The sequence below is a fragment of the Heteronotia binoei genome, chromosome 18 (genome assembly GCF_032191835.1).
Source record: "Heteronotia binoei isolate CCM8104 ecotype False Entrance Well chromosome 18, APGP_CSIRO_Hbin_v1, whole genome shotgun sequence".
NCBI classification, from domain to species: Eukaryota; Metazoa; Chordata; class Lepidosauria; order Squamata; family Gekkonidae; genus Heteronotia; species Heteronotia binoei.
This window is the reverse complement of record NC_083240.1, coordinates 38,636,246-38,777,942: the sequence shown is the minus strand read 5'-3', so window position 1 is coordinate 38,777,942 and position 141,697 is coordinate 38,636,246. Positions and strand designations below refer to the sequence as shown.

General features: G+C 49.2%; 3 protein-coding genes across 5 annotated transcripts in view; 1 reads left to right on the top strand and 2 right to left on the bottom strand.

Moving 5' to 3' along the window:
• LOC132586844 (multidrug and toxin extrusion protein 2-like) overlaps nt 1-37,067 on the bottom strand; it is a 37,799-nt gene extending 732 nt beyond the window's left edge. The window contains exons 1-17 of the mRNA XM_060258977.1: nt 36,738-37,067; nt 25,207-25,308; nt 23,359-23,427; nt 22,231-22,379; nt 21,089-21,131; nt 20,229-20,273; nt 19,383-19,480; nt 17,568-17,665; nt 16,535-16,648; nt 15,632-15,699; nt 14,572-14,680; nt 13,082-13,157; nt 10,277-10,346; nt 7,257-7,389; nt 5,047-5,141; nt 3,938-4,019; nt 1-170 (exon numbers count right to left, since the gene is read on the bottom strand). The exon at nt 1-170 is cut by the window's left edge and continues 732 nt beyond it. Coding sequence (XP_060114960.1) covers nt 1-170; nt 3,938-4,019; nt 5,047-5,141; nt 7,257-7,389; nt 10,277-10,346; nt 13,082-13,157; nt 14,572-14,680; nt 15,632-15,699; nt 16,535-16,648; nt 17,568-17,665; nt 19,383-19,480; nt 20,229-20,273; nt 21,089-21,131; nt 22,231-22,379; nt 23,359-23,427; nt 25,207-25,308; nt 36,738-37,067 — 1,851 coding nt within the window. The remainder of the gene's footprint in view (nt 171-3,937; nt 4,020-5,046; nt 5,142-7,256; nt 7,390-10,276; nt 10,347-13,081; nt 13,158-14,571; nt 14,681-15,631; nt 15,700-16,534; nt 16,649-17,567; nt 17,666-19,382; nt 19,481-20,228; nt 20,274-21,088; nt 21,132-22,230; nt 22,380-23,358; nt 23,428-25,206; nt 25,309-36,737) is intronic.
• A 17,214-nt stretch (nt 37,068-54,281) lies between these two features.
• Nucleotides 54,282-95,752, top strand: SLC47A1 (solute carrier family 47 member 1). Its single transcript, XM_060259004.1, has 17 exons — nt 54,282-54,466; nt 55,669-55,770; nt 57,490-57,558; nt 59,254-59,402; nt 64,385-64,427; nt 66,416-66,460; nt 70,463-70,560; nt 71,796-71,893; nt 73,329-73,442; nt 77,979-78,046; nt 81,883-81,991; nt 85,691-85,766; nt 86,389-86,458; nt 88,848-88,980; nt 89,368-89,462; nt 92,381-92,462; nt 95,194-95,752. Exons 1-17 carry the CDS (start codon nt 54,284-54,286, stop codon nt 95,412-95,414), a joined length of 1,755 nt encoding a protein of 584 aa, XP_060114987.1. The 5' UTR covers nt 54,282-54,283; the 3' UTR covers nt 95,415-95,752.
• A 3-nt stretch (nt 95,753-95,755) lies between these two features.
• On the bottom strand, nt 95,756-132,437 carry LOC132586872 (aldehyde dehydrogenase, dimeric NADP-preferring-like). Of its 3 annotated transcripts, XM_060259012.1 has the most exons (11): nt 132,259-132,437; nt 129,390-129,621; nt 127,912-127,997; nt 123,761-123,969; nt 115,579-115,696; nt 111,495-111,636; nt 106,942-107,108; nt 106,307-106,406; nt 105,076-105,311; nt 104,665-104,750; nt 95,756-97,044 (listed from the first exon to the last, which is right to left on the bottom strand). In XM_060259012.1, the coding sequence occupies exons 1-10, from the start codon at nt 132,418-132,420 to the stop codon at nt 104,700-104,702; spliced, it is 1,503 nt and encodes a 500-aa protein (XP_060114995.1). In that variant the 5' UTR covers nt 132,421-132,437; the 3' UTR covers nt 95,756-97,044; nt 104,665-104,699. The 3 variants fall into 3 exon arrangements, with proteins under 3 accessions (XP_060114995.1, XP_060114996.1, XP_060114997.1); XM_060259013.1 differs by lacking the exon at nt 104,665-104,750; XM_060259014.1 differs by lacking the exon at nt 104,665-104,750 and having other exon boundaries at nt 105,130-105,311.
• Nucleotides 132,438-141,697: the final 9,260 nt, after the last annotated feature.

Sequence of the window (141,697 nt, the reverse complement as noted above, 5' to 3'; positions counted from 1 at the left end):
CCGTCGGAAGAAGAGCTCTTTCCCAGAAAGTATGCCCCCGCGTGGGGAAATGTCGCTTAGCGGGGGCTCTTCGGCCTCAATGAGCTGCTGCTGCGGCTGGTTTAGGCTCCCATGAGCCGCCTCGCTTATCGCTTCCCCATTGGGAACCTCTGCTTCCAGTGTAAGGTACGCTGAGGGAAAGAGAGCCTCGGGTTAAAGCAGGCCTGTATCTACGGTGGGGCCCGTTGGGGCCAGGCCACTCTGTTTAACCCTCCTTCCCTCTGTAGGAAAGAGCCCCGTGGCGCAGAGTGGTGAAGCTGCAGTACTGCAGTCCTAAGCTCTGCTCACGACCTGAGTTCGATCCCCGGTGGAAGCTGGGTTTTCAGGTAGCCGGCTCAAAGTTGACTCAGCCTTCCATCCTTCTGAGGTCGGTCAAATGAGGACCCAACTTGCTGGGGGGAAAGTGTGATGACCGGGGAAGGCAATGGCAAACCACCCCGTAAAAAGGGTCTGCCATGAAAACATTGTGAAAGCAGCATCACCCCAGAGTCGGAAATGACTGATGGTTGCACAGGGGACCTTTCCTTTCCTTTTCCCACCCAAATACTAGTCAGGGCTGACCTGAGTTTGGCTTCTGAGATCTAACCTGAGGATGTGTATTGGGATTAATGGAAGAAGAGGATTAAGTGGCATTTTTGCTGCAGGGCAAAAGGGGATGCCTGTCTGCAGTGATCCTTTAGTTAGGAGCGGCCTCCCTTTGGGGAGGAGGGGTTGGCTCTCTCTGAAGAAGTTTCAAGCTTGAGTGAATTGGATGCCCCTTAAGAGGTTCCCTCTTGGAGAGGCTCCTTGTGGTCTTTGTAACCCTTGTGCTGCCTCAGCCCCAAAGCATCGGGTTCTTAGGGAAAAGAGCATCCCCCCTCCTCTACCTTGCCCCATTTGAGTGCTCCTATTACCTCCTGAGGAGCCCCGTGGCGCAGAGTGGTAAAGCTGCAGTACTGCAGTCTGAACTCTCTGCTCACGACCTGAGTTCTATCCCAGCGAAAGCTGGTTCAGGTAGCCAGCTTGAGGTTGACTCAGCCTTCCATCCTTCCGAAGTCAGTAAAATGAGCCCCCAGCTTGCTGGGCGGAAAGCGTAGATGACTGGGGAAGGCAATGGCAAACCACCCCGTAAAAAGTCTGCCCTGAAAATGTTGTGAAAGCAACGGAAACGACTGGTGCTTGCACAGGGGAGCTTTCCTTTCCCCCTTTGTCGGGCCCCTCCACGGGCTCCAATGTGTTCTGATTCATGTGGCCAGCAACAGGACCCAAGGAAAAGGGAGGGAGGGAGAGTGCAACAGCGAAAGAGTGAAGGAGCGACCGTGAGAGCGAAAGACACGGGAACTGGCACGAGAACTAGGGTGTGAACTGGCAGAGACTGACCAGGAGAGAGATCTTGGGGTCGTGGTAGATAACTCACTGAAAATGTGTGTGACTGACAGTGTGTGATTGCAATAAAAAAAAAAAAGACCAACGCCATGCTGGGAATTATTAGGAAGGGAATTGAAAACAAATCAGCCAGTATCATAATGCCCCTGTATAAATCGATGGTGCGGTCTCATTTGGAATACTGTGTACAATTCTGGTCACCGCACCTCAAAAAAGATACTATAGCATTGGAAAAAGTGCAGAAAAGGGCGACTAGAATGATTAAAGAGTTGGAACACTTTCCCTATGAAGAAAGGTTAAAACGCTTGGGGCTCTTTAGCTTGGAGAAACATCAACTGTGGGGTGACATGATAAAGGTTTACAAGATTATCCATGGGATAGACAAGGCAGAGAAAAGAGTATTTTTCTCCCTTTCTCACAATACGAGAACTCATGGACATTCGATGAAATTGCTGAGCAGTCGGGTTAGAACTGATAAAAGGAAGTACTTCTTCACCCAAAGGATGATTCACACATGGAATTCACTGCCACAGAAGGTGGTGGCAGCTATAAGCATAGACAGCTTCAAGAGGGAATTAAATAAGCATATGGAGTAGAGGTCCATCAGGGGCTATTAGCCACAGCATATTGTTGGAACTCTCTTTCTGGGGCAGTGATGCTCTGTATTCTTGGGTGTTTGGGGGGGGGGGGCTGTGGGAGGCCTTCTAGCCCCACTGGTGGATCTCCTGATGGCACTTGGTTTTTTTGGCACTGTGAGACACAGAGTGTTGGACTGGATGGGCCACTGGCCTCATCCAACATGGCTTCTCTTATGTTCTTATGGGGAGCAAGAGCGACAGAGAGCATGAGACAGTGAGAGCAAGAGAGATAGCAACAGTGCAAGAGAGCATGAGAGCGAGAGCACAAAGAGTGAGAGAGCAACAGCCAACAAGAGATAGCATTCAAGTGGGGGGAGGGAGGGAAGCCCCTTCTCTATTTGATGGCTCCTGCTGCTGGGGCTCGGCTAGCTGACAGAGGGAAGCAGCAGCCAAGCCTTGTGGGGCCCCCCCCCACCAAAATTTTATCCCCTGGGCCCTCCACCCAAAATTTTTTGGCTATGGGCCTGGGCTAAAGTCAAATTATGTTCCTGTCACCTCAGGGCTCCCCGGCACTTTGGAGCCTGAGGGCACCTGCAGAATTCTGACACGGTGCAGTTTGGCCAGTCACAAAATGGCTGCTGCAGGAGGCGAAGGCAGCCACAAAATGGCAGCCGCAGTTTGCCTTCAGTCACACAGGGAAGATCCTTGGGCTATGGCGGCAGCTGCTGCCAAGGCAACGTTTTTAAAAATCTGCACAGGCGATCCAATTTGGAAAATGCAACAGCGGCCACAGGATTGGAGAAGGTCGGTTTATATCCCAGTCCCAAAGAAAGGTAATGCTGAGGGGATAATCGAAGGGCCCAAAGGTGTATCTAGCCTGGGCCCACCAGCAGAAACCAGCCTCTCTTTTCTGAGTGACCCATGAGAAAAAAAATCATAAGGGCGCTGCAAACACACAGTGCAGAACACACACGTCCGACCAAGGCCTTTTTTGGTAGCAGGAACTCCTTTGCATATTAGACCACGCCCCCCCCCTTGATGTAGCCAATCCTCCTGGAGCTTACAGGAGGCCCTGCACGAAGAGCCCTGGAAGGTCTTGGAAGATTGGCTACATCAGGCTAGCCTGATCTCGATTCAAATTCCTAGTGTGACGAGTGAACTACCTTGCAGGGAAGCCGGTCGGCAGTTCTTCGTCGTCTTATCGTCGAGGACATCCTCCCCCCTCATACATTTTGGAGGATCCCTGGAGGTCTACAGAGCAGAGCTTGGAAGCCATCGGCTGACCAGCGTGTGCAGAAGACCAGTGTTCCCCCCTGTCATGATCCTGGGCCTAGCGAGGCCTGCAGGCCCCAGGGAAGCCTGCTTAGGAGTACTGGGAAGAGCCTACGTTTCCCAGGATCCCCTCTGTCCCTCTGATTGGGTGGCAAGGGTTTTTGGAGGGAAACTGACCCAGAGGGGGGTGGAACCTGGGAGGGGGAGATAAAAGGACCAAGCCCAGGAAGGGAGTGTTCTGTTTCCTAGGAGACAGCACTAAGGAAGAGCTGCTGCCAGGAAGAGAACCTTGGCCTGTGTAGGGTGAGTAGGCCTAGGTCTGACTGACAGTTTAGGGACAGTAAGTTTAGACGCGTTAGGGCATTTCGTTACCCTTCACCCCTTTTACTGTTTTATGCACCCTGTTTTGTTATATTGCACTGACTTTTAATAAACCTTTTTTTCCCCTGTTGTTCACTCTGCCTGGTCCTCATGCCCGTTATTTGGAATAAGCTAAGGGAGGCCTGGAAGAGGTTGAGAAGGTACTCTGGGCCTTCTCAAGGAAGACATTAACCCAGAGTGCTGGCAGCAAATGGGTAGACCCCCCCTGAGTCGTGACACCCCCCCCCCCAATCCCATCCCACTGAAAACAAGCACAGAAAGGAAACTTTCCCTCAGATCACCACCCTGTTCCAGATACTTACCTAAAGCCACTGTCTTGTTAGCTGCGTCATCATCAGTGTGGGCAGTCTGGAACCGGGCTACCAGCCCAGCGCGGACCTGAGCCTAGAGGATTTCAGAGAGACGCACACACAGAGTCTTGGAAGGATGCCCAAAAGCGATGTCAAAGCCCACATCCCAGATGGCACCCCTGTTAGGTGAACTAGCATCCTGTGGTGGTCACAGCCAGCATCTTGGGAGTCCTCCACAGCTGCAAACGCAGGATCTCTGACGTGGTACCCAGAAGCGAAATCCTTAAAATATGAACTTCAACTTTCTAGCCCTCCGTGTTGAAAACATGCTGGTCTTCTCTGTTTCAGGTTAGATGTGGCTGAGCTCAAAAGGAAACCAGAACTCCATGTGTGCGCATACACACGCATGAATGCGCTCCCCCCCCCCCCCCCCGGAGAAGATGGGAAGGTGATGATTTTGGATTTATATCCCGCCCTATACTCAGAATCTCAGAGTCTCAGAGCGGTCACAATCTCCCCCCACCCCACAACAAACACCCTGTGAGGTAGGTGGGGCTAAGAGTGCTTTTATAGCAGCTGCCCTTTCAAGGACAGCTTCTATGAAAGCTATGGCTGACCCAAGGCCATCTCAGCAGCTGCAAGTGGAGGAGTGGGGAATCAAACCCGGTTCTCCCGGATAAGAGAGCTATGGCTGACCCAAGGCCATCTCAGCAGCTGCAAGTGGAGGAGTGAGGAATCAAACCCGGTTCTCCCAGATAAGAGTCCGCGCACTTAACCACTACACCAAACTGGCTCTCACAAGAATGGGATGGGAGAGCAGCACTACTGGGGCTCATTTCTCCCCTTTCCTCTCCTGTCTCCCACCACAGAAGAAGTCAAGCCAAGTCAAAATGCTCCCCACCAGAGCTTTTTTGGGTAGAAAAAGCCCAGCAGGGTTTCATTTGCACATTAGGCCACACCCCCTGATGCCAAGCCAGCCAGAACTGTGTTCCTGCTCAAAAAAAGCTCTGCTCCCCAGTAAGAGTCACGAGAACCCATCCTCCCGCACAGTGGAACTCGAACTCGTTGTCTGGCTGGGGGCATCAGATCCACCAAGCAATGAAGGCGCCCTGAAGACTCACCTCTTCAGCAGCTTTCTTCCAATCCATGCGCAGGACGAAGATCAAGAAAGAGGCGGCTTGCAAAGAGATGCACACGATCAAGCCGGACCAGAGGCCTGGAAGGAAGGCAAAGGTGTCGAGTGAACTGCTCTGGTGAGAGTTTTCTTTTTTCCTCCCCCCCCCCCTTTTTCTTCTTTTTCATTAGAACAAGAGAAGAACGTAAGAGAAGCCATGTTGGATCAGGCCAATGGCCCATCCAGTCCAACACTCTGTGTCACACAGGGGCCAACCCCCCCCCCCAAGTGCCATCAGGAGGTCCATCAGTGGGGCTAGAAGCCCTCCCACTGTGCCCCCCCCAAAGCACGAAGACAGACCATCACTACCGCAGACAGAGAGTTCCAACAATATGCTGCGGCTAATAGCCACTGATGGACCTCTGCTCCATATGCTTTCTTTTCTTCTTTTATTGTTTTACAACATACACAAATGGTTTTCTATCTATTACACTTCCTCCATGGAGTCGTGGGTGGCACGCAAGAACCTCACTCCATTGTAACAACAATCCTGCACGGTAGGCTAGGCAGAGTGAGGGAGCTTCCCTACCTGCGTGGGGTAATTTGAATGAGGGGTCCCCTCCAGTTCTAGCTCAGCACTAACTACACAGGCTGCCCGTTCTCCTCCCCCAGGGGCCTCAGAATTCATTTACAGCTATTTTCCCCCAGTCACAAGAACTGGCCCACAAGCGATCCATCAGACCCCAAAAGAGAAACAGGAGTAAAAATCTAAGTCCCAAAACGGGAACCTCTCAAAAGAGCTGCCTCAACTCTGCTCACAGGGCATCTACTGACAAGACCTGCTGGATTTCTGCTCTGGACGCTTAGAAATTCTTGTGTTTTAACAAGGTTAGATTTTAAAAGCACGCTGCCAATCAAAAGGAAAAAAAAGCTGATTCCCATTTTTGAGGTTGGGGGCAGGGGACTCCCAGTAGTGTCTGCATAAAACAAAACGTTTTAAACAACTTCCGGCAGCAATAAAAGCATCAAAACAGAATTGGCAATTAAAAAAAGCAGCAATTACTTAACAAAGGAAAAAAATGGGTATTTTGGGGGCAGATGCAACACCATAGTACCTGTCTAAATTAACCAACTATCCCTTGACCTGGTTAGCCCAGGCAAGCCGGATCTCGGAAGCTAAGCAGGGCCAATTCTGGCAAGCGCTTGGATGGGGGACCTCTAAGGAATACCAGGGCTGGGGTGCAAAGGCAGGTAATAGCAAGCCACTTCTCTGAACATCCAAAGCCCCAGAAGGGGCTGCCAGAAGTCACCACACACACATAACCTCCCCCCCCCCGGCTAAAATAAAATTTAAACAAATACAGGAACTAAATACAAATATAATATCCCCCTTAATTTAACCTTTTGTCTCCTTGGAGACAGTATCGAAAAGCAGACCAGGTTATCCTGTGCCATTTTTTAAAAACCCTAAAAAAAAATCATACATTTTTCAACATGAAAAATTAAGACCAAAAAAAAAAAAATTCCCAACGTCCAGAACACTCCTGTAGCTTCTGCAAATCTCAGCAACCCCCTAATGGAGATATTTTTTCCTTAAAGGTCAAGGTAGTCCCCTGTGCAAGCACCAGTCATTTTCGACTCTGGAGTGACGTTGCTTTCACAACGTTTTCACGGCAGACTTTTTACAGGATGGTTTGCCGTTCCCTTCCCCAGTCCTCTACGCTTTCCCCCCAGCAAGCTGGGGACTCCTTTTACTGACCTTGGAAGGATGGAAGGCTGAGTCAACCTGGAGCCGGCTCCCTGAACCCAGCTTCTGCTGGAATTAAACTCAGGTCGCGAGCAGAGGGCTCCGAATGCAGTGCTGCAGTTTTACCACTCTGCGCCATGGAGCTTTTAAAATTGAACCCACTTCTGCCGTGACTCAGATTCGAACCGAAGTTGCTGCGGCCACAACGCAGAGTACTAACCACTATATGATCATGGCGATTTCCTTGCTCTGGTACAAATTTGGAAAGGGTCTTCAATACCAATGAACAAAACAGCCACTCCTTTTCCTGTATCTCGGCCGATACAAGACATCGCGGCCAAGGTCCTCTGGCTGTCCAGACTCTACCGATAAAAGACCATCGATCTGTTGGACCCCAGAGGGCCCCGAGGGCAAGAAGGGGACACCTCAAGAGCCAATTCCCCCCAAGGCCTGCTGGCCTGTAGACTCACCCATGACACCGAGCTTGTACCCAAACATGAGTGCAATCCCAATGGGCAAGCCAATGGCATAGTAGCCGACAGCGTTGGCAATGGCCCCCATCTTCTGCTTCCCAGCTCCTCTTAGCACCCCCCCACAGGACGCCTAGAGAGAAAGGGACACAAGGTGCGCTGGAATCAACTCATCAGGTTCCCAGAAGCAGAAACACACACACACACACACAAACATCCTGTGAGGCCAGAACACCAGCCCACTATCTCTCTACAGAAGCCCATAACAATAAGGGGGCATTTGGGAGAAAGGCCCTCCCATGAATATATTATGCCCTACCCCTGAATTCATTTTATAAAGAAGAAGAATTGCAGATTTATACCCCACCCTTCTCTCTGAACTCAGAGGGGCTTAAAATCTCCTATATCTCCCCCCCCCCACAACAGACACCCTGTGAGGTGGGTGGGACAGAGAGGACTCTCACAGCAGCTGCCCTTTCAAGGACAACCTTTGCCAGAGCTACGGCTGACCCAAGGCCATTCTAGCAGGTGCACGTGGAAGAGTGGAGAATCAAACCCGGTTCTCCCAGATAAGAGTCCGTACACTTAGCCACTACACCAAACTGGCTCTCCTAAAGCCATTCTAGCCCGTTCCATTATAGAGATATAAGCAGGAATGTAAAAACAGTTGTCAGGATTGCCTGGAAAAAAGAAGGGGAGGGGTGCTTGCAAGAGGGCTGCAGCTGAGTGAGTGAGCCTCTTCCTGACAAAATTTCATGCTACTCTCCTCTGTCACATCACCGTGGGCCCTTTGCTACTTTTGTGCTGTATTCTACAACATCTGCAGTGATGCAGAAAACTAGAATGAAATTTACACTATTGGGGGGGGGGTTCCCCCTCCTGCATTTGCAGTTTGAAATTTGCCTCAGGAGTAGGGGGGACCGTGGGAGCAGAGGAAAAAAGAGCATCCAGTTTTCCCTTAGCATAGTCTCTGTTGTTTAAACCATAACCCGCAAGCCACCTTTCTGTAACTCCTGTGTGAACAACGCTGGACTACTCTACAGGGCTAGAAGAAGAAAAAGAAGACTGCAGATTTGTACCTCGCCCTTCTCTCTGAATCAAGAGTCTCAGAGTGACTTACAATCTCCTTTATCTTCTTCCCCCCCACAACAGACACCCTGTGAGGTGGGTGGAGCTGAGAGAGCTCTCACAGCAGCTGCCCTTTCAAGGACAACTCCTACGAGAGCTATGGCTGACCCAAGGCCATTCCAGCAGGTGCAAGTGGAGGAGTGAGGAATCAAACCCGGCTCTCGCAGATAAGACTCTGCACACTTAAGCACTGCACCAAACTGGCTATTGTAGCGTTTACTGAGATAGAAGGACACATAAGAAGAGGCCTGCTGGCTCAAGCCAGTGGCCCACCTGGACTGGCATCCCATTTCACACAGTGCAGAAACCAGTTGCCTTGGGGGACCAAAACAAATGGGGCACAGAGGTCAAGGATTTCTCCTGCTGCTGCCTCCCAGCACTGGGATTGAGAGGTTTGCCATTTCTGTAGATGGAGGCTCCCTTCAATCACCACGGCTAGTAGCTGCTGATGGACCTCTTCTCCACTAATCTGCTCAGGAACTGGAGAGCCAGTTTGGTGTAGTGGTTAAGTGTGCGGACTCTTATCTGGGAGAACCGGGTTTGATTCCCCACTCCTCCACTTGCACCTGCTAGCATGGCCTTGGGTCAGCCATAGCTCTGGCAGAGGTTGTCCTTGAAAGGGCAGCTGCTGTGAGAGCCCTCTCCAGCCCCACCCACCTCACAGGGTGTCTGTTGTGGGGGAGGAAGGTAAAGGAGATTGTGAGCCGCTCTGAGACTCTTCGGAGTGGAGGGCGGGATATAAATCCAGTATCTTCTTCTTTTAAAGTGATCGATGCTTGTGGCCGTCATTACTTCCACGGGCACTGAATGCCACAGATCAGTTATTTGTAGAACGAAGAAGTATATCCTTTTGTCTGTCCTGTACTCAGGGCTTCTTTTGCAGCAGGAACTCCTTTGCATATTAGGCTGCACCCCTCCGATGTAGCCAATCCTCCAAGAGCTTACAGGGCTCTTCCTAGAGGGGTCCAGGAGGATTGGCTACATCAGGTGGGTATGACCTAATATGCAAAGGTGTTCCTGCTAAAAAGAAAAGCTCTGTCTGTACCTATTTCCCAACGATCTCACAAGGTGCCCTTGAGTCCCAGTATTACGGGAGAGGGAGAAAAAAGTTCTCTCTACCCGCTTTCTCCACGCTATGCATCATTTCATAAACCTCTATCATGTCTCACCTAAGCCTCTTTCCTTCTCAAATGAAAAGTTCCAGCCTCTTCAGACCTCTCAATAGACAATAAGAACGTAAGAATCCAATAAGAATGTTGGATCAGGCCAATGGCCCATCCAGTCCAACACTTTGGCCAAAAAACAAACAAACCAGGCACCATCAGGAGGTCGATCAGTGGCGCCAGGGCACTAGAAGCCCTCCCGCTGTGCCCCCCCCCCAAAAATACCAAGAATACAGAGCATCGCTGTCCCAGACACAGCATCCCAACAATACACTCTGGCTAACCGCCATTGTTGGACCTCTGCTCCAGATGTTTATCTAATCCCCTCTTGAAGCTGAAAGAAAAGTTTTTCTCCTTCTAGAAAAGTTATTCCAAGCCCCTATTCGTTTTGCTTGTCCTGCTTTGGACTTCTCCCGGCTCTGCGATATCTGTTTTGAGACACAGTCACCAGGAAGTACTACACGAGTGTCATGAATGACAATCTGGCTCAAAAAAAAGAGACGTTCCATTGTCACAGATTCCTCGATATAACCAGAGTTTGTGTGAATTGCTCTCCCCTCCTTTTCGGTAAAAAAAAAAAAAAGAAGCATGCACACCGTAACAAGCAAAACAACGAGAATGAATTAATCATGAGAAGTCAAAAAGAAAACATGTTACATTACACTGTATTACAAATCAGGGAAACGCGCTCTGCAAAATGCCGTCGTTTGCCGCTGTCTCAAAACTTACCGCTATGGCATCCAAAAGGTGGAAAGGAGCAAAAATTATCATCACTTTGGAGACCAGGGCTATGATCTCTCTGTCGAGAAGGAAGAGAAGATGGAGGTAAGGCAGCTGGACAGATCCCAGCAGGAACAGGGGGCGGGAGAGACTTAATCGGCAGCAAAATAATGACCATGATAAGGTTTGGCTCTTTAATTAGACGGGAAGCCTGGAGGCTGGAAGCCAAAAATTTGGCCAGCAGTGTTCCCTCTGAGTTAGCGTGAGCTAGCTCACACATTTTTTGCCTCTGGCTCACACATTTTTGACTTAGCTCGGGGCACAATGATCCCAGAGCACAATAATTTATGCAGTAGCTCACCACTTGAATGCCAGTAGCTCACAATTTTAAAACCACAAAGTAGAATTTTTGCTCACAAGTTTAGAGGCAACACTGCCAGCCAGGTTTTGGGGCGTGCCTTTTGACTGCTGCATTCCACCAAATTGTGCCACCTGTAACCAATGCTCCTTCTAAGCTGAGTGAGCGTGAGCTAGCTCACAGATTTTGAGCCTCCAGTTCACTCATTTTTGTCTTAGGTCAGGAAGGATGACCCCAATAACTTATGCAGTCGCTCACAACTTTAATGCTAGTAGCTCACAAAGTAGAATATTTGCTCGCAAGACTCTGCAGCTTAGAGGGAACATTGCTCGTAACCCACCTTTCTCAACAGCTCCACCCACTGAAGGCAGTTTGGCAGAACCACAGCTGTTTGACGGCAGGGCGAAGCTTGGCAAAGGGAAAAGGGGATGGGGGAGAGGACCCCAAGTCAGGCAGAGAGGGGCACCGACGTCCCCTTTCAGGTGCTTCCAAGTGGGAACATCAGCCAGTGATGTCAGTCCCAGCTAGGGCTTGCAACCTTCAGGTGGGGCCTGGAGATCTCCTGGAATCACAGGATCACAGAGTTGGAAGGGACCTCCAGGGTCTTCGAGTCCAGCCCCCTGCACATTGCAGGAAATTCACAAATACCTACCCCCACATACACACACTCAGTGACCCTTGCACCAGGCCCAGGAGACGACAAGAAAACCCGCTTTGCGCCGATGCAACCCATCCTGCCCTCCTTCTCATGATCTGCCTAAGTTCACAGCATCAGCATTGCTGCCAGATGGCCATCTAGCCTCTGTCTGAAAACCTCCAGAGTTGATTTAATTACAAACTGATCTCCAGATTACAGAGACCAGTTGCCCTGGAGGAGGTGGCTGCTTTGGAAGCTGGACATGAATGCACTATACCAGGGGTGGCCAATGGTAGCGCTCCAGATGTTTGGGTTTTTTTGCCTACAACTCCCATCAGCCCCAGCCAGCACGGCCAATGACTGGGGCTGATGGGAGCTGTAGGCAAAAAACATCTGGAGAGCTACCGCTGGCCACCCCTGCCCTACCCCAGTGAAGTCCAGCCTCTCCCCAGGCTCCACCCCCAAAGCCCCATGGAACATAACCTGCCTATCACCGAGGGATGTCCCTGAAAAACATTCGGGGAGCCATCCCATCGACAAGAAGCTGACAGGGCAGTTTTTCTTTAAATCCCCCTCGGCCACGTTGCGGTCGCTGCTTGCATTTCTCTAAACACAGCTTTGATGCAAACATAGCCTTGGAAGATGGGTTGATTTCCACTGGCGAATTTTTGACACAAAGAAAGAAAAAGCGGCATGAAAGTCAGGAACGGCAGGTCTGTTTCTCGCAAATGAAGAGGGGGGGGGAAAAGGACATTGATATGGGGGCTGTTTCCATCATACTGTCCGGCTTTCAAAATCTGGCTTGACCTCGAGTTCAGGCTCCCCTGATGGTAGAAACAGAGACTACAGAGAAGAGCCAGGATCAGGCTCTCCCAAAGACCATCAAGCCCTGAAGGGAGCCCCAGGCACAATGGGGGTTTAAGCAGCACTGGCGCCCTAGCCAGGCGTCCCTCCCGGAACCCCTCCGGCGTACTCCGCTAGTCTCCCCCTGCCGCCGCGCTCTGCTCGCTCACCCTCCCCAGCTTGCTGCGACGAAAACAGCCCTAACCGGCTTCTCGAAGCCCGCGCCTGCGCATTCTGTTAGGAGACGGATAGAGGAGGTATCTCCCCTTTCCTTTCTGGAACGGGAAGTGAGGGGGGGAGCGAAGCTTCCTCTGTCCGTCTCGTAACAAAACGGCTAGGCGCGGGCTGTGAGAAGCCAGTAGGGCTCACTTTTAGCAGGCTGGAGGGGGCTGGCGGCAGCCGCAGCAGTGGCTGGGAGTGGGGGGAGGGAGGCAAACTAGGTGGTTGTCTTGGGCACCAGAGGGGGGGAGCCAAATTCAGCGTCTCCCAGCGCCCTAGGCAACCGCCTAGTTTGCCTAGTGGGCGAGCCGGCCCTGGGTTTAAGCCTTTCCTATGCATACAGTTTGCCTGATATAAACTGCTATCTGCCTGCAGAGGAACACACATATACCATCAATAAATTGCAGCTGGGAGCAGGGTGGGGGAGTGCCCGGGAAGAGCTTTAAAACATTGCAGGTCAAGGTTATCCCTAGAATCCCTCTCACTTGCATCAAACAAATGCCTCCCCCATGGTTCTCTTGAACTGCTTGTTATTTGGGTTGAACCGCCAGACTCATGCCTCTTGGACTGGAAAGCTCGGCGCGGAGACTCATATAGAGGCCCAGCTTGCAGCCTCTGCGGGTAAGAAGGCTGGGTCCATGGGAATCTTGGATGCTTTAGCTGATTTCTTAGGGACTGCGGGCAGCTGTCTCCTGCACACGGTTCGAGAGCCACCACTGCAAGGAGGAGGAAGCCCCAGAAACAAAAAGTTTCTCACTTGTCATTGGTAAAGATGTAAGCGACGACATCCTTCACGCCGGCCAAAAGAGCAGCAAACACGACAGCAAAGACCCCTGGAAGACGGAGACAGATGGACACGGCTGAGAACGATCCACTCCACCCAGACAAGCCCAGTCTCCTCAGATCTTGGAAGCTAAGGAGGGTTAACCCTGGCAAGTACTTGGATGGGAGACCTCCAAGGAATACCAGGAACTGGGAGGCAGGGGCAGGCTTCATTCAGCCACCTCCCTGAATATCCTTCAGGTTCCCAGTAGCGGGTCAATCACCTGAGGTCACCATGACTTCCAGGTGCACAAACACCAAAAAGAAAAAGAATGCAGATGGGTTTCTGGGAGGCGCTCAACGTTAGTATCGTAAACAACGCAGAAGGAACCCTAGTGCTCGCCGCAACTGCCCTGGTTGTGTCTTGTGCAGGGATCCATGAACCCACCCCCTTTTCACTGTTTTGTTTTGCATGGGGGTGTGAAATTCAGCCGCATCACTAATCTTTTGTTTTGGTGTAGTGGTTAAGTGCACAGACTCTGAGCTGCTGCCATGTTGTAGGGCCTGTAAGACGAAGCTGTTCCACCAGGTTTTTGGTTGAGACAGCGGGCGTCCTATTCCACCCACTATTCTGTCAGTCAGTCTCCCTTGTGATGACATCATGCTTTATAGCCCGTTGAGGTGCCGAATCTGATCTTAACACCATCACTTCTTGGGCCAAAAACTACGTATTTTGTGGAATGTGTCCTTTCCATCGGTGATGCACCTTATTTAGCTTTATCGTTCTGCTGTTTTGGTTTTATTGTATCGTTTTCAAATTGACTTGTTGGTTTTTAGTGTCTCATCTAGGTTGTGATCCCCCCTGAGCCCGTTATGGGAAAGGGCGGAATATAAGTATTCTAAATAAAATAAATAAATGAATAAAACAAACTCTTATCTGGGAGAACCGGGTTTGATTCCCCACTCCTTCACTTACAGCTGCTGGAATGGCCTTGGGTCAGCCATCGCTCTCTCGCAGGAGTTGTCCTTGAAAAGGCAGCTGCTGGGAGAGCCCCCTCAGCCCCACCCACCTCACAGGGTGTCTGTTGTGGGGGGAAGAGATATAGGAGATTGTGAGCCACTCTGAGACTCTGATTCAGAGAGAAGGGCGGGGTATAAATCTGCAATCTTCTTCTTACCCTTTCCTCCACTTACAGCTGCTGGCATGGCTTTGGGTCAGCCATAGTAGAGGTTGTCCTTGAAAGGGCAGCTACTGTGAGAGCCCTCTCAGCCCCACCCACCTCACAGGGTGTCTGTTGTGGGGGGAGATGAAATAGGAGATTGTGAGCCACTCTGAGACTCTGATTCAGAGAGAAGGGCGGGGTATAAATCTGCAGTCGTCTTCTTCTTATGCAACACTCTCCCTCTAAGACTCAGCCCATCCTGAAGACGGCTCCACCCACTACGGGGGATGGCAGACGGTGCCTTAAAGACACACACACACACCTGCACAAAGTAACACCGTGAGACACGATCTTTTGGCTTGCTCTGCATCTCCAGCTCCCAAAGCGTTGCCAACGCGGACACTGGCAGCCACGCTCATGCCCTGGGGCAGCTGAGGAAGCAAAAAAGAGGCAGGGATTTATGGGGACGGGAGACAGAGACACAGACGAAAACAAAACCTACTTGTGTACATTCCAACACTAGGAAAATACAGTCAAGATGGCATATCTCCTTGAATGCGGCTGTTAACAGAACATTGTTTTAAAATGTGTTCTTGGTGGTATTTTAATCCAGACAGCCTGCTGAAGACTCCTGCAAAGATTTAACTCTATGGTATAGCAAAGATAAGGCCGTTCTGAACCACAGGCAGTACGGCTGTGAACATGTCAAAATGTTGGGAAAATGTAATGTAGACGATGGATAAGGAAAAGCTCTCGGTTTACGATGGGAGAGGGACGTGTCTGCTGCTGCCTCCCCTCACTGCTGCAGGAGGTGGCGGTGGCTACAAGCATAGACAAGCTTTGAAAAGGAGACTGGATAAAGACACGGAGCAGAAGTCCATCAGCGGCTATTAGTCACAAGCTACAGATGGAACACGTCTGAGGCAGAGGCTGAATGCTCTATATTCTTGGTGCTTGGGGGAGAGGGCAACAGTGGGAGGGCTGCAGGAGTTCGGGCTCCCTTGCGGATCTCCTGACGGCACCTGGGTTTTTGTCACCGTGTAGCATAGTGTGTTGGACCGGATGGGCCATTGGCCTGATCAGGGGTAGAATTCTAGCAGGAGCTTCTTTGCACATTAGGCCACAAACCCCTGATGTAGCCAATCCAAGAGCTTACAGAAATGAGCCTTGCGAGCTCTTGGAGGATTGGCTACATCAAGGGTGCGTGGCCTAATATGCAAAAGAGCTCCTGCTAGAATTCCACCCTTGGGCCTGATCCAACATGGCTTCTCTTAGGTTCTTTTGCTCTACCTCTAACCTGAACTTTAACAGAGCAGACCATAGAACAGGAGAGGAATACAGCCAAAACGGAAGACAACTGCCTGGGCAAGCTGAGCTCTTACCAGGTAGGCGACGGTGGCCAACTCGTAGATGATCGACTGGGCTCCCAATTCCACCACGCTAATCATGCCTGGGGCAGGGGAGGAGGCAAAAAAGGGGGGGGTTACACAGGAGCCATTCACACCCAAGCAAACACGCACATGCAGTGGATCGGAGGGGAAATAGTAGGAGGCCGTTTTGCACATATATGTCCCATTTCCAGATGACTGCACTTCTAGAGGGGACTCGCAAAGCGAATGATCCACCCAGGATTTAGCAGGCACAGACATCCAAATAGTAAGAGCCCACTGGGTTGTGAAGCATCGAGCAGTGAGTGTACAGGCATGAGTGAACTGGTCCCAAGTATCTCTGGGGTTAATAATCTGGTCACAAGGTTGACCAAGTGGGTCTCCCACACCTCTGCTTCATCCAAGCCTCTTGGGTGTTTTATGGCAAGGGCACACGTCAAGCTAAAGTGAATTGGAACGGGAGGCTCCCCCCACCTTCTCCACCCCCAGCCTTTTTGGCAAGAGTAAGAATTTAAGAGTGTTACCCATTGTGCTTCTCTGCGAGTCCCTGTACTCCTGGCCCAAAAGAGGTTAGCTCAGAACAGCGATTCATCCAGAGATGCCACAGGAAGCATCCTCCAAAGGGCTGGTCGTTCAGTTGCATCAGGCTACGTGACACATGCACTGCGTCAAAAGTTACCCGCAACAAGCGAAGGCCAGCTGGAAGTGGGCAGATCCAGAGCAGGGACTCGTACAGAGATAAGAGACAGCCTCTGCAGGAGGGTGTTATAAGCTCGGATGAGTTTTTTTAATCACATAATTAAATGCAGGGATACGTTCCACACCACCTTTTCTCTAGCTCTCATTGGGCACAGCAGAGGGAAGAAGACACAGCCTTTGCTTCCTTTAAGGCCTCACCTGACAGGAAGCTCCCGATTTCGAAGGTCCACCACTCTATACACATCATCAGCATGCTGGGGATGGCCAGGCGCATGAAGGAGCCCCATTCCTGCAAGCAGTCCAGCGTCCAGCCTGCACACACAGAAGGGCTTTGAAGAGGCTTCTACTAAGAGGCTTTCCCCGGTCAGCTTTGCAAAGCACGAGGCCCCGTTCTTTGCCAGGCTGGGATGCTGGAGCTCCCAAGAGGGAGGAAGAGCAGCACCCCTGGAGCTATCAGAACATCTGGGCCGGGTGTGCATTGGATAATCCTCCGTTTCTTTTAGCAGGGGTGGGTTTCAATATTACATTGGCAGCTGCCAAGTTTTTTGCTCAGTTGATTACGATTAAAAATTATTACATCTTTATAACAACATATATATTTAGTCTTAGCGTGACAATGTTCAGAGCCAAATAGAAAGAGAGAGAGAAAGGCAGGCAGGCGGGCAGACCGAAAGAAGGGGGGAGGAAGGGAAGCTGGGCAATACTGTCAAAGAGGCATTCTTGGGCCTGCAGTTCCCTTCTTTGGCCAGTCCTGAGTGGTGGCGCCCAAGATACATCCCTATCTAACCCTGAGACCGGGAAGAATACTGGCACAAGATCGCTGGAGCGCATCAAGGACAAACCAGTTCCAGGTATCGCTTTCACATTTTTCTTCCACCCTCTCTCTAGGGAGTTCAGGGCACTGTGTACGGATTCCACCCCCCCCCCTTCCCCTCTTCCAGTTCATCCTCACAAAAGCCCTGCAAAGTAGGCTAGCTAGGCCAAGGGAGAGTGGAAACGTGAACCCAGGTTGTGAATCCGAGTCAGACACTCTAAGCCACTGTCCCAAACTGGGACAAGGAAACAGAGAGCCTTTGCAGGCGAGGGGGTCAATGCACCTCCTTTCTCCCCTTCTCCCTTGGGTGGGGGGGGGAATGAAAAGGGTCAGGAGGAAACTGGCTAGCCAGCCAGCGCTGCCATCATTCTGCCCCGCCCTCTCCCGCAGCCACAAAAACCACCAAGCCCTCCTTACCTCCCCAGGTCTCCTTGTGGATCTTTTTCCACCACACGTAGAAGAAGAGGAGCAGCGCTTGAGTGTTCTGGGACAGCGTGTTGGCCCAGGCAGACCCACTACAAGAGGAGCCAGAAAGGACACAGAAAATTAACGCTGACTCCTTTGGATTTGGCTTTTGCATCGTCATCTCATGTGCAATTCTCTCCGCAAGCATGAGAGGTACCAGTTTAACTGTGTGTGGGGCGGGGGGGTGGCGGTGGGGAAAGAAATGAAGCTAAGCAGGACATGCAGAGATAAACCAAGAGAGAGTACAAGAATCGAATGCCATCATCCAGGAGAGATACTAGCAAGTGACAGAATCCACCATGCACTCCTCGCCAAGTCGTGCTCCTCAATGACATTTTCTGGCAAGTGTGGGAGGAAGACTGGATTCGCTTCCAGGCAGGGTCTTTTTTTGAGCAGGAATGCCGTTCCAGCTGGCTCGGCACCAGGGGGTGTGGCCTAATATGCAAATGAGTTCCTGCTGGGCTTTTCCTACAACAATAGCCCTGCTTCCAGGTAAACAAGTAGAGGCACGCAGTGTAAACACACAGAAGAACCAGGGGCGGGGTGCGCGTGAAGCAGGCTCTTTGAGCTCAGCGTTGCCCGCCCTAGCTGGCAGCAACATCCTAGCCCTTCCCTCCACCAAAATGCCAACTGCGAGTCTAGGCAAATGGGGTCTGAGCTTGCTGAGACTGGGTGGAGAAAAGATCTCGGGGTCGTAGTGGACAGCTCAACGAAAATGTCCACCCAGTGTGCTGCAGCAGTGGAAAAAAAGGCAAACTCTATGCTGGGGACTAAGAGGAAATATAAAATGGCCAACATTGTAATGCCTCTATATAGATCAATGGTGTGGCCCCATTTGAAATACTGTGTGCAGTTCTGGTCACCATATCTCCAAAAGGACACTGCGGAGCTGGGAAAAGTTCAGAGGCAGACAACCAAGAGGATTGGGGGTTGGTGCACCTTCCCAATGAGGAAAGGATGAGGAGTCTGGGACTTTGCTGTTTAGAAAAGAGGCAACTAAGAAGGGACAGGATAGAGCACGGCTGTCAAATTCATTTGTTATGAGTGCCAGACCTGACATAAATGAGACCTTGTTGGGCCAGGTTATGTGCGTCATAAAATGTCATGCCAGGAAGCAGAGATACACTTCATAAAGGACCCAGAAGTGCTTTCTTTTTTTCTTTTTTAAAAAAGTGCTTTCTTTGTATCCCTCCTGTAGGATCAAGGGAACAGGGCAAAGGAAGCTCTGGCTCTTTCCCTCAATCCCCAGGAGATATGGAGGGGATGGAGCCTCAGCCAATAGAAGAAAGAGAGGCTTGACTCAGTAGCTCTGCTGTGCAATTGAGAGAGGCTGGCAAAGCAAGCTCTCCCTCCCTCACTTCCTCCCCAAGTGAGGAGCCTCAGCCAATGGAGAAAATAGAGGCTTTGTTCTGTAGCTCCTGTGTGATTGAGCAAGCCTGGCAAAGTAAGCTGTGATTCAGAAGGAAGCAAGAGAGAGAGAGAGAGAGAGAGAAGCAGACTTGCTCAGGGCCTGATCTGGCCCCCGGGCCACATGTTTGACACCCCCTGGACAGAGATTTATGCAGTTCTGTATAGGGTGCAGACAGAAAGAACTTACTCTAGATCTCAATAGCATCCAATGAAGCATATGGGCAATAGATTCACGATGAACAAAAGGAACATCGAAAAAGCTGCACAGGTCTGGCCGACGAATTCCAGGAGAATGCCCTGGCCGCTTTCCTCCAAGCTCAATCAGGAGAAGAAATTAAAGGAAACCCTTCTACTCACATCACGCCCAGCTTGAAGGTGTAAAGGAAGATCACATTCATGATCACGTTCAAGATGTTGGCTGCCACTCCCGTCACCACCTGGGGCAGGAGGATCGCCTGGGATAGGGAAGACAAAGGGGAAACATCCGCCAAGTGACACAGCCCGGAGGGGAGGCCACACCACATCGCCTGTGACCTGGGCAGAGAGCCGATTCTACATGGCCACCTGTCAGGACCCCCCTGGTACTCAGTAAATAGACTTCCAGTTCTTGTAAAGTTCCATTTATTATAGAATCCACGTAAGTACACTCAGACAGGCATTCTGAGTTAGATCTGGGGGTAGGCAGAGGGACCAGGGGTAATATAGGGTTTAGGAGATGCATGGTAGAACGCTACAGTTACAGTATCCTTCGTGCAGGAAAATCTCTTTCCTCTCAGAGGAGGCTGCCCATCATGTCTCTGCATGAGTCACAGCTCAGTAGCTCATGCAGAGACACAGAGGTGCAGTCCTCCTAAAGCAACAATGCACACTCTGTAAGACGTTAGCCTTTTTGATTGGAGGAGTGAAACATGCCTTCAAGGTGCGCCTTGTCTACTGAATTCTCAGAAATGTTTCCCTTGTTCCTGGCTGGGATTTGTCTCTCAGCCAAGCTGAACGCCCGCTTCTCTTACAGAAAGGTTGCTGCTTGTCAGCCTCTCACGGCTGACTCATCAGCACTTACCTAACTGTGAATAATTTAAAGCCTGAGACTTCCACTGACAGGTCCCTTGTCTGATGCCCCCCCCCAAATGCTAGTTCAGGTAGGCTTCCCACCCCCAAACCCCTCAGCAACAGCACCCTGCAAGAGAAGATGGGAGACCTTACCTGGCTTTGCAGGTATCTGGTCTGCAGCTGATAGATGAACGCTGCCTGCCAAAGAGCAAACTTAAGTAAGGACATAAGAGAAGCCATGTTGGCCAATCCAGTTCAACACCCTGCGTCACACAGTGGCCAAAACACCGGTGCTATCAGGTGACCCACCAGCGGGGCTACCTACCTCACAAAGGGCTTGTTGCGGGGGGGGGGGGGGAGGAGGAGAAGAAGAAGAGATTGGATTTATACCCTGCCCTTCTCGTGGAGTCTCAGAGAGGCTTACAATTTTCTTCCCTTCCTCTCCCCACAACAGACACCCTGTGAGGTAGGTGGGGCTGAAAGAGGTCTGAGAGAAAACTGTGATTGACCCAACTGAGCAGCTATTCATAACATATGCGATCTATCAAATTGTCTAGTTACATTGATTTGGTTTTAACTGTTGTTTCATATTGTTTTTAGAACGTTGTGATCCGCCCTGAGCCCATTTGGGGAAAGGAAAGAATAGAAACTGCCTAAATAAATAAATAAAATAAGGCCACCCAGCTGGCTTGATGTAGAGGAGTGGGAAATCAAACCTGGTTCTCCAGATTATTGTCCACCTCCCTCAAGCAAATTACACCAAACTGCTACACCCAAGCCGCTTTGAGACTCCTTAGGGCACAGAAAAGATCGGATACAATAACCTACTCTTCTTCAGCAAAACACAGGCAATTTAAAATGGCGTACACAGCAGTTTCTCCTTTCCAGGACTCAAAGCTATTTGGGACACCGTCAAAACACCAGATGCCAGCAAATGTCTCTTCCAGGACTTTACTGAGCAGTCAAGTTCAAAACCCCAAAAACCGAGGGGCTGGTGGACGAAGAGAACTTACCGGAAGAGCAGGAATAAATATCACGACGTAAATCTGAGTTAGCCTGCAAGACAACAGAACAGAAATTTTATTTGCCGGCTGAGTCAGGCCTGAATCAAAGAGCCCATCAAGCCCAGCAGACTGTCTAGCCTGGAGACAGCCGGATGCCTTTGAAAGGTCACTAGGAGATCAGAAACAGGAGGGTCACCCTCCCGTCGTCCATCCCACACAGACGGTACTCAGAGGTAGACTGCTCTCGCATAAGGAGGTTCTATCTTAGCTGACAAAAGCCTCTTGGCCCAGTCTCCCAGCCGAAGACTGTTCTTCATCAAGAAGTCAGGAAATGGCCCATTTTCTCTCTTCCCACCTGAAGGAAGCTGTGGACTCTGAGGAGGGGTTTGAGGGGTCTATACAGATGCCATTCCAGACTGGGAAGCAGACAGGGAGAGAAGGCCTGAAGGCAGGGAATAGGTGAAAAGAGAAAAGGGGGCTGAGGATAAGGGAGAAGCAGGGCTTTTTTTTTGGTAGCAGGAACTCCTTTGCATATTAGCCCCCCCCCCCCCCGATGTAGCCAATCCTCCAAGAGCTTACAGGGCTCTTAGTACAAGGCCTACTGTAAGCTCTTAGAGGACTGGCTACCTCAGGGGTGTGTGGCCTAATACGCAAAGGAGCTCCTGCTACCAAAAAATGCCCTGGAGAAGGGTACCGACTGGGTCACGTGAGGCGCAATCTCAACATTCGTTTGTTGAAAATGGAACAAGTTTCTAGTTGTTCCGATTACAAGGATAGCTTTGGAAGGGAACAAGCGGTGCCTGATGAAATGCCAACAATTGGGGAGGGAGAGCAGACCGGTGGTCTCGAACACGGCCTTCTGTTCTGAGAATCCAAAATCAACTCAACAAAGTTGTTTAATCCAGAGAAGGCCGTATAACTCTGGTTTCACAGCCCGGAATCTGCATTTTTTTTTTTTTTTACATTTCCTCACTTCTCTGCATTCAGACCGCCTCATAGGGACTAGGAACTTGAAAGCGACTCAGAAAGCGAGAGGAAACCAGCACAAAGCATGCAGAGAAGGGGAGGGGGCTTCATTTCCGCTGACTCTGCCAAGGGCCAAATCCACTGTCCCCAAGACTCTGGACACCCTCTGAGGGGCAAGGGCTGACCTGGAGACTTCGGGGTCCTGCCCGAGGAGCAGCAAGATGCGCTCCGTGTTGATGAAGACGGCCCAGCAAGGGAAGCAGAAGAGGAGCAGGATGAGGATGCCCCGCTGGAGGATGGTCCCCACCCGCTTGACGTTGCGGCTCCCGTAGGTCTGAGCAGAACGGAAACACAGAGTCAGGCTTTCTGCACGGGTCAGCCGCGAAGCTGCCTGGCACTCCAAGAGGGGGAATCAAAGGCTGGACTTGGGGGAAAAATTCATCTCGGCATCCTGCCCAGTGCCTTCCATCAGCTGGGATACCTGGGCCTCTGGGTACGCACAGAGTGCTGCCAGTCCTCCAACCCCAGCAACCCACAGAGATGCAGGCAGCCCATCCCCACCTTCAGGCCCCAATATGTAAACAAGGCCTTTGAATAACCACAGCTTAAAGGTAAAGGTACTCCTATGCAAGCATCAGTCGTTTCCGACTCAGGGGTGACGTTGCTTTCACGTTTTCACGGCAGACTTTTAATAGGGTGGTTTGCCATTGCCTTCCCCAGTCCTCTACACTTTCCCCACAGCAAGCTGGGTACTCATTTTACCGACCTCGGAAGGATGGAAGGCTGAGTCAACCTTGAGCCGGCCACCTGAACCCAGCTTCCGCCGGGATCAAACTCAGGTCGTGAGCAGAGCTTGAACTGCAGTACTGCAGCTTTACCACTCTGCGCCATGGGGCTCTTAATCACAGCTTAAAGGTAAAGGTAGTCCCCTGTGCAAGCACCAGTCATTTCCGACTCTGGGGTGACGTCACATCACGACGTTTTCATGGCAGACTTTTTACGGGGTGGTTTGCCATCGCCTTCCCCAGCCATCTACGCTTTCCCCCCAGCAAGCTGGATACTCATCTTACCGGCCTTGGAAGGATGGAAGGCTGAGTCAACCTTGAGCCAGCTACCTGAACCCAGCTTCCACTGGGATCGAACTCAGGTCGTGAGCAAAGCTTGGACTGCAATACTGCAGCTTTACCACTCTGCGCCACAGAGCTCTTAATCGCAGCTGAGCTGCAACTAACAGACCCAGCGCAGTTCAGCACCTCATCCTGTCTCCCCCCGCACCCACAACCCTGCAGCCAAAGATATAAAGCCCACAGTACCTGTGACATGAGGGTGTCGCAAACCGATGCCAGCCCGGTGCCAACTGAAATCCCAATCACATTGATCACCTAGAAGGACGGGCGGCCAGAGAGAGGAAGCCAGGGGTTAAGGACCGGAAAAATGACTTCCTGGGACTCTTGGGAGATTGCCTCGTGAGACCTCGGGAAGAGTTGAGCTAGAGGGGCTGTAGGATGCAGCCCCTCCCCCCAAAGGTGGTACCCCCTTCTTAGCCCCCAAGCCCCACTTCTAGCTGGCAACTGAAGAAACCTGGCGGAAAAAGCTTTTGGGAGGATTCCTGTCCAACCCGGTTGTCTTCACTGAAAACCTATTTGCTGCACCAGAAGCAACTAGATAAGGGCCCCAGGCCAAGGCATACTCAGTCCTCTTTCAGTGGGCTTGGAAATGCCGTCATCTGGAAGTCCACCAAAGCCCTAGCTTAAGCATCTTCTAGCAGCGACTGAACTGGGCCAAATGCTCGGCGACACACGCTTCTTGACAGCAGCAGGTTGTTCCAGTCGCGTGTTTAACACTGACATGTGGCTCGGGGGTACAGCATGTGCTTGGTAAGCAGAAGGTCCCAGGCTCAATCCCCGGCATCTCCAACTAAAAAGGGTTCAGGCAAGTAGGCGTGAAAAACCTCAGCTGGAGACCCTGGAGAGCCGCTGCCAGTCTGAGTAGACAATACTGACTTTGATGGACCGACGGTCTGATTCAGTATAAGGCAGCTTCATATGTTCATGTTCATGCTTAAAAATTAGCACGCTTGCAATGTTTTGTTTGTTTATCTCTGACAGCTGACACATCTTGCTCTGAATCTCTGCATCAGAATCTGGAAATAATGTCTGTGCTGTAGCAATCTTGAGTATGCTGTTCAGGTGTTGTTCAGGCGTTTACCTGTAAGTTGCAAACCTACTTTTGATTTACGGACATTCATTACAGAAATCTGTTTGAGCCTAAGACCTGGAAGAAAACATGAAATGGTTGGGCATTGCAAGCTTTTGTACATAAGTTGCTTCATGGGCTGGTCAGCCAATGGAGAAAATGAAGGCTTTGCTCTGTAGCTCAATTGAACAAGCCTGGCAAAGCAAGCTATGATGCAAAAGGAAGCAAGAGAGGGAAAGGAAGCAGACAATAGTGAGTTGCTCACGGGCCAGACAGGAGCCTTCCAAGGGCCTCTCTGGCCCACGGGCTGCATGTTTGACACCCCTGTCCTACAACATAAGTTCACATGACGGCCCAGAATGCTCACAAACATTCTTAACTGCAAACAGTAAGTCACAGCATGTATGAAAACCGCAAATAGTAGGCTGCAGCTATTCCTCTCCAGGAAGGCCAATTTGGACAAAGCTCACACAGGCCTCAGATTCCGTGGGAGCTCACAAGAGCGCAGCTCCTGAACCTTTCTGAGAGTTCCACCTCCACCTTTTGAAAGCTCCACCTCCTTGTCCATTGCATAATATGTACAGCTGCATAACAATCCCTGGATGAGCTCTACCACCTACTTTTCTACGAAATGACCCCTGCTCACACATTTGAAACGACCAAAAATTTGAGAGAGGTGGGCTTACTGAGGGCAGGGAACTAAAAACGTGCAGAAAAAAATCCCACACAGGGCCACGAAAGGCTCGGCGGAGGCTTCAGAAGATGTCAGAGAGCCATGGCAGCAAACAGAGACGGCAAGGACTGAATTAGAATCATACATGTTAATCCAAAACCATCATCCCAACTCCTCGGCATGTTTTCTATTTCTAAAGACTGCCGGGCACCCTGACTCGATGGGAGCGCACAGCGATGACATTCTCAGATTCAAACCATAACATTTTTAAAGGCGGCAATTCTATACCTACCGAGACGGCGAGGGTCACGGAATCCAGTTCGGCTTTCCCCAGGTGGCCGCAGAAGATGGAGCTCACCACGCTGATCAGGAAGCCCAAAAGCTGAGCCACAAACTGCAGGAGAGAAGCAGGGGGAATTCTAGGCTGAGGCAAGTCCCGGGGGGGGGGGGAGCACGGGCCAGCTCAGAAAGGGCTGCAGCAGCTCCGTGCTCCCTCTAAGCTGTGGAGTCTTGTGAGCAAAAATTCTGCTCGGTGAGCAACTGGCAATAAAAGCGGAGAGCTACTGCATACGTTAGTTTGCTCTGGAGCCTTTTTTCCTGAGCTGAGGCAAAAATGTGTGAGCCGGAGGCTAAAAATCGGTGAGCTCGCTCACCTTAACTCAGCTTAGAGGGAACACCGGTGGCCACGTGCAGTCGTGAATTTCCCCAGGACTCGTTTGCCACAAGCAGGGAGCAACCTGCAGTGGGAGAAACGTGGCAGCCCACGTGCCACAGCAGACCCACACAACAGCCTGAGGAGGGCCGCAGGCAGGCCTCAGACTGAGCCAGGAGCTTGGCTCCTGAACCTCCAGCACTCCTTGCCCCCCCTCCTCCCCAGCTACCTTTCTTGTCTGCAAAACTATCAATCCCTGGCTTTTTAAAGGACTTGAACAAAGCAGGAGTCAAGTGGCCCCTTTAAGACCAACCAAGTTTTATTTAATAATAATAATAATAAACTTTTATTTATATCCCGCCCTTCCCGCCGGAGCAGACTCAGGGCGGCTAACATTTAGAACGTAAGCTTTCGTGGGCTCTCTAAGCACACTTCATCAGAGGAGGGGAATCAGGTATTGCGGGCTGAAATACAAGCAGTCTGTGGATTAAGTATGCAGACCGATCACGTGGTAAACCAGTGCGGCTAGGCCGTTTGGTCTGGATAGCCATAAAAGGTAATAAAGCCCTCTGCCAATTGGTGTTTCTTTACATCTAGGTGAATCGCAAAAGGATGTGTATTTCCTAGTTGTAGTCCACCTAAGTGTGGTGAGACTTGAGGCGCTTGAGTGTAACGCTAGAGGCTACAGGGACCAGACCACCAGCTCGGCTGCTCCCTTACCGAAAACTGCCCTTTGCTTACAAGATGGAGACTTCCTCTGACGGCTTGGTGGTGGGACAAAACTGGCAGGGCAAAATGGGGGGCAACTGAGGATATGCTAACGCAGCATTTCCAGCGCAACCTGGAAGCGACATCATCAACGCTCAACCATTCTCCCCGTGACTAAACCACAGAGTTTTGGGTGACTGCTCGAGCATCACCCTAGCACCATGCTGTCACTTCTGGGTCACGCCATAAGTGATGCCATGGTGTCACTGCAATGCCAAAAAATAACTCTCTGCCCACTCAATCCCCCATTGGTTGCCAAATCCGAACGTATAATATGGAAACATGCAACGACGCAGGGCTATACCTGCAGTTAGAGAGTCTCTTTACGTGTCACACACTTTTCTTGGAGAGGGACGGTGGCTCAGTGGTAGAGCATCTGCTTGGGAAGCAGAAGGTCCCAGGTTCAATCCCCGGCATCTCCAAAAAAAGGGTCCAGGCAAATAGGTGTGAAAAACCTCAGCTTGAGACCCCGGAGAGCCGCTGCCAGTCTGAGAAGACAATACTGACTTTGATGGACCAAGGGTCTGATTCAGTATAAGGCAGCTTCATATGTTCTTGTTTGTTGCTTCAGACCAACACGGCTGGTCCACCTGGATCTTTTTAAAGGACTGGTAGTGAGGGAGGGTGTGCGGCCAGCCAGCCACTACAGCTATAGCCATGCCCCCAGCAGCCCTCATTAAGGCCAGGAGAAGCCGGAATTGCCCTTTCCCCGCCATTGCCCAGGAGAGTTGAAAGGAGTGTGGCATGTGAAATGAGCTGAGATATGATAATGATTTTATTTGATTCTATTTTTAGCCCGCCCTTCCCGTAGGACAGGCTCGGGGGGGGGGGGGGTTACGTCATAAAAACAATCCACAATAAAAACAATCCAAGACCAATTTAAATATATAACATCTAAAACTACAGAATGACAATAGACTAAGATGGCAGGTTCTGCCTCACATACATGGCCTATCGTCCAGATCCAGCAGATCTTATAGCACTGGGATGGAATGAAGCGGGGAGGCCGGTAACAAGTGACGTCCACTGTCTCAGTTGAAAGCCTGGTGAATTTTTCTACAAAATGACCTCTGACCACAGGGACACAAGTCTCCACGCTGCTTTTTCCACCCTGGCTAAGAGATTCACCTGCTCAAATGTCTTCTGACTGCAGGGAACCCACAAGGGCTGCAAAACTTCGGGCTGTAGCTCTGGGCTAAATGTCCTGTTATCTCCCTGCATGTGGAAAGCCAGCACCTCAGGGCGATTACATACCCGGTGTTAAACCAATGACAGTTTTGCACCAAGTTAATGCAAGTTCTGTGCCCCAGGAAAAGGATTTCCACCACAAGCATACAATTGTGCAGATTTCCCTACAGTCTCTTATTTTGCATAATCCTGCCGTTTCCTGCCTTAATTATTCTGTTTTTGCAAATCTTGGAAGTGAATAAAGGGCGATACCCTGGGCTTTGAGTCATCTTGTCCTGAAAACTTTATTCAAGAAGAAGACTGCAGATGACACCCCGCCCTTCTCTCTGAATCAGAGACTCAGAGCGGTTTACAATCTCCTTTACCTTCCTCCCTCACAACAGACACCCTGTGAGGTGGGTGGGGCTGGAGAGGGCTCTCACAGCAGCTGCCCTTTCAAGGACAACCTCTGCCAGAGCTATGGCTGACCCAAGGCCATCCCAGCAGCTGCAAGTGGAGGAGTGGGGAATCAAACCCGGTTCTCCCAGATAAGAGTCCGCACACTTAGCCACTACACCAAACTGGCTCAGCCACCCTTTTTGACACCCTTGCTTGCACTTTCAAGCAGGTCGCTCACGACCAGGTCTGGACTCTTGCTCTTAAAAAACCAAAAATACGTTCTCCAAAAACTGAACTCCAGGCCCAAACTCTCACCAGCGTTCCCTACAGGACTCCCAATTAAGACAAGGCCATTTTCCTCCGGCAAAAATATTTTGACATAAGGGAACCCATTTAGAGATGCCCACCCCCCTACAGTCCAAGGTCCAGCAAAGAACTTCTTGAGCATGTTTTTTTTTTCCCCTGCACGGTTTTATTTGGCTCCCTGACGAACTTTCCAACAGGAATAATCTCAGGAAGACATCCAAGATAACGGGACAGGTGCCAACAGGCAGAGAATGTACAATTCCCCCTCCAAAGGCTTATGAATCATCCCACCCCACCCTAGGCAAGTGACCTTTCACCATAACAAAGATCCCAGGGGGAGGGGGAAATCTATAGAAGAGGCATCACACCCATGTGAGAACAAGTGAGGATTTGCTTTGGGCACAACTTCCCAAGTGCTGGTTGTTTTTTTTTTTTTTTAAATGCAGCTTCCGTAAGCAAAGCCCCCGCAAAAACAATTGCCCCATTCTTAACAAGCAACCATGTGGGCGCATGCAAGAAAGCTCACGCAGAAACATGTGAAGCTGCCCGCCCCCCCCCCCCCGCCAACTTCCGGCTTGGGCCAAAAGGCCATCTAGAGCAGACTGTTATCTGCTTTGAGAAAAAACACTCTGACGCTGCCAGCAGGAGTCTAGGATTTCAGTGGGAGACGCTGGGCACCCGGATGTGAGACTTCACACCTCTGCGACGTGCGCTCTGTCACTGAACGAAGTAGGAGTCGAGTTGTGGAATTCACTGCCACAGGAGGTGATGGCGGCCACAAGCATAGCCACCTTCAAGAGGAGGTTAGATAAAAATATGGAGCAGAGGTCCATCAGTGGCTATTAGCCACTCTGTGTGTGTGTGTGTGTGTGTGTGTGTGTGTGTGTGTGTATATATATATATTTGGCCGCTGTGTGACACAGAATGTTAGACTGGATGGGCCATTGGCCTGATCTAACATGGCTTCTCTTATGTTCTTATGTAGCACCTTTAAGACCAACCAAGTTTTATTCAGAATGTCAGCTTTTGTGTGCTAGAAGCACACTTCATCAGACAACAGGATGGAATGGCGAGCAGTCCTTAATATAGAGAAAGTGGGCAGTGAGTTAGTACGCAAAATCATGGAAATGCTTGCTAGCAGATTAAAAGAATCCCAATTTGATCGGTGACTGTTCGTTTACGTTAGCTGGGTTGCATCAACAAGGGGGCAAACCCCAAATTGCAATCCTTTAAATCTGCTAACAAGCATTTCCATGATTTTGCATACTAGCTCACTTTCTCTATATTTCGGACTGCTTGCCATCCCATCCTATTGTCTGACGTACTTCTAGCACACAAAAGCTGACATTATGAATAAACCTTTGTTGGTCTTAAAGGTGCCACTTGACTCCTACTTTGTTCCATCGCATCAGACCAACACGGCTGCCCGCTTGGCTCCGCCCACTGAGTTACGGCCCCAGCTCCTGGCATCGTACCACAGAATGCTGGACTACGGCCTGGGAGACTTGGGTTCAAATCTGATGCATGTAAATGTCCCTGATGAAACAAGTTCCCACCCTCCTTGCCCCCCACATTGTACCACGGGAAGGTGGGAAGGTGCCGGCTGCCCTCCCATTGCGGTGCCCCCTAGTGTCTCATGGTGCAGTGCCCCCTAGTGTCTCATGGTGCAGTGCCCCCTAGTGTCTCATGGTGCAGTGCCCCCTACTATATCACGGGGAGGCAGAAAAGAGGAACAGGCCCACCGAGGTGCATCTCAGGGCTTCCATTTGGAGGGGTGGAACCCGACACCACGGGCAGGCGAGGCTGCAACCAGGCTCCTTGGCACCCCTCCACACCTAGAGTCGAGAAGGAGGAGGAGATTGAATTTATACCCCGCCCTTCACTCAGAGTGGCCTACAAGCTCCTTCCCTTCCTTCCCCCACAACAGCCACCCTGCGAGGTTGGTGGGGCTCAGAGAGCTCTGAGAGAACCGTGACTGACCCAAGGTCGCCCGGCAGGCGTCATGTGGAGGGGTGGGGAATCAAATTCGGTGCTCCAGATCAGAGTCCACCACTCTTAGCCACTGCAGCTCTCAGGCTGCCTCGGTGTGCCAAGTGGACAAGCCAGCCCTAGTCCTAATGCTTGACTGGTAGACAAGTGTTGAATTAGACAGGGTGGAGGGGAGAACTACACAAGGACAATACCTGGTGTAATTGGGGCCTCCTCCATGAAGCTGACCAGGTGATCTGGGGCCACTCTCTGTCTCCAGCGTGGTGTGGTGGTTAAGTACCTCTAATCTGGAGAAATGGGGGTAGGTGGGTTGATTTCCCCCCTCCTCTTCCACATGCAGCCAGCTGAGTGACCTTGGGCCAGTCATGGTTCTCTCAGAACTCTCTCAGCCCCCACCTCCCTCACAAGGGGCCCGTGGTGGGGAGAGGAAGGGAAGGCGATCGTAAGTCGCTCTGAGACTCCTGAAGGTAGAGAAAAGCAGGGTATAAAGCCAGCTCTTCTTCTCTCACCCTAACCTACCTCACGAGAACAAGGATTCAGTCCAGTGGCGCTTTTAAGACCAACAAAGTTTAATTCTGGGTAGAAGCTTTCGTGTGCAATCTGGAGAAGCGTGCGTGCACACAAAAGCTTATACCCAGAATTAAACTGTTGTTGGTCTCAAAGGAGAAGATTGCAGATTTATACCCTGCCCTTCTCTCTGAATCAGAGACTCACAGCGGGCTTACAATCTCCTGTATCTTCCTCCCCCCACAACAGGCACCCTGTGAGGTGGGTGGGGCTGAGAGGGCTCTCCCAGCAGCTGCCCTTTCAAGGACGACTCTGCGAGAGCTATGGCTGACCTAAGGCCATTCCAACAGCTGCAAGTGGAGCAGCGGGGAATCAAACCCGGTTCTCCCAGATAAGGGTCCGCACACTGCACCAAACTGGCTCACATTTTCTTCTGTTGCTTCAGACCAACACAGCAACCCATCTGAATCTACCTTGCAAGGTTAAGGTGAGAATAAAATGGGGAGAAGACAGACAGACCTCTCTACACTGCTCCGAACATCCTGGAAGGGTAGAGCAGAAAAATGTAACTGATGTCAGACAGAAGCCTGCAAGATCTCTGGGTCCAGGAAACTGCCCTGCGAAGTTTCAAGCAGCATGGCAAACTTCTGACCCCCCCCCCCCCCGGGTTGGATGCTCAGGGTGGAACAATGAACAACAGAGCTTCTAAGGGCTTGGGGGTATTCTTGTACTTCTAATAGCAGACACAGAGCTGTCTGTTGGGCAGCACATGAGACCAGACCTTCCCAGATTTGAAGAGGATCACAACCTTGTGGGGGTTTTTTTCCTGTTCCAAACCTCTATAAAACTAGAAATATTCACAGATTGGAGAGGCTGTTTGGGGCAGTCCTGAATTTCCCAAAGTTTGAAGCCCAGCTGGGGATGGGGAAGGGTGGGGGCTGCAGCACATCAATTGGTTTGATGCGGCTGCATCAAAACCCAAAAAGCATTTTCCATCTGGGGGGAAGGCAATCCTGCTACCACAGAGGCTGACCCCCTATTGGGATCCGAAAGCAGCACGAATGGGGTCGCGGCCAACCAAGTCCATATTGAAGGCACTCCCCAGGTGTCCAGAGAAATGGGACTTTGTAGACAAACCGAAAGAAGGAGGGGTTAAAAATCAGCCTAGCGAGGACTGAGGATGCTCTAGAAGTTAAGAACAGTTGAGAATCAGTACACAGAAGTCCTAGAAAAACCATAGACTAGGGGTGGCCAAACTTCCTTAATTTAAGAGCCGCACAGAATATCAGATGTTGCAAGACAGGAAGGAAGGAAGGCAGGCAAACAGATGGGGGAGGGAAGGAGGTGAGAAAGGTGGAAAGAAAGCAACTTTACCTTTAAATGGCTTGGCTTGGAGAAGACAAATGCCTTCTCCAAGTTGGCTGACAGGGCAGTGGGGGTTTAGAGAGCCATCTAATATGTGTGAAGGAGCCACATGTGGCTCCCGAGCCACAGTTTGGCCACCCCTGGCCTAGACAGCACGTTTTTCTTGGGGCAGGGCTTTTTTTGCACAAAAAGCCCAGCCGGAACTCATTTCCATATCAGGCCACACCCCTTGACACCAAGCCAGCCAGAACTGCGTTCTTGTGCATTCCTGCTAAAAAAAAAAAGGCCTTGGGCAGGGGTACGGTGAGCCTTCCAAATTCATTTACTTTATTTATATCCCACCTTTCTCCCCAATGGGGACCCACAGTGGCCCACCTCATTCTCCTCTCCTCCATTTTCACCTCACAACAACCCTGTGAGGTAGGTTAGGCTGAGCGTGTGGCTGGCCCAAGGTCCCACAGCGCAAATGGGGACTTGTGCTGGCTCCAAACGCCTTGAAATTTCTTGCAGGCCCCAATGGTAGAAAATACAATAACAAAGCCCATTCTGTTTTTTTTTCCTTTTATGGCAGATGTTTTGGTCCTCCAGCTGTTATTTCAAAAGTTCAATTACAGGCTGCTCCCCCCTCCGGTTTTTAAAAATCTGGTCATTCTGCGCCTTTCCTCTGTTCACTAAGAGTTACGAAATAATGGATTTTAGTAAGCCAGAGTTGTCCGTCGTCAGGGCTTGTCAGAGCAAATCCTTTCCCGTTCTTTTGCAACCCAACGTTAAAAACGAGCCTTCGTTAGGCCGAAGGGCCCTGTCAAAGCAGAGCGCTTTGCAAGACCTCCGCTCCCTGGCGAGCGACGCGCTACCGGATCGTAAGCCCTCGATCTTCTGAGATGAACTTGCAAAATGCTTTTGGCAAGCAAGCGAGGCAGGAAATCTGATGATTGTCAAATGCAAATCTGGAACGTTACAGCTGCCGGAGGCAGCATAACGAAGACTATTTTTAATGATGGAGGAAACATCTGGAAATAAAAAGCTATCCTTTCTTGTAGGGAACAGGGGATGTTTGGGGGAGAGCTGCAGCTCAGTGGCAGAGCATCAGCTAGGCATCCAGAAGGTCCCGGGTTCAATCCCCGGCATCTCCAGTTTAAAAAGCACCAAGCAGCAGGTGATGTGAAAGATCTCTCTGCTGGAGAGACCCTGGAAAGCCACTGCCAGTCTGAGCAGACAATACTGACTCTGGTGGACCATTGGCCTGATTCAGTATAAGGCAGCTTTGGATGTTCCATAGGTTCCAGTATTTTGATTCTTTCGTGTAGGGATTGACACGTGAAAGGGACGGGCAATGCTTGCCTGCAAGAACTCAGGCAAAGGAACACAGATGGAGCTGCTTTATACTGAATCAGATCATCAGTCCGTCAAGGTCAATATTATCTACTCCAGCGGTGTCGAACTCATTTGTTATGAGGTCCGAATCTGACATAAATGAGACCTTGTTGGGCTGAGCCATGTTGAGTTGGGCCGGGTCATGGGTGTACCTATTTATGACTAGGTAGCAGAGATAAAAACTTTATAAAGGACACAGGAAAAACACAAAGCTTTTTTTTTAGCACTAGGTCTTAAAGGTGCTTTCTTTGTATCTCTCCCTTGGGATCCAGGGAACTGGGCATGGGACGCTCTGGCTCTTTCCTTCCTTCCTCAGGGGACCAGAAAGGAGAGGACCTCAGCCAATAGAAGGAAGAGAGGCTTGGTTCAGTAGGTCTGCTGTCTTATTGAGAGAGCCTGGCAAAGCAAGCTATCCCTCCCCCCCTTCCTCCCCAAGGGAGGAGCCTCAGCCAATGGAGAAAGCAGAGGTTTTAGCTGCTGTGTGATTGAGCAAGACTAGCAAAGAAGGAAGCAAGAGAGAGGGAGAAGTAAGCAGATGACAGCCAGTTGCTCGACAGCCTGATAGGAGCCCTCCGGGGACCTGATTTGGCCCCTGGGCCGCAGGTTTGACACCCCTGATCTACTCAGACTGGCAGTGACTCTTAGGGAGAGGAGGTCTTTCCCATCACTTACTGCCAGACCTTTTAACTGGGGATGCCGGGGACTGAACCTGGGCCCTTCTGCATACCAAGCAGATGCTCTACCACTGAGCCACAGCTTCCTACACGAATATACATGAAGCTGCCTTATACTGAATCAAACCTTTGCTCCATCAAGGTCAGTATTGTCTACTCAGGTTGGCAGCAGCTCTCCAGGGTATCAGGCAGAGGTCCTTCAAGTCACCTGCTGCCTGATCCTTTTTAAACTGGAGGTGCTGGGGATTGAGGAGGGATGGTGGCTCAGTGGTAGAGCATCTGCTTGGGAAGAAGATGGTCCCAGGTTCAATCCCCGGCATCTCCAACTAAAAAAGGGTCCAGGCAAGTAGGCATGAAAAAACCTCAGCTTGAGACCCTGGAGAGCCGCTGCCAGTCTGAGTAGACAATGCTGACTTTAATAGACCCAGGGTCTGATTCAGTAGAAGGCAGCTTCATATGTTCATCTGCTTTGGGGAGAGACGGTGGCTCAGTGGTAGAGCATCTGCTTGGGAAGAAGATGCTCCCAGGTTCAATCTCCGGCATTTCCAACTAAAAAAGGGTCCAGGCAAGTAGGCGTGAAAAACCTCAGCTTGAGACCCTGGAGAGCCACTGCCAGTCTGAGTAGACAATACTGACTATGATGGACTGAGGGTCTGATTCAGTAGAAGGCAGCTTCATATGCTCATATAACCCGGGACCGTCTGCATGCCGAGCGGAGGCTCTGTCACTGAGCCAAAGTCCCTCCCTTGCTATTCAAAGAAAAATGTCCCCCTGGACTGTATAAAGGTGCACCGGGGATCTAGTCTTTGGACCCAAATAAACAGAGACTTTGGACCACTCCCTCCTGTTATCAGCCAGAGAGCCCAGGAGATGCTGGTGTGGGGAGGGGGGAAGAGATGCACCACTGAGCCATGAGAAGCCATCCACTCAAGTTTATAACAACACGGAAAATGTGAACTTGCAAACCTCCCTGCAGACTCGTTTTGGAGGAAATGGAAGGAGAACGAGGTCTTTTACAGATCTGTTCTTGAACTTGTGGAAACTTTCACTGTCCAAGGAAAGCCAACCGCGCTTTTTAAAAAATGCAGATGCTCCATACATTTTCTAAGAAACACAAACCTTTAGGCTACAATTGCACAAACACTTTCCTGAGAGCAAAGCCTCACTGACTAATATGGGACTTACTTTTGAGCAGACTTGCTTAGGATTCCTCCCTTAGACTGTGCCAGGGCTGCACAGAGTTTATATCACGGGTGGCCAAACGGTGGCTCAGGAGTCACATGTGGTTCTTTCACACACATCGTGTGACTCTTGAAGCCCCCACTGCCCTGCTGGCCAGCTTGGAGAAGGCATTTTTCTCTTTAAATGCATTCTCCAAGCCAGCCGACAGCTTGGAGAAGGCATTTAAAGTTGCTTTCTTTCCACCTCTTCCTCCCTTCTCCCCATCTGTTGTCCTTCTTCCTTCCTGCTCTCAAGCAACTGAAGTTCATGTCTTGCAACTCTCAAACATCTGATGTTTATTCTATTCGGTTCTTACGTTAAGGAAGTTTGGCCACCCCTCATTTATATGCAGCAACTGCAAGACAGAGAGAGAGACCAAGTCTGCACAGGCTCTCTTCCCCCAAGTGGCAGAGTTGCCGCGCTCTCTCCCACATCGCCATCTGACTGACAGGATGACCAACAAGATGCCTCTGGAAGACCGGCCAGCAGAGAATGGAGATGTCAGGCCTTACCTCCCCTCTAGTATTCGCAGCTAGACTGCTTTGGAACCTGGAGGTTCCATTTCGCTCTCCCAGCCTTTCCTCTCCCAGAGGAAAACAAACAAGGACACATGAGTGACATTGGCATATAACCAAATAGATGGGTTATGGGGTAAAGAGGGGTCTCCCCCACTGTGGGTGGTGGAATCTCTCATCCTTCCTCAGCCTGGGGAGGGGGGAAGGACCCACACTTTCTCAGTTGCCCACCTGTGGGAGGGTGGATGGGGGAATGAAGTCCTATTGGGGCAGACAGATCACCATTGGGGGGGGGGATGGAAGAATTTTGCTTCAACTTATGTCCTGAGGAGAGGGAGCTCCCCCCCCACACACACACCAATCTTCCCTGCCATATTTAGACAGACTCCCTTTCCTTCTTCCTCTCCTGTCCTCTCTGTCCAGGACAACCGTCCAGCGGCACCTTAAAGACTAACAATTTCCAGAGGAGCTTTCCCAAAGTCAGGGCTTGCTTCTTCGGGCAGCTGAAGGCATTTTCCCTCCTTTCCCCCCATGTCTTTTCCCTGCTGTTCACTCTCCTTTCCTATTTTTCTGTCCTCCTCTGTTTTTCCTTCCCCCCCTTTTCTTCTTTGTATTTTTCTTTCCTTCATCTCTTTTCCTTTCTCCCTCTGCAGCCCTTTCCTTCCCTCTTTCTTTCAGTATTGCCCAGCTGTTTTCCTTCCTTCTTTCTCTTTCTTACAGTATTGCCCAGCTGTTTGTTTGTTTTCTTTCTTCCTTTCTCTGACGATATTGCCCAGCTGCATGCTTTCTTTTCTTTCTCTCCCTTTCCCACCCTCCTCCGGCAGTCCCTTCCCCCCTTTGCCTGGCTCCTTCTCTCCTCCCGCTTTCCCTCCTCCTCCCTCCTCACCACCGGGGCGCCGATCTTGACGAGCTCCCGGGCCTCGGTCCAGGCTCCGACGGGGACGAGCAGGCGGAGCCTCCGGCCGCAGCGGCCCCAGCAGGAGGGGCGAACGGGCAGGACCTGGGGCGTTCGGTCGGCGGCCTCCCTCGGCTCCTCCATCCTCACCTCCTGGGGCTCAATCCCGGGCGGCGGCGGCGGGTTCCCTCCGAGCTCCCTCCAACCGCCGCCCCACCCGGGCAGCCCCGCTCTGCCCACCGACCACGCAGTTGCCAGGCGCCAGCCACGTGCAGGGCAGGAGGCCAAGGCCACGCCCACCCGGGGAATCCCCTGCCCCATTGGGCGGAGCGGGTCCTGACGCACACGGAGTGGGCGGGGCAATCCTCCCACCCCACCCCCCAAATACCAACCTATTAATAATAAACGCTATTAATAGTCAACATCTAGGGTTGCCAATCCTCCCTCGCTTCAGGGTCATCTGAAGGGGGGGGGGGGATGTCTGCTGGGAGCTCTATTATTCCCCATGGAGACATTCCCAAAAGAAATAACGGCGAATTGATCCGGGGGCCGGGGTGGGGGGGGCCTGTTTTTTTAGGTGGAGGCACCAGATTTGCAGCACAGCATCTCCCTCTCATGAAAACAACCCCCGCAGTTTCAACAAGATTGGACTAGGGGGGGTCCAATTCTGTGAGCCCCCAAATAAGCTGCCCCTAGCCTTCGTTATATTTCTAATGGAGAGAAGGCATTTAAAAGGTGTGCAATCCCATTAAATGTGATAGCCGGAACTCCCTTTGGAGTTTGTCACACCCTTGCTCCTGGTTCCACCTGCAAAGTATCCTGGCTCCACCAGCTATTTCCTGAATTGGAACTCGCAGCCTTATCAACATCTCAGTAACAGTAATTATTAGTAAAGAACGCCTTAGGAAGTTTACTGAAAGGAACTGTTTTAATAGCAGCCAATAACATTATCAGTTGCTATTCTCTCCCCCACCTCCCTCCTTCCCTTTTATATCCCTGTTCCCCAGAGATGGATTAGAACAGGGGAGGCCAACAGTAGCACGCCAGATGTTTTTTTGCCTACAACTCCCATCAGCCCCAGCCATTGGCCATGCTAGTTGGGGCTGATGGGAGTTGTAGGCAAAAAACATCTGGAGAGCTACCGTTGACCACCCCTGGATTAGAAAGATTTTTGTCTGTCATCTTTCTATTGCGTTGCACTGGTTTCTTGTTCAAGGATAGTTTTAATGGTTGTAATTTGCTATTGTTTATTGTCCATGTATATGGTGTAAGCCAGCCACCCTGAATCCTACAGTTTAGGGGAGGGCAGCCAATAAATTGAATTTAAAAAATAAATATTGATGATCACTAGGATCAGTAATAGGGTTTTCAATAGCACTGATAACAGACAGTAGCCGGTAACATCAACACTACTGCTATCAAGGTTTAAAATTAACAGTGAGAATGACGAATAAGACGGGGATGACTAATAAGATGCCCCAACAAACCAGCTCAGTCCAGTTTGCTGAAGGTTCCTGGGCGGCACAGTTGCGCAAGGGTTTCCGCCGGTGCTGTAGGCCAAGGCCAAAGTATACATGAGGCTCACAGCACCGCCCCCCCCCCCCAACACACACACGTTCATGTTCAACAGCTGTGGGTAGGCATCAGATGGCAAGTCTTCCGTATCTGCTCAAAGGTCACACTTTGAAATGGCCCGGTGCCATCCATCTTTGGATGTCCGGATTCCAAGCCCAGAGGGGGTCCCTGCCCCCAAAGAACTGTCAGGAAAAGGAGGGAAAGGGAGGCTCGGCTACATCCTAGAAACTGTACCTTGGGGCATCTGCCTATACAAATATGAACCCCTCCTCCTCCTTCTCCTCTTTTCATCATCATCATTATGTTTGTAGTTATCTTTTGGGCTCCTTTTTAAAATGACGAAAATGTCCTCTTTTGGGGTTGGAAGCCTAGGGATATTCTTAGTTAGTACTAGCAATTATTGCAGCAATGATTGCAGGGGTATTTAAAACGATTTATCACAAGGATCACTTGTTTTAAGTAATCAGGTGGGGAATGTGTCCTCGTTTGCTTTTCAAATAGGGGTGCCAGCCTCCAGGTTGGGCCTGGAGATCACCTGCTTTTACAACTGATCTCCAGTTGGCAGAGATCAGCTCCCCTGGAGAAAAGGGCTGCTTTGAAGGGGGGACTGTATGGCATTTGTACCATGCTGAGGCCCCTCCCCTCCCCAAACCCCGCCCTCTCCCAGATCCACCTCCAAAGTCTCCAGGTATTTTCCAACACGGATCTGGCAACCCTATTTTCAAAACACGGTTTGGAGGGGACTCCCCACTTCAGGGTCATCAGAAAATGGGGGGGGGGATATCTGCTGGGCACTCCATTATTCCCTATGGAGACCAGTTCCCAAAGGTTATAATGGAAAATTGATCCATGGGTATCTGGGGCTCGGGAGGGGCTTCTTTTTTTTTAGATAGAGACACCAAATTTGCAGCATAGCATCTGGTGCCTCTCCTAAAAACACCCTCCAAGTTTTAAAAAGATAACAGGGGGTCCAATTTTTATGAGCCCCAAAAGAAGGTTCCCCTATCCTTCATTATTTCCAAAGGAGGGAAGGCATTTTAAAAGTGTGCGGCCCCTTCAAATGCGATGGCCAGAATTCCCTTTGGAATTCAATTACGCTTGTCACACCCTTGCTCCTGGTTTCATCCCCAAAATCTCCAGATATTTATTAGACTGGACTTGGCAACCCTAAGCTAGACTATACCCTGATCCAGAGCAAGGGCAATCCGACTGGGCCTCAGCTACTCTGTCAGGTGGGACATTTAGCGGAACAAATGCCGTCTGCATGTGACATGCAAGCTCACCTCAAAGGTCAGGGTTCCTGAATTGGTTTTCCCCCAATTTCCAAACCACTTGCAAATATTTGCACATGGGATTGTGTGCAGCAGATTCAGAACAGATCTTCTTCCCCCTCATATACACTTAAGCCCTTCTCTCTTTCCTCCCCTATTCTCCCTCCAAGGGAGGTTTTGCAACTCACAGAGTCCCTGATAACAGTGGATCAATTCTCTATTACACCCTATGGGAACTGGTCTCCATAGGGAATAATGGAGTGCCCAGCAGACGTTTCCCTCCTCGCTCCTCGCTTTGTGATGACCCTGAAGCGGGGGAAGGGCCTCCAAAACGGGGGGATCCCCAAGATGGACGGTCTTTTCTCTCACCATTATATAAGGAGTAGCTTACTAAATGTGTGGATAAAGTACAAGAAATATGGCGATGAGAGAAGACCTTTGTGGATAGTGCCGGCGGAGGTGATAAAATTAACGGCCAAAACAGTTAAGGAAAAACAACTATCATACAACCAACTACTAAAAATACAAAGTGGGAAAATAGAAATGAAAACTGCAGAAGAATTGAATTATAAATATGATTGGTTTCAAATGCAACAAATAAAAAGTTTGATGGAGAATGATGTAAAAGCGGAAGGAATAAGGAAAGAGCAAACAGAAATGGAAAGAGTTCTGCTTGGAGATAATGAGAAATTAATTTCAAAAGTGTACAAATTACTTTTACAATGGACTACAGAAGATGAAGTAGTGAAATCTCAAATGATAAAATGGGCAATTAATGTAAATAAAGAAATAAAGATGGAATCTTGGGAACATTTGTGGAAAAACTCTATGAAACTCGCAACATGTCATAGTATTAAAGAGAACTGTTTTAAGATGATGTATAGATGGTACATGACTCCAAAAAAATTAGCAAAGATGAACAATAAGATGCCAGATAGGTGTTGGAAATGTAAAAAGCATGAAGGCTCTTTCTACCATATGTGGTGGACTTGTGAAAGAGCTAAAATGTTTTGGCAGATGATTCAACAAGAGATATCTAAGATCCTAGGATATGAATTTAAAAAAGAAGCAGAGACATTTCTGCTGGGATTACAAATGGAGAATTTTCCAAAAGAAGATAGAACTTTAATATGGTACTTGCTCTCAGCTGCAAGGACATTGTATGCGCAGTTGTGGAAGCAAGAAAAAATACCAGAAAAATGGGACTGGACTTTAAAAGTTATGTCATGGAGTGAAATGGATAAGCTAACAAGAAAATTAAGAGACTGCGATTTAGAACTCTTTAATCGGGAGTGGAAGAAATTCAGAAGATATGTAGAAAAAGAGTGGAAAATAAAAGGACACTGGACAGTTTTTGAAGATTAAGACCTTTAAGACAAGAATATAACTTTTGAAGGGTTTTTTTTTTCTTTCTTAATCAACTTTTGTTTTTTCTTGATAGTTAAAGGTACCTTTAATATCTGTTTTCTAAAAAATAACACTGGCGGGGGTCAATTATTGGGGGGTGGGGTGGGAGGAAAGTAAGATGTGGGGTAGAATGATGCTTTCATCTTAAGGGTTTTTTTTATAAGCTGTAGAAATAGTTCTACTACCATATGTTACTAATAAAATTGTTTATACAAAACGGGGGGATCCCCTGCCCCCGCCTGGGGATTGGCAACCCTAGGAATGCTAGAATAACCAGCGTGTGCAAGAAAAAACAGCAGGCAAAGATTTTGATGGCCCTAGAGGGCTGCCTAGGAATTTGGCAGTGGAGAGGAGCTGTCAAATTGCAGCCAGTTTAAGGCTACCCCAGAAGGTTTTCAAGGCAAGAGTCGTTCAGAGGTAGTGGTACCATTGTCTACCACTGCAGAGCCACCCTGGACTTCACTCGTAATCTCCCATCTGGTTAGCCTGGGCCAATCAGGTCAGGGCAGAGGTTCTTTACAGAGAGCGAAGGGACAGAGGTGAACAGCTGGCATAAACCTCACTATTAACTGTGCAAGGATTTCCGTCCGTGCATTCAAACATTCCTGTCAAGTTCTCCTGTGTATATCGATTATTTAACGAGACCATCGTATGACGCTTCCAAATACAGGAGTTGCAGCCAGGGACGGCCCTAGATTGCCTGGCACCCTAGGCGAGGCTAATTTCTGCCCCCCACCCCCACACTGATGACATCACCAAGTCTCTCTAGAGCCAGTGTGGTGTAGTGGTTAAGTGTGCGGACTCTTATCTGGGAGAACCTGGTTTGATTCCCCACTCCTCCACTTGCACCTGCTAGCATGGCCTTGGGTCAGCCATAGCTCTGGCAGAGGTTGTCCTTGAAAGGGCAGCTGCTGGGAGAGCCCTCTCCAGCCCCACCCACCTCACAGGGTGTCTGTTGTGGGGGAGGAAGGTAAAGGAGATTGTGAGCCGCTCTGAGACTCTTCGGAGTGGAGGGCGGGATATAAATCCAATATCTTCGTCTGCCTCACAGGGTGTCTGTTGTGGGAAGGGGAAGGGAAAGGAGATTGTGAGCCCCTCTGAGACTCTTCGGAGTGGAGGGTGGGATATAAATCCAATATCATCTTCTTCTTTTTCATGGGGGCCAGGCTGGTGCGTGGGAATCGAACCAGGTGATTGCCAAGGGTGTCAGCTCCTAGCAGGGGCAAGCGCCCCCTCCCTGTTCATGCCATCCCTGAGCCTCCGGCTCATTTTTTCTTGGCTGAGGGATTGGAGGAGCTTCCCCGATCCCTCAGAGCCGAGAAAGAGCGGCGCTTCCCTTCCCCAGCGACCTCCGAGGGTGCTGCGGAAGTGAAGCGCTGAGTTCTTTTGGCTCTGAGGGATTGGAGGAGCTCCCCCAATCCCTTAGGCTTAGAGCCAAGAAAGAGCGGCGCTGAGGAAGGGAAGCTTCAGGTGCCTGGCACGATGACCTCACCTCTGGGTGACATCATCACGCTGCATGCGTGAAAATTTTTCTCCGAGAGGAGCGCATAAGAACATCAGAGAAGCCATGTTGGATCAGGCCAATGGCCCATCCAGTCCAACACTCTGTGTCACGCTGTGGCCCATATATGTGTGTGTGTGTGTATATATATAGACACACACACACGCACACACACATATATATATATATACATATATATATATATATATATATATATATATATATATATATATATATATATATATATATATATATATATATATATATATATATATATATATATATATATATATATATATATTGTTGCTAATAGCCACTGATGGACCTCTGCTCCATATTTTTATCCAATCCCCTCTTAAGGCTGGCTATGCTTGTAGCCGCCACCACCTCCTGTGGCAGTGAATTCCACATGTTACTCACCCTTTGGGTGAAGAAGTACTTCCTTTTATCCGTTTTAACCCGACTGCTCAGCCATTTCATTGAATGACCACGAGTTCTGGTATTGTGAGAAAGGGAGAAAAGTACTTCTTTCTCTGCTTTCTCCATCCCATGCATCATCTTGTAAACCTCTATCATGTCACCCTGCAGTCGACATTTCTCCAAGCTGAAGAGCCCCAAGCGTTTTAACCTTTCTTCATAGGGAAAGTGTTCCAAACCTTTAATCATTCTAGTTGCCCTTTTCTGCACTTTTTCCAATGCTGTAATATCCTTTTTGAGGTGCGGTGACCAGAATTGTACACAGTATTCCAAATGAGACCGCACCATCGATTTATACAGGGGCATTATGATACTGGCTGATTTGTTTTCAATTCCCTTCCTAATAATTCCCAGCATGGCATTGGCCTTTTTTATTGCAATCGCACACTGTCTTGACATTTTCAGTGAGTTATCTACCACGACCCCAAGATCTCTCTCTTGGCCAGTCTCTGCCAGTTCACAACCCATCAACTTGTATTTGTAGCTGGGATTCTTGGCCCCAATGTACATTACTTTGCACTTGGCCACATTGAACCTCAACGTTGACGCCCACTCACCCAGCCTCAACAGATCCCTTTGGAGTGCCTCACAATCCTCTCTGGTTCTCACCACCCTGAACAATTTAGTGTCATCTGCAAACTTGGCCACTTCACTGCTTACTCCCAACTCCAGATCATTAATGAACAAGTTAAAGAGCATGGGATCCAGTACTGAGCCCTGCGGCACCCCACTGGTTACCGTCCTCCATTGTGAAGACTGCCCGTTTATACTCACTCTCTGCTTTCTATTAATTAGCCAGTTTTTGATCCACAAGAGGACGTGTCCTTTTACTCCATGACTCTCGAGCTTACTAAGGATCCTTTGATGAGGAACTTTAGCAAAAGCTTTCTGGAAGTCAAGGTAAACAACATCTATTGGGTTCCCTTTGTCCATATGTTTGTTCACCCCCTCAAAGAACTGTAACAGGTTAGTGAGGCAAGATCTTCCCTTACAGAACTCATGCTGAGTATTCCTCAATAACTTGTGTTCATCAATGTGCCTACTCATTCTGTTCTTGATAATGCTTTCTACCAACTTTCCCGGTATTGAAGTCAGACTGACTGGCCTGTAATTTCCCGGATCTCCTCTGGAACCCTTTTTAAAGATGGGGGTGACATTTGCTACCTTCCAGTTCTCAGGAACAGAGGCAGATTTCAATGAAAGATTACATATTTTTGTCAGGAGATCCACAAGTTCAACTTTGAGTTCTTTCAAAGTTGCCATCCGGACTTGGTGACTTATTAGATTTTAATTCGTCAATCAGTTGTAGGACCTCCTCTCTTGTCACCTCAATCTGACTCAGGTCTTTCAACACCCCTTCCAAAATTAGTGGTTCTGGAGTGGGCAAACACTTCTCATCTTCCATAGTGAAGACAGAGGCAAAAAAATGCATTTAGTTTTTCAGCCATTTCCCTATCCTCCTTCAGTAATCCTTTTACCCCTTGGTCATCCAAGGGCCCCACTGCCATCCTGGCTGGTTTCCTGCTTCTAATATATTTGAAGAAATTTTTATCGTTGGTCTATGTTTTTTTGCAATATGCTCCTCATAGTCCCTTTTTGCCTGCCTGATCACAGTCTGGCATTTGATTTGCCACAGCCTGTGTTCCCTTTTATTAATCTCACTTGGACTAGCTTTCCACTGCTTAAAGTAGTCCTTCTTACCTTTTACAGCTTCCATTGTTTTGTTTGTTAACCATGCAGGCCTTTTCTTATACCAGTTTGTGCCTTTCCTAACTTGTGGTATATATTTTATCTGAGCTTCTAGGATTGTAGTTTTAAATAGCCTCCAAGCTTCCCCAAGGGTTTTGACTGTATTTACCTTTCCTTTCAGTTTCCTCTTCACATGCCTCCTCATCTCAGAGAATTTACCCCTTTTAAAGTTAAACGTGATGGTGCTGGTCTTTTGGGGCAACTCCCTATTTATACAAATGGTGAAATCAATAACGTTATGGTCACTGCTCCCAAGCAGTGCGATCCCTTTTACATCTCTCACCAAGTCTTGGGCATTACTTAGAACCAAATCCAGGATCGCCCCACCCCTGGTAGGTTCTGTGACCATCTGCTCCATAGCACAGTCATTGAGAGCATCTAGAAACTCAGTCTCTTTCTCGCGACCTGAACACATATTGACCCAATCAATCTGCGGGTAGTTAAAATCACCTATTACGACACAGTTTTTACGTTTAGCTATCTTTAATCCTTCCATCATATTATAATCATCCTCTATCTTTTGATTTGGTGGGATTCTGCCTTGGGTGCCAGAACCCCACGCGCTGGGCACCCAATTTGGCACCCCCAGAAGGCCAGCGCCCTAGACAATCACCTAGTTTGCCTACTGGCAGGGCCGGGCTGGCTTGCAGCAAACAGTGTTAGGGATGCAGAAACTCTTTAGACTATTAACCCACATGTCAATGACTACAGGGTTTGACAAATCAAGTGCTAGGTCTGCGCTTTGAATTTTTATTGCATTGCTTCGTATTTTTAACACTTGTTTTATTGCAGCATCTCTCAGCAGTTCCTAGTTGAAATAACAAGGGTCGACTCCAACCAGCTTCTCTGCTGGTGAAAAGGGGAGGAAGGGGTCCCCTTTGACCACCAAAAAGGCTGTGTTTGGGTTCATGGGGCCTGCATGGATGAAAGCCGTGTGGGGAGCTGTAAAAAAAGAGGCAAATTGTCCAGAAAAGCTGGCTCAATCTATCCTGCAGCTTTATTGATAATTTCACACCAGAATGTTTTGATGGAGGACATAAAAGTAAATGTGCATGAAGTTCATGCAATTGCTTCTTCGTATGTAACCTTAGCTTTCCGCCACTCATTGTGTGTGTGGCTGGGGTGAATCCATTTTCTAATCAGTTCCTTTCTAGATCGGCTCCGGTTTTTAATTACATGGATCTTTCCAGAGCAGTAAGGGGATTATAAGAAATCAGGAGGTGTAGTGTATCAGTAACAACATGCGCCCCGCGCAGAGGCAACTGGGCTGTCCCAGAAGCCTCCAGCGCAGGGCGCGGAATCACCCGCCAATCAACAGTTGCGGCGGGTAGTTCAACAGGTCAGGATTGGCCTGACCGACCCAGTAGGCTGTACCGGGAATTGTATATAAGCGGGGCCCGGCCCGCGTGCTCCCTCTCTTGCAACGTGCTCCTAATAAACTATGTTGCCCTACTCTCGTCTCCGCTTCGAGTACGTTACACTGGCGACGAGGATGGGATCTTAGCCTCAGCGGCTACCACGGAGATCTAGGGCAACCACGAGTCCTGACCGCCGCCGCCATGGCCACACAGAACGGGACCACCGGCTACATCGAGACATTCGACCCCGCCAATCCCGAGGGCTGGGAGTCCTACGCGGAGCGGGTCGAGCTCTACCTCAGGGCCAACAAGGTCACCGACGCCGGCACGAAGAGGGACGTTCTCCTGAGCGTCTGCGGGCCAGCCACGTTCGAGATCGCCAAGGGTCTCTCGGCTCCCGTCCGCCTCACGGAGAAGTCCTACGAGGAGATCATCAGACTCCTCACCGGCCATTTCTCACCACAGCCTTCGCGGGTGGCCCGTCGGTTCCTGTTCCACAGAAGGGACCAGGCAGTGGGGGAATCGGCCGCCGACTACCTGGCGGCCCTCCGCAAGATCGCCGGGAACTGCAACTTCCCCCAGCTGGAAGACACACTGGCCGACCGATTCACGTGGGGCCTCCGCGACGAGAGGCTCCAGCAGAAGCTCTTCGCCAAAGAAGAGCTCACCCTCCAGAGCGCCTTCAGCGAGGCGGTGGCATTCGAGAGGACCTCCAGGACCTTCCCCAAGGCCCGGACAGAAGCCGCCCACCACGAGGAGCTGGACCACGACTGCCCAGAGGAGGAAGAAGCCCACCAGCTGCGCCGCCCAACGCCCCCGAGCGGCCGAACGACCCCCAGCGACGGAGAGGGTCCCGGCCACCAAGTGCGCCAGCTGCGGCGACCCCCACGACAGGCGGGACTGCCGGTACCGTACCTGGGACTGCCGGAGCTGCGGAAAAACGGGCCACATTGCGAGGGCTTGCCGAGCCAAGCTCAACCGCCGGAGGCCGACCACGCATCACGAGTCGGCGGAGTTCCACTCCACGGACTCCACGTCCCTGCAGGTACTGAACTTGCCCCTCTCCACCCCCAATAAAATCAAAATGGCGGTCCTCATCGAAGGGAACCCCTGCCAAATGGAAGTGGACTCTGGTTCCTCCATCTCCATTATAGCGGAGGAAACCCTGAGGAAGCTGTGTCCCCCCCAGCGGCTGCAACTAAGGCCGGCGAATTTCATACTCCGGGACTTTCAGAAGAATCCGGTGCAAATCGCGGGGTGGGCGCGGGTGCAAGTCGAGCGGGGGTCCTTCTACGGCCCGCTGGACATCCTGGTGGTAAAGCGCCAGCTTACCACCCTGCTAGGACTGGCGTGGTTCAAACCCTTGGGGATCCGGTTGGAAGGGGTGGGGCAAACCCTAACACCCAGGGGGTTCGGGGAGATATGCCAAGAGTTCCCTGACGTGTTCGATGGTTCTCTAGGGAGCTACAAAGGGCCGGCCATCTCCCTACCGCTAGACCCCACGGTCAGGCCGATTCGGCTCAAGGCGAGGAGGGTCCCGTTCGCTTTAAAGCCAAAAATAGAGGCCGAACTAGACCGCCTCACAGCCCAGGGAGTCCTGGAGCCCGTGGACTACGCAACCTGGGAGACCCCCATCGTAACCCCTATCAAGCCAAACGGGGAGGTGCGGATCTGTGCAGACTATAAATGCACGATAAACAAGGCACTGCAGGATAACCCCTACCCAGTGCCGGTGGTGAGCCACGTTCTGGCTGCCCTAGCGGGGTCCAAGATCTTCGGGAAGCTGGACCTGGTACAGGCCTACCAACAGCTCCCGGTAGATGCTAAGACGGCGGAAGCCCAAACTATAGTGACACACAGGGGGGCCTTCCGGGTGAGGAGGCTTCAATTCGGGGTTGGCGTCGCTCCCGGGATCTTCCAGAGTATAATGGACGCTCTCCTGAAAGGGATCCCCGGGGTCCAGCCGTTTTTTGATGACGTGCTAGTCGCCGCCCCGGACCCCGAAGAATTCGGCAACCGCCTAAGAGAGTTGTGCCCCCCAAAAGCAGTGAGGGTCTGGCAGGGCTCTTCTTCTAGCAGGACCTCCTCTGCATATTAGGCCACGCCCCCCTGATGTAGCCAATCCTCCAAGAGTTTACAAGGCTCTTAGTACAGGGCCTACTGTAAACTCCAGGATTATTAACTACATCAGGGGGCGTGGCCTAATATGCAGAGGAGGTCCTGCTAGAAAAAGAACCCTGGGGTCTGGCAACTCTACACAATATTTCCCCCCATCCATCCTCCAACTTATTTCCATTATGTAAGGAAATAACCTAAGGCTGGCCCTGTTGCTGCATCAGCCCATACATCATCCAGTTCAGCCACCTCTTTCCTACAATTGCTCACTCTGTTGCCAGCTCCAGGTTGGGAAAAACCTGGAGATCTTTGGGGGTGGAGCCTGGGGAAAGCGGAGTTTGGGGAGGGAAAGGACTGCAGTGTGGTATAGACGTCACAGAGCCCGCCTTCCAAAGTGGCCATTTTGTCCAGGTGAATGAGCTGATCTCTGTTGCCAGGAGACCAGGCGTAATCCCAGGAGATCTCTAGGCCGGAGTCTGTCAACCTTGCCAACCAAAGGCCCAGAGCAGGTTGCTCTCTCCAGAAACTGGCATTCAAAGATATACTGTCTCCGAATATGGAGGTTCCATTTAGCCTTCCTATATGAACATATGAAGCTGCCTTCTACTGAATCAGACCGTCGGTCCATCAAAGTCAGTGTTATGCATTGAACCTAAGTAACCAGACCTCATGGCGCTCGCGACTAAAGGCGACCCTTGGGTCCTGGATGGAGCTTGCCTGAGGCCCCGCCCACCAAGATCTGTGGTGGGAAGTTGACCGACCAGGATTGGCCTGGTCGGATGAGGGGGCTGTACCGGGCAATGTATATAAGCGGGGCCCGGCCCACGTGCTCTCTCTCTTGTGTGATGTACTACTAAATAAACTATGTTGCTTTCAAACCGTCTCGGTCCTCAGTACATTACAGTCAGTCTGGTCTACTCAGACTGGCAGCAACTCTCCAGGGTCTCAAGCTGAGGTTTTTAATGCCTATTTGCCTGGACCCTTTTTAGTTGGAGATGCCGGGGACTGAACCTGGGACCTTCTGCTTACCAAGCAGATGCTCTACCACTGAGCCATCATCCCTCCCCAAAGGTAAAGGCAGTCCCCCGTGCAAGCACCAGTCGTTTCCGACTTGGGTGATGTCGCATCACGACATTTTCACGGCAAACTTTTTTTTGGAGTGGCTTGCCATTGCCTTCCTCAGTCATCTACATTTCCCGCCCCCCGCCGCAGCAAGCTGGGTACTCATTTTACCAACTTCAGAAGGATGGGAGGCTGAGTCAACCTGGAGCCAGCTACCTGAACCCAGCTTCCACCGGGCTTGAACTCAGGTCATGAGCAGAGAACTCGGACTGCAGTACTGCAGCGTTACCACTCTGCGCCATGGGGCATGGTTAATAGCTAGCGAGAGACTTCTCCTTCTTGTGGTTTCTTTAATTTCCTTGTAAGCCAACTAAGCTAGCAGCTATCGAGATACCCTGCGGCAGTGATTTCCCAAAGAAATTTATTAATTAGGCATTAACAAGTTTGCTTCCATCCCCATAGGCTTCCATTATCATGGTGTTCGATCATCTTTTCCTCCCTTAAATTACAAGGCCTCCACCCTGGCTCTGGCTGCTTCTGACCACGGAGATTTAATTAACTACCAGGGCTAACCCAACAGTTAATAAGCGATTTATTTGTTGAGTCCCCCCTCCGGAAACGGAGCACCAGCTGCCTTCTGGAGCCAGCCAGAAACCCTCCCAGGGCAGCTGGAGGATGTCGTCAGTCAGTCAAAAGTTAACAAGGGGAAAATTGCAATGAAATAGCTGGATCGGATTCGGTTATTCAACAGAAGAGTGAGAAGGAGAAACCTCTGCGGAGACATGGCTGAGAGACTATCCACCTGTAAATAGCTGGATGGTATGGCAAACTGAGGGCAAGGGGGGGAGGAATCTGCATATTGGTGCTTTGATGCCAGCTTACATATCACGACGAAAGGGACTCAAAGTGCCGAGAAGTGTCACCTTTGGATCCCCTCAATTGTCTTAAGTTAGTCATTCATTAACACATATAGGTGAAAAGCAAATCAACCCCGATCAGTCCATTTCCTGTGTCCTTTTGCATTTTTCCAAGCGTGAGTCTTGTCTTTCCTCCAGGCTGCTGTGGGAAGGACATGTGGCTCTTCCTTTCTCTGCTTTAACCTCACAACAACCCTGTAAGGGAGGCTAGGGGCTGAGGGGAAGAGAGCAATCAGTCCAAGGTCACCGAGTTACCTTCAAGGCTTGGTGGCCATTCGAACCTGGGGCTTTCTGATCGTGGTCCAGTTTTCTTACCATTAAACCAGGGATCCCTGAAATGATGCTTGGGGGTGCCATGGCAACCACCAACCCCTTTCCTGGAGCCTGACAAGTCTTTTTAGAAAGGGGTGGGGCCAGGTGTGGCTTTGGCTAAGCAAAGCTTCTGATTGGTTATTGAATATTTGATTGGCTGTACAGATTCTTTTTTTTTTAAATGTCACTTTGGCGGTAGCTGTCACCATGGCACAAAGAGGTAAGCTGCAGCAGCCATTTTGGGGCTGGCTCCTCCTTCTGAGGCAACCATTTTGCGTCAGAATTCCATCTCATCTGTCCGCTCCAATGCACAGTTAAAGGAGTGTTCAATAGTAGCAGCTTCCACCATCATTACAGGAGACACGTGGACATGAACATATAAAGCCACTGTGGAGAGATGGCCCATCAGTTCCGCTTGCCTGGTGCCTTCTAGCAGCAGCTCCCTAAGAGTGGGCAGACAGCGGTCTTTCCCAGGCCTCCTGCCTGAAATTAGGCATATCTGAACATGTCCTTTTTCGTTCTGTGTGTTGTTGGCACAAGCCCCGTTTCTATTGCCAGCATTCCCAATCTTTTTGTTTCTTTTAGGCCATTGACGCAAAAGCAGGCGTGGATCGTAACAGCAATGCTTCTATCAGATTTCATCAGCCTGGTCATTAAAAAAAGATAACCATAGTTTCATCCCAAGCCTCAGAGATTGCGGTTCAATCATCAAAACAGTGTGTCCGTGAAATGGGGTAGCCTCCCAGAGATCCTTTCGAAACTGGGAGTGAAATTCTGACTTTCCACTCACAAATCTCAAACTCTTCCTTTAAGCACTGGTCCTTCTCAAGAAGGATTATCAATCAGTATCTGGAAGAACATGTTTGGGAAAGTTGATTTTGTTCTCCCGGAACTTGTGTGAATGTGAGTCCTCCTCATATATGCTTGACACATTATGTTTCCAGAACTTATTTTCTGCTCTGGCATGGGATCTCGAACAGATAGACACAACCACAACAGCAACGGGAGAGAAAATGGGCTGCCACCAAATTTTCCAAGCCCAGAGATCAGGATTTAGCCAAGGTGTGGTCAGTGAAGGGCTGCCAATCTCCTGGTGCTAGCTGGAGATTACTGAGATTACAACGGATCTCCAGGCTACAGAGATCAGTCCACGTGGAGAAAATGGCCGCTTTGAAAGGTGGCCTCATTGGCATTGTGCCCCACTGAAGATCTTCATCTCCCCTAACTCCGCCCTCCTCAGGCTCCACCCACAAAATATCCAGGTATTTCCCAACCCAGAACCGGAGACCCTAGGTTAGTGGCTGGATGTGCTGTCCCTCCCGGATCACTGATTTGCTCCACCTGAGGATTTACAAATAAAATTAGCCTTTTCCATGTGTGACATTTCTTTTTGAAGAACTGGAGACCATGTCCAGAGAAGTCCAGAAAAGGGCAACTAGAATGATTAAAGGTTTGGAACACTTTCCCTATGGTTAAAACGCTTGGGGCTCTTTAGCTTGGAGAAACGTCGACTGCGGGGTGACATGATAGAGGTTTACAAGATTATGCTTGGGATGGAGAAAGTAGAGAAAGAAGTCCTTTTCTCCCTTTCTCACAATACAAGAACTCGTGGGCATTCGATGAAATTGCTGAGCAGTCAGGTTAAAACGGATAAAAGGAAGTACCGTACTTCTTCACCCAAAGGGTGATTAACACGTGGAATTCACTGCCACAGGAGGTGGCGGCGGCTACAAGCATAGCCAGCGTCAAGAGGGGGTTAGATAAAAATATGGAGCAGAGGTCCATTGGTGGCTTTTAGCCTCAGTTGTGAACCTCCTGATGGCACTTCTTGTTGTTTTTTGCCACTGTGTGACACAGAGTGTTGGACTGGATGGGCCATTGTCCTGATCCAGCATGGCTTCTCTTATGTTCTTATGTGTTTAGAATAGGAAGAGAATCAGGGTTAACATCAGGGGCAGCTGGTGCCCCCCCCCCAAAAAAAAACCCCCAGCTTGCCATGGTTCAAACTTTATATCCTGGAAATCTCCCGGAATTACAACTTAACTCCAAAGTCTGGTTATCAGTTCCCCTGGCAAAATTGTCAGCTTCGGAGGATGGGCTTGGTGGCACCACATCACCACTGAGCTCTCCCCCCTACCCAAACTCCACCCTCCACAGGCATTGCTTCCAAATCTCCAGGAATTTCCCAACTGGCAGGGTTTTTTTTGTAGCAGGAGCTCCTTTGCATATTCGGCCACGCCCCCTGATGTAGCCAGTCGTCCAAGAGCTTACAGTAGGCCCTGTAATAGGAGCTCTGTAAGCTCTTGGAGGATTGGCTACATCAGGGGCATGTGGCCTAATATGCAAAGGAGCTCCTGCTAAAAAAAAAAGCCCTTGGAGTTGGCAACCCTAACGTGACCCATTAGGGGATTCCCTGGAATTACAGCTCATTTCGAAATTACAGAAAGACCAGTCCCCGCTGGAGAAAAGGGATGCTTTGGAGGGTGGACTCTCTGGCACTATACCCCTCTGAGGTCCCTGTGCTCCCCAGGCTCTGTCACCAAATCTCCAGGAGTTTCCCAGACTAGATCTGGCAGCCCAACCCCCCTCCCCACAACCCCCTGCCGGAGGCCATGGGGGACCTGGCAAGCAACCATAAGCACACAAGAGAAGCCATGTTGGATCAGGCCAGTGGCCCATCCAGTCCAACACTCTGTGGCACACAGTGGCCAAAAAACCCAGGTGCCATCAGGAGGTCCATAAGAACATAAGAGAAGCCATGTTGGATCAGGCCAGTGGCCCATCCAGTCCAACACTCTGTGTCACATAGTGGCCAAAAACCCAGGTGCCATCAGGAAGCCCATCAGTGGGGCCAGGACACTAGAAGCCCTCACGCTGTTGTTCCTCCCAAGCACCAAGAATACAGAGCATCACTGCCCCAGACAGAGAGTTCCAACAATACGCTGTGGCTAATAGCCACTGATGGACCTCTGCTGCAGATGTTTATCCAATCCCCTCTTGAAGCTGTCTATCCTTGTAGCTACCACCACCTCCTGTGGCAGTGAATTCCACGTGTTAATCCCCTGTTGGGTGAAGAAGGACTTCCTTTTATCTGTTCTAACCCAACTGCTCAGCAATTTCATTGAGTGCCCACGAGTTCTTGTCTTGTGAGAAAGGGAGAAAAGTACTTCTTTCTCCGCCTTCTCTATCCCGTGCATCATCTTGTAAACCTAGCCCTATTAGCCATACGAGATTCCACTAAAAAGAGTTCTTGGAAAGGACTCCCTAGAGTTATTTTAGCTGGAAACATCCCAAGTGAGCTTAGCAGGAGCAGAGGGTAACCGGGATGCTTCATTTATTTGAGGAATGTGTGTATTACAAGGGAACACAGAGCCTAGAATCATGCCCAGAGTTGCATTCCCACAGTCTGCCCATTTGTGCAGTGCATGGAGAGCATACTGGGCGGAATAGACCTGCAGTCTGGCTCAGTGGGAGACGGTCTCTTATATCCAGTTTCAACTCTTGCTTGTCTTTTTGATACCTCTGAGTTATCTTGACCCCGTGACCGCTGGCTGGGACACATCTCCGACCTCTCGGGCCAGGCTCCTGCAGCCTCTCTCCGTAACCTTAGACCCTCCAAAACAGCGGCTCCTCCTTCAGCTCTGTAGACTTTAATCCCTGCCCTTTGCCAACATTAGAGGGGCATCAGACCAGGCGGGGAGGATCACACAGAGCTGAAGTTTGTCTCGCAGCTTCCTGGAGTCAGGCACATGACAATTTGAGCGAGAAGAAAGCCAGGGCCACTTCTTGCTTGATGGAGTTCGAGACCCCCGTCCCAGAGAAGCCGCTCCCTAACAGTCAAGAGAAGCCGCCCCCCAATGTCGTAGCTGTCAGTCTGGAGGATCCGGGGCCCAGCGGCTGCAGGAAGCGATGTCCATGGATTCCTTCCAACTTCTGGGGGGAGACAAAGAAGATACTGGTGCTGGCAGGCCCCCTGGTAAGAGCCCCACAGTCTGCGTGGGATGGACATTGGAATGGACTGGGTTTGAAAGGCTCGCTGCCTTCTCTTGGAAACCTCCTCCCTACTTTTTTTGGTCCTTGTTCTGGTTACTGCCAATTTTGGGAATAGTTTCGAAGCATTATTAATGCTAGTTAAATTGCCCATGCTGCTGAGATAGCACAGATCTTAGGGTTACATACAAAACCTTATTTTAGAGGGTTTGGGGGGTTTTTGGGCCATCAAGTCACAGGTGACTTATGGTGACCTTGTAGGGTTTCAAGGCAAAAGATGTTCAGAGGTAGTTTGGCATGGCCTGCTTCTGTGTAGCGACCCTGGTATCCCTTGGAGCTCTCCCATCCAAATACTAGCCAGGGTCAACTCTGTTTAAGCTCCTGAGATCTGACAAGATCAGGCTAGCCTGAGCTATCCAGGTGAGGGTTTATATAGCAGCCAAGGACAAGCAAATTTCCTCCCCTTGAAAGGGATGTCTTTTTTGGGGGGGAGCAAAGTTAAAACAGGAGGCTGCCAGCTTTGAATTGCCTGAACAGAATAGGATTTCTGTCTCCTGTTAAGCCTTGGTCTGTGTTCCGGTGTCATGACTAGATGAGCCCCTGCTTACCTGGAATGCCTGAATGAAGATGTTGGCATTGATTTCAAACTTAAGGGCCGGAGATGGTTTTGTGCTTTGTTGCGATGTCTGAATTCACAAACTATGTTTTGTTGAGTAGCGCACAAGCACATCTCTCCACAGCCCACTAGGGTACATAGACAGCACTTGGGGTTGCCAACTTCCTGGTGGGGACGAGACTTTCTGGGATTTCACCTCATCTCTGGACTACAGAGATCTGTCCCCTTTGAGAAGATGGCAGCTTTGGAGGGTGGGTTTCACGGCACTGTATCCCTCCCCAGACTCCACAATGCTCAGCCCCCAAACCTCCAGAAATTTCCTAAACCGGGCTTGGCAACCCCAACAGCACTATAAGGGAGATGGTCTCCCTGTGAGAAAGTGGACAGGAAGCAGGCTGCAGACATGGCAGGGTATCTGTGCAAGCCAGGGAATACCTGACCTGCGTCTGGTGATGTCTGAATGCGCAGCTCCAGCCGTGAGATCGGCGGTGAGTCTTCTCGAAACAATTTGAGAGCCTGCTTTTCAGAGTCTAAGAGATCGTCCTCAGATATCCTGACTTTTCTCTCCCCAGACGGTCATCCAGTTACTGGTGTTTATGATCCATGTTGTCAGCTCAATATTCTGTGGCCATCTCGGCAAGGTGGAGTTGGCATCTGTCACGCTCGCCATCGCAGTGAGTACCGTTTCTGTTGCTGCAGTTTTCTAACGTCCCGTGCCATATTCTCTTCGCTCTTTATGGGTCATGTGAGGCCAGTGGGTTGCCAACCTCAAGGTGAGTCCTGAGTTCTCCTAAAATTACAAAAGCAGGGGTGGCCAAACTGTGGCTCAGGGGTCACAAGTGGCTCTTTCACACATGTTATGTGGATCTCAAAGCCCCCACTGCCCTGTTGGCCAGCTTGAAGAAAGCATTTGTCTCTTTAAATCACTTCACCAAGCCGGTCGGCAGCTTGGAGAATGCATTTAAAGTTTTTTCTTTCCACCTCTCTCTCTCTTTCTCAATTTCTCTCTCCCTCCCTTCCTTCCAAGGCCGGTGCGTGGGTGTAGGCAATGTAGGAGGCTGCCTAGCGCACCGCATGCCCCCTCCCCACACACCATCCGGCCTGCTTGGCTTCCCCGCACCGCGGAGATATGGAGATTGGCCAGGCGTTTGCATGCCAGGGTCCTCAAGAGGAGCCCACCTTGTAAACCAGGCCATCCAGCCCCGCTTTGCTTCCCTGCACCGCAGGGAGGTGGAGCAAATGGGGCCATTGGAGGGCGGGGAGGCGAGGCCTTGCTGGGGCAGCAAAAGCCTTCCTTCCTTCCTTCCTTCCTTCCTTCCTTCCTTCCTTCCTTCCTTCCTTCCTTCCTTCCTTCCTTCCTTCCTTCCTTCCTTCCTTCCCTTCCTGTCTTGTGGCTCCCAAACACCAGACATTTATTCTATGTTAGGCAAGTTTGGACACCCCTACTCTATAATATCACATCTCTATGGAGCTCCCTCTCTCCCTTCCCCAGGCAATGCTCTCTAATCTCCAGGAGTTTCCCACAATGGAGCTAGCAACCTGAGGGGAGGGAAAGGGCCCAAAGAAGGCGTGGCAAAAAAATTCAAACAGAGCAGCCTTAAATGAGAATGGGGGAAGTCATTCTTCTGGGGCCATGCCGGAGTGTGAGAGGGCTATCCTTTCGCAGAGGCAGGCTATCTCTGAATGCCAGTTGTTGGGGGACCAGAGGAGGAGGAGGCCAAGGCCTTTGACCTCTTGTGAGCCCTCCGGGACAGCTGGCTGGCTGATGTGAGAAAGAGGATGCTTGATTACATGGACCATTGGCCTGATCCAGCAAGCCCATTCTTCTTAAAGAAGTTTCATCCACTTGAAATCTTTGTCTAAACTCTGAACATGTCAACTGAAGAACATAAGAGTAGCCATGTTGGCTCAGGCCAATGGCCCATCCAGTCCAACACTCTGTGTCACACAGTGGCCAAAAAACCATCAGGTGCCATCAGGAGATCCACCAGTGGCGCCAGGACACTAGAAGCTCTCCCACTGTGCCCCACTCCCAAGCACCAAGAATACACAGCACCACTGCCCCAGACAGAGAGTTCCAACGATAAGCTGTGGCTAATAGCCACTGATGGACCTCTGCTCCATATGCTTATCCAATCCCCTTTTGAAGCTGTCTACACTTGCAGCTGCCACCACCTCCTGTGGCAGTGAATTCCACGTGTCAATCACCCTTTGGGTGAAGAAGGACTTTTCTAACCCGACTGCTCAGCAATTTCACACATGTCTCTTTTCTTCAAGGCAGCTTCTTTCAAAGAGCCTGGAAACCTTCATGCAGAAGAATGGACTGTCCTTTCCAACACATTCTTCCATCCGTCCCTGACCAATAATGATTTTCTCTCTCTCTTGGTTTCTAGGTGATCAATGTAACAGGTATCTCTGTCGGATTTGGTTTGTCTTCAGCCTGCGATACGTTAGTATCACAGGTGAGTAACTGACTGCTCTCGTGTCCGATCCATAGCGATTTGAAATGTCCATGATATTTCTTATTTTATGTGATTTATTCTGGCCACGGGGAAGGGCCAGAGAGTTATACAGCCACTAAAAACTTTGTCTACAAAATACTGGAAACAGGGCTTTTTAAATTATTTTTTCTTTTAGCAGGAATGCAATTCTGGCTGGCTTGGCATCAGGGGATGTGGCTTAATATGCAAATAAGCTCCTGCTGGGCTTTTTCCTAGAAAAAAAGCCCTGTGTGAAACAATGGTGATGTCAGGGGGTAGGGCCTAATATGCAAATGAGCTCCTGCTGGGCTTTTTCCTAGAAAAAAAGCCCTGTGTGAAACAATGGTGATGTCAGGGGGTAGGGCCTAATATGCAAATGAGCTCCTGCTGGGCTTTTTCCTAGAAAAAAAGCCCTGTGTGAAACAATGGTGATGTCAGGGGGTAGGGCCTAATATGCAAATGAGCTCCTGCTGGGCTTTTTCCTAGAAAAAAAGCCCTGTGTGAAACAATGGTGATGTCAGGGGGTAGGGCCTAATATGCAAATGAGCTCCTGCTGGGCTTTTTCCTAGAAAAAAAGCCCTGTGTGAAACAATGGTGATGTCAGGGGGTAGGGCCTAATATGCAAATGAGCTCCTGCTGGGCTTTTTCCTAAAAAAAAGCCCTGTGTGAAACAATGGTGATGTCAGGGGGTAGGGCCTAATATGCAAATAAGCTCCTGCTGGGCTTTTTCCTACAAAAAAAGCCCTGTGTGAAACAATGGTGATGTCAGGGGGTAGGGCCTAATATGCAAATGAGCTCCTGCTGGGCTTTTTGTACAAAAAACCTAATTCACCCTCAGATCTAGAAGTTAATGCATAGATGCATTATTTGAACCACCATGGCTAGAACCTTGCTTAAAAATGAAACAAATTGGAGTCTAAAAAAATAAAGTAAAAGTATGGCAGATAGGACAGCCAAGCTTCTCTCTTCTCCGAACATGCCAATTTCTATATCCCTGCTGCTGCACTCTCCAGTATAGTGAGCGATTCAAGATGCAACTGAATTTCGCAGCCTTGCCATTGCAGCTTGAAAACCAATCTTGTTTCAGTCTCGTTTCTCCCTTGCGCAAATTGAACTCTCCAAGCTTTTCAAATTTTGGGCTGTTATTGGTTTCCCCACACCAGATTTCCCCCCGTTCAATTGATAACAGCTTTTTGTGCCATCTTTGCTTAATTGTGTACAGATGGCGCATAATGAATAAATCCCATTGAAATGGGGTCAAACGGCACAAAGGAAGCTGAGAAAGTGAGAACAGCAGCCATTGAAACAGGCAGAATGGAAAGGCTCACGATAACGACATGTGAAAACGTGGAGGGACATGTGAAAACGTGGGGAGGGACGGTGGCTCAGTGGTAGAGCATCTGCTTGGGAAGCAGAAGGTCCCAGGTTCAATCCCTGGCATCTCCAAAAAAGGGTCCAGGCAAATAGGTGTGAAAAACCTCAGCTTGAGACCCTGGAGAGCCGCTGCCAGTCTGAGAAGACAATACTGACTTTGATGGACTGAGGGTCTGATTCAGTATAAGGCAGCTTCATATGTTCATATATAATGCAATGGGAAAGGGCTGCTTTGTGCACCCCTTGTGGTAATTCTGTAAGCGCAGGCTTGTTTGTCATGTTTGACATGCCTTCTTTCCCCAGACCTATGGTGGGAAGAACATGAAGCGGGTGGGGACCATCCTGCAACGGGGGGTCCTCATCCTTCTGCTTTGCTGCTTCCCCTGCTGGGCCATTTTCATCAACACGGAACAGTTCCTCTTGCTCATCCGACAGAACCCCGAAGTCTCCAGGTGAGGGGGAACCTGGGTTTGGTGTAGTACAAGAGGAGGACCGGATTTATCGCCAGTGCATCTCTTGTTGGATATGGCTCCCCCATGTCTACATGCTGGAGTAAGCCATTCGGTGTTAAATTCTTTGGAGGAATATTCAATGGTAGATGGCCGCCATTTTCCTTGAGATGCTTGAAAGAGATCGATTCAAATGTAACCCTAAGTACATAAGAGAAGCCATGTTGGATCAGGCCAGAAGCCTATCCAGTCCGACACTCTGTGTCATACAGTGGCTGAAACCCAGGTGCCATCAGGAGGTCCACCAGCAGGGTTGGAACTAGGAACTAGGGCTACCAATCCCCAGGTGGGTTACAGACCAAGGGACAACGTGTTCTTTGAAATTGACAAGAAACACTTAAAGATCCTAATAAACCTCTAATTCATTGCTATAGAAAAAGTTTACTATGGAACCTAATTCACATTCTCAAAGGAGCTTTTAGAGTCATCTAACAACCAATTGACAAAAACACCATTTGAAAACAAACTAACAAATTATGAACTAATATAAAGTAGGAAAGTCCATCATACAAGAGTCCTCAAAGACATGCTACTTCAAAGTGGCAGTGTTGACACGCAGACCTCTCCGTGAGAGGAACAAGGTGAATGATGAAGAATCTTAACTCAGTTTTATCTCACTTGATGAAAGGATTCAGATGTTGAAGAGAAGTATTATTGATTACACGATTCCCAGGTAAAAATTTCGTGTTTCGATTCAGGGCTTCCTCTGATCAATTTACTTCCATATGCTGGAACTAAAACATATTTCATGCAAAGATGATGTATTACTGAACAAAGAAATAAATTTTAAAAACTCAGAATTTTTAAACAGTAAATCACTCACCCAATGCTCAAACGTAGTCTACACACAGTTTCTTACAGCGACATTAGCGGTTCTCAAAAAAGAAAACGCTCAGTCTGAGCTTTATATACAATCAGGTAATGTTTAAGGTGTTTCTTAAAGACAGAGTCATAAATTTTTACCATATATTCATAGCATAAAAAAGGAGTGAAATCTAGAGATGCATTTAAATCAAAAGGCGTAACTGTGTTAAATTTTTGAATAAAGTATGTTTCCTTTTGTAGTAACAGTTTATGCAAATCTTTCACATCATGTGAATTATACTGCTTCACCTTATACACAATGCCACCTCTGCGTTGTTTGGGATAATGACCACACTCAACCATACGGCTCACTATTGGAGCCTCCATGACTTTCATCTTAACGTGAGACAGGCGTTCCAAAAAACAGACCTTAAAGGGTCTAATTGTTGATCCTATATAATAAAGCATGCAGCTACAACACAAATAGTAAATAATTTTAGAAGATTCACAATTATAGTGTCTTATATACCATGTAAAATGATTTATAGGCACCTCATTTGATTGTATGGTGTACTGACAAATAGTACAGTTCTTGAATGGAAGTTCTCAATCTTGGTTTAGGCTTTGTTCCAGTAACTCAATATAATTCTTTGGTACCAGAAGTGATTTATTTTGTTTTTTTAGAAACGTAAAATTAAGATTTATGTTTGGCAGTAACACTGAAAAACATGTTGATAAATTTAAAAGTAATTCCTCTTTCATGTCAAACATTTCTGAACCCTTTTTATTGAGTTATGAAAAGCTGGCATTGCGAGATATTGAAAAGTTGGAGAGGTTTGGTTCTACTCACAGACATAATTTAACTAATTGTTTTACATGGTATATAAGACACTACATTGCGTATAAGGTGCAGCAGAATAATTCACATGATGTCAAAGACTTGCATAAACTGTTACTACAAAAGGAAACATACTTTATTCAAAAAAATGAACACAGTTACGCCTTTCGGTTTAAAAGCATCTCTAGATTTCACTCCTTTTTTATGATATGAATATATGGTAAAAATTTATGGCTCTGTCTTTAAGAAACACCTTAAACATTACCTGATTGTATATAAAACTCAGACTGAATGTTTTCCTTTTTGAGAACCGCTAATGCCGCTGTAAGAAACTGAGTCACTGCGTGTAAACTATGTTTGAGCGTTGGGTGAGTGATTTACTGTTTACAGATTCTGAGTTTTTAAATTTATTTCTTTGTTCAGTAATACATCATCTTTGCATGAAATACGTTTTAGTTCCAGCATATGGAAGTATATTGATCAGAGGAAGCCCTGAATCGAAACATGAAATTTTTACCTGGGAATTGTGTAATCAATAATACTTCTCTTCAACATCTGAGATAAAACTGAGTTAAGATTCTTCATCATTCACCTTGTTCCTCTCACGGAGAGGTCTGCGTGTCAACACTGCTACGTTGAAGTAGCACATCTTTAAGGACTCTTGTATGATGGACTTTCCTACTTTATATTAGTTCATAATTTGTTAGTTTGTTTTCAAATGGTGTTTTGTCAATTGGTTGTTAGATGACTCTAAAAGCTCTTTTGAGAATGTGAATTAGGTTCCATAGTAAACTTCTTCTATAGTAATGAATCAGAGGTTTATTAGGTTCTTTAAGCGTTTCTTGTCAATTTCAAAGAACACATCTCTTGGTCTGTAACCCTTCAATGTTCTTCCCTTTGTAGTTTACAATCCGCAGGTGGGGGCAGGGGATCCCCCAGTTTGGAGGCTCTCCCCCCGCTTCAGAGTAATCAGAAAGCGGGGGGAGGGAAAATGTCTGCTGGGCACTCCATTATTCCCTACAGAGACCGATTCCCATAGGGTATAATGGAGAATTGATCCATGGGTATCTAGGGCTCTGGGGGCCCCCCGTTTTTTTTTAGGTAGAGGCACCAAATTTTCAGCATAGCATCTGGTGCCTCTCCTCAAAATACCACCCAGGTTTCAAGAAGATTGGACTGGGGGGTCCAATTCTATGAGCCCGAAAAGAAGGTGCCCCTATCCATTTTTCCAAATAAAAGGCATTTAAGAGGCTCATGGTCCCTATAAATGTGATGGCCAGAACTCCCTTTGGAGTTCAATTGTGCTTGCCACTCCCTTGCTCCTGGCTCCACCCCCAAATTCTCCTGGCTCCACCCCCAAAGTCCCCAGATATTTCTTGAGTCGGACTTGGCAACCCTAGCTGGAACTCCAGAAGTCACCTTGAAAAGGTTGCTCTAGCCGACTATGTCTATCCAGGAGGAACAAAGCGGTTGCCATGCCAGCGCTGCCAACTCCAGCTTGTGAAATTCCTGGGGTGTTGGGGCAAAGCCTAGGAAAGGTGGAGTTTGGGGAAGGGTGGGAGCTCCAGGCCAAAGAGGCTGCCCTCCAAAGTAGCCATTTCCTCCAGGGCAACGGATCTCTGTGACATCTGGAGATCAGCTGTAATTCTGAGGGAACTCTCAGTAACCCTGCTCCAGAACCATCCACAGTATCTGTTACAACATGGCAGCTCTCTCACAGTAGTTTGCATTAAGGAAGAGAGTACAGAAAGACAGAAGATTTGTGCCATACATAGCCACCACTGAACACCACAAATGGCCTGCGTTGACCAAAGGATTGCCAGCTTTGGGTTGGGAAACACCTGGAGATTTTGGGGGTGGTACCTGAGGAGGGCAGGGTTTGGGGAGCAGAGGGACCTATAATGCCATAGACGCCGCCTTCCAAGTGACAATTTTCTCCTGGTGAACTGACCACTGTTGCCTCAAAATCAGTTATATTAGTGGGAGATCTCTGGCCACAGACCAGAAGTTGGCAAGCTTGCAGCCTCTGGTGGTGGTTGCTTTTGAAAAAGGCACTCCAGCCATCTATTTGCATCTAGGATGACCAAAGGTAGGATATTAATTCAGTGGAAAGAATAATGGGGAAGTTGGTACATTTAAAGAGACAAGGCAGAAGATTCTGGAGAAGAATGACCCTCCTAAGTAGAAACAGATATGGGTAGATATTCTTTTTGTGATAAACAATTTTTATTAGTAACATATGGTAGCAAAACTATATCTACATCTTATAAAGACTTAAAAAAAGAAAAATTCTTCTACCCCATATCTTACTTTTCCCCCACCCCTCCCCCCCCGTTACTTGACCCCCGCCAGTGTTATTTACTTTAAAAAAAACAAATATTAAAGGTACCCTTAACTATTAAAAAACCAAAAATTATATTCTTATTTTAAAAAACTTACCGGTAATCATGATCAAAGATTGTCCAATGTCCTTTTATTTTCCATTCTTTTTCTACGTATCTTCTGAACTTCTTCCACTCCAACTTAAAGAGCTCCAAATCATAGCCTCTTAATTTTCTTGTTAATTTGTCCATTTCACTCCATGACATAACTTTTATTATCCAGTCCCATTTCTCTGGTATTTTTTCTTGCTTCCACAGCTGCGCATACAATGTCCTAGCAGCTGAGAGCAAGTACCATATTGAAGTTCTATCTTCTTTTGGAAGTTTTTCCATTTGTAATCCCAGCAGAAAAGTCTCTGCAACTTTATTGAATTCATATCCCAAAATCTTAGAAATCTCTTGCTGAATCCTTTGCCAAAACATTTTAGCTCTTTCACAAGTCCACCACATATGGTAGAAAGAACCTTCATGCTTTTTACATTTCCAACACCTGTCTGGCATCTTGTTGTTCATCTTTGCTAATTTTTTTGGAGTCATATACCATCTATACATCATTTTAAACAGTTTTCTTTAATACATTGACATGTTGCGAGTTTCATAGAGTTCTTCCACAAATATTCCCAAGTTTCCATCTTTATAGATATGGGTAGATATTCTTACTTGGTACAAAGGATTATGGGATTGATGCTAGTCGTATCTCTTTTTTACCTACCTGAAACCTGCTTTCTCATGAGGCTACTCTAGAAAATGCACACTTTTGGCAGCGTCAGAAAACAAGCTTCTTAGAAGATAAGAGTTTTGAGGCTGCTATCAAGAAGTGCCTTCTAGACCTGGTAACTGGATTTGGGGGTGAGGTTACATTATTGCTTGTTCTAATTTCTCTCTTCTCTCTCCCTCTACAGACTCACTCAGGTTTATGTTATGATCTTCATTCCGGCACTTCCTGTAAGTCTCACCCTGTTTTTTCCCCCTCAACTGTGGCCCTCAGCTGTCTGGTTACTCAGTTGTTCCTTATGGGCTCCCAAAAAGATTCCTATGCCATTTGGCAGGCAGAAATCCAACAGGCAAAGCTTTTTAATAACCATCACCATGTCCATGACCAGGCTCCCACCCCCCAGCACTTCACAGATGCGAACACCCCAATCCTTACCCCAAGGATTACAGCCTGAACACACCTGTACTTCCATGGCACATGGTGCTACAAACCCCTTCCAATGATTTCCTTTGGTGTTGTCAGCCCTGTGTAGCTTCAAAAGCCAAGAGAGTCTTTGTTCTGTAGGCTAAAGACATACATACTAGAGACACTCAATTGTCCTGCAACTAGATTATGAAATGAACCTTGTTAGCCTGTGAAACACCCAGTGTGTGCATGGCGCCTTCCTTTACACACCCTGACTTGTGTGTACACTGGATGCATCCACCCATCCCACCCAGGCCCACTCAGAGGTTTATCTTCTAGAGGCCCTAGGGAAGGAATTGGACCCTGAAGGATGATGATGTAAGCACCACACACCAGTAAAACAAACAGAAATTAGGACAACATTAGGGACAGGGATTTATCAATGACAGGGACCAGAAAGGGTGGCTGCCCATAAAAACATAAGAGAAGCCATGTTGGATCAGGCCAATGGCCCATTCAGTCCAACACTCTGTCACAAAGTGGCCAACCCCCCCCCCCACCCAGGTGCCATCAGGAGGTCCATCAGTGCGGCCTAGAAGCCCTCCCACTGTGACCCCCTCCCAAGCACCAAGAATCCAGAGCATCACTGCCCCAGACAGAGAGTTCCATCTATACCCTGTGGCTAATAGCCACTGATGGACCTCTGCTCCATATGCTTATCCAATCCCCTCTTGAAGCTTGCTATGCTTGTAGCCACCACCATCTCCTGTGGCATCCTTGGTACAGGGGAACTTTTGGAGCATATGTCACTTGGCAGCATGGTTTTTCATGTACAAATAGTACCTTGTCTCTTTTTAAAATGACTTGTTCCAATCGCCTACATTCCTTTAATAGTCCCCTGCATTGATTGATATCTCTAGTGTGCTTCTCCTCTTGAGAGCGAGATTCGAGTCCCAGTTAGCACCTTAAAGCACGGGTGTCAAACATAAAACCCGGTGGCCAAATCAGGCCCCCGGAGGGCTCCTATCAGGCCCCCAAGCAACTGGTTTTCATCTGATTCCTTCTCCCTCTCTCTTGCTTCCTTCTGCAGAACAGCTTGCTTTGCAAGGCTTGCTCAATCGCACAGGAGCTACAGAGCAAAACCTCTATGTTCTCCATTGGCTGAGGCTCGTTCCTTGGGGAGGAAGGGGGAAAGGCAGAACTTGCTTTTCCAGGCCCTCTCAATTGCACAGCAGAGCTATTGAGCCAAGTCTCTCTTCCTTCTTTTGGCTGAGGCTTCCCCCCCATCCCCTGGATAAGGAAGAAAAGAGCCAGAGCTTCCTTTGCCCGGTTCCCTGGATCCCATGGGAGAAATACAAAGAAACACCTTTAAGACCAATGAGTGCTAACATTTTAAGCATGTTTTAAGTTTTTAAAAGATGTATATATTTGTGTTTGTCTGTGTTGTTTATACAGTTTATATCTCTGCTACCTAATCTTAAATAGGTACACACATGGCCTGGCCCGACATGGCCCGGCCCAACCTGACATGGCCCAGCCCAACAAGGTCTCATTTATGTCCGGTCCGGCCCTTATGTCAAATGAGTTTGACACCCCTGTCTTAAAGAACAAGATTTCCAGGGTTTAAGCTTCCGAGAGTCAAAGCTCTCTTCTGGGTTACAGCTGGGATCAGAGGACTGTCAAAAGCACAACATCAGTTCATTTATGAAACTTGGGATCAAGAAGACAGTTTCTTTTGACAGAAAGAGGAGGAGGTAGAGGATCAGAGATCCTCTCTGATCTGAAGCTGTGCTATTCTCTTCTCATTCTGCAGGCAACCTTTATTTACCAGTTAGAGACAAGGTACTTGCAAAACCAGGTAAGTAGATTTTTCTTATTTCTTCCATGTAACGGAGGTCAGCTTTGGGGCGTTTTCCTGGAAACTCTTTCCCGGGCAAGAAAGCTCCCGTGTAGCTCCTTGCAGAGCCCATGACAAAATATCTGGGATGTTTCTTGATTATTGTTATAGGTGTATCTTCAATGGGCCCTGCATGCTAAGAAATGGCTCAGGGCTCTGAAGAGGGGCCTTTTCACACTTACCGGTGGAAACCAGAAGGGAGTCGGTGTTGTGCCGCCTTGCAGTAATTCAAGATAGGGATGGGAGTTTTCAGACACATGTTTTTTTTCCCCGGTAGGGTTCCGTGATTGAAGCAAGCCATTTCACACTGTTCCGCTTTTATCTTGTTTCCACCAGCGCCAGCCGTTTTCAACTGCCGGCATGCGATCTCCGGCTTATTTTTTTTCCAGAACGTCGGGCAAAGATCGCTATAGCGTTGTATCACAACAGCACCACCATAGAGATGGCTAGGCTCCATTGAGATAAGTTACCAAGTTTCAGCGGCGGCGATCTCTGGCATCTTAATGGAACCCAGGCATTCCTATGGTGATGCTGTTGTGATACGTCGCTATAGCGATCTTAGCTGATGTCCCCCCCCCCCAAAAAAAGCCGGCGATCGCATGCCGGCGGGCGAAAAAGGGCGCGAAAACTGCTCCCGGATTAGATACTGGACATTTCACACAGCGCCCCATACCGATTTCAACCTGGAAGGAGGGGTTGAAAACTGGAAGAAGCTGCTCTTTGTTAGTAACGACTCAGGCATGCCTCACTACCGGGACAGCCGCGGGACTGTGTGTAAAGGTGAGAGTATTCCGGTAGCAGCCAGTTACTGAGTCGGGTCTGTCTGAAATGCCAGCAGAAACCCGTTACTGTTCAGTAACTGACCAGCTTCCATACCGGAATACATAGGCTGTGTGAAAAAGTTTGAGATGTCCCCAGTTACTGACAAAGGGAGGAAGCAAATGCATGTTTGTGTGGAAAGAAAGCAGAGTTTTAAATGCTGGAAGAGGTGGGGAGAGGAGAAGGCCGACAGAACGGGGAGCTGGCTGAAGCACCTTGGGGATGCAGGATCTCTTGCTGGGGATCTAATGTGGGAACAGAGGTTCTGCTGCTGGTTAGGTTGTGTTTGTGGACTTCCTTGCGTTGAACCCACTATATTATAGGTTAAGTGCTGCGGACTCTGATCTGGGAGAACCGGGTTTGATTCCCCACTCCCCCACATGCACCTGAGGATGGGACCTTGAGTCAGTCACAGGTTCTCGCAGAGCTGTCCCTCTCAAGAGCAGTTTCTGTCAGAGCTCTCTCAGCCCCACCGACCTCGCAGGGTGTCTGTTTGTGGGGAGGGGAAGGGAAAGGGGATTGTAAGCCAGTTTGGTGTAGTGGTTAAGTGAGTGGACTCTTATCTGGGAGAATGGGGTTCGATTCCCCACTTCTCCACTTGCAGCTGCTGGAATGGCCTTGGGTTAGCCATAGCTATCGCTGAGGTTGTCCTTGAAAGGACAGTTTCTGGGAGAGCTCTCTCAGCCCCACCCACCTTACAGGGTGTCTGTTGTGGGGGAAGAAGATAAAGGAGATTGTAAGCCACTCTGAGTCTCTGATTCAGAGAGAAGGGTGGGGTATAAATCTGCAATTCTTCTTCTTCTTCTTCTTCCTCCTCCTCCTCCTGTGCTGGTTTGCCCACACTTATGCACTACTGGCCTATTTGTAAATCAAGCAAATGCTGCAAAAATGCCATAAGCTTTTAATGCTCTCTTCTCCAAAGGGAGTCGGGCCGGCCCAGGTAAGTGCTGCCCTGGGAACTTCTCACCATGCAAGGAAGTGGGGCTCATTTTGCAGGTGTTTCCCATGCTTCTCCCAAATAACAGTAAAAGCAGGGCGAGGAAATGCTCAGAGCAACGGCTCATGACATCACGACGGTCATTTCCATGGTGGCACCCGTGTGCATGGACTCTCTGCCCCCCCCCCAAGAAATCCACCCCTCCCAGTCGTTGCTGTCATGCCAACGAGCTGTGGTGGCTATCTACAAAACCTTCTTGAATGTTTCTGTGGACTGAGCCACGTTTAATTTTTACCCTTCCTTTTTGGCACTGAACACCTGTTGAGGCTTTGAAATTAATCCTGACTGGTTTTTCATAACTGCATTTAACTTGCTCAATTAGCAATTGAATTGATTTGGATTTTAATATTGTTCTAATTGTAGGTCAATTACTGATGCGGCAATTTAAAAAAAAAATGAAAAAGTAGGATAAGACTATTTTAATAAATAAATATGATTATGATCAGTTGCCTGGAGGCTTAATTATTAAAATGTATTCCAGGTTAACTAAATATAGAAAGTGCTTCATTACCCTACATTAGAAAATGGAACAGAATCCAGAGGAATAGGAAGTATATTTGGAGTATATAAACTTATCCCCAGCAGGAACTCATTTGCATATTAGGCCACACCCACTGACATCAAGCCAGCTGGAACTGCATTCCTGTGCATTCCTGCTCAGAAAAAGCCCTGGTTGTTTGTCTCTAGAAGTTTAAAATAAAATGACTTTAAACATTTGTTTCAATGGTATCTCGTTAAGCAGAGGCTAGCCACTACCAATCAAAATACACTGGATCAATGTTGCTGTAAGGCTCATGTACAGAATCATAGTTGAGTTGGAAGGGACCTCCAGGGTCATCTAGTCCAAACCCCTGCACGATGCAGGAAACTCAGAAATACCTCCCCTTAAATCCACAGGATCCTCATTGCTGTCAGATGGCCATCTAGCCTCTGTTTCGCCTCTGTTTAGTATGGTCTGAACATCTGGTTCGGAATCATAATGTGAAAACGGCCACTGTAACATGTTATCAAAGGGTGCAGATAAATAATGTTCAGCTTTCGTAAACATTTAATGAACATTGGCTGTTTTATAATGTTTTAGAACAAGAAGATATCAGATAAAGTGTTTCCTTGTGCATTTTGCCAGCCGTTATAGTGCTTCTTTGTTTCTTTCTGTTATTGGAATTACGTCTCATGTTACATTTGGGGAAAATCCAATACAAATATATATAAGCTGGAAAAGTGACAGCCACATATAATGACAATGTGGTCCAGCCCTTAGTTAAGTATATACAGAAGAAGCTGCTAGAGGCTCATTTAGGGTTGCCAATCCCCAGGTGGGGGCAGGGGATCTCCCGGTTTGGAGGCCCTACCCCTTGCTTCAGGGTCATCAGAATGCAGGGAGGGAAATGTCTGCTGGGAACTCTATTATTCCCTATGAAGATCGAATCCCACAGGGCAGGAGTGGCCAAGGGTAGCTCTCCAGATGTTTTTTTTGCCTGCAACTCCCATCAGCCCCAGCCATCAGCCATGCTGGCTGGGGCTGATGGGAGTTGTAGGCAAAAAACATCTGGAGAGCTACCGTTGGCCACTCCTGCCATAGGATATAATGGAGAATTGAGCTGTGAGTATGTAGGCTCTGGAAGGGCTGTTTTTTGAGGTAGAGGTACCAAATTTTCAGCACAGCATCCGATGCCTCTCCCCAAAAGGCCTCCCAAGTTTCAAAAGGATTGGACCAGGGGGTTCAATTCTATGAGCCCCCAAAGAAGGTGCCCCTATCCTTCATTATTTCCAAATGGAGGAAAGGCATTTAAAAGGTGTGCGGTCCCTTTAAATATTATGGGCAGAACTCCCTTTGGAGCTCAATGATGCTTGTCACACTCTCCCTCCTGGCTCCACCCCCAATGTCTCCGGGCTCCATCCCTAAAGTCCTCAGATATCTATTGAATTGGACCTGGCAACTCTCGGCCCATTTTGACTGGTAGCAGATTAGGCAGAAGGTCTTTTTCCAGCACCTGAGTTCCCTTAACTGGACATGTTGGGGACTGAACTTGCAGCCTTCTGCATGCAAAATGTTTACTTGGCCCCTGAGCCACGGCTCCACATGCATTCACACATTTCATTGCACTGCTAGAAATTAACCCGAAGTATTTTATTTTTAATTACAGCGGATCATCTGGCCTGAGGTCTTCTGCGGCACCGCAGGCAACATCGTCAACCTAATTGCAAACTACGTCTTCATCTATGAGCTGGAGATGGGGGTCAGGTGAGAAGACCCATGAGACACTTGGAGGACATCACACTGCCGAAGCTTTTCATTTAGATATCGATGGGAGAAGTTTAGCAGAAGGGAATGCCTTGATATGCTTGTGAGCTCTGCGGACCAGTGTGTGTGTGTTTTAATCTCACAGTTCAAGTCCGGATTCTAAAGAAAAGAACAGCCCCAGGGAAACAGAAGAGAGAAGTTCTGCTCAAAAGCTAAAATTACATTTGGTTTTCAGGAGAATTCACCTCCGTCCTTTGCAAATGGGATATTATAACATTGAAATGGCATAAAAAGGCCATCAAAGAAGTCACCTAAAAAAGGACATGTGAAACTGATATATCAAAGGCTTCTGAAATAAGGGGAGGGGAAAAAGACAGTCTCCAAGAGCAAGAAAGCTGGCAGCTAATAAGATGTGATGGCTAATATCAAGGTTCCTAGCAGCTGCTTTCATTCTTAATAAATGTACCTAATGATTTTTAAAAAGTTTTCAAAGCATGTGACCCCCACCGCTCCTTGTGCTAAAGCAAGGGTGTAGAACTCACTTGTTATGAGGGCCGGCTCCAACATAAAAGTGACTTTGTCGGGCCGAGTCGTGTGTGTCATAAAATGTAATGTCAGGTAGCAGAGATATAAACTTGATAAAGGACACAGACAAACACAATTAAAGATTTTTTAAAAATTAAAATAAAACATTAGCATTTATTGATCTTAAAGGTGCTTTCTTTGTATCTCTCCTGTGTGATCCAGGGAACTGGGTACAGGAAGGACTGGCTCTTTCCTTCTTTCCTCAGGGGACCAGGAGGGGAGGAGCCTCAGCCAATGGAGAAAATAGAGACTTCACTCTGTAGCTCCTGTGCGATTGAGCAAGCTTGGCAAGGCAAGCTGAGATGCAGAAGGAAGCAAGAGAGAGGGAGAAGGAAGCAGATGACAGCCAGTTGCTTTAGAGTCTGATAGGAGCCCTCTGGGGGGGCCTGATTTGGCCCCCGGGCCACATGTTTGACAGCCTGTGCTAAAGAGTCCCATAAGCTGATTTTGCAGTATCTGGGCTCCTCCTTCGTTCTGCCTGATTGGACTGACAGCTGACCAGCTCCACTGATGAGTGATTCCCTGCCCCAGCCTTATGAGAGAGGGAGAAGAATCTTCCTGCATCTGCTCTGTTTACAATTGCAAATGTGCTGTTAAGTGCCTATCATATCCAAGTAACACTCTTTATTCCTTCTCTCCATCTGTTCCAGGGGCTCTGCCTGGGCTAACACCATTGCCCAGTATTCACAAGCCATCTTCCTCTTCCTGTACATCCGCTGGAAAAAGCTCCACGTGGAGACTTGGGGAGGTGCGATGGATTCCTTCCCCTTCTTGCCAATCAGTCCATTGTGCGCATGAAAAGCCTCACCTTTGGGAAAGGAGTAGACCAGTTTTGGAAAGACAGCCGGTTCTGTTCAAACAGCCTTGTTTTGATTTAGCTTCGCTACTGTGCAAGGGATGAACCCTGCTTCTCTTTCCACAATGCACAATTAATGTATTTGCATCTCCTCTGTCCTGCTCTTTGCAGTCAGCTTGCCTTTGCAGGGATCCACCTAGACCCTGGGACTGGCCCAGCTAGGAGCTGGAGATGGGAGGTTGGCAGCTGGAGTGGACCAGTCGATCCAGCAAAGCAGGCCGCAGCCTAGGCAGGCAGGGAGGTTCCTGTGTGTTCCTGCTCAAAAAAAGCCATGCCTGGAGATTTGGGGGGTGGTGCTTGGGGAGGGGAAGGACGAGAATAGTGCCAAAGAGCCCACCTCCCAAAGAAGCCGTTTTTTTCCAGGGGAACTGATCTCTGTCGCCCGGAGCTCAAGCTGTAACAGCAAGAGATCTTCAGCCACCTCCTGGAGGCTGCTGACTCTATCTGGCAGTGTGGTTGCCAGCTTCCAGGTGGTGGCTGGAGATCTCCTGCTATTACAACTGATCTCCAGACATCAGAAATCAATTCATCTGGAGGAAATGGCCGCTTTGGAAGTTGGACTCTATGGCATTATACCCCATCAAAGCCCCAGTCTCCTCAGGCCCCCCTCCACCAATCTCCAGGTATTTCCCAACCTGGAGTTGGCAATCTCCAGGTATTTCCCAACCTGGAGTTGGCTGGAACATTGTCAGCAGGCACCTCTAGTGCCGGGCCGTCTCTAGCCCCTGTGGCCTTCAGCCATCGGTCTTGGCTCCTTCGGGCTCTTCTCCTGGGAACTCCTAATCTTGAGTCACTGAGTAGGTCATGACCAATGTTCCCTCAAAGCTGCAGAGTCTTGTGAGCAAAAGATCTACTTTTTTAGCTACTGGCACTAAAGTTGTGAGCGACTGGCATTAAAATGGCGAGTTACTGCATAAATTAGTGCGCTCTGGGGTCATCTTTCCTGAGCTAAGACAAAAACGTGTGAGCTGGAGGCTAAAAATCTGTGCGCTAGCTCGCACTCACTCAGCTTAAAGGAAACACTGGTCGTGACATCATTTCTGCATCAGTGGCATAAGAATGACAGGTACGTATCCATGACGTAAAAGGAGCGCAACTGAAACGAGAGAGTAAGTGACAAAAAGGACGTCAACCAAAACTAGCAACCGCACCTGGAATTCCAACAAAGAAATGTCATATCAGAGCATCCTTCACCCCCAGCAGATTGAAAGGCCCAAGTTTCACAATCTTGTGGTGCCTGAGCTGTCTGAGCCTTTGGGAGCAGCTTTGCCATGGGAGTTGTTGTGTCGATGCCTGCATATTTCTTTTCCTTCTGTTTCCAACGTAGGCTGGTCCAGCGAATGCCTCCAGGAATGGGACGTGTTCCTGGCCTTAGCGGTCCCCAGCATGCTCATGACCTGCATTGAGTGGTGGACCTTTGAAATCGGAAGCTTTCTGATAGGTCAGTGAGAAGGTTGCAGATTCCTGTTTGTTTGTCTTCTCGATCCTAGGCTGGTCCCTTGAGTGCCTCCAAGAATGGAACGAATTCACGGCTTTAGCAGTTCCCAGCATGCTCATGACCTGCCTTGCATGGTGGACGTTTGAAATTGGAAGTTTTCTGATAGGTCAGTAAGGGTCACAAGAAGTGGGAGGAGTCAGAAGGCCTGGCCACCCCTATTCTTCCACTGGGTTGTGACCGATGTTCCCTCTAAGCTGTGGAGTCTTGTGAGCAAAAATTCTACTTTGTGAGCTACTGGCATTAAAGTTGTGAGCAAGCAATTTGGCTGCTGCATAAATTCGTTTGCTCTGGAGCCATCTTTCCTGAGCTGAGACAAAAACATGTGAGCCGGAGGCTAAAAAACTGTGAGCTAGCTCACGCTAACTAGCTTAGAGGGAACAATAACTGTGACAATATCAATAATGTGTACAACCAGATGGCTCGTCTTTGCATCTGGGACTTCTCACTGATGCTATCACAACGTAGACACCAAGTGAAGGAAGGATCCAGTTTAAGGGCTGAAAATATTACTGGCAAAAACCGGCTCTAATAAGGAAGCCAGGTCTGTGTTGGAAAATACCTGGAGACCTTGGGGGTGGAGCTAGGAGAGGGCGGGGTTTGGGGAGGGGCCTCAGCATGGTCCAATGCCATAGAGTTCACTCTGCAAAGCAGCCATTTTCTCCAGGGGAGCAGATCTACCAGCTAGAGATCAGTTGTAAAAGCGGGAGATCTCCAGGCCCCACCTGGAGGCTGGCAAGCAGCCCTAGCCTATAAGCCATGTGGGGCCTTAGAACACACCCTCCTTAAAATTGTGTAGCTATGGCTGCCAGCCTCCAGGTTGGCTGGAGATCTCCTGGGATTACAACTGAGTTTCAAGCAGCAGAGATCAGTTCACCTGGAGAAAATAGCCACTTTGGAAGCTGGGCTGCATGGCATTCTACCCCGTTGAAGTCCCTCCCATCCTTCAACCCCTCCCTCTTCAGGCCCCTGTCAGGTCTACAAGTATCTTCAATAACAACGGCTCTCCATTTCTTTAGCGTTTATTGTAAAGCAGGATAGTACCACTGGTGAAACCAGTGACGAAATTAAGGCGGGAGGTCAGTGAATGCATATATATAGTGAAGCAGTTAGCGGTTACAACGCACCCCTCTCTTTCCGGCGTGAGATAAGTTCATAACTCTAAGTTGTTACAGTGCAGACATTCTCTCACAGTGAAATTCGTTAGCACAACATTCTAACAGATAGTGTTGGCCTTGAGAGCTGGAGACTGTTAGAAGGCCCACATACTTTCGTTTCCAGCAGCATAACGGGTGTTTTCAGAACAGTACAGAGATAGAATACAGTATTAACATGGCAAGGGACTTGACAGCTCCATCCCCAAAGATATTTCCCAACCTGGAGCTGGCAAAAAGATGCAACACCTTTTGTTGAGGACAAACTCAACTATCAAACCATCGACAAACATTCAACTTCCCCAGAAAGCTTCATCAGACTGGACTGTCAGTACAAAATAGAAAAGAGGGTACAGGGAGGAAAGAAAAGACGGAGAAGGCCCTGATCCATAACATAGTAAATAAGGAACTTGATTAGGAGGTCTAGATTGGGTCTCCCTGGACCACAAGTAGGATTGAGTGGGTGAGGTTGCCAGATCCAGGTTGGGAAACTTAACTCCTAGAGATTTGGAGATGGAACCTGGGGAGGGCAGGGAACCTAGTTTTGCCAATCCCCAGGTGGGGGCAGGGGATCCCCCGGATTGGAGGTCCTCCCCCCGCTTCAGGGTCATCAGAAAGCGGGGGGAGGGGAGGGAAATGTCTGCTGGGAACTCTGTTATTCCCTATGGAGATTTATTCCCATAGAAAATCATGGAGAATTGATCTGCAGGTATCTGTGGCTCTGGGGGGGGGGAGTTTTTTAGGGTAGAGGCACCAAATTTTCAGTATAGCATCTAGTGCCTCTCCCCAAAATACCCCCCAAGTTTCAAAAAGATTGGACCAGGGGGTCCAATTCTATGAGCCACAAAAGAAGGTGCCCCTATCCTTCATTATTTCCTATAGAAGGAAGGAATAGAAAAGGTGTGACGTCCCTTTAAATGTGATGGCCAGAACTCCCTTTGGAGTTCAATTATGCTTGTCAGAGCCTTGATCTTGGCTCCACTCCTAATGTCTCCTGGCTCCACCCCCAAAGTCTCCTGCCTCCACCCCCAAAGTCCCCAGATATTTCTTGAATTGGACTTGGCAACCCTAAGGGAACCTCAGTGGGGTACAATGCCACAGAATGTCCTCCAAATCATTCATGTTCTCCAGGGGTGATCTGCGTAGTCTGGGGATGAGCTGCAATCCCAGGGGATTCTCCAGGTCCTGCCAGGAGGCTGGCATCCCTAGCACGGCCCAAGCAGTTTCAGAATGCTCCAGAGACTAGTGGGACACAGATGTACAAGGAATAAACAAAACCACTTGGCTTTTGTCAACAGAAACCCTAGAAGTGAGTCAGATGTCTATGCAGCACCAGTCGGACCACACTGTGGCCTAGGGTTGCCAGCCCCCAGGTAGTGCCTGGAGATCTCCTGCTATTACAATTGATCTCCAGCTGGCAGAGATCAGCTCCCGTGGAGAAAATGTGCTGCCTGAAGGGCACTTGGTGTAATTCATCAACTGATCAAAGCCACCAAGTATTACACTGTCTTTCAGTTTGCAAAAATATATTATAAGGATTGTGTACAACACATAATAGACAATACAATAATGATAGAGGCCGGCGGTGCTAGAACCTTTTAAAGTAACAGAAAACCCCAAGGGGCCAAAAAACCCCCATCTCCAAATGAAATGATACAAGTCCAAACTTGGAAATAGTCCAACTGAAATTCACAAGGTGGGTGCTCCTGAGGAGTGCAGCTTCAATGCAGACGCTTTCTTGAAAAGACGTCTCTCTAGATTTTGATTACGTTTCAATTCTTTCTTCAATTTGACGGCTTAATTACTTAGGAACCCTGTTCTACATTCTCTAATCACAGCATTAAGCTTCTCATTTCAGTGTGAACATCGGGCTCTTTCATGAAAGAGACGGGGTTTTTTGGCCCCTTGGGGTTTTCTATTACTTTAAAAGGCCCTAGCACCGTCGGCCTCTATCATTACTGCATTGTCTATTATGTGTTGTACACAATCTTTATATTTTTGCAAACTGAAAGATGGTGTAGTACTTGGTGGCTTCGATCAGTTTCCCCTGGAGAAAATGGCTGCTTTGAAGGGTGGACTCTAGGGCATTGTAACTTGCTAAAGCCCCTCCCCTCCCCAAACCCCGCCCTCTCCTGGATCCACCCCCAAAGTCTCCAGGTATTTTCCAATACAGACCTGGCAACCCTATTATAGTCAACAGGTATCAGTTCCCCTGGAGAAAATGACTGCTTTGGAGGATGCATTCTATGGCATTGTATCTGGCAGAGGCTCCTCCCCTCCCCAAACCCCACCCTCTCCAGGCCCCGCCCTCAAATCTCCAGGTGTTTTCCCATCCAGAGCTGGCAACTTTCTCATGGCCCCATGTAGGGTAGAGAATGGAAGTTTGGTGTAGTGGAGAGCCAGTTTGGTGTAGTGGTTAAGTGTGTGGACTCTTATCTGGGAGAACCGGGTTTGATTCCCCATTCCTCCACTTGCAGCTGCTGGAATGGCCTCTGGCAGAGGTTGTCCTTGAAAGGGCAGCTGCTGTGAGAGCCCTCTCCAGCCCCACCCACCTCACAGGGTGTCTGTTGTGGGGGAGGAAGGTAAAGGAGATTGTGAGCCACTCTGAGACTTCAGAGTGGAGGGCGGGATATAAATTCGATATCTTCTTCTAAAATAGAATGGTTCTGGTCCTTATATTATTATCAAAGGTGGCAATTAATTTTAGATGAGGCAGTAGGCAGAGAATCAATGGAGCCCAAACAGAGTAGCTTTGCCTACTAGCCGGAGGGGCAAACAGTCCCTTTAGGCAAAGTCTTGTTTGCAGAATTTCTTTCTTGGGCAGCTGAATTCGAAACAATCCTTGGGTTGGAGTCAAATTAAAGAGGGGGCAGGTAGAAGAGGCTTATGAAGCTTTCAGAGTTTCGTTGATCGTATGACGTGAGGGTGGGTGGAAACTTCCTGGAAAAATTACCAAGTCTCCCACCCCACCACAAATTTCCATAACGTAGGAAAAATGGGAAAACAGACATTCCCTATGCAATTTTCCTCGCATCGTGGAGTAAAATAATTTGAAACCCTCTGTGGGTGCAGGGGTTACAGGGGAGATCTAAATGCAAATCCCACTCACAGGCATAAAACCTACTCTGCTGACTTTGCAAGTTGGGTGTAAGGACACACTCTCTCAGCCTGACCTACCTCACAGGGGTGGTGTGCAGGGACCCTGTAGGTCGCCCTGAGCTGTTTTGGAGCAGGGTGGGATTCAACTCCCTTTCCCACTGCCTCCCAGTAACGCTGTGCAAGATTCATGATGCCCAACTTCCATGTGGTTCTGCTTCCTCTTTTTCAGGCCTGCTAAGCGTTGTGGAATTGTCCGCTCAATCCATCATTTATGAAGTGTCCACTGTCGTTTTCATGGTAAGCCTTTTTCAACACCTGTTCAATACATTTGCAGGGGTTTTTACTTGGCATAGAGAGATTTTGGGAAGAGCACCCCAAACAGTAGGACTGCTAACAACCCTGGAACTTCTGCTCCATTGCAAAGGATTCTGGGACAGCTGTATAGGGGTGCCACATAGGTTTGCCCACCTTCAAGGGCCTAGAGATCTCCTCAAATTACATCTGTTCCAACTTCCTCTGGAGGAAATGTCTACTTTGGAAGCTGAAATCTAAGGAATGATTAGGTTGCCAAGTCCAAGAAATTTCTGGAGACTTTGAGGGTGAAGTCAGGAGCAAAATTGTGACAAGCATAACTGAACTCCAAAGGAAGTTCCGGCCATCACATTTAAAGGGATCGCACACCTTTTAAATGCCTTCCCTCAGTTAGAAATAATGAAGGATAGGGGCACCATCTTTTGGGGCTCATAGGATTGTACCCCCTGATCCAAACCTTTTGAAACTTGGAGAGTATCTTGAGAAGAGGTGCTGGATGCTATGCTGCAAATTTGGCAACTCTATATAAAAAAAACAGGCCCCCCCCAGAGGCTTATGGGTTTTGTCGCCTTAAGCTCAGTGGGGGTCTGCAGAACTCATCTCTAGCGGCCCCCCTGAATCGGGCGGTTGGAGGGGTGCTGCAGCCACGGCATCTCTAGGGAAACCCTGGAGGGGTTTCCTTTTAGTATTGGCTTTGCAGGAAGCCAGGGATATAGCGGCGGCTGCTCCCTGCCCTTTTTGTCTGCTCCAATGCTCTGCCGCCATGATCGCCATTAGGGCAGAAAGAGGTGAACACCTGACCGCTTGCTTTTCTTTCCTCTAACAAGCTTCTGATGCATTGCCTTTCTGCCTTAACTACTGCAATTCTACTTTGCAAGTAAGTTTGCTTTTCAATACCATCGGCTAATGGGTTGTTTTACATATCAACAAATGGGACAGTTCAAAAGAAGGGAAAGAGGTGAATCCCCCCCCCCCCACTTTTCCGTGCGTGTGGCTTCAAAAAGACAAAAAACAAGAATTTGCAACAATATGAATTAGGCTCAATATAGATACTTAAATCGACCCGGTTTATGATCGAATAAGTGATAAAGAGACTATCATCTGTTTATAATTTGATCTGAACAAAAACGAAATACAGAGATTTGTATTTGTCATCTGAGTGGAACTGAAATGGCAACAATCAAAGCACACAGCTGGAGGAGATTTGAAAGGATAGACTAACTGGGTTTCTGAGTAATTTCTCAAACTTGATTACTAGACTGAGTTATTCTGTGGAGAAAAATGGCATTGCAAAGCAAAATGTTTTATAAAAAAGATATCATGGATACCATAATTTCTCTTAAGCAAGACCTTGGTTTATTAACAGAGTTGATAAAAAAGCAAATGGGAGCTTTTATTTTGAAAGGTAGCGAAACCTTAAATCTTCTTTTGTTCATCATTTCTTTATCTGTACTTTTCATGTTATTTTAAATTGGGGGTTTTTTGTTTCCCCCCCCCCTCTCTCTGCTTGATATAAGTAAGTTAGTAGGATAATAAAGAGATATTTGTTTTTTATGCTTATCCAAATGATGACATTGCTAAGATAATGAGTCAGCTTGTACTTTTAATATGGTTAAGCGTAGCCAGTTAGTTTTGTGATGTGATTCCTGTGACTTTTTATATCTATAAGTGCTGAAGAAGAATAGTTTAGACTTCTAGTTTAAATAAGAGATTAGTAAAAAATGTATAATGGAAAATGAGGATGGTAGAATATGTGGTGAAAATTCAATACTTGCAGGTAGAAAGAATTGGGTATTTTGTTTTGAGGTAGAAATGTGATATATATGCAGCTTTCTTTGTTTCTGGTTTCCCATTCGGTATCCACCCCTCTGTCTTGTTGTTTCTGTATCTTTACATATGCCTTTTCTTTGTATAGTTAAAAGTCAATAAAAATTATAAAATAAAAAAACCAGCCCCCCCAGAGCCCCAGATAGCCTATGGGAATTGGTCTCCATAGGGAATAATGGAGTGCCCAAGCAGACATTTCCCTTCCCTCTCCCTGCTTTCTGATGACCCCGGGGGAGGCCCTTCAAACCAGGGCATTGCCTGCCCCTGACTGGGGATTGGCAACCCTAAGAATGATAGGTCTGTCCCCAGCTCCACCCTAGATAAACCCAGAGTTGGCATCTCCATTTGGAGGGCCAAAGCCAGCTCTCTAAAATATGAACCTGAAGGGGGCAAATACACAGGCCAGCAATGGGATCTGGCACAGTTGATTACCACAAGTAAATGTGTGGTTGGTTTTTCTGAGAGGGACTGGCAGGTGGGGGAGGGAGAGGGATAAAAGGGAGATGTTCTTGCACAGAGAAAACTGAATGCACAAAACATATTTCAACTGAGTCAGATTTCTCATCCCTACAACCCAACAGTGTGGAAAAGGAGAAATTAGAGGAGGGGTCCTCAGCCTTTCTGAGCATAGGGAATTCTGAAAGCACGTGCAGCCACAAAATGGCTGCCACGGGAGACGAAGCCAGGCACAAAATGGCTGCCTCAGCTTACCTTCAGTCACACAGTGAAGAGCCTTGGGCTGAGGTGGCAGCTGCTTGCTGAAGTAGCATCTTGAAAAACCTGCAGCCAGTCACATCGCCAGTGGCTAATCAGAAGCACTACTGGGCAAAAGTCCCACCTGGCCTACTTTCTAGAAACACTGCAGGCATCAGGAAAGGTGTTGACAGGCACCATGGCACTGTGTTGGATATCTAGGGTTATCAGGTCCAATTCAAGAGATATCTGGGGACTTTGGGAGACACTGGAGGTGGAGCCAGAAGCCAGGTTGTGACAAGCATCACTGAACACCAAAGGGAATTCTGGCCATCACATTTAAAGGGACCACACACCTTTTAAATGCCTTCCTTGCACTGGAAATAATGACGGATAGGGGCACCTTCTTTGGGGGCTCATAGAATTGGACCCCCTGTTCCAAACTTTTTGAAACTTGGAGGGTGTTTTGAGGAGAGGCACCGGATGCTATGCTGAAAATTTGGTGCCTCTGCCTCAAAAAACAGCCCCCCCCGAGCCCCAAATACTCGTGGATCAATTATCCATTATACCTTATAGGAATCAGTCTCCATAGGGAGTAATAGAGTGCCCAGCAGACATTTCCCTCCCCCACTTGCTTTCTGGTGACCCTGAAGTGGCGGGAAGGGCCTCCCAACTGTGGGAATCTCCTGCCCCCACCGGGGGATTGGCACCCCTAACAAAGGCCCTTCCTCTGACATGGACGGAAGGGTTCCTATGCCAGTGGAAAGCAGAACAGAGCTAGAATTGCCAGCCTCCAGGTGGAGATCTCCCGCTTGTATAACTGATCTCCAGCTCCCCTGGAGAAAATGGCTGCTCTGAAGGGTGGCCTCTAGGGCACTGTACCATGCTGAGGCCCCTCCCCTCCCCAAACCCCGCCCTCTCCTGGATCCACCCCCAAAGTCTCCAGGTATTTCCCAGCACAGACCTGGCAACCTTAACGGAGTCAGAAGTTCGACTCTTGAGGGAAGATATTTGAAGAAAAGCCAGATATCAATCTTCTAAATAATCTAGAACTGTCTTACCTCTGACTGGTGGCAGCTTCTTTTTCAGCCCTCAGGCCTAATCCCCATCAACCCAAATGGCCACCTGGAGTCTCCTGCATGCAAAGCAATGGTTCTACCCTGCAGCTGTGGCCCTGACCTTTCAAAAGAAAAGAATGTGCGGGGGAGGGGTGTTTTAGGTTAGCTTTGGGGAGGGAATCAAACGGGGGACATCTGCACCCCGGCCGTCTGCTTAGATGCCACTTGCATCATTTTCCTCAGATTCCGTTTGGGATTGGCACATCAGCCAGCGTCCTGGTGGGCAACGCCTTAGGAGCTGGCGACGAGGAGGAGGCCAAGAGGATCTCTGTGGTCACCATTTTGTGCACAGGTATGGGCCACTCGGCAGCATCCAGGAGTGAAATAACACAGGCAGAAATGTGATTGGTATCAGCAAACCTGTACAGAGCTGCCCTAGCCTGAATGGGACGCTTGGTCTGTCAAGATTAGTCGACTGCTCTGTCTGGCAGTGCACAGGCACTCTTTCTCCTCCTCAGAAGTCCCTCGTTCTTTCCTCATCTCCTCAGAACTCTCCCTGCTCCTCTTTTCCTCAGAAATCTCTCTGTTTCCTTTCCTCAGCCACCTCCTTTGGCTCCCTGTCAGGATCAGTTTGTCTGGAGCAAACACTGGCTTTTGAGGGTGGACTGTATGGCATTGTACTCCCTGAGACCCCTCCACAAACCTCGCCCTCCCTAGGCTTCACCTCCATATCTCCAGGAATTTTCCAACCCAGAGTTGGCAACCCTACCCAAAACTTTATGGTTAAACCATAAAGTTTGGGGTGAATCCTAGAATGTTGCCCCAATGTGATGATGTCACTTCCAGTTTTGTGATGGAAGTGATGCTGTGCATTGGTGGGACACTGAAGGACCCCTCCCCTCCTAGCTTGTCAAGCAGCAGCAAGTAATAGAGACCCCAAGCCATAGGGTTGCCAGATCCTCTCACCATCGTGGTGGGGGGATTTGGTGGTGGTGGTGGGGTTTTCCTAAAGTTGGCTGCTGTGTGCAAGGTTGGAATTCTAGCAGGAGCTCCTTTGCATATTAGGCCACACCTCCCTGATGTAGCCAATCCCCCAACAGCTTACAAAAAAGAGCCTTGTAAGCTGTTGGAGGATTGGCTACATCAGGGGTGTGTGGCCTAATATGCAAAGGAGCTCCTGCTAGAATTCCACCCCTGGCTGTTGTGCAGTACTCTGGTTCTTGGGGCAAAACGCTATGCCTTTTTTTGCCTTCAAAACCATAAAGTTTGCTTAAAACCCAGAGTGTCGCCATGTGATGTTCCCAGTGTGATGTCATCATGTCAGCAACGTTGCACAACCTCCCTGTTTGCATGTAGGGCTTCTCTTACTGGACAGTTGGCCAGCACCGGATTAAATCCCCCAAAAGTGGGGGAACCCCTACTGGACCTGAGGGCTGGAACCCTACCGAGCCAGGAAATCTCCTGCTATAGACCTGGCACTCCTAGCCAAAACACAGGTCAGTAGAGCAACATAGGCAAGGAAAAGCAGAGCTCCCTCACTCTACAGCAGTGAGGCTGAGGCTGTTGGGTCCACTTCACCTCCCACCAACGCTTCCGCTCCATCTTCTGGTTTGCCGCAGAAGGGATCCACAGTCTGGAAGCAAGTCCCACCCGTTTCCTCCTCTCTCCCACCCCTTACATGGAAGATTGTCGTGTAACGGTGTAAGAGGCATGAATCCGAGAAGACGACTGAGAGAGAGTCCAAACTGCAAGGGGGGAAAGTAACATTTTAACTCGGCCAATAAAAAGTTTGAAACTGGGCTGTGCAGAAAAAGAAAATAATTACAATCCACTTACTCGTGTCGAAATTTTACAGGTTAGCCAAACTCCACTCTCTGCGGCTTCCAAAAATAATTAGCAGACTTGCAATATTTGAATGAGTAATAAAAGAAACAGACTCTTCAAAGGAGCATTGCCTGTACAAATTTGGGACTAAATTAGGGTTGCCAGCCTCCAGGAATTCCTCTCCTGGAATTACAGCTGCTCTACAAGCAAATGAGAACAATTCCCCTGGAGAAAATGGCTGCTTTTACAGGTGGACTCTAGGGCATTGTACCCCATGGCAGGCTTCAGATTCAGCAGGAGCTCACAGAGGTGCAGCTCCTGAACCTTTCTGAGGGTTCCCCCTCTTCTTCCTCACCAACTTTGTCCATTAAATAGGAGATGCAGCTGCATAACAATCCCTGGATTAGGAGAGCGGCAGCTGGGCAGTCGAAATTTTACAGGTTAGCCAAACTCCACTCTCCGCGGCTTCCAAAAATAATTAGCAGACTTGCAATATTTGAATGAGTAATAAAAGAAACAGACCCTTCAAAGGAGCATTGCCTGTACAAATTTGGGACTAAATTAGGGTTGCCAGCCTCCAGGAATTCCTCTCCTGGAATTACAGCTGCTCTACAAGCAAATGAGAACAATTCCCCTGGAGAAAATGGCTGCTTTTACAGGTGGACTCTAGGGCATTGTACCCCATGGCAGGCTTCAGATTCAGCAGGAGCTCACAGAGGTGCAGCTCCTGAACCTTTCTGAGGGTTCCCCCTCTTCTTCCTCACCAACTTTGTCCATTAAATAGGAGATGCAGCTGCATAACAATCCCTGGATTAGGAGAGCGGCAGCTGGGCAGGCAGCCACCAGGGGCTTTGCCATGCCCCCAGGAGCCCTCATTAACCCCTGGAGAAGCCCACACCACCCTTTCGCCACTCTTTATGTGATTTTGGGGCAGTGGGTGGCTCGCTGGCCTTTTGACTAGGAGGTGGCGGGCCAGGAGAGCTCCAGGCAAGTGAGGCCTGCTTGGGCTGGCTGGATCTCTAGTCAGCCCAAGCAGGCCTCACTCGCCCAGGGCTCTCTTTTCTTGCATCAGGTCGCTTTTGACTGGGGGCGGTGGCATATGCTAATGAGTTATGCTAATTAGCTTCACCACCTGTTTTTCTACAAAACAACCCCTGCCCCATGAAAGTCTTTCTCCTCCCCGGACTCCACCCCCCCCGAATTTCCAGGAATTTCCCAACTTTAAGCTGGCAATCTTGGGCTAACTGCATGTCCTCCATCCATCTTTAGTATGTCCTACCAGTCACTTTATTAAAGAATCTGGGTCTCACCACAACAGAAACCAGAAGCCCATTTTTCCCGAGGAGGACATTTATATACCTACAGGGAACCTCTTCTTATATTTACAATTTACAGTTGTTTTCATGGACATAACAATTACACTAGTATTGTTGGGAATGTATTTTATTGCTGCGGCTTCAAAACACAAATAGAATAATTACCTTAACAATATTATTGATTGTATTATTGACCACAGATGTTACTGACAGTGTTACAGAAGTTACATATAGCTTTGTTTTGTAGCAGGAACTCCTTTGCATATTAGGCCACACCCACCTGAAGTCAGTCCTTCAAGAGTTTACAGAGCTCTTCTTACAGGGTCTACTGTAAACTCTTGGAGGACTGGCTACATCAAGGATGTGCGGCCTAATATGCAAAGGAGTTCCTGCTACAAAATAAGCCCTGGTAACTTTAAAACACAAAACACCGATGAAACATTGAAGAAGACACACAATGCCAACAAAAGAACGAATGATGAACATATGAGAACATAAGAGAAGGATCAGGCCAAATACCCATCCAGTTGAACACTCTGTGTCATAATTTGGCCAAAACTCAGATGCCAGGAGGTCCACCAGCGGGGCCAGAACTCTTGAAGCCTTCTCACTGGTGCCCCCCCCCCCCGCTCAAGCACCAAGAATACAGAGCATCACTGCCCCAGACAATGGTTCTAACTCAGGTGCTTCCAGGTGGCCAGGTGCTTTTAACTCACCACCACAGATTTATAACTACAATTTTGAAGACGTAGGTCTGATTTACTTACAAAGAATATATTTGAGGATTCTACATATGCCATTCTTTAGATGCTATGATGATTAGAACAAGAGATTAGGGACTGAGATTCTGGGTAAAACTCGTGTTACATTTTGCCACCCTAAGGTGATCATGCCATCTCCTTTCTTCCCAGTGGCTTTTGCCCTCCTGATGGATGTCATCTTGATAGCGTCAAAAGATGTCCTGGCCTATATATTTACCAGCGACGAGTGAGTAACATGGTCCTGTTCTGTTCCTTTTGATGATTATGAGGAAAGACCATTGCCTAAACGGAGCGCTTTTGGAGGTGGGGCTGAAAGTGCTTCATACACATTTGGGAAATTCCTGAACACAGGGCTTTTTTTTTTGTAGCAGGAACTCCTTTGCATATTAGGCCACACACCCCTGATATAGCCAGTAGGTCCTGTACTAAGAGCCCTGTAAGCTCTTGGAGGATTGGCTACATCAGGGAGGTGTGGCATAATATGCAAAGGAGCTCCTGCTATTTAAAAAACAGCCTGCCTGATCATGAAACCATCTATACTTGCGACCATCACTACCTCCCCTGGCAGTGAATTCCATCATTTAATTGCTCAATGAGTAAATATCTATTTCATTTTTTCTGTCCTGATCCTATTTCCCCACATTCTGTTCTTTTGACAGAGCAAGAAAAAGCTCTCTCCACACTCTCCACCCAGGGCTTAATTTTATGAACCACTTTTCAGGAGGCCCTGCCTGCTGGTTGGAGGGTAGAGCCTCTTGCACACAATTCAGCGAGATGAGCCTATAAGAACTGCAGTTTGGTCCTTTGGCTGACATTCTCTTCTATTAATTCTTCTTTCTCCCAAATAGAGAGATCACTGGGCTCGTGGCCTGGGTTATGCCGGTCTACATGGCCTTTCACCTGTTTGAAGCCCTTTGCGTAAGTCCATCTGCTGCCAAAAGGGGTTGGGTGGATTTCTCATCATTTCATGGAGGTTGTGGACAGGATTCCATTGGTGTGGCACCTAAATTCCATAATCCTGTGGTTCCGTTTCAATGTCGCTTCTCTTTTTTTGCAAACAGAGCCCATGAGTCTTGCACCAAGTCCCTCTCCCAAATTTACACACATTCTTTTTGTTTCAAAGATTCAATGTAAGTGTAACCGAAAATGGTGCAAAAGACTAAATATGGGCAGGTTTAGAAATGCAGAAGAGGGGTTGTTTCATAGAAAAAGAGGCACTGGAGCTCACTAGCGCAACTCCTTTGCATATGCCACACACCCAACATCATCAGAAGGTGTACTAAGTCATATCAGCTCAGCATCTAGCTTAAAATACTCCTTGAACTATAACTGTCATAATAAAACCTTTCTATCATACTTTTAAAATTACATTCTCCTATGTGGCCACAATGGTATGACGATTTCCATCTGTCTGCTTTATACGTTTTGAACATTTCCCCATTTTTTGGTGGGGAAAAATATTAGAAAGTTTGTCGAATCTTTAGAGTTCAGCAAAATGTTCACAGGAAGTTAGAGCGCTGGAGTCCAGAAGTAAGTTTGTGTGTGCGGGGGTGGTTTAAGAAAGAAAGATCACAATAAGCCAGTTTGGTGTAGTGGTTAAGTGCATGGACTCTTATCTGGGAGAACCGGGTTTGATTCCCCACTCCTCCACTTGCACCTGCTGGCATGGCCTTGGGTCAGCCATAGCTCTGGCAGAGGTTGTCCTTGAAAGGGCAGCTGCTCTGAGAGCCCTCTCCAGCCCCACCCACCTCACAGGGTGTCTGCTGTGGGGGAGGAAGGGAAAGGAGATTGTGAGCCGCTCTGAGACTCTTCGGAGTGGAGGGCGGGATTATAAATCCAATATCTTCATCTACCTCACAGGGTGTCTGTTGTGGGGGAGGAAGGTAAAGGAGATTGTGAGCCGCTCTGAGACTCTTCGGAGTGGAGGGCGGGATATAAATCCAATATCTTCATCTTCTTCATAATCCACTCCTGTGAGCTTTTGCCCAAAATGAGGCCTGGATCTGATTGTCCTCACCGGAGGCCATTCTGTTCCCAGAAGACGCCATGGCACAGATAAGACAGAATGCCAAGCAGGGCAATTTAACCTTGCCTCGTGTGGCTAGCTGAGCTACTCTCGATTTGGGGAGCCAGACTTAGGCAGCCTACTCAGCACACACCCCTCGTGCACAAAAATGTGAACGCATCCTGGACAAGGGAGCGGAGAACCCTTTAAGCTGCAGTGTTGCCAACAGAGATTCAAGAGACGCTCTGCTGCCTTCCCAGACACTCCTTACACAGGCCTGAGAGAGCATCTCAGACTCTCCGGGACAAACTCCTATTTCCTAATTCGAAACAGTTCCCAGAAGAAAGGGGCATCTGCCATTCAGGCCCCTTCCGAACAGTTGCTTTGGAATCCTTTTCCCTCCCCAGAGAACAGATGGGCTGAGGGTTGGATAAACATATGGAGCAGAGATCCATCAGTGGCTGTTAGCCACAGTGTATCGATGGAACTCTCTGTGGGGCAGTGATATTCTGTATTCTGGGTGCTTGGGGGAGGCACAGTGGGAGGGCTTCTACTGCCCACTGGTGGACCTCCTGATGGCACCTGGGTTTTTTGGCTGCTGTGTGACACAGAGTGTTGGACTGAATGGGCCATTGGCCTGATCCAACATGGCTTCTCTTATGTTCTTATGGACCTCCTGATGGCACCTGGTTTTTTTGCCACTGTGTGACACAGAGTGTTGGACTGGATGGGCCATTGGCCTAATCCAGCATGGCTTCTCATGTTCTTATGGACCTCCTGATGGCACCTGGGTTTTTGGGTCACTGTGTGACACAGAGTGTTGGACTGGATGGGTCACTGGCCTGACCCAACATGGCTTCTCTTATGTTCTTATGGACCTCCTGATGGCACCTGAGGGTTTTTTTGGCCACTGTGTGACACAGAGTGTTGGACTGGATGGGCCATTGGCCTAATCCAGCATGGCTTCTCTTATGTTCTTATGGACCTCCTGATGGCACCTGGGTTTTTTGGCCACTGTGTGACACAGAGTGTTGGACTGGATGGGTCACTGGCCTGACCCAACATGGCTTCTCTTATGTTCTTATGGACCTCCTGATGGCACCTGAGGGTTTTTTTGGCCACTGTGTGACACAGAGTGTTGGACTGGATGGGCCATTGGCCTGATCCAACATGGCTTCTCTTATGTTCTTAGGCTCTTTGGGTGCTTTGCTGGTCTGGGGGCCACAAGAGACACCCAGCCAGTTTTCCCTTGAAGCAAACTCTGAAAAGAATGACTTGAACCTCTGCCTCTCCTTTCCACAGTGTTCGGGCGGTGGAATTTTACGTGGGACGGGCAAGCAGAAGCTGGGCGCCATTTTCAACGCCATCGGCTATTACGTGGTGGGCTTGCCGATCGTGGTGGTGCTTCTTTTTGTGGCCAAAATTGGGCTGATAGGTACTGACAACTGGGGATGCAGGAAGAGGGGAGGGATTCTACGCAGAGCACTTTGCAGGGCAGTCAAATCTCTCTTGCTCGTTCTTTGGGTGAAGGCAGAGGTTAGCTGGTTTAAAGCAGGGCCACCATTGCAATATGCTGGGACTATGGCTCAGTGGTAGAGCCTTTGCTTGGCCCGCAGAAGGTCCCAGGTTCGATTCCCAGCATTTCCAGTTAAGGATCAGGCAAGAAGTGCATGTGAAGGCTGTTGTCCTTAAAAGCACAGGATCGAGCCTGGGCAACCCCCAAACAGAAGTTGGTTCTGCAGTGGGGACAACGGAGGTGGAGCAAGGGGCTAGGAAAGCAGGCAGAGTCCCCCTCTGACCGGGCCTCTCTTCCCTGCTGCAGGGCTTTGGCTGGGCATGCTGATCTGTGCCTTCATCCCCTGCACCTGCTGCATCATCTACTTCACTCGGATGAACTGGAAGCAGGCAGCTGAGGAGGTAAGCAGAAGGAAAGCCACCAGGGGTGTCAAACATGCAGCCCGGGGGCCAAGTCAGGCCACGGAGGGCTCCTATCAGGCTCCTGAGCAACTGGCTGTCACCTGCTTCCTTCTCCCTCTCTCTTGCTTCCTTTTGTATAACAGCTTGCTTTGCAAGGCTTGCTCAATTGCACAGGAGCTACAGAGCAAAACCTGTTTTCTCCATTGGCTGAGGCTCCTCCCTTGGGGAGGAAGGGTGGTAGGCAGAGCTTGCTTTGCCAGGCTCTCTCAATCGCACACCAGAGCTATTGTGCCAAGCCTCTCTTCCTTCTGTTGGCTGAGGCTCCTCCCCCTTATCCCCTGGGGAAGGAAGGAAAGAGCCAGAGCTTCCTTTGCCCAGTCCCCTGGATCCCATGGGAGAAATACAAAGAAAGCACCTTTAAGACCAACGTGTGCTGTTTTAAGCATGTTTTAATGTTTGTTTTTAAATCTTTGTGTTTGTGTCTTTTATAAAGTTTATATCTCTGCTATCTAATCTTAAAGAGGCACCCACATGGCCAGGCCTGACGAGGTCTCATTTATGTCAGATCTGGCCCTCATAACAAATGAGTTTGACACCCCTGAGATAGCGCAGCTGTGCCGTTTCGAGTCCAAAATCTTTCATTTCCATCCGATCTTGGAAGCTAAGCAGGGTCAACTGTGGTTGGTGCTTGGATGGGAAACTTCCTTGAAATACCCAGGCGAGAGGGCAGGGGCAGGCTCTATTCAGCCACCTCTCTCCAGGCCCCCGGTAGGAGTCAGCCACCAGAGGTCAACATGACTTCCAGGTGCAAACATACACACATGCGTAAGCACACGCACACAAATATACAAAAATACCCCCTTCAAAAAAATCTTTTGTTTCGAGAATGCTTCTCCGTTCTCTGAACCAGACAAGGGTTTTAATTCGTTTTCGGGGGGTGGGGGGGTGGGTTGAAGCCAATTCTCTGAAATTGTTTGGCATCAATTGTGCAAAAATGCTATCAAAACAACGAGAGTGCCCACCAACAAAGAAGGGAAAAGAAAAGGAGGAAGCCACTATTTTCTTCCCTTAGAGAATCTGGGGATGCAGCAGTTAAGAAAAGGGCATTCACAGATTTTTAAGCAGATTCCATCAGTGGCGTCACTGGGGTGGGTTGCACCCTGGGGCCAAGTGCGTGGGTTGCACCCTGGGGCCAAGTCGGTTGCACCCTGGGGCCAAGTGTGCCGGACTCGGAGGGAAGAGCAGCAGTCCTCGTGCGCTGCCCAGAGGTGCTAAATCCCTCGCGTTCGAACAAAGGAAGCCTCCGCCTGGAGAAGCCGAAAGATTTGGGGACGGTAACCGTCCCGAAACTTGAGGAGAGGCGCTGCTCGTCCTGCAAACTACTTCTTCCATCAGTCCGTCCCTCCCAAGGCGCTGGCGGCGGCGCGGGCTTGTGCAAGACCAGTTGCTAGCCGAGAGCGGCGGCTGGGGGAGCTCAGCGCACCTGGCGAGAACCAGCGAGAAAGAAGCCCGCTTCGGGTCCTCGTCGCCTGCCCCCTCCTCCCCCGCCGCCAGCAGCAGCGCCTGCGGTGCGGAGTCTTCAGCACTGGCGCTCATGCGCACTGCCGGCAATGCTCCTGCGCTACCCCTCACCCGCTCCTCCTCTTGCTGCTGCGAGCGCGGCCGATGCCGCCTGTTTTCCTCCTGCGTGAGGGACTCCCTCGCTCTCTGCCTGCCTGCCCCCTTCCCTTCCCTCCTGCGCCCCGCGCGTCTAAAGCCTCCTTTCCCTCGCTGGTTGGCTCGCAACGTCCTCCCTTCCCTGGTTTGCCTGCTCGCCCTCTGATGCCTGCCTGCGGAGAGCTGCGCTTTCCTCTTCCCTCCCGGCCTTCTCTCGCTTCGCCACTGCCTTGAAAGAGCCTCCCCGCGTCTCCCGCCAATAAAGACTGTGATTGCTTGCCGCCTGCTGCCTTCAAAGAGCCCTAGGGGGCCAATGAGAATGCTCTGGGGGGGGCCAATGGCCCCCTTGGCCCTGCCCTAGTGACGCCTCTGGATTCCATATTTCCTTCATTTGAAATGTGGTGTTGGAGGAAAGTTTTACAGGTAATGTGGACCTTCAAAAAAGACAAGCCAGCGGGTCCTAGAACAAATCAAGACTGAACTCACCCTAGAAGCTAAAAGAATGGAGACTATCATACTTTGGTCACATTCTGAGAAAACCAGAGTCACTGGAAAAGACAATAATGCTGGGAAAACTTGAAGGCAGCAGGAAAACATGATTGACTCAACATGATGACGTCATTCCTCATGTCATCATCGTGTTGATGGCACCTGGTTTTCTGGCCACTGTGTGACTGGATGAGCCACTGGCCTGATCCGACACGGCTTCTCATGTTCTTAATGGAAAGGGCTGATGCCAGCAACATTAAAAAAGGAAACAGGTGGGTTAGCCCCTTATTTTTGCATTTGAAGCTGGAGACAGAGACCGATTTCCCACTAAACTTACGCCGCTCTCACTCTCCTCCGTGGGGCTGCTGATGGATTTTGCACAAAATGCCCTGGACTGGCGAGTTGTTCCGCCACTCTTCAAGTTCCCTCCGCAGCAGGCAGGATCCGCCACTCTTCAAGTTCCCTCCGCAGCAGGCAGGTTTCTGTCTGCCGAGGAGGGAACTTGAAAAGGGGCGGGGCAACTCGCCGGCTGGTGGCAGCTTGTGCGAAATCCAGCAGCAGCCCTGCAGCGAAAAGGAGCAACGAGACCGGGACAAGGTGAGTGGGGAATCGGTCAGAGATGCTACAAGGCAGGAAGCGAGTCCTTCCAAAACTGTTTTTTCACTTGGCATTGTCATCTGGACACAGCCGATGGGTTTGACAGGTGGGTTTAAAAGCCAGACTGAAACGATGGCTCAGTTTATCTGAAAAGGATTGTCTGGATCTACCCCTAGGCTCGGCACCGTGCTGGATTGACTCAGAAGCAGCCGGACGATTCGCACTCTGCTTCCCCTCCTAAGGCAGCTCCCTTCTCAGGTACGAAAGAGCGTTTTTGATCAAGTGGCCCAGAATCTCTCAGCCCAGAAGAGAAGTTGCTTTTAATTCCCAAGGTTTTCACCCCCAGCACTGGCCTGCCTCCCCTCCCCTCCCGGCCTCACAAAGATTTGAGGTGTAGTCTGTCCCACGCTGGTCACTCAGTGATGTCACTTGCTGGCTACTGCCTCTAAGCCTGGCAACAGACAGGTAAGCAAGGAAGTTGCTTGGAAACACTCTGTCATGATGTGCCTTTTGAACTGTCAAGACACTCGAGATAGCATTTTCTCCCAAGTGTTCCCGGGGTCTGTCTTAAGATCGCTTTTATTGCAAACTTTGTTGAATCTCATACGAGTAGAAGGAATACAGAAAAGCAGGTGTTATGTGAAAAAAAATATCAAGCTCTTGTGGATCTTTACACATTTTGCAATTAGCTTCATCAGGGAATCTAGTATAAGATATAAAGTAAAATTATAATTCCATTAATTGAAAATGGTATGCCAGGGGTGGCTCTTTTACACATATTGTGTGGCCCCACTGCCCAGCTTGGTGAAAGCATTTGTCTTTTTAAATAACTTCGCCAAGCCAAGCCAGCCAGCAGCTTGGAGAGTGCATTTAAAGTTGCTTTCTTTCCACCCCTCCTCCCATCTATTTGCTTTCCTCCCTCCTTCACGGCTCTCAAACATTCGATATTCATGTCTTGTGGCTCTCAAACATCTGATGTTCAGGTCTTGTGGCTCTTAAATTAAGCAAAGTCTGGCCACCCCTAAGGTATACCATTCAATAGTCAAGCCTAAACTTACTTACAACAATATTCATAATTGCAATAACCAAGCGTGATACATATAAGCCAATACAAATGTAATACACTTAGGTCTGGGGAGGAAACCCCCCTATAATAAATTACAATAAAATTTCAACTCAGAAACATCCCGGTACACAAAGAGAATGAACCACACAATTGATGGCATACTGTTTCCAAAGTTATTTGCTTTCCACTTTGCGCGGTAAGATAATTGAAACTAAGGCTGGCTGTGTTTTACAGCTAGGTATGCTGGAACACCTTCTTGGAACTTGAAAGTGCCTTTGGGCCATTTCAGGTGTGGGAATTGTTCTTACTGTAAGTTGACATGCAACATCAAAAGATTTTTAAAATCCTACTGATGGAAAACAGTCTGACCTAAGAACTGCAACTTCAAATGAGCGGTATGTGCAATCAGGGACCATTCCGGCTCTCCAGTGGGAGTTGCCCAGTGTTTATTTGCTGGTGGATCCCAGATTGATGGGGCTGGTGGCTGGGTGTTTGGCTGGTTGTATTGCACAGGGGCTATTGTATTTTTGGGCAAGGGCGATGAATATTTCATTAGCTCTGCTCCTGTGCATTTTCTTTCTGTTGTGTTGTCTTGATTGCCATTCTGGACAGTGTAATTTCTGTTTCACCCATTTTGGATCCTGTCTGTATTTTTGTTTCATTCTTTTATGCCATTAAGGTTTTGAATCTCTCTATCATAATAAACTTTATGTTGCAAAGACCTCTGGATGCCTAAAGCACCTGTCTGTGAATGTAAAAGCAACATATCCCTGGGAAAAGGAGCACCCCCTGTGTCACACTTTATGGCAGGGGTGGCCAGACTACAGCTTGGAAGCCACATGCGGCTTTTCACACATAGTGTGGCTCTCGAAACCACCACCGCCCCACCCACTGACTTGGAAAAGACATTTCTCTCTTTCACTCACTTCTCCAAACTAGTGGGTGGCTTGGAGAATACATGTATAGTTAAAGTTGCTTTCTTTCTACCTCCCCATCTATTTCCTTCCTTTCTTCTCTCAAACTTCTGATGTTCATGTCTTGTGGCTCTCAAACATCTGACGTTTATTCTATGTGGCTCTTGCATTAAGCGAGTTTGGCCACTCCTGCTTTATAGAATACAAGCATTCACCCCCCAGATATTGTTTTCTGGGCCAAAAAAAAAAGTACCAGGATGAAATGAGGGGGGTATTAATGAGGAAGGAGGGTGAATGGATACTGAGACTAAGATCTTTGGTCCCTCACAGATTCAATGAAAGTCTGGATTTTCTGCATATGTCTGGTCACAGTGACTAAGTACTTTGGGCATGAATGCTGGGCCTTTTAAGCTCCAAGGAGGTGGAACTTAACCTGATTGCAAAACACAACCTGTCTTAGTTTCAATTATATTACTGCTCGACGTTAAAGGGAATAGCTTTGGGAACGTCATGCCAACAATCTTGTTGTTCATTCCCTTTGTGTACTTGAATGTTTAGGAGTTGAAATTTTATAGTAATTTATTGCAGTGTGTGTTTTTTTTACAGACCTAAGTGTATTGTGTTTGCATTGGCTTGTGCGTATCACGCTCGGTTTTGCAATTAAGAAAACTGTCATAATTAAGGTTAGACTTGACTTCTGAAAGGTATATAATTTTAATTAATTGAATTGTAATTTTACCTTATATTAGATCCCAACAGAGCAAATTGCAAAACGAGAACTTAATTTCCACCTCGCACTTGTTTTTCTCCATCCCTTCTGCCTGCTGGTGCAGTTGTTCTTGTTTTCTACGCAATGAGTAGCCAACCACTGAAGCTATTAGGGAGAGGTATTTGTGAATTTCCTGCATTGTGCAGGGGGGTTGGACTAGATGACCCTGGCGGTCCCTTCCAACTCTATGATTCTATGAAGCCAAGGGCCTCCCTCCTGTCTTTCTTTTTTGGGCTGCAGCAAAAACAGATGTTGAGAACGGAGCCGTCCTGCTGAGCATCACCAAGACCGATGGACCGAGCTACCACCTCCGGAGCCCAGAAGAGACTCCCAGTCGCTCCACTGTCAGTCACGTTCTGACCACAAAGCAACTGATTGTGCATCGTGGACTGGCGGTTGTAGCTGCCGTAGCCGTTTTGGCCGCAGGAGTCCTGATACGATTCTTGACTGTCCCTGAATGAGCACCTTGATTTTTGGCGCAGGGAAGAAATGGAAGAGCCCCGTTGACAGGAAAGGCAGGGAGCTGGAGACGGTGCGTTGTCCTTAAGTCATCCAAGTCCTGGGTTGAGATGCTGGCGGAATTTGACTGTGGTCCCCGCAAAACCCCAAACTTGCACTCCTCCATGATTCACTGGACGCCAGTAGTTGTCCTCTGGGGAGTTAAAAACCAGAGACCTTTGTGCCAGTCCGGCTCATTCGAAGTCAAGCGGCGCTACGGTGAAATGACAAAGACGCTGAAGGTGTTTAGCAGCAAACAAAAAAAACCAATCATTGAGACCAATAAAAAAGCTTCAATTTCCTCTGGGTTTAATGATGTTTATTTCCAATACACGCACAAAATATATATGCGATGTATGCAAAGTTTAATTATATATTAAACACGGGGTGAATGTTATATTTCAATATAAAGCTTCTTATTCATTCTAATCTTTGTTGTTCTCTATCCTTGAAAATTTAAAGTACTTTAATAGGATTCTTTTAAAAAAATAATAAAAAGAGACCGGAAGTGCTTTTAAAAAAGGATCAATGGGAAGCACCCCCACCTATCCTCTGTGGAACCCACCTGTTCACACAGATCAGAAAGCGTCAGCTGCCGTATAAGAAAGTCAATACCCCGGTAGAAATCTTCTATTAACTTCCCCCTCCCTCAATTGCATATACCACAGATCTTTAGAAAACAATATCAGTAGCTGGTGTTTTTTTTTTTAAGTTGAAATCTGCTCCGTTTTACAAGCACAGCTTAGCAGCTGAGATTATTCAGCAAGACAGAAGACAGCCCAGCCCTAAAGAGAATGTCTTTGGCACACACACACCATCCGTTGAAAAGAAAAAGGACCTGTCGTGGAAAGGGGAAGAGATGCTGCAGTGAGAAGTACCGGATCCTATCCGATGCCCCCTGGGCCAAAAAGCTTTCCCGTTGCTGTTGCTTTTTCCTTGTTCCCCTTTTGCATGGGGGGAGGGGCAGTCTGTGTGTTGGTCAGGTCCCCCGCCCAGCGGGGATCAGGAGGATCTTCCTAGACCAGCAGCCTCCAGCGTCAGGCCAAAAGAGTGGAATGGAACAGAAGGAAGGGCACTACTTTAAGGCCATCTGGGTGTTTGGAAAGACCCCTTGCTAAACTGATCCCCTTCTTTTATTGCTCTTACAAATGGTACAGAGAAAGCGTCTGATTGCCCATGCTTCGAAAACATCAAGTCCTGGCACTTTTTTTTTTTGTTTAAAGGGAGGGGATACTGACCCAAATCTTTCCATGTGAGCTGCAGGACAGAGAAGCTGTCTCCAAATACTTTGAGAACCCCCCCGTCCCTCCCCCCCAAGCAAGGCCTGCTGAGGCTTTCCGCCGTTCCCCTGGACTGAGAGGATGTGGCGGCAGCCCTCCCCGGCCCTAACACTCACTTTTAACAGAAAGAATCATGCGGGGAGAGGGAGGGAGGGAGAGAAAGCAGCTCTAATTCTCCAATTGTGCGATTAATCACCAGCAAGAAAAAAAAGTAATGTGCATTTGAGTGCCAAACACCCCCTGCCCCCCCAATCCCAGACGAGAGCGTCTCCCGTTCCGGCGGGCGGTGGCCTCGGATTCAGAAAAAGCCGAACTGGAAGAAAGAGATTGAAAACGACATCAGTGATTGCCTCTGGAGAAAAGGGAACTCTGGCTTTGTTAGAAATACACTGCTGTAAAAAGCAAGTCCCCCCTAGACAGAAATCAGATTCCTGAATGTCCCACAATCTCCTCTGACTGTGCCTGAGACTCTGGTAGCATCAGAGTCTCAGGCACAGCAAGGGGTTAGAACATAAGAGAAGCCATGTTGGATCAGGCCAGTGGCCCATCCAGTCCAACACTCTGTGTCACACAGTGGCCAAAAAACCCAGGTGCCATCAGGAGGTCCATAAGAGAAGCCATGTTGGATCAGGCCAATGGCCCATCCAGTCCAACACTCTGTGTCACACAGTGGCCAAAAAACCCAGGTGCCATCAGGAGGTCCATAAGAGAAACCATGTTGGATCAGACCAATGGCCCATCCAGTCCAACACTCTGTGTCACACAGTGGCCAAAAAAAAACAGGTTACTCACCTGTAATTGATGATCTTCGAGTGGTCATCTGTGCAGTCACACACATGGGTTTTCCTATCAGGACGAACCCTACCTCGGAGATTTTAAATAGCTAGCCTAGGCGTTATTTTTGGCGCGCACTCCCTCCCGCTCTGGGGAGCAGGCATCCACTGCGCATGCCTGTAGCGCGAGGGAGGCGCCCAACCCACTCAGTTTCTTTCCCCGCCGCTGACATAATAGGAGCGCGGATATATAAGACAAGTAGCCAGCAGCGGGGACGGCTGGGCGGGCGTGTGTGACTGCACAGATGACCACTCGAAGATCATCAATTACAGGTGAGTAACCTGTTTATCTTCTTCGTGGTCTCTGTGCAGTCCCACACATGGGTGACTGATAAGCTGATCTGCAAGGCGGTGGGTGCTGGCACTAGAGTTGGAGGAAAAAATAGTGCAAAGGTTAGTGCAACATAGGCAGCACATTATAGGCTATAAGGTAAGTAACTACTCACCAAGCCCGGACCAGCTTCTTAGTCAAAGATGGAGCGAAGAACTGCCTGTCCAAAGGATGCATCCCGCCTAGCACGAACGTCCAAAGCGTAGTGCGTGGCGAAGGTCGAGGAGGAAGACCAAGCGGCAGCAGCGCAAATGTCCTCCATGGATACACCCCTGGCAAGGGCAGATGACGTTGACAAAGCTCTTGTAGAATGAGCTCTTATGGCAGATGGAACTGGTTGCTTCGCGAGCTTGTAGCACAGCTCTATAGCAGCAACCAACCACTTTGATAGTCTCTGCGTAGATATCTTTTTTCCCTTATGACGGCGGCCGTAGGCCACGAAAAGTCTGGAGTCTGTGCGGAACGATGCAGTTCGATCTATATAGTAGGCGAGTGCTCTTCTCACGTCTAGACAGTGTAGAGCTTCTTGGCCCTTATCCGTAGGCCGTTGGAAAAAGGCAGGTAAGGTAGTGGTTCTATGCAGATGGAATGCGGAGACCACCTTCGGTAAGAAAGCGGGATCTGGCCGTAACACCACCTTATCATGGTGAAACATGGTGTAAGGCGAGTCCGCTCTGAACGCGCAGAGATCACTTGCTCTTTTAGCAGAGGTGAGTGCAACTAAAAGAGCCGTTTTCCATGAGAGGAGGTGAAGTGGTATCGTAGCCATAGGTTCAAAAGGTGGTTTTACTAGTTGGCTAAGCACTAGTGACAAACTCCAGCTAGGATACATTTGCCGTAGTGGTGGGTGCAAATGTAAGATTCCCTTTAAGAAGGATTTCGCAGCAGGGTGTGAGAAGACAGTTCGACCCTGTACATGCGGGTGAAAAGCTGAGATTGCTGCCAGGTGCACCTTCAGAGAGGAGTACGTAAGGCCCTTTTCTGACAAATGCAGTGTATATGCTAAGATTTGAGGCATGGAAGCCGAGGAGGGTCTGAAATTATGCTTGGTAGCGTAGATGGAAAACCTTTTCCATTTCATGGAATATGACTTCCTTGTTGACGGTTTCCTTGCATTAAGGAGAACGTGTCTTACTCCTTCAGGAAAGTCTGAGAACATATCCTCCAGGCCGTCAGGCGAAGTCTGTTCGGGTCGTGGTGCAGAACCCTGCCGTTCTGTTGGGACAGGAGGTTGTGTGCCAGAGGGAAGTGATGGTAAGTGCTTTCTGACAGGAGGAGAAGGGTTGTGAACCATGGCTGACGTGGCCACCATGGCGTCACGAGAATGCAATCTGTGTTGTCCAGTTGAATTTTCTGTATGCACCGTGTTATTAACGGAAAGGGAGGGAAGAGGAAGTGTAGTGGACCGGTCCACGTCTGTATGAAGGCATCCCCTGCAGACTGTTGTGAGGGCGGACCTCTCATAAAAAAGATCGCACACTGTGCATTGTCTGGTGCAGCAAACGCATCTATTGACGGAGTTCCGAATTTCCGGAATACTGGCAGAAGGTATGACCGGTGGAGTGACCACTCGTGGTCGTTGATGGAATATCTGCTCAGTCTGTCCGCTTGAACATTCTGTATGCCAGGAAGATGTACCGCAGTGAGGTGGATCTGATGGGCAATACTCCAATGCCACAGGTGCATTGCTCTTTTGCAAAGGCGGGTGGATGCTGTCCCTCCTTGCCTGTTTATATAAAAAACCGTCGCCACATTGTCTGAGGCGATCTGTACGTGTAGGCCTTGAAGAGATGGAAGGAACGATTTTAACGCTCTGTGAACAGCTAGAAGCTCTAAGCAATTGATGTGGAGCGACTGTTCGTACGGTGTCCATTGCCCCTGGACCGTGAGTACGTCGAGATGAGCTCCCCAGCCCCATCTCGAGGCGTCTGTTGTAACCACTGCTGATGGACTTGGCCGTAAAAAGGGCATTCCCGCAAGCAGGTGAGCTCGAACTGTCCACCATTCGAGCGAAGGGAGGATGTGGCTCGGAACAGTGAGGACCGTTCCTTGAGATTGGTGTTGGGGTCGAAACGCGCGGACGAACCAGATTTGTAGGGTTCGCATGCGTAGTCTTGCGTGTGTCAGAACTGCCGTTGTGGCTGCCATAAGTCCTAACATGCGCTGAATGTTGAAGGCCGCTTGTTTGGGTTGTTGCATTATTTGTGTGGCCAGCGTCTGAATGGAGGATATCCTGTCCACAGGAAGATACGCCTTGTGGTCCGTGGTGCACAAACGAGCCCCAATAAACTGAATGTCTTGAGTTGGGGTAAGGTGTGACTTTTGATGATTGACCTGGAGGCCCAGGTTTGCTAGGAGCGCAAGTGTGATGGAAATGTCCTTCATCAACTGTGTCCTTGAAGCTCCCACAAGGAGCCAATCGTCTATGTATGGGTAGGTTGCAACGCCGCGTTGCCTGAGGTACGCTGCAATAACCGCCATACATTTTGTGAATGTCCGTGGTGCCGTGGAAAGTCCGAAGGGCAGAGCTCGGAACTGGTAGTGGTTGTTGCCAACGGCGAAACGCAGAAACTTCCTGTGGCATTGGTGTATTGCTGTAAATCTACCAGTGCCATCCAGGAGTTTCTGGGGATTAATGGCAGAATCGATTGTAAGGTGATCATTCTGAAGGTAAGTGAGGAGCGCAACGAGGTAGGACTATCCCGGGCGGCGGTTGGAAAGAAAACTGAGTGGGTTGGGCGCCTCCCTCGCGCTACAGGCATGCGCAGTGGATGCCTGCTCCCCAGAGCGGGAGGGAGTGCGCGCCAAAAATAACGCCTAGGCTAGCTATTTAAAATCTCCGAGGTAGGGTTCGTCCTGATAGGAAAACCCATGTGTGGGACTGCACAGAGACCACGAAGAAGATCCCAGGTGCCATCAGGAGGTCCATAAGAACATAAGAGAAACCATGTTGGATCAGGCCAAAGACCCATCCAGTCCAACACTCTGTGTCACACAGTGGCCAAAAAACCTAGGTGCCATCAGGAGGTCCATAAGAACATGAGAAGCCATGCTGGATCAGGCCAATGGCCCATCCAGTCCAACGCTCTGTGTCATACAGTGGCCAAAAAACCCAGGTGCCATCAGGAGGTCCATCAGTGGGGCCAAGACACTAGAAGCTCTCCTACTGTGCCCCCCCAAGCACCGAGAATACAGAGCACCAAGAATACAGAGCATCACTGCCCCAGACAGAGAGTTCCAATGATACTTTGTGGCTAACAGCCACTGATGGACTTCTGCTCCAGATGTTTATCCAAGGCCATTTGTCTGGAGACTGAACCAGGCACCTCCTGCGTGCCAAACAAGTGGGAACCACCTGCTCCTGTCTTGTCTCCCCTGGCTGGCAGGGAGGGGGTCTCAAGCAGGGAAAGAGCTTTCCCAGCACCCTTAGCTGGAAAGGCTGGGCACTGAAACTGGGACCTTCTGCGTGCCAAACTGCCATTGAGCCACAGTCTCCTTTGGCCTATCCCATTCCCCTTGGCTGCCAATGGCCGTAACTCCACCAAGTTCTGTGCAGAGAAATGGAGAAATACGTGCAGACCTCCAGGGAAAACCTTACCTGTTCCCAATCACTGGTTTTCCCAGCCTCCACATCATCGCTCTGCAATATGGAGCTAATGGCCTGCCTTACAAGGTGGTCGTACTGAGAGAAGGGCATATAGGAAGTCACTCCAGCAAACGGACTCTGAATGAACCATGGATGTTGAGGGTCTGTGGAGTTTTGTGAGCAAAAGTTCTACTTTGTGAGCTACTGGAATTAAAGTTGTGAGCTACTGCATCAGTTACTTTGCTCCGGAGCCATTTTTCCTGAGCGAAGACAAAAAACGTGTGAGCTGGAGGCTAAAAAACTGTGAGCTCGCTCACACCAACTCAGCTTAGAGGGAACCCTGGTCTGGATGGGGGCCCATCCAGTGGCACTGAAGCCGGGGAGGAAACCCCCTGGTATGGATTCGTTGCCTGCGGCAAGACCCATGTGTGGGACTGCACAGGACCACAAAGAAGATCTGTGAGCTCGCTCACACCAACTCGGCTTAGAGGGAACACTGGATTGGACGGGGGCCCATCCAGTGGCACTGAAGCCGGGGAGGAAATCCCCGCAGCTACCCACTAGCTTTAGGAATGACTTTTGTAAAGCCACATTCTGCACTGGGGACAGCCAAATAACCTTTTAAAAAATGCCCTGATGCTTGGAGAAAGACTTGCATTTGGGAACTCTTCAAAAACAAACAACCCATGAAATGGCAATGAGGTAATGCCACTGTGTTGGCTTGGATAGTTCAAAACGGGGGGTACGGTCAGGGCACGCCGCAGGCCACACTACCAAGCACAGAATTCTGCTCGAGATTTCTAGTCCCTCTGACTGCAAAGGCATGCATGGCTGACGGACGCTCTTTTGAACCCCTCTGCATGCACAGCAGGATCCTCCTTCTCACGTGTAAGCATACCGGGTGCCTGGCACCACGCCTGCACACAGACACCAGCCAAAAGGACAACCGGCTAGACGGGATCTCTGGTGGTCGGGATGTAGAACTCCAGGTCCAACAGGACTCTGCCTCCCTTCCTTGGCTGGCGAGGTCGAACTAGACCCAGCAACAAACATGAGCAGGACTTGTAAAGCCCGGCAAAATAAAATAAACTGTGCTCAGTTTGCATAATAGAGACAAGCTGGAGAATCCAGCAATTGTCAAGGAAGCGCCGCAAACTCCCAGGATTGTGTGCGTGTGTGTGCATGCACACACAGTTATGCAGTGGGGACAATGGGTTAAAATTAAATCAAAAGAGTTTCCGGCTCAACATTAGGAAGAACTTCCTAATGTTGGTAGCTCAGTGGAACCGGCTTCCTCGGGAGGTGGTGGGCTCTCCCTCCTTGGAGGTTTTCAAACAGAGGCAGCCATGCTGATTCTCTGAATTAGGGAGATCCTGAGAAGGATGGCAGGAGAGGGGTGTGGGCGGGGAGGTATCTGCGAGGTTCCTACATTGTTGGACTAGATGACCCTGGAGGTTCCTTCCAACTCTATGATCCTGTGACACCACCACTTAACACTGATCCCGAATACAAAGAGGCTTGCAGCCTAGATGGCCCTCCATCGCCAAGGCTGGCCCCAGCTCAGCCACACCAGTTTCTTTGCAACTTCCATGCTTTCAGCTGCAGATGCTTTCTCAGAGGTCAAAGTGTCTCTTGAACACAGAACATTCCATGCACAATCAACCCCCACCCCTGAAAGACAAAACCCCACAGGTCCCACATACCACACCGAGACAGTGAGCTTCAAGGAGGGGACCCAAGGGCATTCCGGATTCGCATGCAAGCTCTACAGGCAGCCAGGAGGCAGCAGAAGCTTAGAAGAGGAAAGGCGGGTCCCTATCTCCCCCAGAAAACAGGCAGGCTTCGAGTTAGGGATCGCGACAGCCCCTATCCAGCCTCCACCCGGCCAGGGCAGATAGCAGGCGCTTAAGCCCTAGCACAGAATGGCGGTTCTGGGGAGAACCATAGAAAATGTGAACCCACAACCCTGATTCCATCCCAGAGAGTTAAAAAGCACAATTTTATGGGAAACGAAGAGGTTTCTACTAAGACTGCCACCTTTTCAGTCAGCCCCTGCTCCGCTGCTTCTAACAGAAGCTGAACATGCAGAAATTGGGGTATGGCTGCAGTTATCTCGGGGGCCGGAGACTTTCACCAGATGGTTTTGACAGACCAAAGATGCGGCGAAAAGCGGAGGAGTGGGCCTGGGTTTCCACCCCTCATCAGCTGGCAACTGCAGAAAGGAATGTCACTGCCAGAAGATGCAGCGCCTTCCGGGAGAACTCTCTGTTCAGACCTCTCAGAAGCTGCGGACTACAGAAGGTGGCTGCTGAGGGGGCAGGAAAATGGCTCTCCTGCCCGCCACCGTCAGGCCCCCGCAGCAGTTAGGCCAGCCGAAGGGAAACCCCGCCCACTCCTGCATCCGTCCTTCCTTCCTTCCAAAATCTACGTCTCATTTCCTGAGTCTGGGCAAGGTGGCTCATGTAGAAAAGCAACATTACAAATCATTAAGATTGCACAAACCATTAATACTGCAAACCATTAAAAAACCCAGTTGGAGCACAAACACGGCTTAAAACATTTAGCAGGCCCCAAAACAATCACCTTCGGAGTCCACAGTCCAGAAGCAGACTGTTAAAACAATTAGTGAGATCGAACCCTCTAACTGAAAGCCTGAGGTAAAGAGAAATGTCTTGGCCTGGCACCTAAAAGAGAGGAGAGTAGGTGCCAGGCAAACCTCCCGAGGGGCCACTACTGAAAAGGCCCCATCTCTGGTTGCCACCTGCCTCACCTCTGCAGGTGGGGGCCCAGAGAGCAGGGTTGGAGAAAAAGGATCTTAAGTTGTATTGCCCAGTTCACAAGGGGAGGCAGCAGTCCTTCCAGCACCCCAGTCCCAAGCCATTTCAAGGCCTTAGAGGTTAAGAACCAGCACTTTGAAGCGTGCCCAGAAACCCACAGCTTTCAGCGCAGGGATGGGATGATCCCCTTTCCTAACCTGGTCCCTCTCTCCTAACCTGGCTGCTGTGTTTTGGACCACAGCTGGAGTTTCTGGACAGCTTTCAAAGGCAGCACTCCCATGTAGAACACGCTCCATGGAGAGGCATTAGGGAGGAAGGTGGAAAAGAAAAGTTGGCTTGTGACTTAGGAAGGGGTGGGGGAGGGGGAAATGGTTCAACGCAGCCCCGGAGGAATACGTGAAGCTACCTTGCACCAAGTGGATCCGTCTAGCTCGGAACGCTTTACTTTGAGCGGCGGCTGCTCTTGAAGGTCTCGGCAGCCTTTCCCAGCACCTGGAATCGGAGACGCCGAGGGCTGAATCTGGGTCCTCCGGCGTGCGCGGCAGCAGGTGCCTGTCCGCCACCTAAAGCCCAGAGGCCTTGGCTGCGAAAGGGCCCAGGACCCAGCCTCACCCCTAGTCTGCCTAGCTCTGGCAGGCTGCTCCGACCAGCAGCTGCTCTCCAGGATCTCAGGTGGGGCAAGGGCTTCCCCGGCACCCGCTCCCCGAGACCCTTCCCCCAAGGATTGCACGCGGGGCTTCCTGCAGGCCGAGGAGACGCCAGGCTCCTTGAGCCCTGGTGGCTCCCCCCCTGCTGAGCCCCCACCCGCCGTGTTCACCTTTATGGCGACAGCCAACAGGACTCCCAGTGCAGCGAGGACAACAAGCCCGACCTTGCTTTTGCTGCTCCGCTTCAAGATGAAGAATTTGGCCCAGTCCACCTTTTTCTGGCTGCCAGGCGGGTAGCGGATCTTGTTGAGGCTTTCCATGTTGAGGGAGCGGACGAGGCAGGACCGCTGGTGGGAGAAGGTCTGGAAGCTGTACCGGCCGTGGTAGGCCCCCATCCCGCTGTAGCCTGGGCAAAGATCGAGAGTGCGCTCAGTCAGCAAGGGGGGGGCATGCTTGCACAGAAGCAGAAGACAAAGGGGCTGAGCGTAAGAGCATCGGAAGAGCCCTGCTGGATCGGGCCTGTAAGTCCATCTTGTCCAGCATCTGGTCTCACACAGTGGCCAACCAGTTCCTCTGGAGGGCCAACAACAGGGCAGAGAGGCCGAGGCACTCATTAGAAGAGCTCTGCTGGATCAAACCAATAGTCCATCTAGTCCAGCATTCTCTCTCACACGGGGGCCAACCAGTTCCTCTGGAGGACCAACAACAGGGCAGAGAGGCCGAGGCACTCATTAGAAGAGCCCTACTGGATCAAACCAATAGTCCATCTAGTCCAGCATTCTCTCTCACACAGTGACCAAGCAGTTCCTCTGGACGGCCAACAACAGGGCAGAGAGGCCGAGGCCTTCCCCTGATGTGGCCTCCTGGCTTTGGGATGAGAGGCTTAGTGCTTCTGAATGTGGAGGTTCCCCTCAGTCACCAGGGCTAGTAGCCATTGACAGACTTCTCCTCCAAGAATCTATCTAACCTTCTTTTAAAGCTGTTTATTCCTGTGGCCATCGCAATGTCCTCTGGCGGCGAATTCCATATTTTAATCACTCTCTGTGTAAAGCAATATTTCCTTTTGTCCATCCTGAAAGGCACCCCCTCCCAAGTTACTAGTCCTCAAACTTTTTTTAAAAAAATGTTGACAGTGTGGGATGCCACCACTTCATCCCTATTCTAGCCACGGCAGCCCCAAGTCTTATTCCCCCCCTCTTCCCCCCTGAGCTCCCCAAAAGGGCTCAGAAACGAGGTAGCTGAACGTGCTGCTTGAAGGACCGCTGTGCACTCCAGAGCGAATCGGCTTCCTCTTGCACCAGCTGCAAGATCCAGGGAAGCTGTAGCTGCCCATCTAGCCGGGCTTCAGCAAGCAGTGAGAGAGGGCCCCCCCTCCCCATCTCTGCAAGGGCCCAGACTCACCGACCCCACCAAATGGCAAGCTGTGGACTGTAAAGTGCATGATGACATCATTGGCCGTCACGCCCCCGCTGGAGGTCTCTGCAATCATCCGTTTGATGATCTGCATGGGAGGGCGGGGGGGGGGAGAAGAAGGCAGAGTGAGGAAGGGCCGTGAGCAGAGCTCCATTTCAACCCACCGATTCATCAGACCGCTAGAGGGGAGAGAAGAGGCGAGGGCTGGTTGGATTCCAGCGTCAACAGTTCGGCAATCACATTGAAAGTCGGGCGTTGAACCGTGCAGGCACAAAACTCAACAAAAGGGGGGGGCATGTCATCGGGGTGGGGTGGGGGAGACCGCCACAAGGATCCCTGTAAATTGTTGTCATGAGATGTTTGGTTTGGAGGTCCAAGGAGAAACCCAGGGGGGAATATTTCAGGGGGGGGACGCACAGTGGGTCTCGACAGAAACTGTCTGGAAATAAAGACTTTCCATATCCCCATTTTACTGGGAAAGTGACTTGCCCAAGGCCCCCAAATGAGCTGGTGGCAAAGAGGGGCTCCAACCGAGTGTGATGCAACTTGTGCCAGAGCCCAAAGTGATGCCGGTCGGAGGCCAATGAGAGTCACTCTGGCCTTGGGCATGCTCCCCAACTCACCGCCTTGTCTTTGGCGAAGACGTACAGAGCCAGTGGCTTCTCCCGGTGGTTGATGAACTGGATGGCCTCGTCCAGGTTCTTGATGGTGATGATGGGGAGGAGGGGTCCAAAGATCTCCTCCTCCATGACCTTGGAGTTGGGGTTGACGTCGGTGAGGATGGTGGGCGCTGGAAGGAGAGGCAAACGGTGAGCCGGGGACGCAAACAAGGACAAACTGAAACAGTTTGATAGAGCTGGAGTGAGCCCCTACTAAGATAATGGTTCTTGATATCATAAGAACATAAGAGAAGCCATGTTAGATCAGGCCAATGGCCCATCCAGTCCAACACTTTGTGTCACATAAGAACAGAAGAGAAGCCATGCTGGATCAGGCCAACGGCCCATCCAGTCCAACACTTTGTGTCACATAAGAACAGAAGAGAAGCCATGTTGGACCAGGCCAACGGCCCATCCAGTCCAACACCCTGTGTCACATAAGAACATAAGAGAAGCCATGTTGGATCAGGCCAATGGCCCATCCAGTCCAACACTCTGTGCCACATAAGAACATAAGAGAAGCCATGTTGGATCAGGCCAATGGCCCATCCAGTCCAACACCCTGAGTCACACAGTGGCCAAAAAAAACCCAAGTGCCATCAGGAGGTCAGTGGGGCCAGGACACTGGAAGCCCTCCCACTGTTGCCCCCCCAAGCACCAAGAATACAGAGCTTCACTGCACCAGACAGAGAGTTCCAACGATAAGCTGTGGCTCATAGCCACTGATGGACCTGCTCCGTATGCTTATCCATTCCCCCCTTGAAGCTGTCAATGCTTGTAGCCACCACCAGCTCCTGTGGCAGTGATTTCCATGTGTTAATCACCCTTTGGGTGAAGTAGGACTTCCTTTTATTCATTCTAACCCAGTTGCTCAGCAATTTCATTGAATGCCCATGAGTTCTTGTACTGTGAGAAAGGAAGAAAAGTACTTCTTTCTCTGCTTTCTCCATCCCATGCATAATCTTGTAAACCTCTATCATGTCACCCCACAGTCAACGTTTCTCCAAGCTAAAGAGCCCCAAGTGTTTTAACCTTTCTTCATAGGGAAAGTGTTCCAGCCCTTTAATCATTCTAGTTGCCCTCCAAACAATGCAATGATAGGGGACTGCTGCTTATCCCTGGGAGCGTCAGTAGATCTGTCTTTGCCAGTCACGCTCTCCTAAAGTCCTTATGCTGGCCACAGTGAACTTGAAATGGAGCAAAACATCTTTCTTCCAAGCATTCACACCTATGCAAAAGCGCAGAAATCTCTGGCAGATAACCTATCTAGGGAATATACTGTATAAATTCTCAAACTGTGACCAACACAAGAGATTTTATATTACATGCAAGTGAATGCAAGCCTGAGAGGAAGAATTCTGCTGGATTCGACATGGCACAGGAGATCAAGGAAGTATTGTGGTTGGGCATTTTCTCTTGTCAATCTGAGCAAATTTACATCAGAGTCTCCAGACAGCGTGGACTCACTCCGTGTAATCTGCCTTGAGTCCAAGTGAGAAAGACGGATGATAGATAACATCAATGAAACAAATAATGTTAATGTCTCACACTTCTAGGCCTCGCCACTAGAACTCTCTGCCCCTGCAGCCTGGGCCACCTGTTATTTTCAGGGAGTGCATGAAAACGTTCCCTCTCTCACACACACATAATACTGTCCTCTTTACACAGTTGTCTCCAGCATGAAATTTTCACACAACATCTTTGTTGTGTAAAAGTGGCCCAGGGTGGCAACAACTGGCGCCCCACAGTGCCCGCAAAACTCCAATGGTTCGTTCTGGTGCAACCTCCGTGGCTGCTGTGGTCATCTGCCTCAGATGTCCCTGCGACAGGCCCTTTCTCTCAACTGAGGGGACCCACACAACTGCCTACGGTTTTGGGGGGACCCCGATTTAATTTAAACGATAAACCTTCCCCTCAGTCACCATGTGTTCCAAAGGCAGCGACTGTTCGTTGCTCTGGGTTTCCTGCTGTGAGGTAAAATTTGTGGCGCGCAAGTGGGATATGGAGGTCACTGAGGCAGGAACGATATATTAACCACAAAGAAGGTTCATTTATTTACAAGCAGGTTTCCAGAAACAGGTCAGCAGCTCAGGACTCCAGATAGATAAAGCAGAAACCTGGCTGAGGCTGGTTACTTTAAAGAGTGGTTTCAATTTCCTTTCAAACAGCAACAGGCTTTCGCCAATTAGCCTCTAGGCTGGATCGTACCACACACACAGGATTCCAGCCATATCAGCCTGCCCTCTCTCGAGAGTCAGACTCAATGGCACCAGATCTGCTCACTGCCAGAGGCAGGCCTAGCAATCGGGTACTCTTCTCTGTCAGAAGTAAAGCCAAACCACTCTGCCATACTGCCAAGCAGAGCTGCCCTTCGGTCTGTCTGCCCTTCCTGCCCTTCGCTCTGTTCTTTTCCTGAGCCAGACCTGAGCTCTCACTGCTCCCTCCTTGAGGCAGAAACTGAACTCAACTTCTGCTGTGTTTCCCTCAGACACTCCGTCCCTCTTCTCAAAAGTGACCGGATGCTGGAGCAGCAGACCCAGAGGCTCAAGTGAGTGGCTGTTTTTCCCTTTGGGGGCGGGACAGCCTCCTGTCCGTCACAGCCCCCACCATTTGAGGCTAGAAAGACGACAATGTGAAATGGAGGTTCAAGCTGCCTATACCTCAAGACATCATTAAAAAACACACACAAATATGAATTTAAAACATAATATCCAAATGCCAGACTGCATAAAATTGCCAACCATATATGATTTCACAAATTTGATGGATTTCTAATTACTACGCTGACTATACACGTTTTGGCCCCTAAGGGCCTTCCTCAGTGTTCAATAATGAAATAGTCCTTAGTAAGCAACTTTTGATGGTGTTACCTCACATCCAGGGATACTTGATACTCTGCACCAGAGAACCATATGGTAACATTCTGATGTGTGGGTGAAGTCCTCAAGACTATGGAGATATAATTTACTTTAAGTAACCACACATCACACAAGAAGCAGCGCCTGGTTGTTTATCATTTCGTTCCTGGATGTGGGTCTTTGTATATCTTTATTGGCCACTGAGGAAGGCCCTTAGGGGCTGAAATCTGTGTGGTCTGTGTGGTAATTAGAAACCCATCAAATTTGTGAAATTGTACGTGGTTGGCAATTTTATGGAGTCTGGCATTCAGACATTACATTTTAAATTCATATTTGTGTATGTTTTATAAAAAATAATGTACATTTTATGACTTGAGGTATAGGCACCTTGTCCCTCCATTTCACAGTGTAACTTTGGGTTGAGTCCCCCCCCCCCTTTTCCTTGTTCTTAGACAGACGACAACCCAACAGCCCTAGGTCATGGTACCCAAACTCTGAAACCCCCTTCCCAAGGGAGATTTGCTCATCTCCCTCTAAACAGTGTCTTCTGCCAGTCAGTGAAGGCGTCTTTGTTTTACTTGGTGTTCCTTCACTAACTCTTTTTAGCCTTCTCCCTATTCAGGTGTTTTTTAAGTATGCACTTATTTTGTTTTACTTTCTTCATATATACACTGCCTTCTCCCCCAGTGAGGACTCAAAAGCATTTATACCATTTTTATGTGTTATCATGTTAAATTGTTTTAAATATTTGTATTTTTGAATAACGATACTTGTATATAATACAAAATATAATGCATTGCATTTGGTATTATATATATGTATTTTAAGAAGATGATGATATTGGATTTATATCCTGCTCTCCACTCTGAATTTCAGAGTCTCAGAGCTGTCACAATCTCCTGTACCTTCCCCCCACCCCACAACAGACACCCTGTGAGGTGGGTGGGGGTGAGAGGGCTCTCACAGCAGCTGCCCTTTCAAGGACAACTCCGAGAGCTATGGCTGACCCAAGGCCATTCCAAGCAGCTGCAAGTGAAGGAGTGGGGAATCAAACCCTATTCTCCCAGGTAAGAGTGAGCGCACTTAACCACTACACCAAACTGGCTTTTTAATGTCTCAATGTTTTAACATTCACCACCTTGGGGACCCTGAGTTGGGAGGGAAGGCAGCGTAAAAATGTTTTAAATAAATCAAGTTAACAGCTTTGTGCTGTGCTCTCACCACCGGAGGGCGCCTCCTTCAAGCCTATTTGCCAGGCCAAAAAAATAAAAAATCTAAAGCCTCTTTAATAGCTCAGCTGACGGCTGCCAGATGTTTCTGGCACCACCCTGACAAAAGGGCATCACAAGACAGATTCCAGAACCGGCGATCTCGCAGATTATTTGTTCATTGGCTCAGCAGGGTTGAAGTTCATGGCTGGTGCAAACACTGCTGTTGTCCCCCCTCCCCCCTCCAAAGTGCAGCTCAGATGGTATGTCGACACAGGAGACTCTACGATGCTGTTTCTCTCCAGGGCGCTTCCGCCTCTCCCCTCCCTTCCATTTCTCCTCCCCCACCACACACAAAATGCCATCTCCGAAACCACCCAAGACTGCTTCTTCCAGCCAGCCAGGGTGCCGCTCGCGATCCAAGGTGCGCCCACGCTGGGTCCAGCCCTACCTATATAGCAGTTGGCTTCATCTGCTTCCCCGCCGTAAGCGATCTTCTGCCCTTCCAGCAGCCCCATGATTCTCTTGAAGTGCCGCTGGTTCACTATCCTTTCGTAGTCCGGGGACTTCTTTATGTCCTCGCCGTAATACTCCTGCGATGGAAGAAACGACCGTCACTGGGAATCAGCACTCTCATCAAATCATGTTTGTAACTTGCCTTCCCTCCGAGGAGCGCAGGACGATGGTTGAAATGGGGCATTCTCCCTCACAACAACCCTGTGGGGTAGGCCAGGCCGAGAAAGAGGGGGTTGCCCTAAAGTGGTATAACGAGATTTATCTGCACCTAGCGCATTGGCCCTGATGCTAAATGCAGTGATGAGATATGCAGATGGCTGGTCCTTGACAATATTGGTTTAGGGAGAACAGCATTGTCTCCTTTGATTGGCAGGTGTCCTCTGAGCCCCCCCCCCCAAGGAGGAGTGGCAGCAGAAACAGATTTTCCAACTCCTGTTTTCCTGAGAGCCTTTCACCAGAGATGGGGAGGGCTGCGACAGGGCTGTCCATAGGCCAAGCAGCTGCCCCACCACTGGCCAGGGCCACCACCAATGACTCTGAGAGAACTTACCTGAAGCGAAGTTAGTTTTTTTTCTACTATCTGACCAATGTTCCCATATCACAAGCCTGGTTGCAAAGTACCTTTTGGCTGCCATAACAATCAGGGAGCGAAAGACTAGCTCCCCTTCTTGATGTTTGACTGGTTTTTATCGCTGAAACTCTATGTAAATTTGCTATGCTGTACTTTTTATTTTTATTCATCTCACAGAGGTCTGAGAGGAGCAGAGCAGCTCTGATAGCTGAGACAGCTGGAGAAGTTGCTGAGAATTTCTGAGTTTTGAAAGACTTCATTCTGAGGTTTGTGGGGCTGCCTAAAATTCTGAGTTGTGATAGCTGGGGAACTGCTCTTTGTTTGGTTGAGTGGGCTAAAGGTGAAAGAGATTGAGAGTGATTGCTGCTGATTGCTTAGGAGTGCCTCTGCTCCACCCTCTTTGCATTTTAAGCTGCGCCTTGCCAAAGGCGCGAGCTAAAGGACTCTTGGCCTGTGGCTCTTCGCCTAGGGGCTCCCTAAGGACCAGGAACCCAGATCCCTGATTTCCTTGTTCTCCCAATAAGGTAAGTTGACCCTCCAGAATGGGAGCCACTTAAACAAACAGCATTTAAAGAGGACTGTATATTTTTAAATATATATATATATATATATAATGAAGATAGAATGCTAGCAGGGGGGTGGGGGCTTTCCAGTGTTTTGCACTGAGTGTCACATGTACGACTATCTGCCCAAAGGACAGAAGTCTTGGGTGTGTGCTCGATGCAAGGAGCTCCTGGTCCTCAGGGAACGAGTTCGTACCCTTGAGGCCGAGGTGACTGCCCTGGAGAAGCAGAGACGGTCAGTTAGGCACTTGGGGAAGACTCTCGGGGGCGTATTAGATGAGCCCCGCTCTGAACGTAGCAGCCCCGTTGCTGCCAGAGAGCGTGAGGGTCGAGAGGGAACAGGGCACCGTGCTGAGGATAAGGGGAATGTGCCCTCAGAAGGGACCTCTTCTTCGGTTGGTGAGCGGGAATCCTTTCGCGCCAAGGAACCATCCCTGGGCAGGGGGAGGGGGGGGGTTTGGTAGTTGGTGATTCGATCCTTAGGCAAGTAGACAGCTGGGTGGCGAAACCGCGTATTGACCCCATGGTGACTTGCCTGCCTGGTGTGAAGGTAGCGGACATTACGCGTGTAGTAGATGGGCTGATAGACAGTGCTGGGGAGGAGCCTGTGGTCGTGGTGCATGTTGGCACCAACGATGTGGGGAAATGCAGTCGTGAGGTCCTGGAGGAAAAATTTAGGCTGCTAGGAGGGAGACTTAAGGCCAGGACCTCCAAGGTAGCCTTCTCAGAAGTGCTACCTGTTCCACGTGCAGGGCAGGAGAGACAGGCACAAATTAGAAGTCTCAATGTGTGGATGAGATGATGGTGTAAGGAGGAAGGGTTTAAGTTTGTTAGGCACTGGGATGCTTTCTGGAACAAGCGGGAGCTGTACAAAAGAGACGGTCTCCACTTGTCCCTGGATGGAACCAGGCTGCTGGCGCTTAAAATCAAAAAGGTGGCAGAGCAGTTTTTAAACTAAATCTTGGGGGAAAGCCGACAGGAGATGAAATGTCTCTGGTTCGGGAGGACTCGTCTCAAAGAGATGAAGGGTTGGCTGCTATTTTTCTACCGGGTAACGGATCAGAGTTGTCCACTGAGATGGTGACAAACAGTATGGACTCTCTGCCAGAGTCTTGAGGCGGCAGGAGGAAGGTGGCGGGCCTAGCTTGCCTGGGAAATTATAGATGCTTGTATGGAAATGCTAGAAGTGTTCGAAGTAAAATTGGTGAATTGGAATGTTTAGTGTTGGGAGAAAACATAGCCATTGTGGGAATTTCAGAAACTTGATGGAATGAGGAGAATCAGTAGGACACGGTGATTCCTGGATATAAGTTATATCGGAAGGATAGGGAGGGAAGGGTTGGAGGTGGGGTGGCTCTGTATGTCAGAGAGGATATACGGTCCAGTAAGACTAAGGTCAGAGAATTAGATTCCCTTTTAGAAATGCTTTAGGTTGAAATAGAGGGCCCAAAAGGAAATTTAACTATGGGAGTTTGTTATCGCCCACCAAATCAAAAGAGAGACGATTATAATATGATGGAAGGCTTAAATATAGCGGCTAAACGTAAAAACTGTGTCGTAATAGGTGATTTTAACTACCCGCAGATTGATTGGGTCAATATGTGTTCTGGTCGAGAGAAAGAGATTGAGTTTCTTGATGCTCTCAGTGACTGTGCTATGGAGCAGATGGTCTCAGAACCTACCAGGGGTGGGGCGATCCTGGATTTGGTCCTAAGTAATGCCCAAGACTTGGTGAGAGATGTAAAAGTGATTGTGCCACTTGAGAGCAGTGACCATAATGTTATTGATTTCACCGTTTGTATAAATAGGGAGTTGCCCAAAAAGACCTCCACAACCACGTTTTAACTTTAAAAGGGGTAAATTCACTGAGATGAGGAGGCATGTGAGGAGGAAACTGAAAGGAAAGGTAAATACGGTCAAAACCCTTGGGGAAGCTTGGAGACTATTTAAAACTATAATCCTAGAAGCTCAGATAAAATACATACCACAAGTTAGGAAAGGCACAAACAGGCATAAGAAAAGGCCTGCGTGGTTAACAAAAATTTTTTTTGCCAGTGTTGGACAGGATGGGCCATTGGCCTGATCTAACATGGCTTCTCTTATGTTCTTATGTTCTCATTTCTATGCCAATAAAGGTATTTGGATTGGATTGGACTCTGAGAGAACACAAAGATGGCTACTAGGGGTTTGCAAAAAACATAAAATAAAATCATTTTTAAAAACAATTCGGGTCTTTCGGACCGAAAAAATATTGGTACTTCTAAATATTGCTGAATACCAGTATCGGCATTGTATTGGTAATTCAGGTACAGATCTGGGAAACTTTGGGGGAAATTGTGAAAAATATTTATTCAGCTCCATTATATCTTATACTACGGGAACCGTCCCCAGAAGATATAACGGAGAATTTGACTTGCTGAGTTGTGCCTGCAGTGGTGTGACTCTGAGAGCGAACGGAAGGCATTTAGCTGTGCCCAATAAAAGCCGAATAATATCAGCTTTTAGTTGGGCATAGCTATTTTGTTTTTTTTAATACTTATTTTGGGGACTATTTTGGCATTTTTGGGGTGTTTATTTGGCTCGATATACACCAACTCCGAATCTACCCCACTCCTTCACTTGCAGCTGCTTGGAATGGCCTTGGGTCAGCCATAGCTCTCATAGGAGATGACCTTGAAAGGGCAGCTGCTGTGAGAGCACTCCTAATGACTGTCACAAATGGCTGTCTTCACACAGCTTTGTGCCTTCCCAAAGACACTACATCAAAGTTGTGATTTTATGACCCAGCCCCAGCAAGGAATCTGCCAAAAGGGCGCAGACCAGCCAGCCTTCTCAGCGCAGGCGCCCGCAGGTGCTGAAAAATGGCCTGCTGAACCAACACTCACCGCCACCGCCTTTTTTATGCCCTCCACTATTCGGCCTTGAATGGATGGGTCGCACAGGACGTAGTCGGGAGCAGTGCAGGTCTGGCCACAGTTCATGTACTTGCCCCACGCGACCCGTCTGAAGAAGAACACAAGGAAACAGAAAGAGGATTAGAGTCTGCAAGCAGACTGGCCATGACGTCGGCAACTCGGCTTCTGCAGAAAAACCGGCCGAAAGGAAAGAAACGGTGATCACACTTGTGTTTTTCACACCTTCATACTATCTAGCTGTGTTCTCTCTGTGCCTATATATGCAGCTAGGTCTTTTTTTTTTGTCTTCTTGCATCGATTTTTTTCCCTTTTTAATCAATTTAAAGGAGAAAGTATCTCAGGATGATTTATGAATTACATATTCCTCCCTCCCTCCATTTTTCTTTTAAACCGCTTCCCCCCCCCCCACTTCTCACCATCCCAACCGCTCTGTTTTCGAGGACACTGTGTATATTTAAATAGCATTTTATTAATTTTTATTTTGGTCCTAGATCTGTGGATGGTTCCTAATATAGACAAACATGTTTATATATTATTATTCTGTTTGTTACTAACTCACTTGCATGTTATCATCTTTGTTGCAATTTTTGTTGCTCGGTCACACAGTCGAGTCCAACTCTTTGCGACCCCATGGACCAAGTCACGCCAAGTCCTGTCTTCCACTATCATCTGAAGTCTGATCAAATTTGTGTTAGTTACATCAGTAACGCTGTCCAGCCATCTCACCTTCTGCCGTCCCCTTCTTCTTTGGCCTTCTGTCTTTCATCAGGGTCTTCTGCAGGGAGTGCTCCCTTCTAATTTGGTGGCCAAAGCATTTGAGCTACAGCATCTGACCTTCCAGGGAACAGTCTGGGCTGATTTCCCTTAGGACTGACTGATTGGATCTTCTTGCAGTCCAAGGAACTCTCTTCTCCAGCACCACAGCTCAAAAGCATCTATTCTTCTGCACTTGGTCTTCCTTATGGTCCAGCTCTCACAGTCATACATTACTACTGGGAATACCATCGCTTTGACTATACGGACTTTTGTGGGCAGGGTGATGTCTCTACTCTTTGTTGCAATACATACGTGAAAAAATGAACTATTTACGTGTTGCAGCCGATGTATGGAGAGAGACCTCACTCAGCAGGAGGCTTTCTAAGGCAAGACAGAAATGTCAGGGGTCAGTTATCGCCTTTCCCTGCAAAGGCTTCCGTAGTGATCTACAGAACTCTGTGTGTGTGTAAAAAATGCTATCAAGTTGCAGCTGACCAGGGCTTTTTTTGCAGCAGCAGCAGGAATTGCTTTGCATATTAGGCCACACCCCCTGATGTAGCCAATCCTCCTGAAGCTTACAGTAGGCCCTGTACAAAGAGCCCTGGAAGCTCTCGAAGGATTGTCTACATCGAGGGGGTGTGGCCTAATATGCAAAGGAGTTCCTGCTACAAACAAAGCTGATGAATGGAAACCTCGGCAAGGGGTTTTCAAAAAATGAGAAGCGGAGGTGGTTGGCTACCGTCTTCCTCTGCAGAGCCTTCCTTGGTGGTCTCCCTTTCCACACGTACTGGCTTTGCTTAGTTCCTGAGATCTGACCAGATTCGGTTATATACCACAACATCTTCCCAACAATTCTTTCACACAAATAAGCAGGGGTCGTTTTGTAGAAAAATAGGTGGTGGAGCTCATCCAGGGATTGTTATGCAGCTACACCTACTATTCAATGGACAAGGTAGGTGGAGAGTAGGGGGAACCCTCAGAAAGGTTCAGGAGCTGTGCTCCTATGATCTCCTGCTGAATCTGAGGCCTGCAAATAAGTAAGAAGAAGATTCTGGCTTCAAGTATTGCATCCTGCCAAACTTGACCTTTTGGGGGCCCCACTCCCAGCTCACTTGGCAGCTTCACTCCCGCAAATGCTTGTCCCTGGCTGCTAAAACACCCTGCCTCTGGTCCATGGAGACATCTTGGAACTGCTCCCATCTGACTGATTGTCCTTTATCTGCTGCCAGGTTTGCTTCTTTTTTACTTGCATTTTATTTGCCACATCCCATTATTACCAAGTATCTTTTTTGATGAGCTGCTCCCTGCAACTGCCTCGCATCCCAAAATTATCGGTTGGCCTGCTCTTTAATAACGCGGGTAAACTTGCACTCTGCCTTGAGAGTTCTCGCTGGGATGAGGCCCGAGATGCCTCAATAAAACAGAAAGGTCTGTGATGTGCTTCGAAAGGATTTCAGGCCAGGATTCTGCCTGCACCCTCCTCTAGTTTGGTGTAGTGGTGAAGTCCGCGGACTCTTATCTGGGAGAACCGGGTTTGATTCCCCGCTCCTCCACTTGCACCTGCTAGCATGGCCTTGGGTCAGCCATAGCTCTGGCAGAGGTTGTCCTTGAAAGGGCAGCTGCTGTGAAAGCCCTCTCCGCCCCACCCACCTCACAGGGTGTCTGTTGTGGGGGAGGAAGATATAGGAGATTGTGAGCCGCTCTGAGTCTCTGATTCAGAGAGAAGGGTGGGGTATAAATCCAAACTCCTCCTCCTTTTGCTTCAGACCAACACGGCCGCCCACCTGGATCTATCAGCATAAGACAGTGAGAGCCAGTTTGGTGTAGTGGTTAAGTGTGCGGACTCTTACCTGGGAGAACCGGATTTGATTCCCCACTCTTCCACTTGCACCTGCTAGCATGGTCTTGGGTCAGCCATAGCTCTGGCAGAGGTTGTCCTTGAAAGGGCAGCTGCTGTGAGAGCCCTCTCAGCCCCACCCACCTCACAGGGTGTCTTTTGTGGGGGAGGAAGGTAAAGGAGATTGAGAGCCATTCTGAGACTCTTCGGAGTTGAGGGTGGGATATAAATCCGATATTTTCTTCACCTTCTTCTTCCTCTTTTGGCTCTGGCCAGAGGGAATGGCAGAGAGGCTGGTCAAGGAAGCTGCCCTGACCCAGGAGGATGGGGGTGGGGGTGGGGCGGCACCCATGGGCTTGGTGCAGAAAACAGCCCTCTGGCCGCCCACTGCTCATGAGCGACACTGCACTAATCCAACCTGGATGTGAACCCCAGATGCAAGAGGGCAGAGGGATCTCTGGCGCTCCAGAGGGGGCCACAGCTGGTTCTACAGAGGAGAGCAGACTCTCTGTCTGTAGAGCCAGATCTAACTTCACAGCAGAGCTGCTAATGGGAACGGGGGGGGGGGGGACTCCTCACTCTCCCACTGGCTAAGTCACAGACTGAGAGCCCCTCCCCTGAGAGGGTCTCAGCCGACCGAGGCAGCTGGTGCTCCCTGACCCCACAACAACAGCTTCCACAACAACGGACAGCCGCAAGGCACGAATGGCAGAGAGCCAGTTTGGTGTAGTGGCGAAGTGCGCGGACTCTTATCTGGGAGAACCGGGTTTGATTCCCCACTCCTCCACTTGCAGCTGCTGGAATGGCCTTGGGTCAGCCAGAGCTCTGGCAGAGGTTGTCCTTGAAAGGGCAGCTGCTGGGAGAGCCTTCTCCAGCCCCACCCACCTCACAGGGTGTCTGTTGTGGGGGAGGAAGGGAAAGGAGATTGTGAGCCGCTCTGAGACTCTTCGGAGTGGAGGGCGGGATATAAATCCAATATCTTCATCTACCTCACAGAGTGTCTGTTGTGGGGGAGGAAGGGAAAGGAGATTGTGAGCCGCTCTGAGACTCTTCGGAGTGGAGGGCAGGATATAAATCCAATATCTTCATCTACCTCACAGGGTGTCTGTTGTGGGGGAGGAAGGGAAAGGAGATTGTGAGCCGCTCTGAGACTCTTCGGAGTGGAGGGCAGGATATAAATCCAATGTTTTCTTCTTATTCTTATTACTACTCTTCTTATTACTATTCTTATTATACAACTCACAGCCTAATTGCTAACAGGCCACGGATTGGTACCGGTCCATGGCCCAGGTGTTGGGGACCCCTGTTCTATGGGATTGGAAGAATATGCTACTGGACTCTACTGTTTTGCAGCAACAGACTAACACAGCTAGGAAAAGGAAAGGTCCCCTGTGCAAGCACCAGCTGTTTCCAGTTTGGTGTAGTGGTTAAGTGTGTGGACTCTTATCTGGGAGGACCCATTTAGCCAACAACGGCCACCGATCAGCCTCTCCCCCTATGACCAGGTGAGAGAGCCAGTTTGGTGTAGTGGTTAAGTGCGTGGACTCTAATCTGGGAGAACCGGGTTTGATTCCTCCACTTGCACCTGCTGGAATGGCCTTGGGTCAGCCATAGCTCTGGCAGAGGTTGTCCTTGAAAGGGCAGCTGCTGTAAAAGCTCTCTCAGCCCCATCCACCTCACGGGCGGGGAGGTAAAGGAGATCATGAGCCGCTCGGAGACTGAGATTCAGAGTGGAGGGCAGGGTATAAATCCAATATCATCACCACCACCACCATCATCTTCTTCTATCATCATCAGGCTCCCTGGCCGCGTGGCGTGCCCTTTTGTGCGAGAGCTGGATCGGATCCCGAAGACTTAGCCGAAGCCGAAGCGGGCCCTTGATGTGCAGGCCAAAGAATCAATTTCGCAGCTGCGAGGGGGGTCCGGCTCCTCCCCCTCCCGTCATCCTCGGTAGAGAGGAACGTTTGCGATGGGGAGCGAGAGGCGCCTGCTGGGTGCAAACTTTGATCCAGGGCGGGTGCCCTCTCGCTCCGGGCGGAGCACTGACGATAAGGGCAGCTTAGAAACAATCAAGGGAAGGGCCAGGATCACCCCGGGCAACTGCAGCGGGCAGCGACCCAAGCTGAACACGCACACACACACGCAAGAAAAGCTGGAGACCAGTGTCACGGACTGGGTGCGGACAAAAGCAAAGTCCAAGTTCGGTCCAGGGTCGAGCCACTGTCGCCCCACCAAGAATACAGAGCATCACTGCCCCAGACATAAAAACATAAGAGAAGCCAAGTTGGGTCAGGCCAGTGGCCCATCCAGTTCAACACTCTATGTCACAGTGGCCAAAAAAACCCAGGTGCCACCAGGAGGTCCATCAGTGGGGCCAGGACACTAGAAGCCCTTCCACTGTCGCCCCACCAAGAATACAGAGCATCACTGCCCCAGACATAAGAATATAAGAGAAGCCATGTTGGATCAGGCCAGTGGCCCATCCAGTCCAACACTCTGTCACAAAGTGGCCAAAAAAACCCAGGCGCCATCAGGATGTCCACCAATGGAGCCAGGACACTAGAAGCCCTCCCGCTGTGCCCTCCCCCAAGCACCAAGAATACAAAGCATCACTGCCCCAGACAGAGAGTTCCATCAATACGCTGTGGCTAATAGCCACTGATGGACTTCCGCGCCAAGCTTTCTTGAGTCACATGCGGTTGACTCATGAAAGCTCAGATGGAAATCAATGTTGTCTTTTGCCAGAGTCAGGGCTCAAATCTGATGGAACTCTCTGCCAAACAACATCTGTGCCGTGCATGGATAGAATCAGGGCTTTTTTGGTAGCAGGAATGTCCTTTGCATATTAGGCAATGCCCACCCCCGATACAGCCAGTCCTCCAAGTGCTTACAGGGCTCTTCTTACAGGGCCTACTGTAAGCTCTTAAGAGGATTGGCTACATCAGAACGGTGTGGCTTAGTACGCAAAGGAGTTCCTGCTACAAAAGTAGCTCTGGATTGAATGCTGTTCTTCTGGGCCTGGAAGGCAGCTATATTTCACCAGATGTTTGGTTGAGCTCAGCAATGGCTTCCATTTGGTCTGGCACTCCTGCTTTACCTACTCCTCCACTCCCACCCACAAGGCAGTTTTTTCCTGGCAGTTTATCGCCATCTTATTGGTTATAGGCTCATATTGTTGCAGCAACGTAAATTACAAACTTTGTTATTTTAATTGTGAATTCATGATGTAATTGTTTTAATGGACGTACACCGCCCTGAGCCTTGTTCCACAGGGGAGGGCAGTTTAAAAACACAATTTAATCAGTTAATAATAAATAATAGTCTTCAACGTGTCACTGGACTTCTGTCTTGTATTAGTCTGTCGTAGACTAACATGGCCATCCCGGCTGCAACCATATTTACATATATTACAGTTTGGGTCTTTTCAGTTTTAAAAAACCCAGATAAACGTAGGGTTACAGTATAGAGGTTGAGAAGGAGAGCCAGTTTGGTGTAGTGGTTAAGTGTGTGGACTCATCTGGGAGAACCGGGTTTGATTCCCCACTCCTCCACCTGCAGCCGCTGGAATGGCCTTGGGTCAGCCATAACTCTGGCAGAGGTTGTCCTTGAAAGGACAGCTGCTGTGAGAGTCCTCTCAGCCCCACCCACCTCACAGGGTGTCTGTTGTGGGGGAGGAAGGGAAAGGAGATTGTGAGCTGCTCTGAGACTCCTCAGAGTGGAGGGCGGGATATAAATCTTTATCTTAAAAGGTTATGCTGTCTGGAAAAAGGGCCAGCGAACTTTTCCTCCCACTCCTCTAACATTAGACATGGCGGGGGGGGGGGGGAACACCTGTTGAAGCTGGTGGGCAACGCATTTGAAAGGCATTGCTTCTTCCCGGGAAACATGGGAACTCATAGCCACCGGATGCATCTGTGGCCACGTGCCTAGCTGGCTTTAAAAGGAAGAAGAATTGCAGATTTATACCCCGCCCTTCTCTCTGAATCAGAGACTCAGAGCGGCTTACAATCTCCTTTATCTTCCTCCCCAACAACACCCTGTGAGGTGGGTGGGGCTGAGAGGGCTCTCCCAGCAGCTGCCCTTTCAAGGAAAACCTTTGCCAGAGCTATGGCTGACCCAAGGCGATTCCAGCAGGTGCAAGTGGAGGAGTGGGGAATCAAACCCGGTTCTCCCAGATAAGATTTTGCACGCTTACCCACTACACCAAACTGGCTCTCTCAACTGGTCAAAGGGGAGGCTGATCGGTGGCCGTTGGTGACGGTGGCTAAATCGGACCTCCGGGTTTGGAGGCTGTCTACCTCAGTACCTTGAATCAGCAGCCCAAGTCTTACTCTACTGCAACTTTTAGGAGGCAGTGTGGGACCTTACAATTAGACCTCTTCTGTCTGATCATTGTGAATTGCCCGATGCAGGTTTAGTCTTTTTGAAAGCGTCCAATCGGTGTCCTCGCATCACAAAATTAGTGGCAAGATACCTGTCAGTTGTTATGATAATCAGGGAGCAAGGGAGCAAATGACAAATGCCGAGGAGGAGGAGGAGGATCTTATATCTGTCTTTCTCTTCTGAAAAATATGACCCATTTTATATCTTTTTGGATGGGGCTGGATTGGCAGCCTCCCTCTGTGCACCGGCTGCTGGGGAGGACAACAGCCTGGATGGGTTTTAGCCTCAACACCCTGCTTGGAGCTTTCTAGGGCACGCAGCTGACTACTGCGGGAAACAGGAAGGAAGGAGGAGGAGGAGGAGATTGGATGTATACCAGCTTCAAGAGGAGATTGGATCACCATATGGAGCAGAGGTCCATCAGTGGCTATTAGCCACAGCTTATTGGTGGAACTCTCTGTCTGGGGCAGTGATGCACTGTATTCTGGGTGCTTGGGGGGGCGGGTGCGAAGTGGGAGGGCTTCTAGTGTGCTGGCCCCACTCATGGACCTCCTGATGGCACTTGGGGTTTTTTTGGCACAGAGTATTGGACTGGATGGGCACAGAGTATTGGACTGGATGGGCCACTGGCCTGAGCCAACATGGTTTCTCTTATGTTCCTCCTGATGGTACTTGGGGTTTTTTGGCCACTGTGTGACACAGAGTGTTGGACTGGATGGGCCATTGGCCTGAGCCAACATGGTTTCTCTTATGTTCTTATGGACCTCCTGATGGAACTTGGGGGTTTTTGGCCACTGTGTGTCACAGAATGTTGGACTGGATGGGCCACTGGCCTGAGCCAACATAATTTCTCTTATGTTCTTATGCCCTTCGCTAGCCCAAGGAGTCTCAGAGTGGCTTACAAATCTCCTTTCCCTTCCCCTCCCCACAACAGACACCCCGTGAGTAAGCCGGGGCTGAGAGAGCTCTGACGGAAACTGCTCTTCGGAGGAACAGCTCTGTGAGAACTTGTGGCCGACTCAAGGTCACATCAGTAGGTGCAAGCGGAGGAGTGGGGAATCAAACTCGGTTCTCCCAGATCAGAGTCCGCACACTTCACCACGACACCCAACTGGCCCTCCGGTGGCCTCGATAGGTCTGGCCCAGCAGGACTGTCTCCAATGCCGGCTGCCTCACCTGCAAGCGACGTCGATGTCGCAGTCTTTGTCAATGTAACAGGGGCTCTTTCCGCCCAGCTCAAGGGTGACGGGGGTGAGGTGCTTGGCGGCGGCCGCCATGACGATTTTGCCCACGGGGCTGCTGCCCGTGTAGAGGATGTGGTCGAACTTCTGTTTCAGCACCTCCGTTGTCTCAGGCACCCCTCCGTTGATAACTGGGTACAAGTCCTGGGGGGAGCAACACAGGAGGAAAGTCGACAGGCAGCTCGGACCCGGCAGGAACAAAAGAAACAAACCCGTCTTTCACTCTTGTGAAAATCTTGGGATTGGGAAGGGATTTATGGGATCCCAAGAAATAAAGCAGCTGACTCTTAAGTGCACCCAGAAGTCCGGGAACCGCTGTCAGAGTCCAGGACACGCTGCGGGTATCTGCTAAGAGGTCACAAAAGCAGAGAAGGCAGAAGAAGAAAAAGAAGACTGTAGATTTATGCCCTACCCACCCTTCTCTCTGAATCAGAGTCTCAGAGTGGTGTCAAGCATTGTGTCTTCTTATTGTTGCTTTATTGTTATGCCTATATTACAGACTGTTAGATTAAAGAAATGCACATCAAAGTAGTGTAACCTTCCTTTAGTTCCCACTAGCAGCAAATGCAGGAATGTCCGCTTTGAAGATAAGACCTCCTGGAATACTTTCTCAGACTCATGTTGAGAGACTGAATCCAGGATGTAACAGACTGCAATAGTAGATAACTAAACAAGCGTGTGAATTTCACACGTTAGGACAGAGATTCCTGAAAGGTCTTTGATGTGTCCCCTTAAAGCTAGTGCTTTTGAATTACACTGTATCACTTCCAATCTCCTGCTCAACTGAGTAACAATTATTATCAATAAACCAATACTTTGTTTCAAAATCAAGGACTGGTTATTTTGAAATCTAATGCTTGACATTTTGGAAGTGATCCTTTAAAAGTTCAACTGACCTGGCAACTTTCAAGCTGGATGGCTGAAGGAGCACCAGCTAACAGTGAACCGATTAACCCAGTGGAGAGAATAGAAGTGCGGACCGCCCCCCCTTGGCATATCATCGACGCCTGACAAGTCGGGGGGCGCGGGTCCCCTCTACACGTACAGCAGCTATTCATCACCCCCCAGAAGTGGGAATCGCAAACATCCATGGACTTTATTGTAGAACTGCCCACTTCCCAAGGCAAGACAGTGATCCTGGTGGTTGTAGACACTTTCTCAAAACAGGCTCACTTTATTCTGTGTAAAAAATTACCCAATGCAAAGAAGTTGGCGTACTTATTTTTTCAGCACGTGCTTAAAGTACACTCATTCCCTGACCAGGTCATCAGCAACAGGGGCCCACAGTTAGTTGCCAACTTCTGGCGGGAGTTTTGCAAATTGACCAGAATGGAGCAGGGATTGAGCTCCGCCTACCACCTGCAGACAGACGGCCAGAAGGAACGTGTTAATTCGCTTCTAGAACAATATTTACGGTGCTATGTAAACTACCAGCAGACGAACTGGGTAGAGCTGTTGCCCTTTGCAGAATACGGGTACAATAATAGCATCCACAGCTCCACCAAGACCTCCCCGTTCAAAGTCGTGAATGGGTATGAAGGGAAACTCTTTCCACTATTACCAGGGGGCAGTGACAACTCAACCCCGTCTTCATTCGAACAATGGTGGGGGACATTGGGGAAAGGGTGGAAGGTAATTCAGGAGAATCTAGAAGCGGCCAAAGAGGAATACAAAAAGCAATACGATAAAAAACATGCCCCAGAGTGGGATTTCAAAGTGGGAGAGACTGTGTTCCTATCTACAAAAAATCTGCCGTTGCCACAAACCTTCAGGAAACTGGCATTCAAATATTTGGGTCCCTTGAAAATAAAGAGAGTAATAAACAAGGTAACTGTGGAACTGGAATTGCCCAAATTGTTTAGTAAAATACACCCTGTTTTCCATTGCAGCCTTCTACGGTGAGATCCGGGGACTACGAGCTGGCATCCCCGCCTGCCGGCGCCCAGTCCGATTCAAGTGAAGGGTCAGAGTCACCATGAGATGCAAGAGATCTTGGATGCTAAGATAAAGAGGGGATTACTCTACTTTTTAATACGATGGAAATACTTTCCCCCAAGCTGTGATGAGTGGGTAGAAGCATCCAATGTACGGGCCCCGATCCTGGTGAAAAGATTTTACCTACTGCACCCAGACAAGCCTCGAGCAAGAGCTTAAAGGGGGCAGTATGTCAAGCATTGTGTCTTCTTATTCTTGCTTTATTGCTATGCCTATATTACAGACTGTTAGATTAAAGAAATGCACATCAAAGTAGTGTAACCTTCCTTTAGTTCCCACTAGCAGCAAATGCAGGAATGTCTGCTTTGAAGATAAGACCTCCTGGAATACTTTCTCAGGCTCATGTTGAGAGACTGAATCCAGGATGTAGCAAACCGCAATAGTAGATAAAAAAACAAGCATGTGAATTTCACACGTTAGGATAGAGATTCCTGAAAGGTCTTTGATGTGCCCCCTTAAAGCTAGTGCTTTTGAATTACACTGTATCACTTCAAATCTCGTGCTCAACTGAGTAACATGGATTATCAATAAACCAATACTTTGTTTCAAAATCAAGGACTGGTTATTTTGAAATCTAATGCTTGACAAGCGGCCTACAATCTCCCATATCTTCTCCCCAAATAAGAATTCCAATCATCATCCTCGCCAAAAACGTGCAGTTGTAAAAACCCTCATCCACCGAGCATCACGTATCTGTGATCCAAGCCAACTCCAGCAAGAGCTACACCACCTCAACCAGTCACTGCAGGCCAATGGATACTCCCAACAAGAAATTAGAAGAGCCCTCCATCCCAGGAAACCATCCACACCAAATCCCGAGCCACACACAAATGTAGGTACAGCCTTCCTGCCCTACATAAAAACTGTCACCAACCGCATTGGCAAAATTCTCAAACACCACAATGTGGACACAGTCTTCAAGCCCACACAACAGATCCGCCACATGCTGCGCTCTGCCAAAGACATGAGAGATCCACTTTCAACCCCTGGAGTCTACAAAATACCCTGCTCCTGTGGTGCAGTCTATGTTGGCACTACCCAACGCAGTATCAACACCCGCCTCGCGGAACACAAGAGACACTGTCGCTTGTTTCAGCCAGAAAAATCAGCTGTCGCTGAACATGCACTTCAAGAAGACCACGTCATCCACTTTGAAAGAACTGAAGTCCTTTCTACGGTCTCACATTATCACACCCACCTGAACAGAGAAGCTACTGAGATTTACAAACACCAGCACAACTTTAACAGAAAGGAAGAAGGCATTTCCATCCACCATTCTTGGTATCCAGCTCTGTAAAACACCCTACAGACTACAAATTGCAGAAGGTCACAGAACAACCAGCACATTCCAGAGAACAATCAGCACAATCAACAACCATCTTTCTTATCTTCACACCCCTTCCAACCCTCCCAGCAATCAACACAGAACAATGGTCACATTCCACAGCCAGTTTCCTTATCACCACCCTTCCAGGAAGCCCCACCAAACAATGGGTACATTCACAAACCAATTGCCCTCTCACCACTCCCCCTCCAGCCTAGAAATAGCAGCTCTCCAGCAGCCCTGGCCTCACTTAATGCACAGCAGCCAAGAAGGCCAGAACGCCTGCTCCGGCTGCAACGCCACTGAGGATGTTCTCCGCAGCTGAGAACGAAACGTCTGGAAGAAAAACTTTCTCCAGCAGAACACGGCATTTGAGCCCGAAAGATTCTACAAACCCTAACGATGATGCCAGCCGTGAAAACCTGAAATCTTTGATAAGACAAGAGTCAGTTGCTCGGGGGCCTGATAGGAGCCTTCCGGGGGCCTGATTCGGCTGCCGGGCCGCACGTTTGACACCCCTGGACTAAGGTTTCCTACTGTTCAGAGTGAAGCGCCAACACCCCTGCCCCCTGATGAAAAGCAGTAAAAACCATGCAAATGAGGAGGCCCCACCCGAATCTGCAGAATCTATACCCATTGCAGAGTTTGGTACAAAATATGGACTGCGTGGAAACAAGAACTCTGCATTGTGCCTGAGCAAGGAAAAGTCACAGCTGGAGGCCCTGGACCGGAGAGGGGAAGCCTTCACAATGTCCCACCATGCCTACCTTGTCCAGGTACTGTGGGACCAACTCCTCGAGGAGCTTGGCGGTGTGTTCGCTGACCTCGGAGGGCTTCATCACGACGGCGTTCCCTGAAAGAGACAAGCAGGTCAAGTCCAGCGCCCGCATTTCTGCCTGGCCCTCAGGGCACTGGGCACAAGACCGCCCCTCTCCTCCACCGCAGCCTCGCGTCAAGCCCGTGAGGTCAGTTAGACGGAAAGGAAAACACTCCGCTTGATCGCTGTGTCAGGATTTGGACACTGGTCTGCCTCCACCTGAGGCAGACACTCTCACCGCTACTCTTTACTGCAGGCAGCCTGCAATATAGGAAAATGGGATGGTGTGTGTATGGAGAAGTGGGGCATGCCCTGCGCTCCTGGGCTAAAGGGAACGGCACCCAAATTCTGAGCTGGAACAAAATCATGGTTGCTTACACATGTGCACGAACTTGCAAAAGTTTTCCTATATAAGTGCTCGGCACCTTGAAGGCCATCTCTCCCTCTCCCCAAGAGGTGCAGTTTGCGGGACTGGGCGCTGCAGAATTCAATCTCCACAGCACCTTGGCTTTTGATGATGACAATGACATTGGATTTATATCCTGCCCTCCACTCCAAATCTCAGAGGCTCAGAGTGGCTCACAATCTCCTTTATCTTCCTCCCGCACAACAGACACCCTACAAGGTAGGTGGGGCTGAGAGGGCTCTCCCAGCAGCTGCCCTTTCAAGGACAACCTCTGCCAGAGCCATGGCTGACCCAAGGCCATTCCAGCAGGTACAAAAACAAATTCCCAACCTCATGGATGCAAAGAGGTGGCTGAAAGCACCAGCCCCGGTGAAATCTCAGAAGCCAGAAAGGGTTTTCCAGTGGGGTGAGATTTCCCCCTGTACTGCTCGGCTAATTTTGAACATGGCAACATAAGTGAAGCCATGCTGGATCATGCCAATGGCCCATCCAATCCAACACTCTGTTACATAGCAGCCAAAAAAACCCCAGGTGCCATCAGGAGGTCCTCTAGTGGGGCCAGGACACTAGAAGCCCTCCCACTGTTGCCTCCCACAAGCACCAAGAATACAGAGCATCGCTGCCCCAGAGAGTTCCAACAATACGCTGTGGCTAATAGCTACTGATGGACCTCTGCTGCACATGTTTATCCATTCCCCTCTATGCTTGTAGCTGCCGCCACCCTTTGGGTGAAGAAGTCCTTCATTTGATCCGTTCTAACCCAGCAATTTCATTGAGTGCCCACCAGTTCTTGTATTGTGAGAAAGGGAGAAAAATACTTCTTTCTCTGCCTTCTCTGTCCCATGCATAATATTGCAAACCTCTATCATGTCACCCCTCGTGCATGTACGAGGACCAAGAAGTCCTGCTCTGCCTTTTCTTTCTTAGTGGTTGTATTACAAGACTCTCAGCGAACTTGGTTTTGCCCATTTCCCCCTGTGCTCACGGGCAGTCCCAGTGCTCCAGAGAAGGGACTGGCTTACCTGCTGCGATGGCCCCGATCACAGGGTGCAAGGTGAGGTTCAGGGGATAGTTCCAGGTCCCAATGACCAGGACCGTGCCCAGGGGCTCGTGGTGGATGTAGGCGTCGTCCATCATGACCATGATGTTCTTCTCCACGCGCTGCGGGGCAGTCCATTCGGGGAGTTTGCTCACCGCCAGCTCGATCTCCGCCAGCATCGCCATGATCTCGAAGCTGTAGGAGTTGAAGGAGCTCTGTGGAAGAGCCGAGAGGGCGAAGGGTTGGCAGGCCAGGAAAGAAAATGGGGTGTGTGTGTTGGGGGGGAGGGGGTTGTTATCTGAAAGTCTGGCCTGACTGGCAAGGAAAGCAACTATAAGAGGCAGCCTGACCAGCCTGCTTGCGCCAAGAAGCTGGCAGCACCATGCAACGCTTTAAGTTCCCATTCACATGCACGCCTTTCTTGGAGCCTTTTGCTTTCCCCCATAGAATATGTTCTCATGGGGAAAGGGGAGAAAGGGGAGAGGGGGTTCACTCAAATCCACTTCTTCCCCCAACAGAGCTGGGAGGTCGCATCTTGGGTTCCTTCCCCCATGGCCTTCCTGAACCACTCACTCTGATTGGCACAAAAGCGGAGTTCCTCAGTTTCGTGAGTCCCGTACAGAAGAGTGAGGTCAACCAATGGAGGCAAAAAGGGGCTCCCTACAACTCACGCAGGAGGGCCTGGCACCCACCAACAGGCAACTGACAGGATGCCCCCAGGGGGGTTGCGATGCACAGCAGGCTGTCCCTACACACACACACACACTTCCAAGATCATATCATCTTATTATTCCTATACCTTTCAGTTTATTTCCCCCTCCCCTGGTATTGGTACCGAGAATTCTCAGCAAAGTTGCAAAGTAAGATCTGTGTTGTTTAAACTTTGAACAAACATGTCTTGTCTTTACTTGTACTCATGCTTCAGCGCATACTAATATCTTCTTGTCTATTTTTGCTGATGGGCAAAATCAACTGAGTAGGAGGGGTTTATCGGCTTAGAAGAAGAAGAATTGCAGATTTATACCCCGCCCTTCTCTCTGAAACAGAGACTCAGAGCGGCTTACAATCTCCTATGTCTTCTCCCCCCACAACAGACACCCTGTGAGGTGGGTGGGGCTGAGAGGGCTCTCACAGCAGCTGCCCTTTCAAGGACAACCTCTGTCAGAGCTCTGGCTGACCCAAGGCCATTCCAGCAGGTGCAAGTGGAGGAGTGGGGAATCAAACCCGGTTCTCCCAGATAAGAGTCCGCACACTTAACCACTACACCAAACTGGCTCTCCAAACTGGCTTAGGGAGGAAACGAAGTATGGACAAGATATTTTTTTTAGTCTGTCCTTGATTTTATACTAAATTTAGATGTTTATCATTTCAAATGGCATTTTCTTTTATAATATAATTGTATTGCCTCCTACTTCCTGTTCCAGTATCACACACATGTGCACGCATGCACACTCCTAGGATAAAAAGAACAATGGGCACTTTGCCAGCTTGTTTATTACGTGAACTCTTCTGGCTGGTTATAACCAGGGTTTTTTTGGTAGAAAAAGTCCAGCAAGAACATATTTGCATATTAGGCCACACCCCCGACACCAGCATTGTTTCGCACAGGGCTTTTTTGGTAGAGAAGGCCCAGCAGGAACTCATTTGCATATCAGGCCACATCCCCTGATGCCAAGCCAGACGGGACTGCATTCCTATGCGTTCCTGCTCAAAAAAAAAATCCCTGGTTATAACAAAGACATGGAAGGAAGCAGGCAATGTGGGCGGGGGTCCAGCAATGCAGCTGTGAGAGGACCACCCCCTGACTTATTAGGAGGCAGCAGGCCTCTCCTTTCAACCTGCCCCCTCCCACAATAATCTTCAATGGCCATTGCCTGCAGGGGGAAAGGGGTTTCCCAGAAGCCACTGCAGGGAGCAGGTGGGATGCCTTCGGGCAAGGGTCCTCAACCTTTTCGAGCCTGGGGGCACATCTGAGATTCTGACATGGCTGTCATAAAATGGCCACCGCAGAAGGCGGAGCCAGCCACACAACGGTGGCCGCGACTTAACTTCAGTGACCCAGCGCAGAGCCTCTGGCAGCTGCCATAGCAACAGTTAAAAAATAAAACCCTGAAAAATGCACTCCTCGGCCAGTTCAATATATCACAGTGAACTTTATGCGTATTGCACAACAGTAAATGTGAAGTCATATACAGTTTCTCTATTAACACAAAACGTTTAAAATCCTATGTCTCCAGCAGTAGCAAAGCACTGGTGAGTTACACAGTCCACATCTCATTCAACAAGCCCACTCTACAAAACAACAGTCTTTCCAACAGAGTGCTCAAGGGATTATTTAACAAGGCAAAAAAACTCTGGAAGACAATGAAACTCTCTTGAAACTGGAAGACAATGAAGTCTCTCGCTCCTGAGGTCCTTTGCCTGACTGGAAAGGAACAGAATCATAGAGTTGGAAGGGACCTCCAGGGTCATCTAGTCCAAACCCTGCACAATAAGGTCTTGTTCAAGGGCTGGGATTTCCTCCTCACCAGTAATTTACACGGAGCGGTAAAGCCTTCCACAGTTGCACAAGTGGGCACTCTGACCTACAGTTTAAGAAACTGAGACGCCCAAGCTAAACTGAGTGCTGTCAACACAGGAGCCCATTTTTGCTAAGAAACAAAACCCTGCACAGCCAATTCAATCTCTAATTCTCAGCCAGAAGCCCCGCCTGGCCCCGCCCACTTCCTAAAAACACTCGGACGGCACCTGAAAGGGTGCTGTGGTGCCCAGGGGCAGCGTGTGGGGCCTCTCTGCTTTAGAGTGGCAGGGGGCAGCCCAGAATGGGGGAGTGGAGGAAGGGGGTAATGCACCCTGTGGAGATCCGCTTTGAGGGCATCGGTGAACTCCTTCTCCCTCTCTTTCAGCATCCTCTCGACGGCCTTCAGCTGCTGGATGCGGAATTCCAAGGGGCGCGTTTTGCCAGTGTTGAAGGCGTTCCTGGCCCGCTCCACCGTTTGCTTAATCTTCTCCATGGCTTCTTGAAGGCTGGCGAGAGAGAATCGCAACAGGCCGCTTGAAACCCTCGTGTGCGGCGATGCAAAGCTCAGCTTCGCTCTTATTTATTGACTTTATTTTATTACACTTACATCCCGCCCTCCCCTGATGGGCTCCGGTGGCGAACAGCAATTGAAATAACACAGAATTTAATCATTACAATAAAATCCTTAAAACATCTCAAACGTATACAGTTTGGGGGAGCATTTCAACTCACCGGTTAACATGGGTTTCGAAAGGACAAAACATACAAACAATACTGAAATTAGTTAAATCACGTCATGGGGATTGCATTTCAGGTGCGCGATGGCTGAAGTCGACCTGCAGGGTGGGCAAGGCAGCCAAACAAACGGAAGTTCTCACCGATTCCAGTGAGAGTATACCAGGGGAGGAATCTACAGCACGACCATCTAGCAGGGAAGTAAGCAGCCCTCAATGCTGGTTAATAAAGTTGGAAAACCAGCCCTGATCTGGATAGCCCAGGCCAGCTTGACCTCCTCAGATCTTGGAAGCTAAGCAGGGCTGACTCTGGCAAGTCCTTGGATGGGAGACCTCCAAGGAATACCAGGGCAGGGAGGCAGAGGCAGGCTGGATCAAGCCATTTTTCTGAACATCCTTCATTCCCCAGTAGGGGGCACCAGAAGTTGCCACGACTTCCAGGCATGCACAAACATATCCCCACACACACACACAAAGCCAAAAAACCAACCCCACTCACACCTGTGGGCAAAATTGGAGCCTCTATATACTCAAGGGATTGTTCGGCGGTACAAAAGAATAGGACTGGCAATTCAACAAACAAGGAAAGGGAAAACACACATTGCAAAGGAGCCAGATTAGGACTGACTCTGCCCCAAGCCACACAGAACCTGGAAGCAGCTTAGAGTCAGTTCAAAGAAAAAGAAGGAGCCGAGAGAGAGAGAGAGCAGCCTGATCATGCCTTTAAGCAGGGGTGGCCAAACTTGCTTAAGTAAGAGCTGCATAGAATAAATGTCAGATGTCTGAGAGCCACAAGACACAAACGTCAGATATTTGAGAGCTGCAAGTCAGGAAGGAAGGAAAACAAATAGAATGGGGAGAGGGAGGACAGAGAGAGCAGTGGAAAGAAAGCAACTTTAACTTTAAATGCATTCTCCAAGCCACCAGCTGGCTTGGCTAAGTAATTTAAAGAGACAAATGCTTTGTGCAAGCCAGGCGACAGGACTTTGAGAGCCACAAAATATGTGTGAAAGAGCCACATGTGGCTCCCGAGCTGCAGCTTGGCCACCCCTGCCTTTGAGCGTTTACCGAATCCTGGAGGGGCAGACGGTTCCTGCCTCCCCCCCTCCCCCGGGCTGTAAGCACCCCGCCTTGCAATAATAGCATGAGCTGCAAAGCTCTTCAAGGATAGAGGGCGTCATGCAAATACCTGATTGCTAATAATAATGAGCTGAAGTTAAGCAGCAAAACTCCCACCTCGCCTTCCTTGTGCCTCCTGGCGTTCCAAAGTTGCCTGACGAGTTCCTTTTTTGGCCCACGCATGCCTACACCCCATGCCTCTCACCCCACCTCTCGGGCTCCCACACGGCTTAGAGCCAATATTTGCCACGTTGTTTGCCAGTTCTGTTTTCTCAGTTCTTCTTTCTGAAAGATGGAGGGGCCTGGCCCAGGAGAGCACAAGGAAGCCCTACAAACCCCCTTCAGGGCTGGGATCGTAGCCAGCGAGGCACCGTTCAGCACGCAAAGCAGATCAGGAAGCCAGCTCCCTCCACCGGCAGTGTTCCCTCTAAGCCGAATTAGCGTGAGCTAGCTCACAGATTTTGGAGGATTGGGGTGTGTGTGTGGCCTAACAGGCAAAGGAGTTCCTGCTACAGAAAAGACCCTACCCACAGGTACTCTGCAACTAATTCATGCCCCACAATGAGTGATCCCTCCTCTTAACGCCATACTGGAGAGCCACGCTTCCCTTCCAGTCAAACATAGCCGCCGAGGGTGCAGAACACCAAGCCTTGAGCTGATTTGCAACATATCAGGTTGGTGTAGTGGTTAAGTGTGCGGACTCTTACCTGGAGAACTGGGTTTGATTCCCCATTCCTCCACTTTCAGCTGCTGGAATGGCCTTGGGTTAGCCATAGCTCTCATAGGAGTTGTACTTGAAAGGGCAGCTGCTGTGAGAGTCCTCTCAGCCCAACCCACCTTGCAGGGGGTCTGTTGTGGGGGGAGAAGACATAAGAGATTGTAAGCCGCTCTGAGTCTCTGATTAAGGGAGAAGGGGCAGGGTATAAATCTGCAATTTTCTTCATCATCAGACTCGAGGAAAAGACTGTTGTGCCCCCAACAACAGTTTCTGGGAAGCCCGCAAGCAAGGCGTGATGGAAACGAGTTTGCCCTAGCATCTGGAGGTAGCTTGCCTCTGACTATGGAGGTTCTATTCACTTATTGTGGCTAACCGCCACAGAGACTGGATGCCCTTTGAAGAGAGTGTAGACTTTCTTTTCCTTTCCAGAGCTCCTATGATCAGATCATCTAGAGCAATCCAATGCTTCCTCTAAGCTGTGGAGTCTTCTGAACAAAATTCTAGTTTGTGAGCTGCTGGCATTAAAGTTGTGAGTGAGCAATTTGGCTGCTCCATAAATTCGTTTGCTCTGGGGCCGTCCGTCCTGAGCTAAGGCAACAACAATGAAGAAGACGACTGCAGATTTATACCCCCGCCCTTCTCTATGAATCAGAGACTCAGGGCGGCTCAAAATCTCTTATATCTCCTCCCCCCACAACAGACACCCTGTGAGCAGTGTTCCCTCTAAGCTGAGTTAGTGTGAGCTAGCTCACAATTTTTTTAGCCTTCAGCTCACACATTTTTGTCTCAGCTCAGGAAAAACGGCCCTAGAGCAAACTAACTTATGCAGTAGCTCACAACTTTAATTCCAGTAGCTCACAAAGTAGATCTTTTGCTCACAAGACTCCACAGCTTAGAGCAAGGGTGGCCAACGGTAGCTCTCAAGGTATTTTTTTGCCTACAATTCCCATCAGCCCCAGCTATTGGCCATGTTGGCTGGGACTGATGGGAATTGTAGGCAAAAAACATCTGGAGAGCTACCATTGGTCACCACTGGCTTAGAGGGAACATTGCCTGCGAGGTGGGTGGACTGAGAGGGGATCTCACAGCAGCTGCCCTTTCAAGGACAACTCCTGTGATAGCTATGGCTGACCCAAGGCCACTCCAGGAACTGTAAGTGGAGGAGTGGGGAATCAAGCCCGGTTCTCCCAGATAAGAGTCCACACACTGAACCACTACAGAAAACTGGCTAAAAAAACTGCGCTAGCTCACGCCAACGAGTAAAAGAATAATACATTTACCAGAGAAAAACGTGTGAGAAATCTGGCAACCAAGTAGGTTATGTTCGGAAGAAGAAGAAGAAGAAGAGAAGAAAGAAGAAGAAGAAGAAGAAGAAGAAGAAGAAGAAGAAGAAGAAGAAGAAGAAGAAGAAGAAGAAGAAGAAGAAGAAGAAGAAGAAGAAGAAGAAGAAGAAGAAGAAGAAGAAGAAGAAGAAGAAGAAGAAGAAGAAGAAGAAGAAGAAGAAGAAGAAGAAGAAGAAGAAGAAGAAGAAGAAGAAGAAGAAGAAGAAGAAGAAGAAGAAGAAGAAGAAGAAGAAGAAGAAGAAGAAGAAGAAGAAGAAGAAGAGAAGAAGAAGAAGAAGAAGAAGAAGAAGAAGAAGAAGAAGAAGAAGAAGAAGAAGAAGAAGAAGAAGAAGAAGAAGAAGAAGAAGAAGAAGAAGAAGAAGAAGAAGAAGAAGAAGAAGAAGAAGAAGAAGAAGAAGAAGAAGAAGAAGAAGAAGAAGAAGAAGAAGAAGAAGAAGAAGAAGAAGAAGAAGATGATGATGATGATGATGATGATGATGATGATGATGATGATATTGGATTTAGTATCCCGCCCTCCACTCCGAAGAGTCTCAGAGCGGCTCACAATCTCCTTTACCTTCCTCCCCACAACAGACTAAGGGGTGCAGACTAAGTGCAGGGTGGAAAAATATTCTGTATGGCTGTGGATGCCAAAAGAAAAAAAGCAAGCCGGGGGCAAGCAAGATTTGAAACCAAAGAAAAATAATCTGCCTGACTCAGTTTGCCCATGTTGCTTTGGCCTCGGTTCCAAAGTCAAACTTAAGCCAGCTATCAAGGTCTGTGTCAAAGAGTTGTGTTTCTAGCTCTCCGGGTGCCAGCTTCCCACTCTGTTTACCTTCTGCTCTGAAAAGTTTGAATATCGGGTGGGACAAAAAAACCCTAGATTTGCTCCCTGTTCTAGTCAACAGATAAGCAGAGGGAAGGGTGCTGCGTCGGAATCAAATTGTCGTTGCTTAGGAAAACCACGCCTGGTACATGCGCCAAGCCAAAAAAAAATGCTACTCTGTGACTGAAGAGAGAACAGACTTGGAACCAAGAAACCGGGGCTGGATTCAGAAAGCTGGGTGACAATGCACTGAGGAACACTGAGAGGGCTTCAGCCTCCCCCCCCAACTTCTGTTTTCTTGACTTAAAACAGGGCAGGATTGTTAACACTTGCCCCACAGAGAGTTCCACATGCACTTATGGGGTACAGCTAGGATTCACCAACAGGGCAAATATTACCCCCCATAGTCATTTCAGGTTAGAAAACAGCACACCTGGGAAGGCTGAAGTCCCCTCTACCTGTATGCCTTGATCATGGAATCACAGAGTTGGAAGGAACCCCCCCGGAGTCATCTAGTCCAACCCCCTGCACAATGAAAGAAACACACAAATACTTCCCCCTAAATTCACAGGATCAGCATTGCACCTCAATCAGCCCACACAATCTTGGGATGGAGCTCCCAGCATGGAACCTGCAAAAGGCCTTCGATCCTGCACACAGCTGGGGTAAAATGTAAGGCAGCAGTTAGATGCTGGCAGGGCTTTTTTTTGTAGAAAAAGGCCAACAGGAAACCATTTGCATATTAGGCCACACCCCCGGACATCACCATTGCTTCACAGCTTTTTGTAGAAAAAGGCCAGCAGGAACTCATTTGCCTATCAGACCACACTCCCTGATGCAAAGTCAGTCAGAACTGCGTTCCTGCGCTTTCTGGTTAAAAAAAAAAAAGCCCTGGAAGCTGGGATGCTTAAGCCAAAATCCTGGAGTTGGTCCTACCCAACCTCTTCCCAGTCTTTTCAGGTTAGAAAACAGCACACCGGGGAAGGCTGAAGTCTCCTCTCCCTGCATCCCACAGTCCTGACCTCAATCGGCCCACGCAATTTTGGGATTAAGCTCCCAGCATGGAAATTGGAAAAGGCATGCCATCCTGCACAGAACTAGGGCAAAATGCAAGGCAGCAGTTAGATGCGGGATGCTGAAGCCAAACCCTCCCAAAATCCTGCAGTGGGCCCTGCCATCCCCTCCCCAGTCAGGGCCGGATTAACAATTAGGCCAACTAGGCACTGGCCTACGGGCCCCCACGCCTTTAGGGCCTCGGGCTGGCTTTTTCTCCTGGTCTCCCCCCTGCTTGCAGCCCTTGGAACCTGCATGCGTAGCCAGCAAATGAGCCACTCTTTGCCCGACTTGCCTGGTGCAGCTGCTGCTGGCATGGTTGCCACGTTTGCCTCTCCAACCACTTTGTCAAAGGGGGCTTTTAAGAAGGTGCCCACAGGCCGCAGCGGGGGGCCGGGGGCGGGAACTCCAACTCTGAGATAATGTGCAAGGGGGCCCCTGAGATTTTGACTCCCAAGGGGTCTCCACAGGGTTTAATCTGGACTGTCCCCAGTATCTGGTGTTTTCGTTCACCTCATCCAGAATATGCTTCTGGAGGGAGACAGCCCACCTCCCCAGGCCGATTCTCTAGTTCTATTTCTGAAGGTCTCTCTCTTTTGCCTCTGAGGTCACCCAGCGAATGATGGAGGTCCCACCCACCCCCCCTTTGACAGTCCTCTTACCCCACTGACCACACAGCACCCACCAAGGTGTCGCCTCTCCTGGCTCCGCAGAAAGCACAATTATGATCCCCTGGCTCCACTGTTGAGGCTCTCCCAGCTGCTGTGATTCACGCAGCCAGATGCAGAAGGGGGAGGATCCGTTTACCTGCTGTGCGAGGAAGGGAGGGATTCTTGGCAGAGGCGGCCTTCCCCACCGCTCCTTGGGACTCTTCGCCTGCCAGCGACGTTCCCTCTTTTACATCCCTCAGCCTACCCAAGCGAGCTATAACAACGACGCTTGGCTCAAAGCATCCAGAGGGCTTTATATAATACACTCGTTCAGCAAGTTGCACAACAGACCTGTAAGAAAAGACCAAGAGGACTATGCTGTTGCTGACTGAGGTGGGGCGCGGAAGAGAAAGAAGAAGAAAATATGGATTTATATCCCACCCTATACTCTCAATCTCAAGTGTCTCAGAGTGGTCACAATCTCCCTTACCAAATTCTCCTATATTCCTTCCCAGGAATTAAAGTCACCGACTGCCTCATCGAGGGAGGGGTTATCGAACAACCTCCTTGGGCAGCTGCCCTCGGCCCCTTCACTTTTGATCTTCAGAAGAGGCAGCTGAGACAGCATTTCATCACGTTAACTTTTCTGTCTCACTGTGGTTATAAGTTTTGGATTTTATATATGTTACGGCTACCGTTTTGTTTACATTACAAATCGCCTTGAGTTCCTTAAGGTTGGGGAGGGACGGTGGCTCAGTGGTAGAACATCTGCTTGGTAAGCAGAAGGTCCCAGGTTCAATCCCCGGCATCTCCAACTCAAAAGGGTCCAGCAAATAAGAGCAAAAAACCTCAGCTTGAGACCTTGGAGAGCCGCTGCCAGTCTGAGTGGACAATACTGACTCTGATGGACTGAGGGTCTGATTCAGCAGAAGGCAGCTTCATATGTTCACGGCAAGGCAGCTAATAAACACTTCGAATAAGCAAAAAGTGAGTGAAATGACACTAGCTCTAACACAGCTCCCAAAACTCATGGGGTAGCCCCGGTTCTCCAGATAAGTGCCCACACACTTCACCACTGCACCAAACTGGCTCTCTGCCATTCATGTCTTGCGGCTCTCAAACATCTCATGTTGATTCTGGGTGGCTCTTACCATAAGCAAGTTTGGCCACCTCTGCTAATTACACCCCCCCCCCCCCAATTCCACAAATTTGATTTCTCCTGTGGGGGGGGGGGCTGCCCATTCTTGCCCAAGCGCTACATGGCAGGCAGGCATCCACCAGGCGCAGCTTCACTCTTCCCCTCATGATGTCCAACCAGGACCGTTTAACAATCGCGTGACAGGCGGCCATTGCGCACGCGCGACCTTCGCCCCTCAGAGCTGAGCCTGGCCAAGGCTGTGCAATAAAGACGCTCCGCCTCACCCGCCTCCCGGGCGGACGGGAGCGTAACAGCGCGGCTGCACCATCGCCCCCTTTCGCTTTCGGCGCCCGCCCCTCGCTTCCGGTCAGGTGACCGCCTCCCGCCAGAAGACGAGCAGCCCAGCTTCCGGCCCCCTGGAAGCCCCGCCCCTCCCCAGCAACCCTTATGACGTGCACGCATCCCTTTAAAGGGCTCCAGTCCAGAGGGCTGCCAATCCCCAGGTGGGGGCAGGGGATCCCCCGGATTGGAGGGTCATCAGAAAGCAGGCGGAGAGGGAGGGAAATGTCGTCTGCCGGGCACTCCCATTATTCCCTATGGAGACCCATTCCCGTAGGGTGTAGTGGAGAATTGATCCACGGGTATCTGGGGGCTCTGAGGGGGCTGGTTTTTGAGGTAGAGGCACCAGATTTTCAGCATAGCATCCAGTGCCTCTCCTCAAAACGCCCTCCAAGTGTCAAGAAGATTGGAGCAGGGGGTCCAATTCCATGAGCCCCAAAAGAAGGTGCCCCTATCCTTCATTATTTCCCATGGAGGGAAGGCATTTAAAAGGCATGCAGGCCCTTTAAATGTGATGGCCAGGACTCCCTTTGGAGTTCAATTATGCTTGTCACGGCCTTGCTCCTGGCTCCACCCTCAAAGTCACCTGCCTCCACCCCCAAAGTCCCCAGATATTTCTGGAATTAGATTTGGCAATCCTAATAAAGCAATCAAATTAGAGTTTTAAAAAGATCCAGGTGGGCAGACATGTTGGTCTGAAGCAGTAGAGGTTATAGTTCCGTGGCACCTTAAGACCAACAATGTTTTATTCAAGGTATTTGCATTCCTAACCCCTGCCCACCAGCTAGATGTAGCTCTGCTCACTGTACCCCATTCCACTGTCTGATGAAGTGTGCATGCACACGAAAGCTTACACCCTTAATAAAACTTTGTTGGTCTTCAAGGTGCTACTGGACTCCTACTTTGTTTTATTCAAGGTATGACCTTTTGTCTGTGAATAAGCAGTCGAACAAAGAGAGTCCCGGAGCGCCTTGAAGATCAACAAAGTTTTATTCAAGGTATGAGTTTCCGTGCGCTTCCTCAGATACAATGAATTGGAAGTTAACTGTTCATAATTCAGGAGGTTTTTTCCCTGGGAGAACACAGCAGAACAGAGTTCCGGAACCTCTTAATGGAAACCAAATTCTCAAACAATGTTTAAACGTTCCTAAGGGACACCTGCGTGTTTCTCCTTCATTTCCCTCTTGAGAGTTCCAGCACCTCTTTTCCCAGGAAAGAAAGCCCTGGTTCAGATAGAGAGGTTTCTACATAGGTGAACAGCAGTGCAGAGGCATCTATCTATATATGTGAACTGTTCATGCCATGAAAATAATTTCGTTGGTCACAAAGGTGCCACTGGCTGACTATAACTCTCTTCTAGCCTTTTGAAAAGCTGCCCGACAAAATTAAGTTGACTCAAACAACTCCAGCTAGGAGGCAATGTATTATAATTTTTTTACTGGCATCACCTTCTCCCCCCTGCTCTGCTGATTAAATATGGGCACAAAATGCTATCACGTTCCAGCTGATCTATGCCCACTCCATAGGGCAGGGGCGGTCAACGGTAGCTCTCCAGATGTTTTTTTGCCTACAACTCCCATCAGCCCCAGCCACTGGCCATGCATCTGGAGAGCTACCGTTGGCCACCCTTGCCGTAGGGCTTTCAAAGCAAGAGACTAGCGGAGGTGGGTTTGCTAATGCCCGCCTCTGCAAAGTGACCCTGGACTTCCCTGGTGGTCTCCCATCCAAGGGCTGACCCTGCTTAGCTTCTCAGATCTGCCACTAAACAGCACCAGGTTACACATTTCCTAGCATGGGGACAGTGATGGCGTGGGCTTGATCTCTTGATTGTCCACTGCTACGGCTGATCAAGGTACAGCAGCAGAGAGGTT

Excerpts from the sequence above, each read along its gene's own strand:
- SLC47A1 (XM_060259004.1), top strand. The coding sequence starts at position 54,284 with ATGGAGTTCGAGACCCCCGTCCCAGAGAAGCCGCTCCCTAACAGTCAA. Across the intron at positions 89,463-92,380 it reads GGAAGCAGGCAGCTGAGGAG|GCTCGGCACCGTGCTGGATT; the intron begins GTAAGCAGAAGG and ends ATCTACCCCTAG. Across the intron at positions 92,463-95,193 it reads TAAGGCAGCTCCCTTCTCAG|CAAAAACAGATGTTGAGAAC; the intron begins GTACGAAAGAGC and ends TTTGGGCTGCAG.
- LOC132586872 (XM_060259012.1), bottom strand. The coding sequence starts at position 132,420 with ATGGAGAAGATTAAGCAAACGGTGGAGCGGGCCAGGAACGCCTTCAAC. Across the intron at positions 107,109-111,494 it reads TGAAGCCAACTGCTATATAG|CGCCCACCATCCTCACCGAC; the intron begins GTAGGGCTGGAC and ends CTCTCCTTCCAG. Across the intron at positions 104,751-105,075 it reads TGTTGGCTGTCGCCATAAAG|GTGCTGGGAAAGGCTGCCGA; the intron begins GTGAACACGGCG and ends CTCCGATTCCAG.